At 38.4% G+C, this 102,386-nt stretch overlaps 1 protein-coding gene across 3 annotated transcripts; it reads right to left on the bottom strand.

Moving 5' to 3' along the window:
* Window positions 1-9,182: 9,182 nt before the first annotated feature.
* Pak1 (p21 protein (Cdc42/Rac)-activated kinase 1) lies at window positions 9,183-91,328 on the bottom strand. 3 transcript variants are annotated; one of them, XM_005379836.2, is made up of 16 exons: window positions 91,097-91,328; window positions 72,914-73,130; window positions 58,598-58,698; window positions 57,844-57,991; window positions 53,382-53,419; window positions 44,812-44,817; window positions 38,889-39,005; window positions 35,428-35,602; window positions 33,098-33,161; window positions 29,540-29,588; window positions 24,355-24,467; window positions 21,067-21,184; window positions 17,319-17,418; window positions 16,125-16,321; window positions 13,841-13,978; window positions 9,183-10,523 (listed from the first exon to the last, which is right to left on the bottom strand). In XM_005379836.2, the coding sequence occupies exons 2-16, from the start codon at window positions 73,101-73,103 to the stop codon at window positions 10,437-10,439; spliced, it is 1,641 nt and encodes a 546-aa protein (XP_005379893.1). In that variant the 5' UTR covers window positions 73,104-73,130; window positions 91,097-91,328; the 3' UTR covers window positions 9,183-10,436. The 3 variants fall into 3 exon arrangements, with proteins under 3 accessions (XP_005379893.1, XP_005379894.1, XP_013367487.1); XM_005379837.2 differs by having other exon boundaries at window positions 72,914-73,127; XM_013512033.1 differs by lacking the exons at window positions 44,812-44,817; window positions 91,097-91,328 and having other exon boundaries at window positions 72,914-73,127.
* Between the last annotated feature and the right edge of the window lie 11,058 nt (window positions 91,329-102,386).

Here is a 102,386-nt window from a genome sequence, read left to right as displayed (position 1 = left end):
TTGTTTGTAACTCTGTATTGTCTGTATTGTGCTTGTGATATGTTGTAAAATGTTGTATGTCTGTTAATGTTTCCCTCCTTTTATCTTTAAAATAATAATAAAAAAAAGAAACAAAATTCAACAATATGCTGTATACAAGGAACACATTTAACTCAAAAGGAAATTCATAGACTGAAAGTCAAAGGATGGAAAACAATACTCCACATGACAGGAACACAGAAAAAACAGGGTGGCTATTCTGTTTGCAGACAATGTGAACTTCAAACCAAGAATGAGCAAAAGAGATAAAGAAGGTCACTAGATATGTCTTAGAGAAAAACTGCAAGAGGAAGAGATAACAGTCATAAATATCTATGCACCAATTACAGTAGCACACAACAATATGACAAATTTTAACAAACACGAAAAATTAAATAAGTAGTTACACAATCATAACAGGGGACTTTAACATCCCATTGTGACAAAGAGGTAGATCAACTGGATAAAAAAAAATCAACCCAAACCAAAAAAGCAAACTACAGGCCCACCTCCCTAATGAACATAAATGTGAAAATACTCAATAAAATACTAGCAAACAGAATGCAGCAAATTGTCAAGATTATACACCATGATGAAGTAGGATTCTTCCCAGAAATGCAGGGATGGTTCATTATGCACATATCAATAAATGTAATATGCTTTATCAACAGAGCCAAAGACAAAAACCACATGATCATTGCAATAAATGCATAAAAAGCTTATGATAAAGTCCAACATTCATTCATGATAAAATCCTACAGAAAATAGGAAGAAATGGTCTTTACTTCAATCTGGTAAAAGACATCTATGACAAACCAATAGTTAACATCATACTAAATGGACAAAAACTGTAAGCTTTCACTTTAAAATCAGGAACAAGGCAAGGATGTTCATGTTCACCCCTCCTAATCAATATAGTTCTGGAAACATTAGCCAGAAAAATTAGACAAGTGAGAGAAATAAAAGGAATAAGGATAGGAAAGGGAAAAGTGAAATTATCATTATTTGCAGATGACATGATACTCTACATGGAAGACCCCAAAAACTTGACCAAAAGACTCCTAGAGTTAATCAATAAATTCAGAAGCATAGCTAGATACAAAGTCAATACTCAAAAATCAATAGCATTGATCTATACACAAACAATAAACACACTGAGAGAGAAATTAAGGAAACCATAACTTTCACAATGGCATCCAAAAAACTGAAATACTTAGGAATCGATCTAACAAGTAAAAGATCTTTACAGTGGAAAAAACAGTACTCTGAAAAAGGAGATCAAAGAAAATTTCAGAAAATGGAAGGATATTCCTTGCTCATCAATAGGAAGAACCAACATTGTGAAAATGGCCATACTCTCAAAGTTGTTGCACAGATTCAATGCAATCCCAATTAAAATACTATTAGTATACCTCACAAATCTATAGAAAACATTCCTAAAATTTATCTGGAACCAGAAGAGACCCAGAATAGCAAAAGCAATCCTGGGCAACAAAGGCAAGGCAGGAAGCATCACAATCCCTGACTTGAAATTACACTACAAAGCTACTGTGATAAGATCAGCACGGTACTGGCAACAAAACAGACCTGAAATCAATGGAACAGACCAGAAGATGCAGCCACTACCACAAACACATTCAGCCACCTTATCTTTGACAAAGGGGCCAAACATGTTCACTGGAAGAAAGGTAGACTCTTTAATAAATGATCCTGGAAAAACTGGCTTTCCACATGCCAAAGATGAAAACTAGACCCATGTCTACACCATGCACCAAAATAAAGTCAAAATGGATTAAAGATCTAAATATTAAATCAGAAACACTAAACCTACTGGAAGAGAAAGTAGGTAGGAATCTTGAAGACAGGGGTATGCAGAAAGTTCATGAACAAAAACCAAACTGCACAGGAAATACTTCAAAGAATAAACAAGTAGGATCTCATCTTATTGAAAATTTTTTGCACAGCAAAAGAAATCACCAACAGGATAAAAATGAAATGCACAAATTGGGAAATATTTTAGCCAACTGTCCCTCAGACAAAGGACTCCTGTCTAGAACACATGAACAATTTTAAAAACTCAGGCCCCCAAAATTCAAAGACCCATTCCAAAAATGGGCATCTGAGATGAATACACACTTCTCAGATAAAGAAATACAAATGGCAAATACATATATGAAAAATGTTTGACATCATTAGTCATTAGAGAAATGCAAATTAAAGCAACACTGAGATTCCATCTCATCCCAGAAAATGGTTTTCATCAAGAAATCAACCAGTAACAAATTCTGGAGGGGGTGTGGGGAAAAAGGAACACTTCTCCACTGGTGGTAGGAGTGTAGACTGGTGCAACCACTGTGAAAATCAGTTTGGAGATTCCTCAGTAAACTAGAATTAGAGTTCCCATTCAACACAGCTATTCCTCTCCTGGGTATTTTCCCAGAAGAACTGAAAACATCATAACTCAGTGATATATGTGCACCCTTGTTTATAGCAGTGCAATTTGTAATAGATAAACCATGGAAACAACCCAAATGTCCATCAGCTGAAGAATGGATAAAAAAGATGTAGTATTTTTATACAAGGGAGTGTTACTCAGCTATAAAGAAAGACACACTAGAGGCTTTTATAGGTAAATGAATGCAACTAGAGACCATACTCATAAGTGAAATAAATCAGACTCACGTGTGTAAACATCAGATTGCCTCCCTAGTAGAAGAACCTGAAAGCCTAAATAAAATCTGAAAAGTATAATAGATATTGTAAAAGGGAAAGAAACTGCTCAAAAAGAAAGAACAATTGGGATGAGGGAAAAGAGAAAAAAAATGAATATATAGTGTGTGTGTGTGTGTGTGTGTGTGTGTGTGTGTGTGTGTGTGTATTTTCCCTTTCCTTTTTCTAATTAAAAAAAGAAAAAATTGAGATTTGACACGGTCTTCTTAAAGCCACAGGTTCCCATTGATTTCTGAAAGAGACTTTCTTTTTTTCCCAACAGGCTGATTCAATTTTTTAGATCAGCTTATTTTTCAATAAGCTGATTCAATTTTAATGATTCCTCTAATCTAGCTGACCTTTTACAATGAATATTGTTCAAAGTCTGGTAGGCCCTGTGTAAGCCTAGATAAAAATAAAAGTGTGATAAACTCAAATAAGGTTGTATTGGAGAAACTTACAAAAAAAAAAAAACCAAGTGAACATAAACCTTTCAAAATTACAGACTGAAAGTGTACTAGTCATTTCTTCAAAACTCTGCTTCCTTCTGTAGAGTAGGGTCCCTTAATCCAAGTCTCCATACGGAGCAAACCAACTTTAGATAAAGTTTTTTCTAATAGACACCTTTGTACTATCATCTCATGGAAAATTCTGCTGAAATTAGCACAAGCGTTTGCAGTTTTTTATAGTCTGTAGGCCTGTTTAAAACATTTGGCAAACATGTAATTCCATCCACATAAACATGTACACAAGCCGCTTGTTATTTAAACACCTAGGGTGGCCCATGTTCATCTAGGCCTTTGTGGATAGGAAAGGTTTCTCAGGAAGAGGTACGCTAGAAATATTATTAAAGTACAGCTAACTCCTAACTTTTGTGTAGCCTAAAGTCAAGGCAGTATCTACCCCAACCATTTGTAGCATCCTCATTGTTCTCATCGGTGCACTGGAAGCCACCCAGAAACACAGGCTTTATGTGAGCAAAGGGCTGGATTTATTTTGTCTGGGTCCAGACAGGGTGAGATCATGGGTGATTTCAGCAGCTCGTGTGAGAAGTTAAGTTTACATAGAGTTTGGAGAGAGGGTTATAATCCCAAGGAATCTGGATGGAATGTTTGGGGTCAAAGTTCCAAGGATGGACAGTGCAGGTGTGTAGATAACGCTGGACTTTCCAGTGCTGGGGAGATCGTATGTCCACTCCTAAATTTTCTTTCTGGCCACCTGTTCTGCTTGCTGAGGCCTTGCTAGTGGTTTCCTGTTGTTTGTAGAGGGAAGCAGTTTGCTAAGAGTGTCCCTCTCAGGTCAGACAAGACACTCAGTGTTAGAGAATTTCCCATTTCTCTAATAATCTTGTTACTGCTTGGACTGAAGGATAAACAAATACTCAAGTGTTGCTCTAAGTGAACATATCTAAATCTATAAAATGATAAAGGTGACACAAAGGGATAAACTCAAGACCTGTGGGCACATATGTCACCTCACTGTCAAGTACCAGCCTGGTTGCTTTCTTGGGAGCAGGCTGAGGCTTGATGCCTGACCCTATTGAATTGTGCAGCAGCAGTGCCTTTAGCTCAGATCACAGACCTCATCTTCGTCTTTGCTAAATTCACATAGTATTCCTGAATGACCAGGGTTCCTTTCATGAAAAGCAACGAATCTCCTTTTAACTGAAAGGTTGTAAGGGCATTGAAATTAAAATGTTTGTTTTTAACTGACCCCTAGTAAATACAAATTGAACTACAAGTCTGAGAGATTAAATACTAATATTGTGTGCTTTGTATCTTAGCAATTTGACAGGAAAAGAGAAGAGGCTCAAGTTTTTGAACAGAGTATCCTCAACTAGATAAAGTTTTTATCAATGTCTGATTGACCTTTGAGTCTGTGGCCAAAAATCAATAATGGTTAGGATGTGTCAGTACAAATTAAACTCCCAGTTACCGATGCTTTTAGAAAGCACCGAGTGCCCGTAGTCAGAGCTGGCATAAAGTCTCTCGCCAAACCAGGTCATTTCAAGCAGAACGAAACAGGGCTGCATTTCCTGTGTTCCAGGGATGGTACTAAATATTTTGCATAAATTATTTCCTCAAAATCTCAGAGGTAGATATTATTATTTCACAGATCTGTGAACAGAGGCTCAGAAAGGTTAAGGTGCTTCTCCAAGGGCACACATGGCGGCAGAACTAAAAATGAAACACAGCTTATTTGATTCCAACCAAACTATAATATTTTGTTTCCTCTAAGCCAGACTTTGCTGTCTAATAAGGAAATGGATTCTGCCAACAACCACCAAGGCTGGTAGAGAGCTCTAAGCACTGTGTGAAACCAGGCTCCAATCAACACCCTGACTTCAGCCTGATGACGCCCTGAGCTGAAAAGCTAACTATGTCATGCTTACACTTTTTTGACGTGCGCATAAGCAGTCAGCCAAGTTACTTGTCTTTTCAGCAAATGCCTGGAGAAACTCCTGTCCCTTTGTGGGTCTTTTCCCAAAAGCAACACTGGGGTCCCCCATCTCATCACTTTTAATCCCTTATTGTAAGTCATGACCACACAGCATAAGACCTATCAGTTCACTTGGTCTCCTGTATCGTTATCTCCTTCACCTGATGGTTAATTGTACTATCGCCTTGACTAGATCATTGGTGGCCAAGATAGTTGATTAAGTATTTCTGGGTATCTATGACAGCGTAAGCCCATACTTTTTACTACATCTCTTTACAAATACGTATCTCATATGGACCACCATTTTAGGTGATGGAGAGGAGGAGGCCATCATCCTCATATCTTTCCTAATCTTTGCTTCGACGTTAACTAGAGCAGGCAACATCTGAGTAACATTGTGATGTCTGAAGCTGCTCCTAGTGGTCAGGGGGAGAAAAATCACAGAAGGGTCCCACTGGCTTCATTCAGGTAAGGACATATAACATTCTTACCATTCATACACCATTCATACCACAAGGGGCAAGTCACCAGGAGACACATTCCACACATCAGAGATCTTAATTCATTCACCTACTGAGATGCTTCCTCCTAGGTCATTAGTAATGACCACAGAATTTCATTTCTCAGAGCTGATTACTAACTCCCACGTCCATCCCAAGTCTCTGGTTCTCAATAAAGCTACTCTGAATATTCTCAGGAATTTAGAGGAACTAGTAGTTCAGCCTTCTCCATAGTGGAGTTTCCTAGGTGACCCCAAGACTTTTAAAAACAACCATCCTGGAGAGCCATCTTAAAGGATATCTTTCACTCCCAGGTCTCCATTCTCAGGAATATAACTGGAGTGGCAGATTTTGCTTCTGCAACTAGTCAGTAGCCCACAGTCTCTGTCTTTGGTCAATGGTCTTATCTTGAGAGAATTCCCTGAGTCTTGGTTCTCTGATTCTTTGGTTTGTGAGCAGCTAATCATACAACAAACTCTCTACAATTTCTGGAACCTAGTTTATTGGTGGAAATTCATGGTGATGTGAACAGTTGACAATGTGTGGATACTCTGATGCCCACCACCTTCTGGGGCAGACAGAGATCTAGTACATCACAGATGTTCATACTGTAGGACTCCAGACCTTGAGGTGGAGATAATTTATACACCTAGGAAGAACTAGCCTCTTCTCCTATATGATTAGGCACTAGGATCCAATAATAGTACCACATGACAGAACACTGACTTAGCTCCATTGTACCACCTCAGAGAGTACATCCTCAAATGGGATCAGAGTTAGGGATCAAGTCTTTTTTTCAATTTTTATTTTATTTGTCAGTACGTGTTTGCAGTACATATTGATTACATTCCTCAGGAGGAGCTGATACATGTACATATTTAACCTTCCTTTTTCATCCTCTCCCTTATTCCCTCCCTTCCCACTCTTGGTCTCTTGATCCTCTTTTTTAAAAAAGATCTATTTCCTTATTTCCTATTATCTTTTATTTTGCTCTTTATACTTCAAGTTTCTCATGTAAGAGAAACCATGCAATATTTAAGCTTGTGTGTTTATTCCAGTTAACATTATGGTCTTAAGGTACATCCATTTTTCAGCAAATGACTCAAGTGTATCCTTCTATATGGCAGAGTATTGTATATATATACCATTGTGTACAAATACCACACTTTCTTTATCAGTTCATCTGTTGGTAGATAGACTGTTTCCAAGATTTAGTTATGAGTACTGCTGCTATAAACAAGGGTATGCATGTATGTAATGGTTAATACATTGTGTCAGCTCGAGAAGTTTAGAAATTACCTTAACAGGGGGCCAGGGTCCTTACTTTTCAAACATCCTGAGCTTCTGGAAGAGGAGGGCACAAAGATGGCATGGCAGAAAGCCAGTATACAATATAAGGGAGGAAAAGAGGCTTCCTTTCCCCTGCTTTTTGCTCTTGTTGCTTTTGCTGTCTTCTGCCACCTTGAACAGCTGCCCCTGTGCTATGCCACCCTGCCTTGGAGCCAGCCAAGTATGGACTGAAACCTCCACAAACTGTGAGCTAAATAAACCTCTCCTTCCTTAATTTTGAGTGTTGGGTATTTTGTCCCAGCAATGAAGGAAAAGTAACCAAGACAGTGTAGAAAGGATTTTTTTCCCCAGCAACCTCACCAGTATTTGCTATTATCTGATTTCTTGATGACAGCCATTCTTTCTGGAGTAAAACGGAATCTCAGTGTTGTTTTAATTTGCATTTCTCAATGGCCAGAGATATGTAACTTTTTTTCATTTATTTATTGGCCATCTGTACTTCATTTCAGTTGCCCATTTTTTACTGGGCCTTTTATTTGGGGGTGCTATTTTTTGAGTTCTTTATATATTATAGATACTAGTCCTTTGCCCAGTGAATAGCTGGCAGAATTTTTTTCTGTAGGTTGCCTCTTCACTCTGTTGGTTGCTTCCTTTGCTGTGCAGATTCTTTAATTTGTTATGCTCTCATTTTTTTTTTATGATCCCATTTGTTGATTTTTGGTACTATTTTTTGCACAATCAGGGTTCTGTTCAGAAAGCCCTTGCATATGCCTGTCTTCAAGAGTTTTACCCGTTTTATCTTCCAGTAGATTGTTTCTGTCATTTAGACTCTTGAGCCATTTTTATTTTAGTGGGTCTAGATTTAATCTCCTGTAATGATAGACAATTTTCCCAGCATCATTTGTTAAAGAGATTATCTTCTCTCTAATGTGTTTTTGGCCTCTCTGACAAATACCAGATAGCTGAATGTGTCTGGGGTTTTTCCTGCCTCCTCTGTTCTGTGCCACTGATCCACATGTCTGTTTTGTGCCAGTACCATGCGATTTTTATCATAGAGCTTTGTAATATAACTTCCAGTCTGGGATTGTGATGTTTCCTGTTTATTCTTGTTGCCCACTATCACTTTTGCTATTCTGGGGTCTCTTTTGATTCTGTGTGAATTTTAGATTCGTTTTCTCTACTTCTCTTAAGAATTATGATGGTATTTTGATTGGGATTACATTAAATCTGTGTATCAGTTTTGGGAGTATGGCCATTTTGACAGTATTGATACTGCCTATATAGGAATAGGAGATATCTCTCCATTTTTTTTTTTTTTTTTTTGGTTTTTGTTTTTTTTTCTGGTACTGGGAATTGAACTCACGACCTTGCGCTTGCCAGGCAGATGCTGTGCCACTGAGCTAAACCCCCAGCCCCTTATCTCTCCATTTTCTGAAGGTCTCTTCAATCTCCTTTTTCAGAGTACTATGGTTTTCATTGTAGAGGTCTTTCAGTTCCCTGTTTAATTCCTAAGTATTTACTTTCTCTTAATGCTACTGTGAATGGTATTATCTTCCTAATCATCTCTTACTGTGCTTGTATAATGGGATAGGCCTATGGCCTGATTAGCTACCAAACCGACTGCCTTAAGTATTTAGGTATAGCCATTTTCAACAATGCTCTGAGAAAAGCCAACTCTTCTAGAAGCCAAACCTTAGGGAATTAGTCTTAGACAAGTTAAACCTTTCTTTTCAAATGCTTACAGCAGCAACAATAAATGAATGAGAGCCACACAGATCTACATATATATCTCATAAAAATAATCTTGAGTGGCACAGTATGTTTACTTAAAGTTCAAAAACTAGCAGAATTACACTCTGTATTGGAATACATGAGTGTGATAGCACAGAGAAACAAGAATGTAATCTCTCTGAAAGGATAATGGGGGTTGAGATGAGAAAGGGGATGCTAGGATGAGAAGGTTCTGAGATAACCCAGAGTGTTCCTTTCTTGACTTGGGCAGTAGATACACACGCATTTATAAACATTCCTTAAACAACAAATGTCTTTGGTCCTCTTCCCTTCATTTATATTTAAAATTGAGAAAAATACAATTGAGGTACATTTGGTAAAGGGGCCTCCTATCTGCAACTTACTCTCAAATTATTCAGAAAGAACAATTTATTATTCATTATTTCATGTAAGAAATCAGAAAGGAAGGAAAAAAAAAGTGGCGTACTCTAAGTAGAATATTTTTATCTCCTTTTATTGAAGGAAATAGAAACTTGTGCTTCTGAGGTAGTGGAACCTCAGAGCATGACAAGGTGGTCAAAGAGGCTGATATGAGAAGCCACAATGCTGGCCAAGCATCCTACCACAGCGGGAGGACCAAAACCACATGGATTGCAGGAGGTAGCAAACATCCCCAACACCCAGTGTACGCATTTCCATTTGCAGAGTTTGGCCATGCATCTTAAAAATAGGGTCCCTTTATAGCTGGTAGGATATCATTTCAGGTCACCAAATCCATCCAAAACTAACACACAGTATCAGATTTGGAGACCCCTTCCTTTGACCTAAATATTTAGACCACCAGAACATCTGAATTTAATCTTTCAGCAGTCCATCCAAGATAGATAAACAGGCCAAGTTCTTGAAATGTCACATAAGCACAGTTGGACAGGTGCTGATCCCCAGCCTTGCTCTAAAAGTAGCTGCATTTTTTCCTCCTGACTTCTCACTGTGCTCTCACTCAGCAGGTGCCTTTGGAAACCTCTCAGCACTATAAACAAGGATAGAACAGGGGCAACAGCCTACAGGATGCAGGGAATCAGAAGCTGTTACAGAGCCAAGATCACTTCACAAGAAATAGCATGGGGAACATTATTGGGTCAAGGTCCTCCCAAACAGCTGCCAAAAGCATACACAAGGAAAAATGTGGTAGCTCTCCCATGTCCAGATCAGCTGAACCAGTCGTGGTCTAGGAAGCTGAGCCACTTCACATCCCTGGCAGATTATCAAACTCCACGGCATTCCCAAGCTGTTCTGGTTTTCTGGTATAATGAGGTGCACTGGCAATTTAGTCACAGAAAAGCAAGCACTAAAGAAATCTCAACCAATGGCAAATTATTAATATTACCAAACATTAAATTTATATTGTCAAGGACTGATTGTGGGGAGTGGGGAGCGGGGATGGTTGAGATTTTGCTATGTAGAAACAGAGGTCCAAGATTTATGCATTGTAAACATTTGGTCATTAAGCAGCCCACATTCACAGACTGGAAGGAACTTCCTCATTTAGCAATAGTAACCACTGGATTAGTCATTCAGCTTCAGTTCTCTTCAGTGCTGGATACATGGTTTCCAAAGATCAAAGTCCTGAGAACTCTAGATCAGGAGATGGGAGAAGCAGGGCAAGAAGAGGGTGCCAGGGCTGGAATTTCTGAATGAGCGTTTACTTCACAGAAGGCTTGGCACAACGAGACTGGGCTGGGCGTGGTTTTAGTGATTGTTCTTGGTTGCCTCCTTTGCTGCAGCAATCAGTGGGGTGAGGCTGGACAGGGGCTTGGCAATCTTCAGGAACTGATGCTGGAAGGAAGAAAAAGCAAAAGACACGTGACTATATCGTTCTTCCTTAGCAACCATTACGAGGCATCAGTGTTTACAGAAGGTGCTGCATGGACAGCTTCAGATCACCCTCAAATCGAAGGATGTCTTACGAGATAACCATTTTGGAAAATTGGCAGTTAACTACCAACAGATAAACACACGTGTACCCTATACTCTAGCAGTTCCAAGCCTACACATATTCCTAGGAGAAATGAGTCTATATAGCCACCGAAAGACACATAGAAGGTTTACTTACAATAGTCAGTAACTGGAAAGTACCCAAATGTCCAAGAAAATGAATGCTATGTTTGCATTATACTATATAAAAAATTATACAGCAATGAAAATGAACTGATATACTGAGAAGATGAATCCCACAGACACGCTGAGTGAAAGAAGACAGACACAGAGTTCATACTGTATGGTTTCATTTCTTTTTAGGGAAGACCTATCTACGTTAGCAGGGATAATACAGTGGTACCTCAGTTTATCAACCTGATTCTTTCCACGATTCTGGTTGCAAACTGAGTCAGACGAGAACTGAATCCAATTCAATGTTGACCTTATGGGGAAATCTGATACAGTTCTCATCCAATTTGGTCTGCGACCACAATCGTGGAGAGAATTGAGTTCATGACCTGCGGTACCACGGTAATAATCATCTCTGGGGAAAGATACTGACTGATCAAGATCCACTCATAAAATGCAATACTATACTTCAGGACTACTGATCCAGAATTTTTTTTTTTTTTTAAGAGAGACAGGGTCTCACTATGTTGCCCAGGCTTGTCCTGAATTCCTGGGTTCAAGCAATCCTCCTGCTTCAGCCTCCTGAGTAGCTGAGACTGCAGATGCATATCATGATGACTTGCTCAGAATCAGGTGTTCTATCCTTAAGTCCAGTAAGTCTAATTAATCCATAGTTTGGTCCTTTCCAAAATCATTTTCACTGGGCTGTAATTTGGACCATATCTTCAATGTTTAACATGTTCATGATGGGCTATAATTCATACATCTTTTTGCTGAGCAGCTCTGAACCACCAGTGATACAAGGCAGTGGTAACATGTTAAAGTTTAGAAGAAAACACCATATAAAAACTGTACACTAGCTGGGTGTGCTGGAATATGCCCATAATCCCAGCTACTCAAGAGGCTGAGGCAGAAGGATTGTAAATTTTAGGCTAATGTGGGCAACTTAGTGAGATGCTGTCCCAAAAGGAAAATAATAGCAATAGTAAGAATAAAGGTACTAAGAACAAGTCACTATTACTATCAAAGGAATAAAGGTACTTGCTAAATCATGAAGATAGGAATTCCAATATATTATCCTATGTATTTCTGTCCATACATGTGTTCTCACAGGAGAAATGTGAAAATGTTATGACTTAAGATTCTGAGGCCAGGCATGGTGACACACATCTGTAATTCCAGCACTTGGGAGGCTGAGAGGCAGGAGGATCACTACAAGTTCAAGGTCAGTCTGGGCTATATAGCGAGTTCAAGGTCAGCTTCAACTACATAGCAAGATCCTTTTTCACAAAATCAAAAACCAAACAAACAAAAAAAGACTGTGAAAGTTTTAGCTTTGAGTATTTACGATATACACTAACAAGTTAAAGAGCTGGTATTCTCAGATCACCTTTATACAATCCTCAAGAACAACCGATCCCCAACTAACAGGCCTCAGTTTCCTTCTCTGAACAAAGTAAACCCGGTAAATCCCACAGATCTTCCAGTTCTGTCACTTTTTGGACCTGTAAGAGCAGAGGCTAAGTGCCCACACACTTAAGAGCCAAACAGATGTGGGCTGAAGTCCTGGATCTGCCAGTTTTCAGCTACATAATTATGCAAAAGTAAAACTTCAATTTCTTCACCTGTAAAAATTGAGGCTAAAAAAACCTGTAACTAACAGGGTTTTTGTGAAAAAAAAATAAATAGATAGAACTTAGTGCCTAAAATATGGTAAATATTCAATTAATTCATTTATTATTAGTTATATTACTATATTAGGAAGAAATTCTAGAAGGCACTAACCCTTCAATAACTACAGTTTGGTACCTAATTAAGAATGTGATCTTTACCTATCACAGGCTTAGAATAGCATTTGTGTACTTCGCACAGCCTATGGTTTCCAGAATACAACTCATATGAAAGTCAAAAGAGATTCTATATTATACTGTGTGTTCTAAGGGTTTTTTTAGTCCCAAAGGAGCTAGAGACTAACGGGTTACATTTGGCAGAATTCGTATCTTATTTCTAATGGCCAGTGCTCTGTAATTAGCAGCCTCAACTACAAAAAGATGGTAAAACTGTAGGTAAATACTTTAAGTAATTCCATTCAACTTAATAAGTATTTTCTGAATACCTATTCCCTGTCAGTCCAGGACATAAAAAGAGACTCATAGAGATCAATGAAATAGAGGTTACAATCCACTGGTAAAGACAGAGACATTTAGAACCGTTGTTAACACAAAGCAGTATTCTCGGCCCTGCCTGGCCAGTTCAGACAATCTTGGGCCTCATGATAAAAACCAACTGACACTGCTTACAGATCAGTCCCTATCATGAAGTTGCACACAATACTTACTATTAAGTTCCCAGTCAGCAGTACAGTAAAATATTACATATAAAAAATTATATTTGAAACACAAATATTAAATGCAAACAATGTGATTTGCTATAGGTAGTTTTTACAACTGTATAAAGTAGTTGTGCTGCAACTTCAGGATTAGGCAGGTGGGAGTTTTTATGAAAAGTTTGGTAAATTCTGGATTTCCCTGTAGCCTTGCAAAATCTCACCCCAAACAAGTAGAATATCATTGCCCCTACATGGAGGTTTCTAAGGTAGAAACTTCAAAGATTCCAAAAGCTGCACTCACTATCTTCTAAATTTTTGTTCCTTTCCTGAATATATATGTTTTGTGTTTAACCCAATAAAATGCAATGTGTAAGATTTAACTTTTCGGAGGTGCTTCTCATCAAGCACACACAAAATTTCCCAGACAAAATTTTCCCAGGCAAACCAAAGGAAGTGTTAAAGGAGGATAGAGGCCAAGCTCAATATGAGCTCAGAAAGTAAATTTTAAGCTGAGCCTAAGAGGGTATATAAAGTTTTAACGGGCTAAGGAAGACACAAAGGGAATTTTATGACTAGGAGCAGGGCGAAGGATAGGAACGTAAGAATACAGAACAGAGTGGGAAATGACAGGGAAGAAGCTCAGTTCTATAATAAACAGAGTCTTATAGAAAACAGTGAAGTACAAAAGAAAAGGTGCCTTCCCTGTAGAGGGGCTTACCTGCAGCAGCTCTTTAGCTGAACCTCTCTTCTCCACATCCATCTCAAGACAGCGGTTCAGAAAGTCTCGGAAGATAGCTGAGAGTTTCTCTGGGTTCTGAAGCTCTGGGGTCCCATTTGTGGCAATGAGGTACAAGGCCTGGCAATAAATATGAATGGAGAATCACTTTGAGCTCCAACTGGGGTTCTCTTCTGTTCCCAGACACACCCTCTAAAAATGTTTCCAGCTGCTGTAGGATTCCAAAAGGCAGCTGTGGTATTCTAGAAAGAACATGACTTAAGGATCAGGCTTAACACTTACAGGCTATGTGTCATGTGCATGCTGCTAAAATCCAACTTCTTTTTAGTGCCTGTCTGGATAGTGGAAAGTATTGTGTAAACATATAAAGTGAGTTGCAGACCTAAGAGTTTATTGTTACTCTTCATTACAGATCTAAAGGGTTTATTATTCACTTAGCCTGATGAACTAAACATCTGCCCAGCTGCAGGCAGAAATTATTCCTGGTGCCTTCACCTCAGTCATCCAAAATCTAATCTTTTCCGGTACGAGAAACTATAAAAAGGAATGTTTAGCTAAGCAGCAAATTGTTTTACTATTACCTCCCTGGCCCCTAATATGAAGCATCTCTTTGGAAAAGTGAAAGCATAAAACAGGAAACCTTTACAAGTGCTGAGCACTTTAACTCACGAGATATATACACAGTGCCTGTGCCACAGTAATTTTGAGAAATGGACAGGTCAAGATTTGTCACCACCATTTCACAGATAAGGTTTAGAAATATAAACCTATATGGCTGGGATCACACCATTCATATGTGTGCATGTCCTCTAATTCCTGTCTTATTTCCATCACAGCCCCACTGATCATCACCTTCAAATCTGCAAGGCCATGCTAAGGCAGAGAAGAATGTATTCTACGTAGTCAGACAGCAAAGCTGGCACCAAAGGGTAGAAACTAAGTTTCAGTTTGGTACACTGAAGAGCTCTCTGAGAATCAGTTACCCAAGAGTGACATGAGCATGTAGTTCAGTATAGACAGCACAATGGTAGTGATAATGCACAGGAAATTCCTGCCCTGCATGGAAGGTTGGATTAAATGACAAAAATAAAAGCAATCAGAATAACTTTTACATCTGCCAACAAACAACATTACCAGTCTACTTGCATCTTTGCTGATGCACTCTGCTTCTCTCCTATTACAGTGGATAAACTGTCCGTGGTCTAATATAAAGCTCTCTACTTGATCCAACCCCTTTCATCTAATTAAGGACATCACTCTTGAGCATGTCATTTCTCTGCTGTACATGCCCACTTTCTGCCTGTCCACTGTTCATTACCAAAAGCAAAAAAAATTATCTTTCAACCCACCTTCCCCACTTCACAATACTGCTTCATTTCTGTTACCCTTCATAGCAAACGCCCTCAAGAGAAAAAAGAAACTGTTTATAAATGCTGTCTTGATCTCCTCTTCTACTTTCATCGATTTATTCTAATTAAGTTTTCATCCCTTTCACTCTATTAATAACAGTCAAGGTCATCAATAACCTCCACATTGGCAAACTCAATGTTCATCTCTCAGTTTCATCACACTCAGCTGAATCAGTCACACCTGACACACTACTCCATTTCCCTTGAAACAGTATCCTCTTGGCTCCCAGGCACACCTCTCTCGGTTCCCTTATGCTAAGAAGACCATTCCTTGGTCTACTTTGCACTCACTCCCTAAGTGAATGATCTCACCTACCTGTATCTCTGACTTTACATACAAATTATATACTATCTACTAGTCATTGTTGATTCAGCTTTTTAAATATCCAATTTATCTTATTAGCTATTCCTTCAAGACATTTATTTCCTAAGTCTACTTTTCACTTCTACTCATACCAATATCATCCAAGTAATCTCTCTTGTTTTAACTATTCCAACAATCTCTTAGAATTTTTCCATAGAAGTAGTCAAAACCCTACAACGAAGTCCCAACTCTGCAGGATAAACGCCAGGTTTTCACAACAATCTAAAGGTCTTACCTGCTGGTCTACTGCTAGTTCTCCAACTTTGACTACCACACTATATACCCTTCTCTCTTATTTCAGGGACACAGGACTCCTTAGTCTTCTTCAGGATACAGCAAGCACATTCTTAGCATTTATATTTTAAGTGCAACAGTGGTTAGTTGTATTTACAAAAGAGATAACCAGGTTGAAAGTCAGAGAGAGAGAACAGTCTGAGTCCCACATCCTGGAACTAAAAACAATACCCCAAATGATAGGACTGGTAACACTCACTCTCAGAGGGTTTTCATTGAGGTATGGGGGCTCTCCTTCAATCATTTCAATGGCCATGATGCCCAGGGACCAGATGTCAACCTTGGGCCCATACGCCTTCCTCGTCACAACCTCCGGTGCCATCCAGTATGGAGTTCCCACCATGGTGCTCCGTTTGCTCTGCTCTGGGGTAATTTGTGCACAGAATCCAAAATCAGCTAGGAAAGAGGAGGAAAAGATAGACATTTAGGATATTCCTTCAGTGAGTGTTGACTTTGTGCCTACCCATAGGAGTTACTCTGCCTGCCCCCAGTTCTGCAATCTCTTTCTTTACCACGGCGGGAAGCCACCTTCATGTCTAGTTTCTAAACCTAATCCTTGTTCATTCCTGAGGAGAAGCAGGAACAACAGAAGAAACAAGATCTCCAGCTTCCTACCTTCTCCTCAAATCAGAAGGACTCAGCATTAAAGTCCAAGCAGCCTGTTTTGGCCTTGATTGTCTTCTCCCTATTCTGCTTTATTCTTGAAAATCAACATTCCCCTACCCAGTAATATGACATTTCACTCCTTGTCTTATTCCTTAGACACAAGTCCTCAGACAGATCCCAACTACCCTCACCCACCACTAGGTGTATGTCTGTTTTTTATCATTTCCTCACCTACTACTCCAGGCTAGGGGCTGCTAGTAAATGGTCCATCCACCTGGCACAATTTGCTTGCCTAGACAACTTGTCTTTATACTTTGAACAAAAAGCTCTGTTTGTAGTTCTTTTTATATTACATTAAAATTATAAATTTACTTAAATCAGCAGACCATGACAGTAAAGAGTTTGTCTTCTTAATTATCTTTGTACCCCCAAAGGAGCTGGCATGTAATAGGCATTTAGAAGTCTGTTTGCCAAATATATAACTGACTGAATGAAATGCCATAAAACTTCTTTCAAATTATTCCTTGAAACTTAGAAAAATGTAACCCCAAGGCCAATCATAGGACCTAGCACAGAGTAGGGACTCAGAAAAAAAACTGAATGTATAAAATGGAAAAATAAAATAATACTACTACTACTAATAATAAACACTCTGTGCATAGTATAAAGAGCCCAAACTATCCCAGGAAATAATAAAGACTGATGAATGTTGTAGCTGCTATTATATGATTACCATGTCAGAGAAGACAAGACCCTACAGGGACTTAGTATTACCATTCCTACTTACTTAGCTTGACAGAGCCATCCATTCCCAACAGAATATTGTCACTCTTGATGTCTCTGTGAATGACCTGGTTTGAATGCAGAAACTCCAGAGCTTGCAGACACTATTGAAGTGGTGGGGATAGAAGGAGAAAGAAAGGACGTGTAAGACATACAGTACAGCAAAGTTAAGGTAAAATTGACTAATCCACTTCCTCTTTAGGAGGGGTACTAAGGATTGTACCTAAGGCTTCCTCTAGTCCTTTCATTTCCATTTGGAACAAGGTCTTGCTGAATTGCCCAGGCAGGCCTCAAAATTCTGATCCTCTTGCCTCAGTCTCCACATAGCTAAGATTACAGGCATGTGCCATCATACTCAGCTCTAACCTCCTCATTTTATGACAAAGGAAGTAAGGCCTCCATGTATAAAAGAACTTGCCCCAAATCAAAGGCAGAGCCATATCGAGAACCAAGTCTTCTTTTAACTTAACATTCTTATAACACCCCATTTTGCTGTTCATCTGATGAAAGGCGTCCTTCCAATGTATATTCATGTTTGGAGAGCAGACTTAGAAGCAGTGGGTTACCAGGATCTTACTGTGCTAAGGGGATAGTTTATACTATTTTGGATTTGCTGAGTTAGACATACCTATGAAACATGAAGACAAATGTCTAGGAAGCAACCAAACTTTTAAATGTTAAGTTACATACAGAGGTGAGTATTTACAAGACATTTGCAATAAGGTGTTCTGTTCTTTTTTTTTTTAGTTTTTGATCTTATTTTGTTCTGTTTTTGGTGGTGGGGAGTTAACCCAGGGCAATCCACACACTATGCACACATTGTACCACTGAGCCTGCGCCCCCTACCCTCAGCCAGACATTTTTCTAAGTTTTAGGAATGGCTGAAACAGGCAAAGGGTAGGAGAAAGGGAAGAACCTTAAAAAATACCTATATTTATCAGGCAGGATGAGGGACAAAGAGATAGAATAGACATTAAAATGCTTGGCTCTGCTACTTCCTAATTGACCATATCATCCAAATCACTTTCTCTGGTAAATTGTTTTCCTGTCTTTGAAATGAGGGCTCAGATGAGATAATAGCTCTTGTCCTAACTGCAATACTTTCAATGCATTAACCCAAACCTAAATTTTTAGAAGTTTCTACCAATTAAAAAATACTACAGATACAAGTCAATAGGAAACTACTATTTAAATGGTCCTAAAGTAATGCTTTACTTTCTAAGAATATTCTAATGGCTAAATTAAAAATAAATCAATGTCCATAATTGAATTTTCTTCCTCAAAATAAGGGCTATTGGTAGGAGGCAGTTCTTTGGATGTTAAAAATTATGATCGAAAGGATGATCTTGAGATACTGGAACCTTCACACATGGTTGGCAGAAGTATAAAATGGTACAGACACTTTAGAAGAAAGTTTGGCAGTTCCTCAAAATATTAAACGCAGAGTCATGATGTGACTAATAATTCTACTTATATGTGCATACCCAAGAGAAATGAGAATGTATGTCTACATAAAAACTAGTATATGAAAATTCATAGCAGCATTTTTCACAAGGGAGGAGTAGGGGAAGAGGGGAAGAGACAGAGGAAAGAAAAAAAGAAATAACCCAAACATCAGTCAGGCATGGTAGTCTATGCCTTAGCACTCTGAAATGCTGAAGCAGGAGAATTGCAAATTAAGCCCAGACATGAGAAGTTACTGTCAATATGAAGTTTCCTTCTGGAGTGATAAAAATGATCTAAAATTCATTACTATGATGGTTATATAATCCTAGGAATATACTAAAAACTAGTGAATGATATACTTTAATGGGTAAATTATATGGTATATAAATTACATCTCAAAACCTGTTTCAAAAAGTAGGTAATGGTCTCTATTAGATTTTAAGAATAGTGGTATCACCTGTTTATTTGACACTTAAAACTTTTCAAGTGCTTTTGTTTAAAGTGCTAACAACACATTTAATGCTCATTAAAACCCATAAGAGTGAACTATTATGATCCCCATTTTACAGACAAGAAAACTGAGACAGAGAGAAATTATACAAGTTGTTCACAGATCACAAAGTGAAATCAACTTTTTCCTGTGCTGGGAATCAAACCCAGGGCCTTGCATGTGCCAGCCAACCATACTACCACTAAGCCACAAACCTAGCATCCAACTGCTTTTTGATTCATGTAGTACCCCTAAAGCACATACAGTGTGAATGTTTCAATTTCCATTTTATCGATGAATAATTTGAGCCAAGATAATTTCCCCAAATACACATGTGCATATATTCTCAACTAGTGGAAGTTGGTCACTGGAGTTGGAGATGAAAACTGTTTTCATATTACAGTGCTTTGTGATCCTGAAAGAGTATAATGTATACAAGTATACAGCTGTAGTAGTAAAATTTCTTGGGAGCAATGTAATTGGAAAAAAATCTAAAATGGCTGCTACCAAAAACCAAATATTGCATTAGTGAGCTCTTAATTATGAATCCTAGCCTAGTATTAATTCCATTAACCTACTTTTGTACATTCTATATCCCAAAGTTGTTAATGCAAAGGTGACTATATTTTCCACAGCAGTATAAATTTCATATTATTTTATTTTTCTTAACATTGACTAAATATACAATTATATAATTTCATCTAAATGCCTTTAGGTGTTGAACCATGAAACCCTAATCACACTATTACATTCCTCCAAAATTCTGAACCTCAGCTGGGTGTGATAGCGCATGCCTGTAATCCCAGCACTCTAGGAGTCTGATGAACAGAGAGTCACAAGTTAGAGCCCAGGCTGGGCAACATAGTGAGACTGTCTCAAAATAAAAACTTGAAGAAGGAGAGGGAAGACGAGGAAGGGAAAGGGGAAGGAGGAGAAGAAGAGGAAGAAAAGGAAGAAGAAGTGGAAGAAGACAAGTAAAAGGAGGATGAAGAGGAAGAGGAGGAAGAACTTTAAAAAAAATAACCTCATTTACTCTTTTATCCTTTTCCCAAGTTTTAACTTTTCTATCTGGTACTGGAAAGTTCCAGTTTCTCAAGAGCAAAACACCCAGTATCTCTGAATATTCTCTTCACCTTCTTACTCTAACAGAAACCTGGAAATAGGGCTAGCCCTAATGATACTACTTCTCATGAAAGGACCGTAGAGGACTTTTCATTCTGTAGAAAAGCAGAATAAAAATATAGTTAATATATATGTCCATGTAAAAGAGATAAAGGATAGTATAATATATTTACAAGTTATCAATATAGATTGATGATATGAATGATGTGGTTAAACATATACTCTCTGTCAGGCATGCTACATGCCTGTAATCTCAGCTACTTGGGAGACAAAGGCAGAAGGACACCAAGTTTAAGCCCAACCTGGGGAACTTTGTAAGACCCTTTCTCAAAATAAAAAAATTAAACATAAAGGCTTGGGGATATACCTCATTTCAAAGGCTCTAGGTTTAATCCCCAATATCCCTCCCACACACACAACACACACACACACACACACATACACACACACACACACACTCTCTCTCCCCTCTGGTTATTTTCTAATTTTTCTACAATGAGCAGAATAAGTTATCTTTGAAGAAAAACTCATGATAAAAATTATAAAATACAGGCACAGTACAAGAACGATGAGTATCAATGCTAATTTTTCCCACTTCCACAGAGCCTTGGCTAAAATCTCACTGGGTGTGAGCTTTCATGGACAGGGATATAGAGGCACTTCCTGCTCAAGGTTGCCTGGCCCTTGGCCTTACCTCACGGCACACAGCAGCAATCTGGCCTTCATCCATACAGGTTTCTGTCACCACATCTGTCAAGGAGCCTCCAGCCAAGTATTCCATGACAACCCATAGCTCATCTCCAACAAGGTAACTGCAGGAATACCAATAAAGGGTGAAAAGGAATAATCAGAGCACAATGGACCACTAAATTATATTACAAAGACTAAGCATAAATAGTGAAACCATCTCACTGAACTCTGGAAAAGCCTAAAGTTCTTTACTTTGGAGAAATGCAAAATGACAGGGACAGTAGTACTAACTTTAAATCTCTTAAGGATGCTGCTGGAGAAAATAAGGCATACATGATCTATGAAACCCCTAAAGGGTAGAACTAAGAGCACCAAGTTGAAGATACAATGAAATTATACTTCACCACAACACAAAGGGATAACTCATGAAAGACTAGCATTAATCCAAACCTCTCAAAGCATCCAAGTAGGGAATATGCAAACATTTGATACAGATGTGATTTGGACCCCATGTTATGAACAGTAAGGACAGCCACTGAATGTCTCAGCTCTATTAGACCTGAAACCTGTGAGTTTACCTATAGGGTCTGGTCCAAGACTCTACCCCAGGAGGTCAGCACAGCAGATGCCAATATTTACTGAATAAATCCATGAGTACAATGAAAGATAATTGTAAATATTGAATGAAATGGTGGTAATAAAAGCTCTTTGAAAGATATAAAGTGTTATACATATAGACATTATGCTGACAGTGATTTCTATCTTTACTGTCTTTGATTCTGGCCTCTTCTGTTAAGTCAAGGCTATAGTTTAGCAACATATTCCTTGGAGAACTTATGGGGCTGATAGGAGTTAGAACTGCTGGTTTCACTCAGGGAATGGATTACTCAGCCTTGCTTTGTGATAAATAAAAGGCAATCTTTCCTCATGACAAATACGATAAGTAAGAAACAAGGTTAGCTCAGAGCCTCTACAAGATTCTTTTGCTAGCCTTGAACAAAGAAGCTAGGTTGGGAAAAAACATTTCTTGTGAGATATGTCATCTCTTCTTTACCTGGATAATAAGACTACTGCTGAGCAGACAGGGAAACTGTTAAGTGATTTTGATAAAAAATGGTCTCAAGCAAAAGGTAAGATTAGAGTCCTAGTCCCTTGACTACTAATCTAGTGCTCTTTCCATCTGACTACATTCTTTCTAATTAAGAGTTTTTTTCTTTCTTTCCTTTGTGTTTTATTTGTTTGTTTTCCTTTTCTTTTTTTTTTTTTTTTCTTTTCTTTTTTTTTTTTTTTCTGCAGTACTGGGGATAGAACACACGTCCTTGCATGTGTTAGGTAAGCGTTCTACCACTGATCAACACCCTCAGTCCAAGTCTTACAATGGTTGAGAACCCTTACAAGACAGACTGTTTCTGTAGCCTCTGTTCGGACTCCTATGGTCTGAGTGTTTATTTCCCAAAAAAACCCCATCACATTGAAAATCTAACCGGGCCAAGCATGGTGGTACACATACGCCTATAATCCCAGCACTCAGGAGGCTGAGCCAGAAGGATCACTGCAAGTTCGAGGTCAGCCTGGGCTACAAAATGAGTTCCAGGCCAGCCTGAACTGCATAGCAAAACTCTGTCGCAAAAAGGCAAAAAAAATTATAATCATTGTAATGGTACTAGGAGGTGGGGCTTTTGGGAGATGTTATATGGTAAGTACAGAGTCCTCATGAATGAGACTAGTACCCTTGTAAAAGGCCTCAGAGAAGGCACTCTCTATGAACCAGAAAGTCATTCCTCACCAAACTATAAATTTATTGGCACCTTGATCTTGGATTTCCTAGGTTCCAGAACTGTGAAAAATAAATTTGCACCATTTATAAGCTACCCAGCCTTTGAAATTTTGTTATAACAGCCCAAATGGACTATAACATAAATTGAATCCAGGACTAGGTAAAACTCCTTCCCTGCCAAGAGCCTATTCTGTACTTGATGAAGAGTATACTTTATGGCCTCTTATTCACCCACTGAGAAAGCAATTGTTAGCTTAGATGAAGGGAGGAAAAGAGCAAGAGGATCCATGTGACTATTTGTTAGCACTGACAAAGCAAAGTCTCTATTTCTGGATTTGACACATTATCAAACTAAAACAATGCAAACCAGATTCAGGTTATCTCAAACACTGTGGCAATGTACCTTCAAAAATCTCATCTCAAAATAAAGTCCCAGGATATCACATATTTGAAGAGCAAATATGGATGTAGTTTGCTGGGACATCTCACAAAAACTATAGAACCTCACTTGAAGTACTTGCACTATGTTCTCAGGTTAAGGGCACCCTCTTCTCTGCTCATGAAGATGCATATTTTTTCTATACTACACCAGCATAGTGGGCATGGTGGCACATGCCTGTAACCCAGCACTCTAGGAGTCTGAGACAGAAGGATCACAAGTTCAAACCTAGCCTGAGCAACTTAGTGACTTAGTGACACTCTGTCTCAAAAAAAAAAAAAAAAAAAAAAAGGCTAAAGATGTAGCTCTGCGCAAAGACCCTGTATTTAATACCTAGTACCACAAAACAAAAATAAAAAGAAGTAAGAAGATGAACCATAACTTAGAAGATTATCCATTGCCAGTTAGGACCCATATTCAAGAGATTACAATCACCTCCAAGAAAGCTTTATTCTCTATAGCTAACAACATTATGTATAAGGAAGGCTCAAGTCCAACTCCTTTCCTCTTTAAAGAATCTGAAGATCACCAAAGTATTTTAGATGCTGGAGAGGAAAGGACATTATAAAATATGCTACACCAGGGAAAGGTAATTGACAATGTAGTACAAGTAGTAAAGAAATCAGAATTAAAATTCAGTCCAATATCTACCTATGGCATCTCTGAAACTTGGACAAGAAATTCCAATTTAAGGCAAGTGTATGTTAATAAAAATACTACTAAGCATCACATTTTAAAGCATAAAGCCAAACCATGAGTTATTCTGGAGGATGAGGACGGTGAAGAAAGATTTTAGATAGAGAATGAATTAAGGACCTAGATCTTTGACTCAGGCAGATGACCAGAAGGAATTCCCTGAGAGAGAACAAACCGTAGTACTAGCACCAAATGTTAGCCTTACCCACAAAGATTTTCTAGCAATCAGAAGCATCCAGCAATATGTAGAGTTAGATTCAGAGAGCTCAGCGCCACAGAAGATACTTAAACTGAGGCAGTTCTGGGTGCTGGTATTGCTTTTTCCTTTAACCTACTGGTCCTAAAGACCCTATCCCTCTGACAGACCCACCATTCCATACCTGTCCAAGTAGTTCACAATATTTGGGTTCTTGTTTTCCCTCATGACCAGGATCTCATTAATAATGAGCTCTTTCTTCGGCTGCTGCTGAAGATTCATCTGCTTAATGGCCACCTGAAATCGCAATACATTCAATGTGCAACTAGAATCACTCAACATTTAAAGTACGAAGGAAACAAAGACAAATAAGGTACAGTTTTAACTCTCAAGTACTTCATAATTTATCAGGGTTAAACAAATGTTTCTCAAAATAAAGTCCCTAAGTCAGCAGCATCAACATCTGAGAAATGGTTGAAAATAAATATTTTTAAGCCTTACCCCAAAACCTATTAAATGAGAAACTTGTGCCTTAATAAGCCCTCTAAATCATTTTGATGTGCACCAAAGTTTTAGTATCAAACTTAAATGTAGAAGAATACTTTTAAAAATCACAATATAAAAAAGATATTATTAAAAAAGTTCATACAAAGAGCTACAGAGGCTGGAAGTGGTGACCCATGCCTGTATCAGCACTGAGGGAGGCTGAGAGAGAAGGATCACGAAGTCTGAGACCTGCCGAGAAAGACAGTGAGATTCTGCCTGCAAATAAAAAATGGTCTGGGGGTGTAACTCTGTGATAGAGTGTTGCTAGGTTCATTCTCAAGTACTGGGGGCGGGGGGTGAGTTACAGAAACACAAAATAGGGCAGGAATACACTTCCAGAGGGAGGTGGATTCCTGAACATGGTGTGGAAAGATAAATCAGAGTTGATTAGGTTAAGAAAGAAGAGAAAAAGATGAGATCCTTAATGTTTTGTGTGAAAAGGATCTTGACAGGTTTTTCCTCTATACATAGTCAATAAAACAAATTTTCACTTAATACAAATGTAAAGTGTTATGTAGTTTCCAAGGCACTCTGCATTCATTTATTCTATGTGTTAGGCATTATGTATGGGGTTCTCAACTTTGTTATTTCACTTAATTCTCAGAGACAACTTGTAAGCTCAAGGACTAACTTTTTGATGGATGAAGAAAATATGATTCTAAGAGAGTATGTGACTTGCATATACAGCTATTCAGTAAAAAAGTCAGAATTAGAACCTTCAGACATTTATTTTATTCTTATTTTATTTTATCCTGCAAACATACCCAGATTAATTTTTCCTCATAGTACAAATTCATTCTCTCCCTTGTTCAAAAACATACATGGCTCTTGGTTATCTTAAATATTCCTTGAAGTTCTCATGGTCTGATCCAGACCCTGCCTTCCCATTCTATTCCTTCATATATATATAGTCTTCCTCCCTTCGTTCAGGGTCTTCTTTCCACTGGGAATACCTCTGTCACTTCCACACATCCAAAGCTACTTATGCTTTGCATCAGGCCAAAGGAAATCTCATTTTCAAACCAAATATACTTTTTCCTCTTTTAAAAACTCTGTATGGGTCCAGGATAACTCAGTGGCAGAGTGCCTGGCTGGCACAAGGTCCTGAGTTTGATTCCTGGTACCAAAAGTAAGTAAGTAAGTAAGTAAATAAATAAATAAATAAATAAATGCCCCTTAAGAACATATACCTCTCTTATGAAACTTATGACATGCAACCTTATATGAAGATTAGTTAAGAATGTGTGTGTGTGTTAATCTCTGCATGCGCTCATCTGTTCATCTGTCTACCTAGAAATCTGAGCTCAATTAAAAGCTCAGAATCACAATATACATGGTACTCAGAGAATTTTTGTATGCAAAAAAAAAGGAAAGAAAGAGGCAGTAGGTTGATAAGTGCTTTGTTTTTAAATCACAAAAACAGAAAAAAAAACCAACAACAAGGGGCTACTACATCCCATAGGAGTGTCATTTAGGTTGTTTGCTCTGTATTTATTAGAGGTATTTTGCTTTTTTACTGTTTATTGGCAAAAATATAAGCATCCAAAATAACTAAGTTGTCTTTTCAGAAGCAGCAAGAAGTGTAAAGAATGAATGGTTCAATTTTTTATGAAAAAACCCTATTATTTCTTTAAGTTAAACACGGACAGTCTTCTGAAGAGATTCCGTCAATTGTGAAGTATAAAAATGATCATTTTAAGCATGTATACTTTCATTCCCTACTGCAAGTGAGAAAAAGTTACTTTCCTAGTAGGTCAGGTTTCTGGTCTAGCTGCAGCTTTATATAAGTAACAGCTTAGGATAGCTTTCCCTCATGCCTAAAAAGCAAAGCATTTATCTAAAGGCATTCAGTACTGGAGCCAGAAGAGTGCCTTTGGAGCGCCTCAGATCATCCTAGGGCATGAGACAATGTTCACCAACATGACAGAGATTCCTGCAGGTACAGGCTAACACGCAAGCTAAACAGGACACTAGGGGTCCTTTCCAACCCCCACTATGCCCTAGGCTAAACGTCCTTACCTAATCAAACCAAGCCTACTCTGGATAAGACAGCACTCCTCTAACAGAGAAAGAACTTAGGTCCACTCTAAGGACCTAAGCTCTGGGCCTGTCACTTACTGACTATAACCAATCACAAATTTTCTTAGTGTCAGTTCATCCAATTCCCTTCCTGTAGGGGCTGTTTTGAGTACTAAGACAATGGTCAGTGTGCTATTCACATGTAAGGAAAGGATTTAATGGCGACCACAAGGAAGAAATTAATCATAGTTGTAGAAGCATTTGATAAATAACTGGCACAAAGCAGAAAGAATGACAATAGCACCAGTAATAACAGCAACAGCCAAACACTCTTCAACCACTACTGTTTATTGAATGGCTACTATGTGCCAGACTCTTGTGCTAGGGACTCTTTATATTACCTCAGTAAAACCTAACCATTCTGCAAAGTAAAAATCATGACATATTTTCAGACAAAGATACTGAAGCTATGGCTTATGTGGAAATTCCCTAAGATCATAACCAACCCACTTAGCTCACACGACTTCAAAGGCTCTTCTAGTCTGTTTCTATTTCTATACACCTTGCCTTTAAAAACAGGCTTGAAAAAGCTGGGCATGGTGATGCACACCTATAATCCCAGGGTTCCAAAAGCTGAGGCAAAAGGATCACTGCAAGTTTGAGGTCAGCCTGGGTTACATAGTCAGTTCAAGGCCTGTATCAATCAATCAGTCAGTCAGTCAATCAATCAACCAGGCTTGAATAATAATTTTAAAACAATTCTTTCCAGCACCAACATGCTAATCTTCCTCTATGTGATAGACAACAGCTCTATTCTTCCTAGCTGGATAACTCCCTATAATCACTCACTCACTAAAGAGTGAGGACATCCACTAGCTCCACCAAAGATTTATACTCCCTGGGGCAGGAAATGAGGCCTTCCTGACCGCAATGCATTAGCTACTCTAATGGACTTGCTTCCATTCAGAGTTCTGTAACCACCAGGCAGGCATACAATGAAGTGTTTCTCTTTCCTGTGGCCAGCTTCTCACAAGGGCAGCCTCCAGGACTTCCAGGAATCACCCATCACCTGCCTGCCTCCCATCAAGGACTATAAGGCCTAAGGCACTAGAAACATGAGAAGAGGAAGCCCTAGCGCCTAACTTCAGCTCTGCTAAGGATCGGCAGTAAAAGATTCTAACTCAATCCCTGCTAATCTTTGGTATCACAACTTGCAAAAAAAGTTTGCCACAAATTCCTCAACAATAAAAAGGAAGTATTATCTACCTCAAAGGATTCTTTTTAAGACTGGTAAAATCTCTGTCTTTTTAATTTCTATCAAATTTATCACCTTAAATTGATATGTTAATATTATACTTCCCCATTACTGTTTTTACTTTAAAGCAGATTCTTCTCTGCACTAAAAGACTTCTATGTACACCACGGAAAGTATGCTCTTTTGTATTTTATATGATTTTAATGTTTAAATGCACAGGACTGAATCTTTCACATAGCTTTAGCACAAAGTGTAGCATAAAGCAAAAGCTCAGTTAAATACTTTGTGGAATAAATATTTATATGAATAAAAATAAATAAATATATAGTTATCAAAGTTGATGATGGGCCAGGGTTACAATTCAGCAGCACAAGTGCCTGCCTGGCAAGCACAATGTCCTGAGTTCAATTCCCAGTTTCCCAACCAAAAAAAAAAGTTGATGATGTATTTTCACATACACTGCTTTACTGAAATCTTGCAGCATTTGTGTGAAGTATATATTGTCACATATATTTTATAAATCAATAAAATTTAGGCCAAGAGGTCAAATGACTGGTCCAAAAAAGGATTTGTGATTGGTCAAATGACTTGTCAGATAAATAGTTTAAGGCAAGCACCTGTGCCTTTGGAGTCCTACCTCAAAGAACAATTAACAATCTTAAGCATAATGATGATTTTCAAAGTTAACTCACCCTCAAAGAGCTATAGAATTTGGCTTTTAACACTTGTAAAAGCCTAATAAGAGCCCGGTGAAATACGCATTACCCCTGTTAACTGTGACGTCTCCGGTATACCAGGGTGTTTCAACCATCAAAAATATATAAACAGGTTTGCAGCTGCCTACCTTCGAGAATCCCGACTCTACTTTCACCGGAAGAAGAAGAGCATCTCTCAACCTGAGTCCCAGTACTCTTTTAACCAAGAACTTCTCCAAGGCAGCTGCCAACCACACCCCACCGGCCAACATTCTTGCTTTGCAATCAACCAAAGAACAGACTGAAAAGAAACCTCAAAAATTCTATATTTATTTCCTTCATGGCTTTCTTCTACTGAAAACAAGATTTTCAGTCAGCAGGCTTTGCAATAAAGTCAGAGTTCTATTAGCTTAAATGAGGACAAAGAGGTGCTTCCAAATAAATGAGGACTGCAATTTTCAGTGGAATTCTAGACCAAGAATAACGGTAGGAGTAGTAGATTAGGAGTCTCACATTCATCAATCACCAAATCCTGTCAAATTTGTTAAGTATCTCTCAAATCCATCCACTTCACTCCATCTATACTACGCTATTCCCCTAGTCATCTCTTACCTGGAATTACACAATAACCTTTTGACTCACCTGGTTCCTTCTGATCTGCTGTTTTCTGTTCTCCATACAGTACCTAGTAACTTTTCTAAAAGCTTTAAGTCCCATCTTCTTCGTCTGCTAGTTGATTCTAGTCTGATGTAGAAACTAGAAATGCCCCTCTTGAGCTAAGAAGGGCTAAAAACGAACTCAAAATAAAAAGACTGTATAACTGAAAAAAACAACAGTTGGTGGCGGACACTCACCTCCTGTCCTGTGGCTACATCCATTGCAGTGTACACGGTGCCTGAAGCACTGAACAACAGGTGGGCGAGAAAGGGAAAAAGACACAGGTTTCAATGAATTTGTCAAATGCAGCTCTACACATGATCTGGCAGTACAAGGGTTAATAATAATAGCAGCAAAAATAATCCGCCTCCCCCCCGCCCCGCGGCCCTCTGACGGTTATTTGAAAGATAGTGTGTGACAGTAAAGAGAACAGAGGCTATAGTGCCCACTCATCTGAGTTTCAGCTCAGAGCTCCTACTTCACATCTATGAGCTAGCAGATGTTAACTAACTCATGCAAGTTCTCTGACCTTCACCTTCCTCTTTTTGTGACATGAACATAGGAATATAGGAGAATCTGTATCAATTAGTTTATGTAAAGTGCTTAGCCAAGTGCCTAAAATAAACACAGTAGGTGTTCAAATACATTAGTTGTGTTTTCTTTGTCCTTCTGAGACACTGCCTCACTCTGTAGCCCAGGCTGGTTTTAAAGTGGCAGCAATCCTCCTGTCTCAGCCTCCCAAGCACTGGCATTACAGGTATGCATCACCACTCCTGGCTTCAAATACATTAGAGTTTCTCGTTCCTGCTTAACCTCCTCTCTTTCACCACCTTCAGCAAGTTGATTTAATTTCTTGTAGCTTCAAACCAAAATTGGGTATAGGATTAGATTCATGGTTTTCAGGTCTGATACTATTCCCACCCCACCTTCAAGGTAAGAACAACCCCTTTCAATATATACATACATGTATGTATGCATGTACACTTGCACAAGCAAATAAGCATGATGAAAGAAAGAAATGCTAGGAATAAGCCAGGCATGGCAGTGCACGCTTATAATCCCAGCATTCTGGGAGGTTGAGGGAGGAAGATTACTGGTTTGAGTCCAGGCTGGGCAACTTAGTGACTTAGCCAGACTCTGTCTCAAAACATAAAATAAAGAAAAATGGGCTGCGAATGTAGCTCAGTGCAAAGGCCCTGGGTTCAATCCCCAGTACTAGGAAAAAGAAAAGCTATAAACAATGCTAGAAAAGTAACTGTGTCCATTTGAAATAACTAAAATCTTCATTTTCGGCCTACAACCACAAACCCTGTATATTCATAGATGAGTACTTGGCAAAACAGTTTTGCGGTTGAACATGCCATAGACCAAGTACATATGATACAACCTGAAGACATTTACAATTTCAGTCTTTTGCAAAAATGCATTCAGGCAAGCCCTGATTCCCAGATATCAGGTCAATTTAGGGGGGAAAGTCACTTATAAGTATGATTTCCAGCTAGAGACTATTACAGTCACTAGATGCCTAACCCCCACTCCTTAGTTGGGAGCCTGCCTACATGCCTGGAAATATTATCATCAAGATACTGGCTATTGAATAAAGACTAGATTATATACACTGGCAGTTATTTCTTCAATTGCCTGATAATCCTGACCTTATCCATCTACTGTTAAAAAGCAGATTACTGTCTTCCTATCCTTCACCCTCTCTGATCCTCCTACAAACATTACTCTTAAAAGAACAAACATATTCAAGCCTCAGAGTACTGAACATTTTGAGACTATGTCTTCATGCTTGCAAAGTTCTAGGAAACTACTTAGGCTCACCAGTTAGCACTTGGTTATTTTCAATTTAAACAGACAAATGACTAGACATATGAATTCCAGGTCCAAAAAGCATAATCATTTCTAGATCTCAGAAAGGAAAAAAAGCAAGCAAAAATTGTAGTAGTCCCAATTTATCAAACTGGTGTGGCATTTCTAGTTTCAAAATTATGAGATATAGAGAGCTACCAGTATAGACGCTTAATATTTCATTCTTAGCACTAACAGAGGTCAAGTAATCAAGGAAGGAATGTCTTTTGCAGATGTTGCCTACTTAGAGGTCTCATACATCTACTTTTTAAAAATAGGCATTTTTAATCTACAATCCTTCTTCTGTAAATTTATAGATGAAGACACTCAAGTCCTAGAAGGGATATGACTTGTCTACACTTGTCTATGTACTTTTTTACTACATTCTTGATATCTCTATTTAACTACCTGAAAGAAGTACCATCTATATTACTCCAGGGCAAGCAAATAAACTTTCTTACCAAAGTGCTAACTACCAGTTCAGATTCAAAAAAGAATTACCTAGTAGGAAAAATAATGAGACTAACAAAAAATGACACCTACCCAATTCAAAGTTGTTTTAATGATTAAATTCAACAACAGATGTAATTAACAGTTATACACTGTAAAGTATAAAAATATATCATCCCTATATTATAAATTCCTTATTTATCCTACTTTTGGAAGCTCTTGGGTACGTAAGAAAATGGAAGGAGAAAATTTCCATGACTTTTAGCAACAATGCTTTCATTCCACTAGCATTGACAGCCTACTACAAAGCTGGACATATTTTCACTTCTTTTGGTAAATCTGTAGGAATCTGCTTATTTTTATACAGAGGTATAACATACCTAAACTAATATGTATAAATATGAAGTGCATAACTTGATGATTTTTTACATATGTATATATCATGTTTACCATAAAGATCACCCCCTAAAATTCTCTCAGTACTTTTTCTAGATGAGAGTCATCTCCCAGAAATAACCACTATTACTGATTTCTATTACCATGTATTAGTTTTGTCTATCTTGAATTTCATATTAACAAAATCATATAAATCTTTCACTTTACGTCTGTCTTTTTTTGCTCAGAATAATGGGAAATACTTTTAAAGATTAAGGGCGGAGGATATAGCTCAGCGGTACAGCACTTGCCTGGTAAGCACAAGGTCCTGGGTTTGGTTTGATGCCCGGCACCAAAAATAAATCAATTAAAATAAAAAGACTTAGCACAATACATTATAATTTCTTTGTCTGGCTGTCTATCTCACTCTGGTTTTGGTTGGCTGGTTTTTTTTTTTTGGTACCAGGAATCAAACTCAGGATCTTGTACTCGCCAGGCAGGTGCACTGAGCTATATCCCTGGCTCCTATCTGTTTTTGACTGAAGGCAGAGATTGTGTCTGATTCAGAGCCACATTCACAGTGCTTAGCACACAACAGGAATTCAGTTAGGACTCTAGTACACGAGGGTAGCATATAAGTTACAGATGATGAACCTGAAAGGAGTCAAGAATTCTGACATCCACCTGGAAAAGTAAGTAACACTAACTAGCAGAAGGATCTATAGTTGTAGGTCTTCCATTTTGTATTAGTGCCAATGGTAAGCACCAGCACTAAAGCAAACAGGGTTTATCTGAAAAAGCAGATTGGTAATGTGGGATGCTGGTTTTGGGCTAAGAAAATAAATGGTTCTCTAACTCTCACTGCAGGGTACTTTTAGCAATATGGCCAGTTAACGGCATATCCTTCATATTAAGCACAATTCTGCCAAGCTTGAAGTCAGCTTAACATAACGCGTCCAGATGGGTAAGCTAAAGAAAGAACAGGTTCATAAGAGGCAAAATAATTAACAAAGTCACACATGACAGTACACACAATCTTAAGTCATTCTCCAAGGAAAGAAAGTGCCCATACTTACCCTTGTCCAATTTTCTCAAATCGTGTATATTTCTTCTTAGGATCGCCCACACTCACTATGCTCCCTTTGAAAGAAACAGAGACCATGAATCATTTTTTTCTGGACCAAGACACAAAACAGACCCCATGTTCTCTCTACTCCCCAGAGTTGACAAGGATTAAAGACCTGTCTCCAATGCCCACAAAACATACTAAACTGCCCTCTTAGCTCTTCCCTAATCAAAAGTTCCATTTCCTTGAGTGCTTTTATTCATAGTAATCTATTCAATTTTTAAAGTAAGGACCTTTTATTCATGTTTTAAGGAATTAAGAACTTCAATAAACATTTACTTGTTTACTATATACCAAGCCATATGCTAAGTGCTAGAAAATCCACAGTTAAGACAGTCCCTGATCTTAAGGAGCTTGTTCTCATAGAAAAAGATAGACAAGCAAACATAAGATGCCATAAAAATATATTAATTGCTGTGATAAATGCCAAATGGTTACAGAAAGGAACACAAAAATAGAGTTGAAAGGCTTTTAAAAGGTACTATCTGGGCCAATTTTTACAGGTTAAGTAGAAGCCAATCAGGTAAAGAGGTTTATAGCAGGGAATTCTCAAAGGGAAAGAGGTTTGAGACAACTCCCTGCATTTCACAACATGTATCCTAAAGATGGGGAACTGAGGCCCACAGCAAGGAAGAGACTTCCCGTGGTCACACAGCAAATTGGTATCAGTTCTAAGTTTAAGAGATTGGTTTTTAGTCTCCCAGTCCAATGTGCTTTTTCTCTAATACCAACAGTTAGGATTTGGTGACTTCACTTACATCATCTCATTTGATTCACAAAAAAGTCAGATAGTAACATCCTCATTTCAAAGGTAAGGAAAAATGAGGCTCAGGAGACAGGAGAAAACTGCCTAAGACAAGTTAGTGGCAGAGCTGGCACTTTAACCCAAGTGTACCAACTTCCAGGCTAGTTTGCTTTCCATTAATTCTAAGTAAGAGCGTAAAAACTAAAACAGACTCCCCACCAAAATTCCAAACAAATCTGGGCTAGTGGCTTTCACTTCATCATTTTTTTATGAGGGTTCCAATGGCAATTTTTAAGACAGTGAAACTCTTTTAGTTTTTTGGTTTTTTTTTTTGAGATAGGATCTCCCTATATAGTCCAGGCTGGCCTTAAACTTATGCAGATCCTCCTGCCTCAGCCTCCTGAGTGCTGGAATTACAGGTGTGTGTGCCACCACACCCAGAGAGTGAAATTCTTTTAAAAGTCAAACAAGAATGATCAGGAAGAAGTAGAGAACTGCTAAAGCAGAGAACAAAAAACCTCAGGGCCAGTTTGCAAACTTGGCCAAATCAGTCACATCAAATCCTTTTTGGAAATAAATAAATATAGAGAATAAACCAAAGGCCTTGTTCAGTGATATTTCCAAGTCAAAATGTCAGGCTAGTCCTTCTGTCTAATGTAATTCTTTAGTTTACTGAAATGCAGAAACAGACTACCCTAATATACACCTATTGCTGCTCGCTAAATAAAGTGAAATGGAAGTTTCCATCTGGCAGCAGAGGCAACATGTGCGCTAGTAATGGCCCAAGTTTGTGTTCTGACCTCAACCTTATCACCTTCTGTCTGTACACCTTGCGGCACAATATTATTCTCTCTGGGCCTCAAAAATATGAGCTGCAAAAATGATCATAATGCCTGTCTTGACATGATAAAGATGAGAATTAAATGGGAAAAAAAAGCAACAAGAAAATATCTTGCTTGTCATATAATACACAGTATAGGTTCACAAAATGTTGGTTTCCCTTTCCTTTTTTTTCTACAACTATGATAGCAGAGCTGTCTTTTTCCTAGGTCAATGGCAAACACCATTCACAGCACTCTTTCCCACAGGCATAGATAATGTCTTAATTTTCATCAACATAATATTCTATTCACGAGATAAAAGCATTTTCCCACTTCTATAATGCATGCCTAGGAGGAAAAGGATAACTTGCCCTCAAAGTGAGTTCTGCATAGTCTCTCCCTTTATATCCCATCCTAATGTGGTGCTCAACCAGAGCTGGTGAGACCGAGAATGGAAGTGGAGGGGCGGGGTGAGAAGAACAGTTCATGGCTAAAGTACCAAGCATGGCCAGCCAGTCACATAGATCAAATAGGTTCAGGATCTTTTTTTTTTTTGAACTGGGAATCAAACTCAGGACTGCACTTGCCAGAGAGGCGCTGTGCTGCTGAGCTATATCCCTGGCTCTAGGATCAGGATCTTTATAGCAGCAGAATTCCATCTCTGTGCTTGACCAGTCATACACCAAGTGAAGGCTTAGAAAGCACAGTGCTTACGTAATTTTTCCAAGATCTCCTCATCAGACATTTTGGGCTTCTTCTTTTGTTTCTCAGTATTCCGGGTCAAAGCATCTGGCAGAACAGTGTTGTTCTCAGTAGGTGATATGGGGGAGGTAGCCACATCCCGAGTTGGAGTAATAGGAAGTGGTTCAATCACGGATCGTGTGTATACCTGCATTAGTGGTGCAGAATTTTGGCAAAGTGAGTCTTTGTTAGTACAGATGAACCACTTCTAGATGTAGGGTGAGAACAGCCATAGAACAGTTTCCTAAATACGCATCCTTTCTCTTCTGTCAAGATCTATATTGCTCCTCCTCTGTGCCCAGGCCCACCAACTATGAGAAATGGCTTTCCTTGCTCTTATTATATACAATAGTGGTTAATGAGAATTCTAGCACTCAACTCTCAGTAGAAATTATTTAAAAGAGATTCTATTCTTAGATAAAAATCTCCCTCATCTGTAACAGTCTATGTTTTCCCAGAATGAAATGAAATCTTGTATTACAGCACTTGGTGCTGCTAATACCACACTTAACAATCTTCTACTCAGTCACTCCCTCTTTAGACCATGAATCTTTTCGGAGAAGGAAGTACTTTTGTTCGTCAAGAGGCAATATGGTAGTGATTTAGAACATGAACTCAGCAACTTGACTGCCTGGCTCTTATTCTTATCCCAGCTCTTATTCTTATGGTCTGCACGCCTTGGACAGGTTATTTAACTTCTCTGGGCTTCAGTTCCCTCATCTGTAAAATGGTGATAATAAAGGCACCTATCTTATGGAGTTATTGTAGGAATAAATTGGTTAATTATATGATATGATTAGAATCATCTCCAGCAAATATTAAGCACTCAAATTCCAGCTTTGTAAACCATATTTCCTATTCATTTATTTACTTAACAAATATTTACTAAATATCTACTCTAAGCTGAACCCTATGTAAAATTCTGCACATGTACTCTGAACCCTATGTAAAATTCTACACCTGTCCTCTCTTCTGGTAAAGGAGGTAAGAAATCCGTATCACAAGAGGAGAGGGAATAAATGTTACATGAAATGAGCAACTATACTGATGTTCAGAAGTGGCCCTAAGGTATACTTTCCTCCCTAGAAGATATTTCTAGATATTTATCAGATGTTATCATGAAACATCACAATTATTTTTTGGACAGTAGCATTTCTTTTTAAAAAGGTGTCATTAATTACTAATTTTTAAAAAGGTGTAATTAATTACTAATTTACAAGCTGTATGAGAACTCATCCCTGAGTTCTAACCACTTACCTAACAAAAAGCAAGCATTCAGGCAAATGTCTGATGAAGTCAATTAATAAATAATTGAGATCCTTCAGCTGGACTGGCTTCCTGACTACTCTAGCATAATTTTTCAATTTCCTATTCTTGTATCTATCGACAAACTATATCCCAGGCACTTAAACCTATATGTTCATGTCTTGTCCTCTTCCTTAATTCTGCCTGTTCTTTATCTAACATCCTTCTTATGTGGCTCCCACTGCAGGTCTGCACACACACAAATACCACTGGGCTATGGTGGAAAGCAACCTGACTTGGACTTTGCAGTGGCTGATTGATTGTGTCAACATGGAAAGTTTAGAAGCTTAACTAAATCAGCTCAGCAATTCTATACCCTAGGATGTAGAGGAGCCATCCTAGGGTGGGTCATCACCTAGATGATATAAAAGGGAAATGAGGAAGGGCAGAGGGGCTTCCGTTCTTCAGAGAAGCTCCAGTCTTCTCCTTCAGCTTAGACGTCCTCTCCTGGCTTCTAGCGCAGACTCTTCAGTTTCTGCCTGGGATCCTTCAGTCTTCCAGCATAGACTCATCAGCCTTCCGTCACAGACCCATCAGCCTCCTGATATGGACTTGCTCAGAACACTGCAGTGAACTCCACACCTTGGACTGAATCCTTCAATCTCCAGTGTACAGACACCCTCTGCACACTTCCTCATACAACTCTGTGGCTGACCATCGTAAGCCAATCTTGTAATTTCTTATACATTTGTGTATCTTGTGTTATATCTGTTTCTCTAGTAAAACCCTGACTGACACAGAATTAATTACCTACTTTCAAATACAGTACTAGCTCTTTAGCTAAATGACTGTAGGTAGGTCAATTTACTTCTCCATATCTCAGCTGCTGCTTCTGTGAATTAGTAATTAATGACACCTTTTTAAAAAGAAATGCTAAGATCAAATTTATCAATCCTTTCCTTTATTCATCCCTAGCCATCTTAAAATTTTTTTATTCTGAGATAGGGTCTCATTAAGGTGCCCGGGCTGGCCTTGAACTTGCAATCCTCCTGCCCTAGCCTCCCAGAGTGCTGGGACTACAAGCATATGCCACCATATTCAGCTCCTTTATTGAATGTTCATTGCCCTCTGATATTTGCAAAGAACTACAGTAAGCACTGAAATTATGTATCTGTCGATTTTCTACTTTAGAGGAATTTAAAGTTTAGAAGGAAAAATACTTTAAATAAAAATGCTTGCAAACCAAAAAGGCCATGTCAATGTGAGGCATTCTGACAACTCTTCAATTTTGAGGCAAATTTTTCCTTCAGGTGACTTTGTGCAGTGTGGGCCAGGCATTTCCACAGATTCTGTTTATAAATTCTCACCCTAAGAGGCTATCCAATCCCCTTGGATTTCCTCCACAGCATTTCCCATAGTCATTCAACCAACCTCTGACACTTCATTTCAGAGGCAGCCTTTTATTTCTGCATGACCACAAAGCTTAAGTCCTACACAGTTCTTTCATTATTAAAGTTTCATTGTAATAAAAAGCCCAAACAAAGAAACACTAGCAAAGTATTATCTGATGGGAGGTCAGTGTTCAATAACGCTAAATCAGGTAAAAAGCATAGGCACTAACCTGTGCTAAGTAACAGTGGAAGGACCATGATTATTCTGCGATGCAGGAATCTCAAAGGAACTTAAACAGAAATCACTGCCAACATCCGGCATCGAAGTGCACTCCTGATGTCCAGCATATTAATAGTGCTAATGTATTTATAAAATCTCTTGGGTCTTTCAGTATCATCAGTAATGCTCTAAAAGGCTGAACACTGCACATTTAACAGTGAAGAAAAAAATCTATAGCAAGAGAATTTGTTGCTTCCCAGGAGAACAGAACACGTTATATTAGGCCTGAACTAAGTTACACCAATTCTTCCTGTCCTATTGGTGGAAAACAGGCTAAGTAAATCAAAGCTGGATTGGTATAAGTACCAATTAACTAGGATACTTTGGGTCTGTCTGCAAAACAATGACAAATACACCACTTCTTGTCTTTAATAATACAGAAAGTACCTTCAGAAAAGGTGGTTCAAAATCTAAGGCCTCCTACCAGAATATTAAACTTCTAGACCTTAGTACCACTCCTTCCCTACTCTTCCTTCCTCTAATAAATCAGAAAGCTGTCCAGGTCCCCACAGACTCACAGATTTTGTGTGCTCCGGACGTGGAGCAATCACTGGAGGTGGGGTAGCGTCATCATCATCATCTTCATCTTCTGAAACTGGTGGCACTGCAGGAGTCTCAGACACAGCCTTCACATTCTACACAGGGAAGAAAGATCATATTTATCTGGTCCGAGTGACACAGAACTTAACATACTGGGGTCACCAGTTCCCCAGAAGAAACCTTACTCTTGAAACCCATATTAGCCTTCAAGCTTTCCACCTTTGTATTCTCAGTTAGTCAGCTTCCCTCTTTTCTTTTAGCCATCATTAACCACTCAGTCTGGGTGACTTCCTTCTCCCACCCAAGCCTAACTATGGAATGGGAAGTGAGTTAATAGCTTCCCTTCCTGCCTCTTCCCACCTGAACCCCTGAAAACAAGCTCACAGTCCCTCCTTACTCTGTGAATTCTACTCTTCACACAGAATAGATAATAAAGTAGAAGTGCTGGAAGAGGAAGGGGACATACACAGAATTAAGATGTGTCACATGTATTACCAACTCACTGTGATAAACGTTACCACTATGCACTGCAAACACATACTAATATAATAATAATTAAAAAGTACAAGTGTTAGGAAGAAATACAAAATTTTTAATTTTTTCAAAATTTTTCACCGTAATTTCTTACTCCTTCCTAATATGGTAAATATAAGTCTAAAAAGGCTTTTGCCCTTTCCTTTTCCTCTCTTTACCAACCTCCCAGACCCATTCATTAAATCGGCAGGGACTTTCCTTCCTACCTGACGAAGACAATGAGTTTCTTCCCCGACTGGATGTCATCTATTTCTCTAAGGTTAGTTGTGCACGGCCCTGGAGTAAAACTTACCAATACCACTGTTTGTAATCAGTAGCAACTTGATTTTACTATGAAAACTGTAACAGAATTGGACCACAAGAACAGGTTTTAGGGTTGGTCCAGGCAAAAATAACATACCACTCCTGTTTACCACACAGATTCAAGAGAAAAAGTGGCTCTAAAATATGAGAATTTTGATGAGATTTTTTTATTATGGGGCGACAGAGGCAATAAGGATCTTTCAATATATATACTCATATAACTAAACAGTTCCAGATACAGAGCACCACCTATTTTGTGCTCAGTAAGATACTGGAACACAGTTGACCATAAAGGTTCAAAGATGAAAAAGATGGCCCATGTCTGGAAGGAGTTCTTTGGAATAGGAGACAGACAAGTGGGTGAGTTCTCCTCCTGCCCACCACTTGAACCTCTGAGAAAGGAAAGCTAAAGGTCAGAAAAACAAGGGAAAAATAGAAGAAAAAAAGAATACTAGATTAGAGCTACATTTGATATACTGTACTATGGAAAATCAGCAATCTCATAAATTCTAATAGGACCTCTAGTACATGGAATAACTTAAAATTTGATAGTGCCAAGAATAAGTAAACAACTAACGGTGGTGACCACAGGCAGCATATCTATTTCTTTTGTCTAAAGTTTCATCACTTGGGGAATGTGAGGGAAGAGGAGTGCATAATTTGAGGGTGACATAATTCTGAAAGTGACTGTGAGCCACTTCCAGTTCTAAAATTGAGCAGAGGTTCTTTCCTGGCCAAGGCATCTATTTTGATACTTTTCTACTCTAACTCCTTTTTTCCCCACTATTTTACTAAACAATTTATCTGGGAACATAAAATGGAAATGAAGTTGACCTAGCAGCTTCTCCATCAGCAGATGGCCCCAGGGCTTTACTGAGATATGCAATAAACTCTAGGTTTGTTTGCTTTCAAAAACTCTGTAGAGACAGAGGGGACAGAGGAGAGGGGAAGGGGAAGTAAATTCCCCATGATAAAGGTAATCATTATGTACTGTAAACATATACTAATAAAAATAAAATAAAATAGGAGATTTCATCATCTCCCTCAGTACCACATTTTGTCTTCTACAGGTGACAGCTTTAGGTGGTAGCATTAAAAATTATCAGAGGTAGGTTTTTGTCCACAATTGTACTTCTTAGGCCTGCACCCTTAGGAAAAGATAGGGCCCTCTAAGCCTCACATTTCTCATCTATAAAATGGGGATAATGACAGCAGCTCTCGGCTTACCTCAGAGGACCGCTGGGAAAATAAGTGATATGGGTGTAGAAACGCTTTGAAAATGGTAATGAGCTAGAAGGATGGTAAATGGTAAAATGAGCTAGAAGGATGTAAGGGATCAACTAAATTATCATTGTGTCTAATAACCACACACTCCCTATTTTAAACAAAATCCAGAAATTCCAATCCATCTACATACTTACCCATTTACCTATTACTCTATCCATCCCTCTCTGAGTCCCAGGCTCTATTCTAGCCTCTGCAGATATACTGAAGAAAAAAACAAGAACCAGATAAAAGCCCTGTCATGTGGCTTACCTTCTAGGAGATGGTCACCAAAGTATCACCAAAAGTGTTGGGCAGTAATAAAACAAACATACAGGAGGAGACACTACTTTAACCAGGACAGTCATAGGAAAATTCTCTAATGAGATGCCATTCAAACAGTGACTTGAATAAATTGAGGAAGCCATAGCTCTGTGAGAAAGGCTATTTATTCATGGTAAATAGAGGAAGTACAGACAACGTGAAATGGGAACATACTTGGTATACTCCCACAACTTCTAGTTTTGCCTATGTGACTGTAATAAAGTGAGCAAGAGGAAATGAGAAAATAAAATCAAAAGTTAGGGAAGGATAACAGAACATAGTCACCCAGGGTGCGACAGCAAGGGTGAGTATTACCAAATCTGTGCTGGAGAAAAGAGATACCCTGAGCAGTGGCCAAGATAAAGTCTGATATGGGAGAATAAATGAAAAGAAAATCTACCTGGAGTGAAATCCAGTGCTTAAGAGATGTGTAAGAAGAAATCAGACCACTCCTGGGTCTGGGTCACAGTATCCCTTGCCCCTACTCCAGACCCTGCATACACACCATCAAAGAATAGCCATCACCAAGAAAACAAATAATAGCAAATGGAGGGAGGTTATTGGGGAAAAAAGTACCCTTCTAAATTGTTGGTGGGAATGTAAACTGGTAAAACCACTATGGAAATCAGTATGGAAATTCCTTAAAACACTAAAACTAGAAATACCATTCAACTCAGCTATTCTCCTTCTAGGTATCTTTCAGAAAGTTAAAGATACCATATTAGAGTGATAGACACATACCAATGTTTATAGCAGTACAACCCATAATAGCTAAGTAGGTGGCCTATATGCCCATCAACAGATGAATGGTTAAAGAAAATATTTATACACAGCGATGTACTATGTTGTAAAGAAGCATAAATTTGCATTTTTAGAAAAGGAGATATACCTTGAGACCACAATGTTAAATACATGAGACACGCAAGCTTAAATATCATATGGTTTCTCATATAAGAGACATATAAATAAATTAAATAGCAAAATAAAAGATAAATAAAAGGAAACGGAGAGGTAGATCTTTTAGAAAAGGAAAAGGGACCAAAAGATAGGAGGGTGGGGGGAAGAAAGGAGGAGATGATGTTCAAAGAATTAAGATGTGTCATGTAGATATACCAACAATGAATGTGATCATTATGCATTGCTAGCATGTACTAACAAAAAGTTAGCTAGGCACTAGTTTATATAAAGCCATTGGGGGCCATAAAAAACCTATGGAATATAAACCTAGAATAGTCACTGTAGGACAGTCAGCAGAATAGTGATGTACACTAAAAGCCTATACTATTTTCCTTTTTTAAAATATTTACTAAGGTGTTTCTTACAAATTTAAGATTCTTTATCATAGCTAATAAAATAGAAATTCCTATTTTATAATAAAGTAGTAAAAAGCACCAAAGGGAATACTTATCTACAGCTCTGATGAATTCAAAGTTCCTGGTTTGGAGCTCTTTTAAAATATAGTCTAACGGAATACTCAAAGCTTTCATAAAGGGTACCAAATTTATTACCTATTGAAATGTGCAGAAATAGCACTTTTATTTCTCAGATGTTCAAACACACATAAATATCATCTGTACTATCTTAAATACAAAAATATTTACCTCAAGCAAGTTTTCAATTGCATACAGAGAATATTAGATATAATCTATAAGCTCTATTTTTTGAAAATAAAATGCTAGTATGTAGACAGTAGAACACAAATGTTACTAAAGAACCTACATTTCTCTTCAAAGAACATCAGTTGTTCAACACCATTTTCCAGGTATTGCTACAGGTTCATCCACAAGTTTGGATTTTCTTTTCTTTGGTCTCTGATAGCCAGGTATTGAATCCCAGGCCTCATGCACACTAGGCAAGGGCTCTACCACTGAGCTACATTTCCAGCCCAGGATTTTCTTTATTATAAATTATAAAAATGAACAGTACTATCTTGGTTATATCTTCACAACTGCTTAAAGAAAAGGTACATTCTTATACTACCACATGAATGCGAGCAACAAATACAATGGTAACTTCTTTCTCCATTCCAACTTTGTAAGTTCTTCCTTCTTGCAACTTCCTCAACGACTCTTCCAGGGACAGACCTCAGACAGCTTACGTTGGAATATACTTCATATACTTTTCCACTCACCTTACTTTTCAGTTTGTCTTTCCTTTGCCTTTTCTTTGTTCTTCTTCACTACAAGTTCTGACACGTTATCACTACCTATGTAATTCTCTCTAGTAATTAAGATTTTATTTTGAACTGTCTTCTATCAGGCAGTAGAAATAACACCTAAAGGGTGACATACAATCAAGCAGCTTGGTTTCAAATTATAGCTCTATCATTTACAAACTATATGGTTTAGGTAAGATACTAAATTCTCTTTGTTTCCTCATCCATAAAAAAGAGCCAGTAATAGTACCTGCTTTAGTGTTATTGTGAGCTTAAGTGAGATAATCCACGTAGTATTTATTCTAAAAATACTCAAGGCCAGGCATGGTGGCACAGCCTGTAGTCCTGGCACTCAGGAGGCTGAGGCAGGAGGACTGTTGCAAGTTCTAGAGCAGCCTGGGCTACAAAATGAGCTCAAGCCCAGCCTGAACTGCATAGTGAGACCCTGTCTCAAAACCACAACAACAACAACAAAAAAAAAAACCCTCAAATATTAGCTACAATAACAATGTTGGACAGACTATTAGAGACTGCTCAATACAAAATTGCTAAATGAATATCTAACAGTGGGGCAGAACTAGAATGAAACATTAACCAGCAGGATATTCAACAACAGAGGGAGTGGAGCTACTGGGAACAGAACTGTGGAAGAAGGGACCAAAATGACAAAGGATGATACTAGTAACTGATTTATAAAAGCTCGTTTGCTTTATTATACTTTAAAATAGATCTAAAGTAGCTCTCATTATAGATAGGTCCATTAAAAACCAGCAAGGACATCTCCAAAATTCAGTTAAGATGTTCAGGACAAGTTTATACCCTAAAGCAATAGGTGGCTGCTGTCTGACACAATAAAACTTTTGAGGTCAAGGGGAAAAAAGGAAAATGACTAGCTAGCAGAAGTGTAAAGACATTTAACATCTGGAAGTGACACAAAGAGATAGGTCAACTGGACAAAAAATCAGCAAAGATATAACAGGTCTGAACCAAATCCGTGAACAAATAGACTTAGTAGATGTATACAGAGTATTCCACCCCACAACATCAGAATACACATTTTTCTCAGCTGCACATGGGACTTTCTCTAAAATAGACCACATAGAGCACACCTAACTAAATGCAAAAGAATTGAAATTATCCCATGCATATTATCTGACCACAGTGCAATGAAATTGGAAATTAATGACAAATAGAACTGCAAAAACTCCATAAACACTTGGAAATTGAATAACAACCTCCTGAACAACCAATGGGTCACAGAAAAAATTAAAGAAGAAATGAAAAAATACCTACAAACAAACAAAAATATAGATACAACTTACCGGAATCTGTGGGATGCAATGAAAGCAGTCCTCAGAGGGAAATTTATAGCGGTGATTCACACATAAGGAAAACAGAAAGAGAACAAATAAATAGCCTAATGCTGCACCTCAAACTTTTAGAAAAAGAAAAACAAGTCAAGCCTAAAGCCCAAAGAAGGGAGGAGATTATAAAGCTCAGGGCAGAAATTAATGCAATTGAAACAAAGAAAACCCTACAAAAAATAAATGAATCAAAGAGTTGGTTCTTTGAAAGAATAAATAAAATTGATAAACCCCTAGCCAACCTTATCAAAAAAAGAAAGCAAAAAACTCATATTCATGCATAACAAATGAAAAGGATGAAAGCACTACAGATCCTACAGAAATTCAAAAGATCATTAATACCTACTTTATAATTTGAACAAACTGAAAAGGATCACTGAAATTTGGCAACTTAACCCAGAGAGATGATGGAGTGTGGCCCTAAGCATTCTGTTCCAGGAGGAAGACTATGCCTACCCTAGAACAAGGTCAACTTGATACTTTTCCTTGAGATAAGGAGAACAAGGATGGAATCTTCCTTGCTGCCTTCTGAGCCTCTAGTCTTGCCTTCTTCCATGCATGTTTCCAACAGCCCCAAATTATCTGCCTTTTATCTTTTTCTTTCTTTTTTTTTTTAAATGGGTCCTGCTATCTTACCTAGGAACTCACATTCCTATAACCTCACCTTCATCTAATCCTTTAGATGGTGTCTTGGTTACTTTTCTCTCATTGCTGAGACAAAATACCTGACACCCAAGGTTAAAGGAGGAAAGGTTTATTTAGTCTAAAGTTTGTGGAGGTTTCAGTCCATAATCAGCTGCAGCCAAAGCAGGGTGGCATGGCTTAAGGGCAACCATTCATGGTGGCAGAAGACAGCAAAAGCAACAAGAGCAAAATGGGAGGACAGCAAAAGAAGACTCTTTCTGTTGATTATATTGTATGTAGGCTGCCTGCCTACCTTGGGTGGGTGTGGTACTCACAACCATACTCCCAGCACTGGGCCATGAATCAATCACAAACTCTAGAAGCCCGCCCCATGACTACATGAGGTTTTGTCCAGGGGACATCTAGACACAAACCATAACAGATGGGCATACAAGCATGTAACACCATGCCCAGCTTTTTTCTTTTGTTATTTTAAAAATCATTATGAGACAGCTAGACATGACAGAGGAAACTAGCAGATCCTCTCCCCCAAAGGCAATTATAAATCTGGACAAAACTGACAAAAACCATTTCAGTGTGCCCAAAATCCAACAAAAGCCATGGTTTCTGAGTAGAAAGATTTTGAACTTCAGGTAGATACGGCAGGAATCTCTGAAATTCTGGCTTGGGCAGTTCCTAGTCACCCTACCTTCAGCAGTAAGGAAGTTCCACTGGAGTAGTACAGGCTATAACTGTGTGGTATGAGAGTGCTTGCCTTCATATAGAGCTGTATGCAATGCCTAAGCCCAGTGGCATTATCAGTGGCAGTGATTCCAAAAGGGGAAGCATTGAGGGCCGACTGTTCAGCTCTATTATCCTGAAGTAGGGCAAATAAATCTCCATCAGGTACCCTGCACACTGGAAAGGACTCATGCTGATCACATATTCTTTGTTGTGTGCATGCAAGAAAAAGTTTCAAAGGGATCCAGCAGAAAGTAAAGCTAGGACAGATCTGAAAAAGTTCTGAACAGTGACTGTACTGTCCTAGCTACAGATCTATCCCGAGGATAAAAGCTGAGTTAGTCAGTGCTTACTACAGAAATAGATTTACAGCAAGATATACAAATATATAACTATTTACAAGATCGGCTTATGATGACCACCTGGCAGAATCAGGTGTGGAAAAGTGCAAAAGGGCTGTCTGTGTGCTAGAGATCCAAAGGATCCAGTTGAAGGCCTGAAGCACTCTATAGTGTCCTGTGCAAGTCTGATATCAGGAGGTCAGAGGGTCTGTGATGGAAGGCTAAGGAGTCTGTGTTGGAGCCTGGAGTCTGCACTGGAAACCAGGAGACCGCATCTAAGGTGAACAAGCCTTTCTTTGTTTCCCTTTTATTCCACTGAGGTGGAAAGCCTATTGGTTGCTATAACTCACACCCAGGGTGTCTTCAGGAAATCCATTCAGCCAACCCAGAATTATGCTGATCTAATTTAGTTGGGTGTTTCTTCCTCAAGTTGACACAATCAAGTTAACTGTCACAGAGGCCTTAGTCCTCTGTATTTTTAAGCACAATCTCTGTCCAATCATTGGCTGCTCATTAAGCTAAGCAAACACAAGGGAAAGCCCTGGGAAACCAGGCCATAAAACAAAAAATTTAAATTCTGAGCAGAGATATCAATATTCATATACCACATATTTCACAAATTCATCCACAGTAAATTAATATAAGACCAACAACCTTCATGAAGGAAAAAATCAGTATCCAAGAGCACATAATACTGTATTATCTGAAATGTGGAGTTTTAAAGAAATCATAAGACATGTGAAGAAACATACTAAGGGGGAAAACAGCAGTAAACAGAAACTTTCTCTGTCCCCAGATATTCTATTTAGAAAGTAAAGATTAATGATAATCTATAAATATATTCAAAGAACTAAAACAAATCATGTTTTAAGAATTTAAAAAATGTATAACAACAATTAATCAAGTAGATTCTATTCTAAAGAAATTACTTTAAAATAATCAAATGGCTGGAGTTGAAAAATAAAATAACAAATGAAAAACTCACTACAGAAGCTTAACAGACTCTATATAGTAGAAGAACAACTAAGTACATTTGAAAATGAACTCACAGAAGTCATCCACTTTTAAGAATACAAAGGAAAGATTGAAGAAAAACTAACAGAGCATCAGAGAACTTTGAAACAACGCAAAACACACTAAAGTACATATACATGGGAACCTCTGAGGAACAGAAGAAAAAGAAGCAGGAAAAATCTAAAGGAGTAATAGGGAAAAAAACCTTCAAATGTATCAAAAAATATTAATCTATAGGCCCAAGAACTTAATAAATTCAAGGTAGGTTAAATAAAATTAATTCATACCAAACACATCTTAAGACTGCTGAAAGCCAAAGTGAAAATCTTAAAAACAGCAAGAAAAAAATTGTATCATTGGCAAGGACAATCAATGCATTAAAAATTGACTTCTGATCAAAATACAGTTGTTCCTCAGTATCTGCAGGGAATGAGTTCCAGGAACTGCCACGCATATCAATACCTGTGGATGCTCAACTCCCTTTCATAGCAGTTTTTGCATATGACCTAAGCACATCCTCTCATATACTTCACTTGCTGGCTAAGGCCTTGGGCAAGCTGCATGCATCTTGTGCCATGGTTCCTGCACCCACATATATTTTAATTTAAATTATGTCTAGATTTATAATATCTAATACCTTGTGAATGCTATGCAAATAGGTGTTACTCTGTATTATTTTAGGAATAATGACAAAGAAAAAAGTCTGCACATGTTCGGTACAGATGCAATTCTTTCCCCACAAATATTCTCAACCCACAGTTGGTTGAATAATAGATGTGAAACCCATGGATATGAAGGGCTGACTATACTTTTGAAAAATCACAATAAAAAAGGAACACATCAGTTGATAAAGAGATAGAATGTAGTAAATCCATACAAGAGAATATTATTTAAATATAAAAAGAATGAAGTACTGACACATTCTACAACATGGATCAACCTCAAAAACATTATGTTAAGTAAAAGAAGCTATGTATAAGACTATATGTTGTGTTAGTCTACTTATATAAACACTCTAGGTAGGGCAAATTTATAGGCTGAAAGCAGATCACTGGTTTCCTAAGGTTGAGCACAGGCGTCTGAATGAATGCTAAAAAGACACAAAAGAAATGTGTGTATGTGTAGGTGGGTGATGACTGCACAACTCTACACTTTTATTAAGATGATTGACCGTACACTATGATAAGTGAAATTTCATGGTATTATAAATATGTATAGTGTTCTACATAGTGTATATATGCTTAAACATAAGCATGCTTATTGTGTCATTTTTATTCTTTTTAAACAATATTTCTTAGTGGTTGCTCTAAGTATTAGTGAAATTTTTAAAAAATTATATGTAAAACCATTAAGTTTTCATTATAAACTCTAGGCAATATAAATACAGTGTACACAAAGGAAAAAAGGAATTAAAATGTGTTATGTACCTGTATAACTCCACACAAAAACGGTAAACATTATGCACTAACAAAAAAATAACCAAACATTCCAGGGACTGACATACGTATCTATTTCCTAAAGCTTCATTAAAACTAAAATACAGGAATAGTCATTAGAAGGCACTGTATTTGTCACTTTCCCTATTGCTGGGATAAAATGTTTGACATCTGTTACTTAAAGGAGAGGTTTATTTTGCTTCAAAGTTAGAGAGGTTTCAGTCCAAAGTAGGTTCCCAAGAAGAAACATTCGGGCAGAAGGACATGGTGAAAGATAGCTGCTCAAATCATATTGGCTAAGAAGTACAGTAAGTTGACCCAAAGAGGAAGGGGCCAAAGACCAGATACAGTCCCTACAGTCCTTTTCTCTAGAGCTACTTTTACCTTCAGAGTTTTCTCTTCCACTTAAACTATGGTTGTTCCTACTCTGATCAGTAGGACCTCACCTACTTTCGATCTTTCACAAATTCCTCACAATAGTTGATTTTTGTTTTGGAGGTTTCAGTTCTTAATGTATCCTTCTGAAATTAAGAAATTTAAGCTAGCAAGAAAGATGGGCTCATGAATTCAGTTCATTACCTTGAACAAATTCCTATAGGAATCCTGCAACATTAGTTTAGACTAAAATGCACATCCATACCACGTCCAGCACAGCTCTGGAAACGAAGGGAGGACAGTGAGTATGAAGACAGGAGTCAATATACAAAAGCTGAGGTCAGGTGGAGCCCTCTCTCCTGATGGCAGAAAGGAACTGCCCAGCACCTGCAGGGTGTTTATTTATACAATCAACATAACAACAAGCTCACAGAGAGTTTAAGGGGAGGGTAGGATCTGGGACAGGAAAAGTATCTAATATTCCACAGAACGGTACTCCTTGGTGGCTTCACAGGGAACAAGAGGAAACTGCCTATATTACCTCAAGTGAAGGTCAAGTAACTATGTGCATCAGCTCCCTGAGCTGTCCACACTTCTCATGGGGCTCTGCCAAGCTCATGAGAAGCAGTGGCCTTGTCCTAGACACTCGAGGTACAGAAAGCTTCTCCCTTAACATATTCAACTATATCCATGTTTTATTTAAAATGAATTTGTAACTGTACACAAAGTCCAAGTTCTCTCACCTGATATACTAGATCCTTAACCTTACTTTTGTTCATGCTATCCCTCAGGCAGGAAAGCAGTGTTTTCTCACTACCTACATTCCCTTGACATTACATAATAAATCCTATTTACATGTTCTGATTCACTACTAAATTGTGAAATCAAAAGCAAAGACTCTGACTCCTCAGCACCCAAAGAACCTATCACATGATAGGTATCCATTTTATAACTGAAAATCAAGAATAAAATACCATAGAATCACAGGTTCAGAACTCAGGCCTAGGGGCTAGCGATTTAGCTCAGTGGCACAGCGCCTGCCTGGCAAGCACTAGGTCTTGAGTTCAATTCCCAGTACCGGGAAAAACAAACAAACAAAAAAAAGAACTCAGGCCCAGATGAAAAAAATTTAAAGCTAGAAGGGACCTTAATGGTCATGTTTGTGCCAGGTATGGTGGTGCATGCTTGCAATCCCAGCACTCTGGGAACCTCAGGCAGGAGGATCACAAGTTTGAGCCAAACCTAGCCAACTTAGCAAGACCCCATCTCAAAATTTAAAACTTTTTTAAAGTTCTGGGTATATATCTCAGTGTGAAGGCCCTGGGTTATACACATACACACATACACACACCCCAACTCATGTTTGCTATATAAACAAACCTTTAGGACCCAGTAACTAACTCTATGCAAACTTTCCTGTATTACCAGGTAAAATAAATCACTCTACGAAATATGACCCATTACATATTATTTCTAACCCCCTTTCTTGCATCTCTTATCTCCCTAGGCTGTTATTAATTTTTTCCCTCAAGGTCCAAGGTAGTGCACATTCATTTTTGTGTCACTTATACTTTGGCACAAAAAAAGTACTAAGGAAATATTTATGGTATGAGGGAATAAATGAATGCTCAGAAGAATGGAATTTTGTACTCATTTGTACTAACTCAAGAACAGGAAGCAAGTCAGTTACTATCTTTCTGAGTCACAGTTTTTTAATCTGCATTATGGAAATAACACTCCTCTTTGATTATTTCACAAATCATGTAGAATGATCTCTGTGAAACCAATATGGAAAACAATGACAGGCAACCACAATAAAAATCATATCCTCCAGATAAAACTAATATGAAAATGTAGAGCAATGAGCTACAGCGACACATATTCTGAATTAAGGGAGAAAAATGTCCTTGACAGCCTGGATGGTTTTAACTGTAGATATTAAATCAGTACAGGTTTTTACCAAGCAGGTGTCATCCTCTCTGCCATATGGCATGAGCCCCAGGGCTCTTCCTTTGCACTAACAAACATAGCTGTGACTTTACTGCAGTCTCCTTTATAAGACCTCTTGACATCTTTCTCTGTTCCCTGCCACAGTGAAAAAAAACTGTCATGGAATTCAGAAGACTCTAGTTTTAATATGGTTCTTACTGTAAGTCTTTAGAAAAGTTTGTTTTTCCATGTGTGAAATGGGCATGATAGTATTTCTTTAATAAGTTAATTGTGATGACTATTATGCTAACATAAAAGTTCTTAACACTGGCAGAACAGGCCCTCAATAAATGATAGTCGTCACTCTTCCTACAACAGCATGAGGCATTTGAACCCAAGGCACAATTCGACTTTGTTCAGGCCCTTTCTTCAACAAGTTACAGTTCAAAGATCTAATATTTACAAATTCTTCCCCCACTCTTTTAATCACATCCCTTCCATCTGATGAAAGGCAGCATGAATCGGGAAAATAGTGCAGACTAGGAATCAGATGCCTACTGACATTAAGCCTTCTCTGCTTCAGCTTTATCATCTATAAAACAAGGGTAATAACCCTCGCTTACTAAGCTGCTGTGAAGGTTAAAAGAGATAGTTAATAAGAAAGGACCCAATGTGCTGCAAGGTACTGAATATGTGAACCAGTACTCATAATTGATAAGAGTATAAATGACTCAGAGTAAACCAATCCCCAGCCCCAGCAGAATGGTAAAAAATTTTTGATTGTGACTCAGGATCATCTTAGACCTTACTACTCTCCTGTTTAAAATTATTTAGACTTCTCATTACCTTGAAAATAGAGTCAGACATCTACATGATTTGGCTTGCTTATCACTCCTCCTCATCACCCTCCTCTAAGCTCTTCACAGTTTACATTCCAGTCACTTCAAACTCTTCGCAGTTCCCTGTACAAGCATACTGTGAACCTCCTTGCCCATGCCCATGCCCATGCAATTCTCTTACTGTCTGGAATACCCTCATCACTCCTTAATTTTTGACAGATAACTAACTCATTCAGTATAGACTCTGTCATCAAGAAGCTCTCTCTGACACATCCAATCTTTCATTCAATAGATGTTTAATGAATGCCAAAACTTGCCAGATGCCAAAGATACAGCAATTACCAGGTCTGGCATAGTCTTGCCCTCATGAAGTTTAGCATGCTGAATCATAGCCATTTTTTTTTTTTTTTTTTTTTTCTTTTGTGTCCTCCATAAGCCTGGGAGGTCCTTAGGCATCAGGACAATGTCTGATCATCTCTGTATCACTTCTCCATACAGGTGCTGGCATACAGTAGGGGCTTTTGCAAATGTTTAGCAAATCAATATGGCACAACCACCCTCTCTTTAAGAGATGATATCAGATATAAAGAATAGGAGTATTCTCTTATATGTATTACATTTTGCTATTTGTAAGACCCTTTCAAATATATCTAAATCTCATTTTATACTCTTCGTTGCCCCTGGAAAGTAGAATTTATAAGTTGAGACAGAGGGACCTTTGAGGTCATCTAGTTTTATTAACCAGCCAATTCTTTGAGGATTGTTATGCCATCCCCTGAAATTACAAGGCACCACTACCACATGAGAGGGTAGAAAGAATGACCTTTAATGAATAGAACCTGCTCCCTTCAACAATTGGTCTTGTAGATCCAATTTACAAAAGGGAAGGAATCCTCTTCTAAATTCAGGTGCCTAAAGACACATCTAGATAAGACAGTGCATATCACCCTCACTTTACTGATGAAGAATGTGAAGTTTATAAAGGCAAACTGGATGTCCAAATATTCAAAGCTACAAATGAAAAGTGCAGAAGCATGTCTTCTAGTTCCAAAGTTAGACTTTCTAGAGTATTTGGAAAGGATACAATGTGTTCATTAGATAGGACCCTGAGGGCAAGAGCTGAAGAGTAAACAAGATAAGTGCTCCCTAGCCCAGGCTCTGTCTCTACCACCCTATCCTGACCCTTACTTCCATACCTGCTCACTTCAGAATAGAGTACATAGACTTACCAAAGTGTTAGAAGAATTATAATCCTCTGCTGATTTATCTGCAAGGGAAGGAAGACAAAGAACTTAGTACACAATTGGCGTTAATCCTTTTATTTTGTTTTATTTTGTTTTGGTTTTTGTCTTTTGCAGCAGGGTCCTGCTATGTAGTTCAGGATGGGTTTGAACTCACTATATAGCACAGGCTGGCCTCAAACTCGCAGTAATCCCCCTTCCTCAGCCGCTTGGCAAATGCCACTATGCCTGGCTTGACTGAATCCCTTCTTGAAAGCTAAGAAAGTCTATCTGGTCAAACAATTCCCAGGTTTAGACAATAATAATAATAATAATAATAATAATAATAATAATAATATAACTGGTACTAAGGGACACATATGTTAAGCCCATTATACATATCATCATCTCCCTTCATCCTCACTACAGCTATGAGTATTATGATTACATTCACAGGTGTTTTTTTTTTTAAATCTCTAGTGCTAGGGATTGAACCCAGGGTCTCATACATGCTACATAAGTACTCTACCACTAAATTACACCCCCAGTATTTTTTTGAGAGAATCTCCTTAAACTGCCCAAGCTGGCCTCAAACCTAACAATCCTCCAGCTTCAACCTCCTGATTAGTTAGGATTACAGGCACATAATACCATACCCAACTTATATCCATTTTTATAGATTTTATAGTTCAGAAAAGTTAAGTAATCTTCTCAGGATACATACATTTTAAATACAGGATTAAAGACCTAAATTATTACCTAATTCTCAATGCCATGCTAGAATTGTATCCACATCATCAGATGTATCAGCATCACATTTCAATTTTCAATACTCAAGGAAATTTCCTGCATTCTAAGAGAAAGGTTAAGAATCCATACCACAGTCCTGAGCCATCCATCAGTACCATGACCAACCTGCAGTTTCAGCTCTCTTAAAAAAGGATCTTTTAAGTCAGGCATGGATATATTCCTATAATCCCAGAACACCAGGAGGTTAAGGCAGGAAGATTCCAAGTCTAAGACAACCCTAAACAATTTAGTGACTTAGAAAGATCCTGTCTCAAAAAAGGAGGGAAGGATTGTGGATATAGCTCAATACAAAGGCCTTGTGGTCAAACCCTGATACTTAAAAAGAGAAGAAGGCTCTTTCTACATCCATGCTTAGTCCCCATAGGGACAGAGCGATGAGGCTTAGGAAAAGAGAGTTATTAATCATGTGAAGTCTAACTAAAGGCAAGGGCTTGTTATCTAAGAATAGAATCAAGGGCTCTCAATGTTTCAATTATATCTCATTGATTCTGAGATGTACATTTTCTCACATTAAAAACTCTAAACTAGAGACAGGTCCTATAATCAAAGCATTTTACAATTTGAGTGGCCTCTTTTTTCCCTGGGTTGTATATTTTTTTAAAAAATGGTGCATCTTACAATGATATCTTGGGTTTAATGCAATATGAAGCAGATCTCAGCAAGAAAATAAGTTTTAAAAATAGGTATTGTGTTTGGTTTTGTTCTTTAGTTCCTAAGGGTCCAAAAGAAACTGACTTGCCAGTTCACCACCCATGAAACTAAGGAGTAAAAAATATTCTAACAAATATATTTGTTAGAAAGAACCAAACCCAGAGAATGTCAAAGAGCCCAATTTCATCATGAAAGAAAGCGCTTTTTTGTTTGTTTCTACAGCAAACAAAAGAATTTGCAGAACAGGAAATAAGACAAGCTTTGACAATATGTTCTTAAAACAGACCCTGAATAGACAGCTGTGCCCTGGATATATCAATTCAGGATATAATTTAAACATAATCTGCTTTTCTTATCCAAGTATCAGGGCAGGCAGCACATAACACTTCGTCTTCACTGCACTACCCCTCACATATTGCTAGCATCTTTGAAGAGAGAGTATTCTGATTATAAACATTTCCTTTATACCACATTTAAAAACAAGTAAGCACTGCTCCACTTGATGATGATGTACATTTCTATATAACTAAATCAAATTCCAAAGCATGGCTGACAGAACGGAAAATACTATCAACCCTTTCATTTTACAATGAGGGAACTGAGATTCAGAAAGGGCTGATTTAAGGTTACACAGATCAGTAACACAATAGGACTGAAATCCAGTTAACAGTCTACTTTTTCCCCTAATACATTAGCTACTAATTGGTACAGAAAATGAAGTGCTGCAAAATAGAGAACTTGCCCCAAAAAATGGCATGAAAGTTACACTTGGGTTATAGACAGCAGAGGGTTTAAAGACCTAAGTTTAAAACACACTCCCATCACATATTAGCTGAGTCACCTTGTATAAGTCATTTAATTTCTCAAAACCTAATTAATTGAGTTTGCAAATCAGGATAATAGCCCTTGCCCTGCCAACCCCCCAAGGCCATTATGAGAATCGCATCGGGTAATTCATGTGTGAATATATACAAATTGAGTTAGAGTTAATAACTAACGGTTTTCAAAGAAGGGAAACAGAGAAAGGAGAAATATGGTCCTAAAAACAAACTGTGCCAGCCGGGCACAGCCAGGTGTGGTGGCACACACCTGTAATCCCAGTACTCTCAGCCGGCTGAGACAGGAAGATAATTAAGTATATACACATGAAAGTAAATGTTCTGTTCATCCATATGTAGGTACGAATTGTTCATCTATGCATACACAGGTGAACATATATTAAGCTACCTGAATGCATATATCTATATGCACATCCATTCATGAATACTTAAGGTGACTATAATTTTAAACAAATGCAAACCCAGAGGGCTATGACTCCATATACATACATGCTGCTTACGCACGTCTATATGCATGCATGCAGAAAACATTCTTCCAAAGAATTCACAGTTGAAGCTTTCAAAAAAAAAGTCTCTAATCTGATATCTACATGATAAAATCCTTAAACATGATTTCTTACCTAGTAGTAAACTTTCCCTCACCTCAATTCCTCCCTGGAACAATCCAATCCCTAGATGGAAGAAGTGAAACAGACCCAGAAGGGCCAGACAAGAGGAAGGACACACTGCTGGGAAGATGCATGGCCCTCTCCCGGGCACCACCATGACAGTGTGAGTGAAGCTGCAGTCTGCCATCCCCACCATCTGTGCCCTTTGATACAAGCCAGATACTGGCTGAGGAAAGCATCATTCAAAATCAGCTAGCTCATTCCGATTCTCACCTTTCCCAACAATATCATCCTTCGAAGGAGGCAGCAGGAGCAAAGTGCACTGGATCAGTGCAACTAAGCCACATTACAAAGGTCTTCTTTGGCTGTTTGTTTGCTTGTTTCCTTGCTTGCTCTGAGACAGGGTCTCACCATGTAGCCCAGGCTGGCCTTAAACTCATAGTGATCCTCCTGCTTTAGCCTCTCCAGTGCATCAGGGACTACAGGCATGAGCCACATGCCCTACCTTCTTTGGCTTTCAGGTTTGCAAAACGAAAGGCAACTGGTGTATACTAAGTACTTCTTGTTCTAACATTCTAAAATACTACATAAAAGACAAGTTTCCAGAAATATAGGGCTCTCGTAAGTTATCCCAGGGAGAAAAAAATTCCTCTACTGTGGAAGGAGGCACTCCAAATAAAATTACTGGAGGCAAGTAGTAAATTCAAAAGATGCTGGCCTAAGAATTAGGAGACCTGGATTCTAATTCCAACCTTTTACTAAAAACACTTTGGAGCTGGGCATAGTAGTACATCCCTATAGTCCCAGCACTCTGAGACAATGAGGCAGGAGAACTGCAAATGTGAGCCCAGCCTGGGCAATTCAGTGAGACCTTGTCTCAAAACAAAAAAAATAAAAAAGGGCTGGGGACATAGCTCAGTGTGTAAAGGCCCTGAATTCAATCCCTAGTGCCACAAAAAGCAAGCAAATAAGCAAAAACAAAATACTCTGAAAAACATGTACATAGAGTATATCTAAAGAACAATTAAATTACTAGCTTGATTTCATTTGACTAATAAAAAGTAGTCCCTTCAAGAAGAACCAGAGCTTGCTGATTTAAATGATACACATTAATATTACTAAATAAAAGTTCTATTAACAATAATGGTAATGATAACTATATTTCTATGATGCTGTTTTGCAACCCATCAGCGAACTCATTTATTTTTACTACACGCTCTTGAGATAGAAAATATTATCCCATTTTGTGGCTCAAAGTAAAAAGTGACTGTTTGAACCTAACAAGTGTCAGAATCTACACCTTCCAGCACAAAGTCTATGTTCTTTCTATACAATGCATACTATTTTTAAAAAAATATATACATGTGCAGTTTCAGAATGAAGACAAATTTAACATAAAGACCTATCACCTTGGTTGTCAAATCCCAAAATTCCATCTTAGTAAGAGTGTCACCTCCACTCTTTCTACTCTTTTCTTTCTTTCCAGCCAATATGCATATGGAGCTTTTTTACCCATATTAAAACCTTCTCTTGCCTTGACTGCCCTGGACACAATTCTCATACCTGTAAAGCTCATGTACTTCTGGCTGTTTGAAGTCTTCTTTGAGTTGTAAAATTCTAAAACATCCAGAACAGCCTGTGGGTTTTTCTTTTGCTCTGACTTAGTGATATTTGATGTCTGAAGCAAGCGGGCCCATTGCTCTGGCATCCCCTACGACAAAGACAAGCAATGTATCAGGAAGGCAAAGTTACAGGGGATCCTATAATTAGATGCAATTCTGGTATCTGCTAGCAGCTAAAGATAAACTTGTCATCCCTTTCTATTCTCTCATAGTTTACACAAGCCTTGTTTATAGTACCTTTCTTATTGTATTAGTCATTCCTTTTCTTTTCTTTTTCTGTCTTTTTGAGACAGGGTCTCACTATGCAGATCAGGCTAGCCTTGAACTCACTTTGTAGCCCACGCTGGTCTCAAACTCACAACAATCCTCCTGCCTCAGCCTCCCAAGTGCTAGAATCACAGACATGCAGCACCATGCCTGGCTAGTCATTTCTTAAGATGCTTGCTCCTTGGGATGATGTCCGACTGGTTCCTGTATCATCAGTGGCCCATATATAACCTGCTATCATGAGGCCCCTTAACAGAAGTTTATTTAAGGAATGGAGATTAAAAGGCTCCCTTAGGTACAATTTTGGAGATTAGGAAAGTGTTCCAATAAGGGTCTCAGATGAAGAAACATTAGGAAGATGAGAAATGACTGAATCTAGTGCCCATAACTCTAAAAGACCAAAGGTGTTTCTGTGACCCAGAACTTACCGTAAACTCCCCCGTGACAGCATCAAAACCAACATGAATTGTGTGCTCAAAATCTGAAGGAAGAGAAATTTCTGGCCTCTCCTTCTCCTTCTTTTTATTTGCTGCAAGAGAAATCGAGAAGAGAAATTTTTTTAAAGAGACGTTATTAAGTTTTAGTCTTGTATTAGTTCTTCATAAAAGTAGAGGCTAAATCATGATCCTAACTAAATCATTATTACTGTGAATCTTCTCAAACAGAATCCAGCACAGAGCTTACTTAGTTCAACAACATTCTAAAAAATATCAGCAAGAGACCTCGGAGACCATCTAATTCCACTCCGTGAAGAATGGGAGATCAACTGACTTGCCCTGAGTCACAGAGCACATTATGGGAAGATCTGTACTCTTCATTACATCCTCATCCTTTCTGACTGATTTGATTAAGCCTTGTACTCTTTATTATACCCTCATCCCTTCTGACTGATTTAAGTGGAAACAACTGCTGACTGAAATAACAGTTTAACATAAGCCAGACCTGTAAACAGGAAGGGCCTGGCTGAAGTGGGAAAAGAGGCAAGAAGGGGGAAAAGGAAAGCTCAGCTGACAGCTGTCGTTGGGGTGCTGCGCAGTTTAGGATGAGTACTCACCAATTTAAGCTTGGGACCACCAGCAGGACACAGGGTTCCGGAGGCAGGAATGCATGACAGAATTAGAGAAGAAGCCATGCAATCCTAGAGCTCCTAGAAGAAACAACCACTTCCCTTACATGTGCATAGCCCTTCACCTTCCCTATCTCACTAGTTTCTCACAATAAACCTACAGGCTGGACAGCAGGAACTATCTCCATTTTATATCTGAGAAGACTGAGGTCAATGAGTTTAAAGACATCTATTGGCGGGAAGAATGATATACGTTCAAAATATAGATCCAGGGAACAGTCGCCTTTCTAAAGAAGAGAGCATCTGAGAGAAGTCAGGAAAGATGAACAGGAGTTATCCAGCCAGACATAGGGAAGAGCATCTCAGAAAGAAACAAAATAAGCTAAGGCCAACAGATACAAACAGTATGATCTTTCAGCTTTCCAGCTGCCCAGAAAGTCAACCAATTCCATAATCTCTTACTAGGCATGCAGTCTGAATTTGAGATTGAGAACAGATAAAAAAAATAAAGTGGAGAAAATAAAGCAAACCCAGGATCCTCCTAATGGTTCCCTGTCCATAAACTTCATCTCTTTGGGACTACTGCTACTATAGCAAAATTTTTACAATGATTAGAAATATTAGTTCAGAGGAATCTGGTACAAACTTGCATCTACATAAAAACTTGTATGTGAATGCTCAAAGCAGTCAAAAACTGGAAACAATCCAAATGGCTCTCCACTGATGAATGTATGAAAAGTAGAATCCATCCATAAAAGGAAACAAAGTCCTGATCTATGACACAAAATGTAGAAACTTCGAAACATGCTAAGTGAAAGAAGTCAGTCATAAAAGGCCACATATTGCGTAGTTCCACTTATATAAAATGTCCATAAGAGGCAAATCCATGGATAGAAATTAGACTAGAGGTTGCCAGGGGCTGGGAGAAGGTAGAAATTAAGAGTGACTGCTAAAAAAAGTATATAGTTTCTTTTTTTTGAGTGATGAAAATGTACTATTAGTTGTAAAGGTAGCACAATTTATTTTTATTTTTTTGGTGATGCTGGGGCTTAAACTCAAAGTCTCATGCATGCTAGGTAAACACTCTACCACTGAGCTGCCTAATCCCTCACTGTACAATTTTGTAAATGTACCCCAAAATTGAATTATACACTTTAATGAACTATATGGTATATGAATTATATCTCAATTTTTTTAAAAAAGTAAAACATTTACCATGTTAAGAAAATCCAGGAGAAATATATATATAATTAATGCAGAAAAAGAATTTGCCAAAGTGTGATAACAATTGTGATTAAAAACTTTTAGCAAACTAGGATTACAAAGGAATTTACTTAATCTAATAAAATCTAATTATGCAAACCTACAGAGAACAAACATTACACTTCACTATGAAATGCTGGAAGAATAAAAACAAGCTAAGAGGATTCCCCATCACTATTCACATTTATCATACTACTGAAGGAATCGGCCAGTGCAATTAGGAAGAAAAAGAAGTAAAACCTAAAGGATTGGAACTATCACAATCAACACACTATGCTTAGTTTCATGAACACAGAAAATTCAATTGTGAGAAAATTCTTCATGCTTAGAGTAAACAAAGGTTTCAAAATCACAACAGAAAGCATTAGAAATAAGTTTGGCTATATTAAAATTCTATCAGACATTAGGCCAAGAATAAATCAAAGATATCATTAGAAGCATAATGGAAGATATTTGTAATACATATAAAGGACAAAAGACATCTCTGTAACAATTCCTACAAATCAGTAAGAAACATTGGAAGACTTGAAAAAAACACTTCACAGAAAAAAAGGACATCAAAATGGTCAATTAATACATGAAAAGTTGCTCAAGATCATCAAAAACCACACTGCACTCACAGAATAACTAAAATTAAACACTGGTCATACTAATGATGAATAATTGGAATTCTTCAGGATTGTTGTTAGAAATATAAAAAACCACCTTGAACTTGCAGTATTATTTAGCAAAGTACAAATATGTCTATGACCAAGCAATTTTACTATGTTTACATAACCAACAGAAATGTATGAACATGCTGGGCATAGTGCTGCATGCCTCTAATCTCAGCACTTGGGAGGCTGAGGCAGGAGGATTGCCGTGAATTTGAGGTCATCCTGGGTTATATAGTGAGTTCAAAAAGCCTGCACTGCAAAGCAAGACTCTGTTTCAATAAACAAACAAAAATGTGTGAACACATATATCAAGATATGTACAAGAATGATCAGAAAACATTATTCCTAATAGTCAATTACTAAAATCGACCCAATGTTTATCAGATATACAAAGGAAACTATTTCTATAAGAAAATATTTGGATAAATCTTATAAACAAGTTGATTAAATGAGGGCAAACAAAAGAATATACTTTCTATGATTTATAGGTGTTAAAGCCAAAATCAGGCAAACTCATGATGTTTATCTTTGGGAAGGGGAGAAACATTAGTGCCTAGAAGAGAAAATACAGAAAATTTTGCAGGAAGGAGGGAGGTCACATCCTACTTTTTTGGTCAGGATGGTGGCTATATACAGGGTGTGATCGAAAATACAGTGAATGTTTAAAAAAAATTTTTAATGTATTACAATAAAAGATATATTGCCACTAATCCCCCAAAATATCCCCTCACTTCAAACACATGTAATCCATTGATATTGTCATGTCTTAAGCAGTTCTTAAAGTCCTCATTCATGTGTTTAATTGGATTGTCATGGCTGCCTTAATTTCCTGAATTAATTCAAAACGTTTATCTTTAATAATCATTTTGACTTAGGGAAAAGCAAGAAGTCTTATATTGCCAGATTTGGTGAATAAGATGGATTAGAACACCATTATGTTTTTACAAGACTGCCTTTGCACTGGAGGGTGCTTGGTAGCAGAATTCACTACATTTTTTATCAAACCTCATACAGATACTCATGAAGGAGGACTTCCAGAAATGCTTCAGAAAGAGGCAAGAATGGGACTCTCCCTGATGCAAGCAAGTATGCCTGTACCAGATGAACCACACTTCCCCCCGCTGTGAGCAAGCAGGCCCATGCCACACAGGTGGTGCCCCACCCCACATGAGCAAGGAGGCCTCTGTGCCATGTTAGCACGCAGACCCACACAGGACACCCCTCAGTGATATGAGCAAGCAGGCCTGCTACAGACTTGCAGCATGCCCTGCCCTGACAAGAGGGTGAGACTTCCACCAACTCCAAGACGGCTCCACATATTGCTTCCCTTTGGCACAGGGCAGCAGAGATGAGGACTAACCAACCTGGACGAGGACAACACAGACGAAGGGAAGGGAGCAACCAATCTCATGACTGTTGATAACTGGTTTTCTTGGGATGGCAGTATCTTGACTATCTTGGGTCACTGAGAATACTATGGCCCATTCCTGGAGAACTGGGTGCTGGGCCAAATATGCTACAGCTTCCCATCCCAAGTAAACAAAGGTGGCTGGATCCTGGGACAGAGGCAAAGGCCAGCAGTTAGCCATGCCCAGAGGGCACTACCAAAACAGCAGACATTAACTGAAGAAGTCTCCATACTAGAAACAAAGCTTTCCACTACAATCAACCCACAAGCCTCAACATAAAAACAAAGAAAACATAGAAACATGAAAAGGCAAGCCAACGAGATACCTCCAAAAACTCACAAGCCTGCCATAGCTGATCCATGAGGCATTGAGGGGGGGTCACCAAAAGCCACACACCCAAATTATTTGAAATTGTATCAGGGAGATAACAAAATAAATCAATTAAGCATCTGGCAAGATCACAGAGGGTATAAATAAACAGATATTGGGCCAAATAAAGTGATCAGTGAGTCTACAGAAACACTAATAAAAAGCTAGCAGGAAAAAAAAAATGGTAGTAGAGCTAAACAAAATGATGAAAAACATGAATGACCAGCACAGAAAAAAATGTGAGTCCATAAAAGGGATCCCAGTAGAAATTCGGAAGATTTGACATTCTATCAAAAGAATGGGGAGAAGTAACCAAGGTGAGGACACAGTATCAGAACTACAAGACAGGGCTGCTGGTGGTGACCAATTAATGAGCAATGCCTTAAAAACAAGAGAACATGAAAAATGGTCTAGCAGCTCACAGATGATGCAAAGAAGACTAAGATTAAATGGAATCAGTGAAAAATCAGAAGACAGCACAAATAGCATAAAAAAATCTGTTTAGTGAAATAATAGAAAAGTTTTCATGTAAGGGTAAAGAATTTAATGTAGAAATAAATGAGGCATATAGATCCCCAACTAGCCACCATCAGTAAAGAACCTCTCCACAACATGTCATAGTCAAAGTCCCAAAAGTCCAACACAAGAACTGAATCTTAAAAGCAATGAGTCACTTATAAGGTAAACCCATTAGGATCACAGCACACTTCTCAACACAAACCTGAGAGGGCAGGAGATGGTGGAGTGAAGAGTTTCAAGTCCTAAAAGAAAATAATTTCCAACCCAGATTGATCTAGTCTGCAAAATGAATTTTCAAAGTTGATGAGGAAATAAGCTATTTTCATGATAAAGAGCACTTTAAGAAACTCAAGACCACTAAATCAGCACTTCAAAAACTTCTTTTTTTTTTTTTATTTTATGGTTTTTTTCCAGTACCAGGAATCAAACTCACGACCTTGCGCTTGCCAGGCAGGCGCTGTGCGCTGAGCTAAATCCCCAGCCCCACAATTCTGAAGGCTATCTTAGAAAGAGACAATGAAGTTAACAATGACAAAACAGAACCTCAGGTGCACTGGATATATTACCAAGAATCAACAACGGGAATCATATCAAATTGAGAAGCTTCTGCACAGCAAAAGCAACAGCCAACAGAGAAAAATCTACAGAATGGGGAAAAAAAACTTTGCCAGCTATTCATTCCTCAGACAGAGGACTAATATCTAGAATATAGATAGAACTCAAGAAGTAGAACTCAGAAAATTAGACCACCCAAAATAAAAGACCCAAACAAAAAATAGGTAAGCAATATCAACAGACACTTCATAGAAGTACAAAAGGCCAATAAATACATGAAGAAATGCTTGATATCACTGGCCATTAGAGAAATGCAAATGAAAACCACACTGAGATTCTGTCTTACCCCAAAAAGAACGGCCTTCATCAATAAATAACAGTTTCTTTCCCTTTCACAATATCTATTGTACTTTCTAGATTTTATTCACTCTATCAGGTTCTTACACTAGAGAGACAATATGGTGTTTACACATGCAGGTCTGATTTATTACACTTATGAGTATAGTCTCTAGTTGTGTCCATTTACCTATAAAAACCTCAAATTTATCTTCCTTTATAGCTAAGTTATATTCCATTATATAAAAATAACACAACATTTTTATCCATTCCTCAGTTAATGGGCATTTGGGTTGCTTCCACGATTTAGCTATTACAAATTGTGCTGCCATAAACCCGGGTACACATATATTGCTGTGATATGATGTTTTCAGTTCTTCTGGAAAAATACCCAGAAGGGGAACAGCTGGGTCAAATGGGACCTCTAATCCTAGTTTACTAAGGAATCTCCAAACTGATTTCCACAGTGATTGTTCCAGTCTACACTTCCACCAACAGTGAAGAAGGGTTCCTTTTTCTCCACAGCCTCGTCAGCATTTGTTATTGGTTGATTTCTTGATGATAGCCATTCTTTCTGGGGTGAGATGGAATCTCAGTGTTGTTTTAATTTGCATTTTACAAAAAGAAATCAAATAACAAATGCTGAAGAAGCTCTCAGGAAGAAAGGTACCTCTCTACATTGTTGGTGGGAATGTAAACTAGTGTAACAATTATAGAAATCAGTAAGTAGATTCCTCAAAAAACTAATACTAGAAATCTCATTTGACCCCGCTATTCCCTTCGTATGTATCTTCCCAAGAGAGTTAGACACAGTATATTACAGTGATACATACATAAGCATGTTTACAGGAGCACAATTCATAATAGCTAAATCTTGGAAACAGCCTATATGCCCATCAACAGATGAATGGAAAAAGTAGTACTCCATTGTATTTAGACACAATGAGTACTACTGTGCCATAAAGAAAAATAAACTTGAATCCTCTGTAGGAAAATGGATGCACCTTAAGACCATAAAGTTAAGTGAAGGGCCAGGGATATAGCTCAGTGGCACAGAGCCTGCCTGGCAAGTGCAAGGTCCTAAGTTCAGTTCCCAGTACAAAAAAAATAATAATGTTAAGTGAAATAATTCAAACACACATGCTTAAATATTGCATGGTATCTCTTTTATGTGAAACCCAAATCATAACTAAAGAGTAAAATGAAAGATAGCAGGAAGTAGGGAGATAGATCTTTTTCAAATGGGAAGGGGATCAAGAGATTGAGGGGAGAGGAAAGGAAGAGAAAGAGGATTAAAAAAGGAATTAAGATGTGTGATGTACACAAATCAACTCCACACAAGGAATGTAAACATTATGTACTGTAAACACATATTCAAAAAAATTTTTAAAACATATATTCAATTAAAATTTAAAAAAAGGAAGCGGCAAGAATGGTGGGATAAGTGTGTTTGAAGCAAGGGGGAGAATTTTCAGGGGACTTAATGACAATGTGTCTTTTACTGTCATAAATTTTTTAACATTCATCATATATTTTGACCATACCTTGTAAATACAGTGATAACTTCTTAAATTGTATACTTCTGAAGTATGCAGTTTTGTATAAAAGGACAAAACTTTAGTGGGAGACCCTATAAGAATCATATTCTATGCAACCTTACAGAAGTTAGTTCAATTTAATTCATTTCATAGACAGGAAAGAAATGGAAGCCCAGAGAGGTTCAGTGAGTATTTCCTTAGAAATCTTGAACAGCTGATAATTAAACTTAAATCCTAATATATTATATACATATATCAGTGTTTCCAATACTTGTTAACTATATAAGTGAATTAATGAGAAACCAAAGAGGGGAAAAAAGGAAAGGAAACAGAAATGGGAAAAAGTTAAATCAGGAGAGAAATGAAGAGTATTTGAGATTTGTAGTCTTAAGAGGTTTTTCTTTTTGGCCTCAGTTTCAAATATATTATTTATCCCAGAAGACCAGGCCCATATCTAGAGCTTAGAGTCCTGCTTCTGACATTAGAGGGGTCCCTTAAGAACTTCTTAGCAAACTTGCCCGTATCTGCTTAGTCTCTGTGCCCAAAATTATTTCATGTGGCGTACCCTTTAGTTCTGCAAACCAGCATGAAATGCAGCCTATATTTAGGGAGAGAATGAGCCATTCTTTAATCTCATCTTGAAAGAATCCTGTTAAAACCTGTCAGTTTGTAAATCTCATAACAATTCTATTAATCGCAGACTACAAAAGAAAATAATGACTGTAAGTAATAATAAATAATAATGTAAGACTGTCACCAAAAGTACTACCAATTATTAACAAGATTGTAGTTTACAAAACACTATTTGTATCTTTAGTAATATATTCCTTTCAGTAATTCTATGAGATAGATATTATTACTTACCCATATTACAGGTAAGATAACTGAGGCTAAGAAAGGTAGAACAACTAACAAAAGGTCACAAAGTAAGGGATTGGAGTGGTGGTACCAAGAGCTCAAACTTCAGGCAGAGCTGCTCCTTTTTTCAGAGATGGAGGCTCTTGCTATGTTGCCCAGGCTAACCTCTAACTCTTGACAAAAGCAATCACAATCCCAGCATTTAGGAAGCTGAGGCAGAACGAGTGCCAAGAGTTCGAGGTTAGCTGGGCTACACAGTGAGTTCAAGGCCAGCCTGACGTACAACTGTAGCTTGAAATGTCTGCATGGACCACTGTGCCAGCTTCATGGGTTCTTCTTTATGCATTATGCCTTCCCCACAGTAGAGACTACATGAATATGCCAGTAAGTGATAGAATGCTATTAAATGAAAAACTTGTCTTAAAATAAGTTCATCGAACTAGCCATATCAGTTCTACTGAAAGCACTAGTCTAAACAACTCTAGGCTGCAAAATTTTGAGCCCAACATGGTGTTCAAGTACTTTTAAGAATGAAAGCGTATAGGCCACAAATCAAGAGACATGGGGACAAATTCAGACCTCATGAACTCTACTTATGCAGCATGTGACCCTGGACAAATCACTGATTTTTTGTGCCCAAGAGTACAAGTGTTCTGCAGCAGAAAAGTCCTTGGAATTAAAGGTCCAATCTAGCCCTTCCATTCTCTAGCTAGACAACCTTGGGCAAATTAATTAATCACTGTGAACTCGTTTTACTATCTATAATGAAAATTTATCTACCTACCTGAAATGACTGGTGTCATTACCAGTTAAAAGTCCTAATATAGGGCTGGGGATTTAGCTCAGCGGCAAAGTGCCTGCCTGGCAAGCGCAAGGTCGTGAGTTCGGTTCCCGGTACCGGAGAAAAACCAAAAAAAAAAAAAAAAAGTCCTAATATAATGTATGGTACCTAATGGGCATTAAATAAATAGTAGCTGGGATGTTGTTACTATTTTATTCTTATTTGTTATTATAATTACTGCTTTTATTATTGTTATTACTATTTTAAGGGTCAACTAAAGTAAATAAAATGTATGGCTTTTTACACTAAAGAGCTTTACAAACATGACTTATCATTAGTATTGGAAAGTTTCTGGGTAAATTTCTCAATTCATTCATTAAGACAGACGAAATATGGCTGAGGATGCAAAAGAAAAAAAGCATCACCTGATTTCATACCATTAGAAATCTTAGGTTTGAGAAAATAAAGTGAGAAATGAAGCTTGCGACTGTAACCATCGCAACTTTAATCCTATCTGTGGTCTAGTCCATTTGGCTTTCTGACAGCTTGGGAAAAGAAGCAGAACCTGCAAAATCCCATGTTTCATCACAGCCATCAACATTTTAGCATAAATCACTGGCCATATTTTATTTTTTAATTATTTTCAAATAGCACCTTTCATTGGCTCAGCTAAGCTAATCTGAGCACAAGGCAGTAAAACGTTCCAAACTTGGAGAGATAAACATTGACGTAGTCCAGTGTTAAAATTAACTTTGCTAAACTCTTCCCAAGCTCAGAGAATTCCACTTGGATTGTGAAAGTACAGCCAGAAAAAGATTCCAAGCTAAATGCTACAAGACTTCTTAGAATAAACCAAAGTCTCCAGATCCCAACCACAGGAACCAGACTTTCCCACATGGAATTCTGCAACTCAGCACTACCTATTATAGGCCTTCAATTACAGCTTTTCCTTCCAGTCATTTATGCACCCCTCAGGCACACACTGAGGCCTTGCCAGAGGTCAGCATTAGGTAATGCCCACAGACAATCTACCCACTGCCAGCTCAGATCTCAGCCACTACTGCAACCTGCAGGGACCTCTTCTTTCTTATCACCCTAGACACACACTACCCCTCTAAAAATTCTTATCCAAAAGTTTGGATGGGACTAAGCATTTGTATTTTTTTTTAAAGCACCATGAGTGCCTGTGCCTCCATTTTTTTTTAAGACAGAGTCTCGCTATGTAGTTTAGGCTAGCTTTGAATTCACTATGTACCCCAAGCTAGCCCCAAACTTGCAGTAAACTTCCTGCCTCAGCCTCCCGAGTGCTGGGATTACAGGTTTACACCAATTTTTAACCAGAGTTGAGAGCAACTAACAAAGATACAGTAGTATGTTATTATGGAATAAATATTTTAGGAAGACTTAGTTCCACACTCATCCTTTCCACATTCAACCTGTGAGAGAGACCTTGAGCAATTTACTCTTTTCCAAACTTCATCCTCCCAATGGAGAATGAGTTGGTGTGGCTATCATATAAAATAATAAATGAAACTTCCTTTAAAATAATAAACAGGCCTTATATTTGTATTGTATTGGGTTTTTACAGTTCAGAATGCTTTTATATTCACTATCTCAAATGACAGCTAAAAACCTACTGACAATAGAGGGTGGGTAGAAATTACAATTACTCCCACATTATAGATGAGGATACTGAAATTAAAGGATATTTTAAAAAGTAAATCAAAGTTAAATGCCACAGGCAAGAATCAATCTAGGTTCTCTAATTCCAGTTCTAGACATTTCTCTATGCAGCTGTTATATATATTCTCAAACACTGTATGAAGGACATATCAGCATTGCTATATATCTGGCTACTGTAGGACCAAGTTGCATAATTTGTTGAAGGCTCCAAACAAAAGGAAACAGCCTTATTTCATTTGACATTTGTATTAATAATAGCCTTCAAAGGTCTTAAAGCAAAGAGATGAAGCCAGTGTGCTCAGGGAATCTATAGAATATCTATAATTAGAGAAAGAGAAGTTATTAGATCACTTTCCAAGAATACCTTATAACTGTTTTCTACCCTTATGCTTTCAAATCTATGGAGATGCAGCTTTCATCTTGATGCTGTGAGATTTATTTTCAGATCAGGTTTGGCTGCAGGTTACTCAGCTAGAATTTCCAGAAGAACTTCTGGGTCTATAGCTCTGTCACTGATTAAACTACTTTAGAATGGCCTAGTTTGTGTTCACCTACATAGACAAGCCTGATGCAATGATATCTTTACAATACCTCATTTACATAATTATAGGATTTCAAAGCTAAAAGAAACTGTGCATGTCTGCTGCTCTGATTCTCTGATTTCTTTAGATGAAGGTGCTGAAATCTACAGAAAAGTAACTGACCCCAAATAGGCAGCCAATTTATGGGAGTAACAAGATTATAACCCAGATATCCAGATCAGACCCTCACATCCCCATTCATTGCATAAAATTCATTGTCCTTTCAGTTCCAGTGCTGTCTGAGGGCTGTTATTTCAGGCAGAAATTCTTTTTCCAAAAATGGTTTCATTGAGAAGTAATTCACTATTTATAGATATATACAAAATAAAATTCATAATAGTATGCAATTTGTTGGGTATAAAATCCACAAAGCTGAGCAAACATTACCAAAATCAATTTTAAGGCATTTTCATCACTCCAAAAGGAAATCTCATCTCTCAGTCATCACCTCCTAGTCCCACTCGCCTCTCCCCATCTGTATTCCTAGGCAAACACTTACATACTTTTTGTCTATGGATTCGCCTTTTCCAGATATTTCATACAAATGGAATCATACTTTGTAATCCTCTGTGGCTGGCTTCTTCACTTAACATAGTATTTTCAAGATTCACCCATGTTGCATCATGGTTCAGGACTCCATTTCTTTTTGTTAAAAATACAGTGGTACCTCAGTTCACAAACTTAATTTGTTTTACAATTTTGGGGAAGACAGCCACAGTTGTGTCTGTCACCAGTGTAGAGTTTGTAAATGGAAGTAAATTGCCTCGAATGCTTTGAGAACCAAACTGTTTACAAAAACAAGCATTTCTGAACTAAGGTACCACTGTAATATTTCATGGTACGGATATACTACATTTTATCTATCTATTGACCAGTTAATGAATACTTGTTTCCACTTTTGGGTTATTATGATAGTGCTGCTGTTGTGAACATTCATGTACAAGTTTTATATATGGACATGTTGTGTTTCTCTTTGGTGGAACTTCTAAGTCATATGATATTCCTACATTTAACCTTTTAAGGAACTGCCACATTATCTTCCATAGTAGCTGAACCATTTTACACTCCCACCAGCAATTATGAAGGTCAATATCTCTACAACCTCACTCATATGTGATATTATCTTTTTTATTATAGCCATCCTACTGGCTATGAAGTGATATGTCATTGTTGTTTTGACTGGTTATTTCCCTATGGGCTAATGACTTTGAGCATCTTTTCATGTGTTCATTTCCCATTTCTGCATCTTATTTGGGGAGAAGTCCATTTAGATCCTTTGCCCATTTCTAAATTAGGTTGTTGGTTGTTGAGTTCTTCATATATTTTAGATACAAAACCTTTATAAAATACATAATTTGGGGAAATTATCTCTTTTGTGGACTGCCTTCTTACTTCCTTGATGGTGTCCCTTGAAACACAAAAACTTTTGATGATGCCTATTACGCCAAAATTTTATCCTCCCCAGTCTGAATCTGTTTAAGAACTTACACTTTTTAATTTATAAAGTCTTCTTTCACTGTATGTGAAAATTTGGGCTGGATGTCTTATTTACAAAGATCAAGAACACTGGCTGATAGAGTGCACTATCAAAAATAAACATGTACATAAACTGAATGATTAAAAAAGTATACATATGTGGGAGAAGGTTCCAACGGAGGATGGATTCTAAACCAAAGTACTCATTAATAGTCCTCAATAGCTCCTCAAGTATTCACTTCAGTTATTCAACGAATATTTACCATGTGTGAGATCTGCCTATTACACGTCAATATAATCTGTCCAGAGTCATCATCTTCCTTGTCCTTCAACCACCAGCCCTCCTAATTTGTTCCATTTTCATGTGTTCGCTATTTGGTTAATGATACTATTACCTACCTACCTTGATCTGTAACTGTACAGTTGTATTTTTCTACAATGTGAGATATGTTCTGCAATTTATCCTGTACTTTTTATATTTACCTCACTGTTTCAGACTCTCAGTTCTGCTTATGCAGTTCACTAAGTGTGCCTTCTGGGGCTGGGGATTTAGCTCAGCAGCAAAGCGCCTGCCTGGCAAGCGCAAGGTCGTGAGTTCGGTTCCTAGTACCGGAGGAAAAAAAAAAAAAAAAAACTAAGTGTGCCTTCCAGTTCCCAGTCATCCACAAAGGAGTAAAGAGAAAAGGAATTAATATTTAAATTCCTTAGTGTTGAAGGTATTGTATTAGGAAATGTGCACATAATCTTCAGAATGCCCCCGTGAGAAATTATCTCAAGTTGAAAGATAGGACACTAAAGGAACTGACACACTGAAATCACAGAACTGTAAGTGATGAACCAGGTCCATCTGAATCTGAAGCTCATGATAACTATCTGTAGACAGCCAATTTCTTCAGCATACCACAAGAGCAGGGCTTTGCAAGCAAAATAAAGAACTGTACTTCAGATTAACGTCACTTAACATTTTTGGGGTCAAACAAAAGTCACCTAACCAGGTGGATACCCAAACCTCAAATTTCCACTACCTTTCTATAAAGATGCCAGTGATTTTTCAAACATGTTTTAAAACATGATTACCCTTCTAGAAGTTGCATTAATGAAAAGGAAATGAGACTGCCTAGTGTAACTTACTCATAGTGAACTCATGGTGAGTCCTAGTTACCTCTGCTTCCTTTGCTCAACCATTCTTTGGTATTCATACTGATATTTAATCCCCAAATCTGAATGTGAGGAACAGGAGATATGAATGAAAGAGAGACCATCAAGAATTTGGAAAGAATGCATTCCAAACAAAACTGATTTGGGGAAATTTTTCAAATAAAGACATTTCAAAATTCCTTATGTTTTGTGATATCACATAGAGTTTAAGAACTTAAAAAGTAAGTAAATAAATGGTTTCAGGTTGCCCAAAATCTGGCAAGAGTATAATTATTCTCTTGGAATTTTGTTCAGCTGTAGAGTACAACACATCTATTTTCCAGAGGTTTCAGCCACTTTAGGAAGTACAGACAGAGGAAATATTTAACACAATAAAAGGTATCCAGGAAAATTAAGTCTAGGAAGGACAGCTCTTTTATCCAAGTTACAAATAAGTTTTTTGTTTTGTTTTGTTTTTTCAGCATAAACATGATGGGAAAGAAACAAAATACTGTACTTTTATCTCCGGGTAAGATGGATCGGTAGAATCGGTCCTTCTTTTTCTTCTCTTCTGGATTTGGAGGCAGAGGTTTGGAACCATGGTTTAGGGTTCCAGGGTCTTTGCTGCCAGCTCCAATCATAGTGCTAGTGTTTCTCATGGGAGGGGCTGGGGGCTTGTCTTGAATGTCCAGGCCGTTGTTTGACATTGTCACCACCAGCAGTAGCAGCAGCTACTAGAACCAGAAGAACATAATTTCAGTTATTTTTGAGAAAAAAAAAAAAAAAAGTAAAAAAAATGTTAAGGATTTCAAATTATATAGCCCTTCCACTCATGACTATTTCTAGCCTAGTCACTCAAAAACACTCACAGATATAAATGCCTACTGTGTGCCAAACACTCCTGAAAATTCCTATTGTTTTGACTCCATTCCCATATCTGAGACACTGGAAGATACAGTTAACCATCATGATGTAGCTGGAAAGCAGAAATTTGGCCTAGAATACTGAGGGAGAAACCTAATGACATTTACTAGCTTTAAAGAAATGCCTGCCCCAACATGTTGGATTTCACTAGTTTAGCTATACAAACATTAAATAAAACCGCTAACAGCATTCCACACAGTGAGCTCCCCTACAGCCTCTAACTTTATAACACGGGTAAGTCATACTTTTCCTCTCTGCAATGGACTATATCAAGGGTCAACAAAAGTGCTGCTTCTGTAAATGGTTCTATTGGAACTCAGCCACATTTATTCATTACGTTGTCTATGGCTTCTTCTAGGTACACTAGCAGAGTTGAGTAATTGCAACAGAGATTACAACATTTACTATTTGGCCCTTTACAAGAAAAGTTTATTCCCTCTGGACTATACTGTCTCTCTAGTATGTCCATTCCCTAAAATTCTATCTTGCTCTAAATATATGATGGTCAATGTAATAACCATACTGCTTAAGTTATTGGCAATCTCCAATGCCTCTGGGAAACAGAAGGAATAAAATATAAAAGAAAAAATCCCTATTACATACTACCAATAATTTTAATGAAGACAGATATTACCTAAAAATAAGTAATTATCTTTAACAATGAATAAATATGAATGTACCCAGAGTTTACAGTTTCTCATTATTCATGCTATAGTAGAAATCACATCCTTAATATGTTTGTTTTGAATAGGAGCTGCTTGGAATTAAACATAGCAGTGCTATAGAGATTATAGGCTTCAAAAAAAGAAAACAAAAACAACATAATAATCACCAAGAACTTTTTAGAAATTACCATGGCCTGCCTCTTCTAAACTTTGACTTGGGATGGAAAGGTTAAGGCCAAAATTCTATATTTTAAAAACTAGTGATTCCAATGCCAGCCAGATATCAACACCAATGCTTCAGAAATCAATTAATTAAAATGTTATGAACAAAATACATAAGGGTCCTTATAGTATTTTCTAATAAATGAAGTTACTAATTTCCTACATCTCTCTTTTTCCTCAATCTTTTCTCCAGGGGCTATCACTGATCTTAAAACACATTATTCCTTTACTTTTTAAAGACTTTCACTGACATTTAGAATAAAATTATTTAGAATAAAAGCTGAAATTCTTTAGCTTCTTTTAGAGGCCTTCTATTACCTGAGTGCGCCAATCTATCAGTCTCATTTCCATCCTACTGCTCCCTCTAATTCTCCCTAAATTCCAGTCACACCAACTTTTCTAACTTCTTTAAATACACCATAGCTGTCACACTCCCATGCCTTTGCACAGTTGTTTCTCCTGCCTAGAAATCCAGTTTCCCTATCCTCAACGTGTGAATTCCTGCTTCCTTCAGAGCTTAATTCTGTTGCCTCTTCCATAAAGCCTCTGGAAATGTCCTGACACCTTTGGAGGTAGATGTCCCCTTCTTCACATTCCACGGCAATTCCATTTGCAGGTTAGTACATTTATTTTTACTACGTTACAATTGTTTATAGGTATGTCTTCCCCAAGAACCAGAATGTTCCTCAAACACTGGGCCAAATATTGCCACGTTTGCAACAGTGTCCTATACAGTATCTAACTATAGCAACTTGATAAATATTTTCATTAACACAGTTTGCATGAGGACACATACTTTGCTTTTAATGCACTTCGTAGGAGAAATGAAATCATCAGTACAGATCTGCCTTACAAACTAAGCCACCATACCTAGAAATATCCTGCATTCAAATTATGCCCCAGAAATCTTTGTTCACCTGAATTTGTCAACTATGCTGTCTTTTTTTTTTTTAAAAAAAAAGATGCTTTCTTTTCCTTCTTTCCTTTGTTCATTCAGCAGCTCAAACCCTGGGCCTTACACACGTAAGCATGTAGTCTACCACTGAGCTATACCCCTAGCCTGTTACATATTCTTAGTTTTACATGTACACACACACACACACACACACAGACACACACACACACACAGCCATGCTTCCTGTCATTGATTTCTCCCTTCTCTGACTAATAAAAATCTTACTTTTGGGGGTATGTTTGTTTTGAGACAGGGTCTTGTTCTGCAATTCAGGCTGGACTTGAACTCACTATGTAGCTCAGGCTGCCCTCGAACTCATGGTAATCCTCCTGCCTAAGCCGCCCAAGTGCTGAGCTAATAGGAGAGTTCCACTACACCTGACTCTTACTCTTCTTTTTAAGGTCAAACTCAAACTGCACTTCTTCGTGTAATTCACCCTGACCCACCTCAAGCAAATGAGCTCCATTTTATTTTTTCTTAAAAAAAAAAAAAAAATCAAGCAAGCATGCATAATTTTGTTAATCTAGACTCACTATCTGGCTAGAATGTTTTTTATCCATTTCTTCCAGATTCACTTCCAAACTCTGCCCTTGCTTTCACTCCCAGCCCCAATGCAAGTCCTTCAGCTCCCCCAAGAGCAGGTCTAGTGTCTCAGTTCTCAAGCATATACCACTTAAGGCTCCCTGTTCTAAAATTATACTACTGCAGCCACCTGATAGCCTCATCAAGCCCTTCTTGGCCTCTCAGGTCTTTTAAGCAACAGCTTCATTGAACACATCTCCCTTTCAGACCCATAACCCAAGAAAGGCATCACCAATCTTTCTGATACAAGCTTTTTCTTCATTTCTGGGTTGTTTTGTTTTTGTTTTTGCTTTTGTTTTGTTTGTGTTTTTTGTTTTTTACTATATTTAGAGAATTCTTTGGGGCAGATCTTCATTTTCAAAGTGATTCCAAATTACTTACAACCAAAAACTGTTGAAATGTAATGTTTGAACTTTTTTATCACATTCCATCTTAGGTGGTCATCTTGTCCTTGCTTAAAAACCTCCAATGACAGGAAACCTATACAGTGGAACCTCAGTTCTTGAACTTAATTCTTTCCACAGTTCTGGTCATAAACCAATTTGGTTGGGAACCGAATCAGATTTCCCCAGAAGGTCACCACTGAATTTGATTAAGTTTGTGACCAATTCGTTGCAGCCAGAATCATGCACAGAATTAAATTCACTTGTAATCAAGGTATCACTTATAATCTCAAAAGACAGCCAATATATTCTACTTTTTGTCATCTCATTTAAAGAGTTCTGGCCTATATTACATGCTATTTGTCTCTTACTGCACTACAATTATTTGTTTACACTTTGCTATTCCTTCCTTCCCCTCCTCTGCCAGACCTCAGACTATGAACTCCTTCAGAACAAAGTTCATAGCTGGGTGTGGTAGTGCATGCCTGTAATCCCCACACTGGGGAGGCAGAAGCAGAAAGACTGCTGTGAGTTAAGAGACCAGTTTGGACTGCACAGTGGGCCCAAGCCTCGCCTGAACTACACAGAGAGACCCTGTCTCAAGAAAGAAAAGAAACAAAATCGGAACATAGTTCATATCTTATGTATATCTAAATCCCCAACTTCAGGCCTGGCATAGACCAAGTAATCAATAAAAATGTGTTGAACAAATGAATAAACAGATAAAAAGTAAATAAACAAAGAAAAATATTAGTTCCATCTGTTAGTCCTAAATCCCATCTCTTAGAGCTATTCAAAAATATCTATTACTACCCTGTTTCCCGGCTGCCATGTGGTAAATAGCTTCCCTCCACCAGGATTTTTGACCATGCTATTTCTCCCTTGGAAGCAGAGATCACTGAAGGTCCCATTTGAGAGTTGCCCATAAACAAGTATTTGATTGAAAGAAGAAACTACAGGGGAAGAAAATACAAATTGCAACCTTGGCATCTGTTACAGAATCTGATCCTGAAAGTAATATAGGATGTAATAATTCCCTTGGGCTTACTGTATTAGATAGGGTGTAAATATATAATATATTAAGGTTCTCTTGTTGCTTATAAGCATGAACAAAAATGAAAAGAACAGTAGCTGGATTAGAATAAGAAAGTAGAAAAATCACTTAAGCACTCTAAATCTTATTTTCCTCTTCTGCAAGTGAAGATATTAGACTTACTGTGGTAACTTTAAAAGTGGTAACATATAAAAATTAATTGTATTAGGAAGGAGAAAGCTACTTGAAAAATTTGCTTGGCTGATCTACAGTTTTTATTAGGGATACTATAAGCAGAAGGCAATGGAACTAGTTCAGAATATTTATAAACAGAAAATATCTTCTGTAAAATAGAGTGAGAGTTGTAATGAATTATCACTGGGTCTTGGGAATAATGATAAAATTAGTGCTAGTTATCCATGTGAAAAGATTCAGTCTTGGCCCTTGTTATGGTTTGTGTCTAGATGTCCCCCCAAAACCTCATGCAGTCATGAGGGGCGGGTTTCTAGGTTTGTGATTGATTCATGGTCCAATGCTGGGATTATGGGTGTGACTGCTACAACTGCTCGGGGGCGAGGAGCTTGCATACAATATAAGGGAGGGAAAGAGCCTTGCTCTTTCTCTCCTCCTCCCTTTGCCCCTTTTGGCTCTTGTTACTTTTGGTGTTTTCTGCCATGAACTGTGGATCCTCTGCCACACCACCCTCCCTTGGAGCCAGCTGATTATGGACTGAAACCTCCACAAACTGTGAACTAAATAAACCTTTCCTTCCTTAATTTTGGGCATCAGGTGTTTTGTCTCAGCAACGAGAGAAAAGTAACCAAGACAGCCCTGCTAAGTACTATTTATGAGTACTATTTGATAATTCACTTTACCCAACACAAACTTCTACCTCTAAAAAGGGGAGAGTACCTATTTCAAAACGTTGTTATGAGGACTAAACGAGAAAATATACATGCTGACTAATAAGGTGATATTATTATTCTTGTTATAATAGCATTGCCAGCATTCTTCTATAACAAGTATTTTTATGGAATGATAACATAGATTGTTTACACTGCAGAAAAAAATTTTCACATAAATATGTTTTGGAGTAGTACTTCTCTTTTTCTAATAAACAAACACATAGCTGAAAATAAAACCTGTTACCCTTCCCCCAAACAGAACTTTCAATACTTAAGCTGTTGAAAATCACAAATCTATTTTTCTCAATGTTACACATTTTTAGTACCTTCAACCTATACTCATAGAACACAAGTTTGTGCTTTCTTAATCACTGCCTCTGAACTTAACTTGGACTGTGGATTTCTGTACTACTTTCCAATTTCCCTACAGCTCCTCAATAAGCCCTTTCCTATAATTTCTCACAAGTCTTTTCTGTTTTTACACTCATAGATCCCCACACTGGTCATTTTTTTCTTCTATTCTCAGCACAATGTCTAGCACATTTAAAAACCTGTTTAGAGGAAAATGGTTCCAAAACATCAATCCCGAGAGAAGAAAGAAGACATACACTTAACTCTTGAATAAGGAGAACAAACACATCTTAAATCTTCCAGTAGTCTTTGCAAGCCACTGGTTTGGAATTAAGATTAAAAGATTAAAGAGATTTAAAAAACAAACAAACCAATGCCTTCTGACATGCTGCAGTGTAAAAGCTAGACCTGGAGACAACATTTATAATGAAAGCTTAGACAGCACTCTTTTATCCAGCCTGGACAACAAAGAGATACAATAAATAGAAAGACAGACTGACCACATTTTACCATTGTCCCAAAGGCAAGGGGAAACTAATAATTTATAAGCAACTAATTACACTAAAGTATTAATTATAAATTAACTGAATGGCCCTATAGTAAATGTAGGATCAACAGAGCTACTGCCAGGGAGATATAGATAGATATACATACAGATATAGATATAGATAGATATAGATATAGATATAGAAACAATGACTGGGATAAAGCTAAGAGGTCTAGGTTTAAGTCCTGCTCCACTATTTATTAGCTTAGATAAGTCTCCTCCCCTGTGAGATTCAATTTTATGTTTCCTACTTAGTCTCTAGATATAGTGGTCAAGAGGCAGTGATTTATGTTGCTTTAGCATGCTGTAAAAAGCACAGATATAGTGCTAAAACAGAAAGAAGGGAAAGAGGCCTGAGAGTGTGGCTCAGTGGTAGAGAATGCTTACCTAGCAGGTGCAAGGCCCTGAGCTGAATCCTCAACATCCCTTACCTCCCACCCCCAACAAAAAATGTAGGAGGAAAGAAAAGGCTTTTCAAGGAGTCACTATGCATAAGTTACTTTACATTACTTCTTTCCATTCTACCACTTTGGATTCCATTGAATTAATCTGGAATTAATTAATTCAATAGATGAATCCGTTGATAAATTCATAGCCAAATATGCTGTTAGCAGGCAGAACACTAGGGATGTGTCTTTGGAGAGTATATAGCTGTCTTTCTGGCTCTTCCTGCTCTCTTTCCTTCCGGATGCCATGAGTTGTGTGGCCTTCTCTACCATACTATACCATTTGTTAGCTCGGAGCAAACTGATCATGCATGGACTAAGCCCTCTGAAACTGTAAGCCAAAAGAAAACTCTCCTTTAAATTGCAAGGGTCGGGTATTTTGTCCTAGTGTCTAGAAGCTAATAATACAGAAACCAGAGATTTTAAGATACACATAAATAACATCAAAGCCAGAAGCAATCTTAGAAATATCTAATCTGAACTCCTCTTATTAGAAGTAGGAATAATGAGGGCCAAAGAAAAGGCAGAAATGGGCTAAACTGATACAACAAAAGTAGATAAGAGGTAGAACCCTCTTTAAATTTTCCTCTTTTATTCATCCTTTAAGACAAAACTTAAGTATCTTTTTTGTGGTACCAAGGGCCTTGTACAGGCTAGGCAAACACTCTACTGTTGAGATATATCGTCCACCCTTCAAATCTCATCTTTACACCCTGCCAAAGGATTTTCCAACTATATTACTTTTAAGGTAATTCTAGTTCCTATTTATGTACCTGTTCTGACCTAAATTCTACTACTTCTGATCTGTGTATAGGTCAGTCAAATATAGCAAATGGCAAATATAAAAATATATAAGCATGCCTGCACTGAATTTGACTGACTTTACTAAATGTCTACCAGAGAAGATAAATGAATTCTTCTTCCTCAAACAAAAAATATATATACAGCATAAACATATGGGCATGTAATTAAAACAAAAGTTATGTACACCTTCTGTGCATTTGCAGATTCTTCATTCAAGAGCAATTGAAGTCAATAAATTTTTACTAAGTACTTATACGTAAGGTGCTAAGCTAGCAATCAGGAACGAGTAAATGAGTACATAGGTAAGTAAGTGAATAAGAACCAACCTTAGAGAGTTTCAGTCTAATAAACAATACAATTTAGAAAAACACATTAACTGGCTATGATGAAGCAAGCCTATAATCCCAGCACACAAGCGGCTGAGGCAGGAGAATCACTGTGAATTCAAGGTCAGCCTGTACTACATAATGTGAGTTCAAGGCCAGCTTGAACTAGACAGCAAGACCCTGTCCCAAAACACAAAAGCAGGCCAGGCATGGTGGCGCAGCCTGTAATCCCAGCACTTGGAGGCTGAGGCAGGAGGATCAATGCAAGTTCAAGGCCAGCCTGGGCTACACAGTGAGTTCAAGGCCAGCCTGAACTACATGCATGGTGAGACCTTGTCTCAAACCCACACTCAAGGGGCTGGGAATATAGCTCAGTGGCATAAGTGCCTGCTTGGCAAGCTCAAAGTCGTGAGTTTGATCCCTGGTACTGGAAAAAAAAAAAACAAAAAAACCCACACTCAAAAAATACATAAATACATACATACATACACAAAAGAAAACCACAATGCCAAACAGTGTGTACAGTGCTCTAGAACAAACAGTAAAAGTCTACACACAGAAGTAAAATATTAAATTGAGCTGGAATGATCAGGGAAGTTTCACCAAAAAAAAAAAAAACAACGCAGAATGTTATTAAGATTAGTAGTTTTGGATGGGTGTGGTGGAATACACCTACAATCCCAGCTACTTGGGAGGCTGAGGCAGGAGGATTACAAATTCATGGCCAGGCTGGGAAGTTTAACAAGACCCTGTCTCAAAATGAAAGTAAATAAACAAGGAAACAGAAAGGGCAGAGCCTGTAGCTCAGTGACAAAAAAAAAAGTAGTAGTTTATAAAACAAATAGGTCAGACTAGTGGTCTTTAACTCTGGACTATCATACTTGGATTATAATCCGCTGTGAGCTTTCTAAAACATCAATGCTTAAGTATATAGGAGGAAGTATACTAATATTTACAATTTACTTTGAAATGCATTTTTTAAAATGATTAATGGGTGAACATAGGGATTTAATATAACAATATACACGTCTATATAATATATAGTGGATGTGATAAAGTAGTCATACATTGCTCAACAATAGGGATATGTTCTGAGCTGTGTCATATAACCACCATAGGATATACTTATATAAACCTAGATGAAATAAGTCAGTTACTTATGGCCTCTTGATGCAATTCAGAGACACAGTAGGGCTAGGGATGTAGCTTAATGTCAGTGTTTGCCTAGCGTGCACAAGGGCTTGGTTTCAATCCTCAGCTCTGCCAAAAAAAAAAAGATCTGCAGTAAGCATCAGATGTATGACGCTGTATATTATTTCATAACACAGCACATTATTTTATAGAAATACACTCTGAAATAAAAATAAAAACATATAGTATAATACATATATAAGTTAGTAATAGTTATTTATCTTCATTATCAAGTATTAGGTACTATACATAATTCTGTGTACTATAAATTAGGTTTGCTTATATCAGCATGACCCCAATAACATTTGATGGCTCCAATGTCACTAGCTGAAAGGAATTTTCAGCTATAGTAAAATCTTATGGGAACACTGTTATATATGCATTCCTCTTGTGGACCAAAATGCCATTCATTATGCAATGTTACAGAAAAAGGAATCCAGGCAGTGGGTATACAGGTATTTACTACATAGTTATTTCCATGTTTGAAAATCTTCCTAATACAATGGTGAGAGGTGCTGCTTGAATTCTCTTATAGTCTCAGATTTAATTAGTCTGGGACAAGTACAGCACTTGGCCCACAGAAAATGGATACTAAGTAAATGAATTTTGATGGAGAAAGATGATGGCAAATGACCATTGTAGACCATAGAACAACACAGATAAGAGGGTACAGTGGGTAGAATGCAACATAAAATACTACAGTGAGATCATGAAAAAGTGGAACACAGATCACTGCAGGCCTTTTATGTTCTATACCACATATAAAACTAGTCACAAAAATGGTCCTTTCTAAGCAGTTCTAGAGCTGGGCAACAAATGCCCCAAGTTAAAAATAAAATGACATTGATTTAAAAACAAGGCTGTTGAGAGATTACAATGAGAGAAAAGAGGTGCTGCCTACAGGAAGATACCTGCTGACCATCTGGGCTGAGAACTCTATGATGCCCTGAGCTCCCAGCACGGGACTTGGAGTTTCAGACAGCCCTCTAAACTTACTAACGGAGTTGCTGTAATTCTAAGGAGCAACTTCCCTAGAGAACCTCTTGAAATAATTACCTTTACAACGAAGATTTCTGCCATCATTTGGAGCTCACATTTTAATAATCATAAGTAGTAGATCACATTTTGGAGTTCATAGAAAACCTGTAAATGTATTTTGAAGGTATCATTTTTCTCATTCATTAAAATAAAGATTTATCATCTATTGTTTGCCAAGCTAGGCTAGGTGCTGGGAATCAACAGTAAGCAAGTCTGAGGAAGCAAAAGAGACGCTGTCAATAATCTAGTGGGCAGCACAGGTAGGACCTTGAAATGTCTGTGTGGTAACAGAACCACTGCACCTCACTTGGCTTTTGCCTCTAGAGGTAAAGGAATAGACTAGATAACCACTAACATAATCTCAAGATAAGCCCTCAGGCCATTATTTTAAATGAAAGAGGGAAAGAAAGAGAAACAAATAAAACCTAGTCCACACATACTTTGAATAACCCAGAGCAGCTGCAACTAGCATGACCAACACTCCACTCGGGAACAGGGAACACTGTATGCCCTTGATGCCTGCTTATGAGAATCTGATATTTAATTAAGTTGTGCCAAGAGGTTTTCTTTGGCAGGGGACTGGAATGCTGCTGGCTTGAATTTGCTGAGGGATGTCCTTCTAATGCGTCAAAGACACTCCCACTATGCAGCCTTCAACCACTTGCTCAGTTGGTTTAGCAACAAGAAAGTAACCACTAGAGCAGCAGAGAAAAAAACTATAGGTTGTTTCCAGGCTGTTACAAAAGTAATTCCTGATCCTCTGTTGCCTCTTAACATAAAATACAAATAAGATTAACTACTTTATGTAGAGTTTTCATGAGAATTAAAAAGCAGATACCCAAAAAAGCACCTGCCTGGCACAAAATAGATGTCCAATAAATACTTGTTTGCTCTCCCTCCCATTATTCTAGTTTCACCTCTACTATTTCCTATACCTGTCATTCCAGCTCAGTATGCTTTCATGCTCCTACCTTTGCCTATACTGTTCTATTTGCCTAAAATGTCCAAACTTGTCTGCCAAGTAGACTGCTAAACCCAGGCTGACTCATTTCCTCTATGGAACCTTTGGAGAAGCCCCTAATTCCATCTTTTCCAGTAACATTTGATACGCATTTCTATGCAACAGTTTCCAGATTCCATCCTATATTAACTATAATCCATGCTTTGTGTCCTCACCAGGCCAGGAGTTTACTCAAGGAATGAAACTGAGTGTGGTTAATCTCTGGGTCCCCATGGCCTACCCAACTCAGACATGGTACAAACCAAGTAATTATGAACAGTTAACTTTCCAGGGTGGCCTAGTTTGATGGAAACTTGAAGCAGGATCCTGAAGAATCAGCCAGTTTCAAACTCTCATTTTATAGGAACCTGACAGCCATAGGGGTATGTACTTTACCTAAGTTCACTAAATGAAATAATAAAGACATGTCTAATCACTGATTATTCTGATTCTCTTAAAAATATACTTGCAACATTAATTATAATCTGAGGTAGAATGAACGAAGGGCTATACTGGGAGGCTTCCTACAATTATGAGAGGCAACAAAGTGGGTCAGAAAGGACACAGAAGTTGGAGTGAGAAAACTAAACTCACTCAGGCTGATCTAGTATCTACACACACACAGGCATGCACACTCACACATGCATACTCACAGCCCTACACATCTTCACTCTTAACACTCCTGCAGTCACTAGAATTACTTGTAGAAACTGGCACTACAGGTTATATAACGTGCTCTCTACCATCTTGAGAAATTTCTGACCAGTAGCCCCAGTTCAGTTATTCCCAACAGTTCAGGTAAAATTTCAAATTCAAGCCAAGTGTGGTGGTATGCACCTATACCCTTAGCTATGTGAAAGGCTGAAGTAGAGGACAGTTTGAGCCCCAGCATTCATGTCCAGCATAGGCAACGTAACAAGACCCTTTCTCAAAAAGCAAAAGACCACCACTACTACTACAGACCACCCTCCCTCCTCTGAAAGATAATTAGGCTTAAGCCAATCAATTCTCCAGTGTCCATTTACTTCAGCCATGTACAATCCCCCAAACTTTGTCCCCATCACCTTCTGTGTATCTTTTAAATAGATCAAATTCCCTACTGCTCTCTTGACTTGAGAAATCTCTCACTATTTCTTCTGGCACTTCCCATTTTCATTGGCTAACTCACCTCTGCATCCTTGCCTTAGAAGAAATCTGAAACTTCTCTAGCAGCTCTCTCAACTGGAGGCTGTCTTCTTTCCCACACTTAGCCTATGGACTTTGTCCTTAATTTTCAGTGCCATTTGCAAACTATTTCTTTACCTTCCTCTTATAAAAACCTGTATTTTCTCTTGTGTAGCCTCTACTAGCTGCTATCACACTTTCCTACTTATTCATTTCCTGGTGGCTCTTAAAGAATTTAGCTCCTCACTCAGTCTCTTTCTGTGCCCCTCCAGTTATCATTCTAGCTGACCTCAACAGCTTCAATGAAGATCCCATCAACGCCCAGTCCACTCCATTGTATGACCTCAGTTCCATGATTACACCTTGGACCTGATCACCAAAATGTACATCAACTCCAATATCTCAGATGAGTCATATATACTCCAAACAACAAAAGTTCACTTGATCAAGAGCTTCCACTCCAACAACTATCCATAAGACCCTCTGCCTTTATGTTTCTCTTTACCTAATCGTAATCCATCAAAATTACTCAAACATCAACAAGCCCTTTGCCTTTCCCTTCCTTTTCAAAATTTAATTGGCAAAATTCCAGCTTTAGGATAGCTGAATTCAACTCTCCCAAATACCTCTACAATGAAACAGCCAATGCCATAAAGAACATTGATTAAATGTATTTAAAAGAACCTGATTAAATACTTTCACTTGAAAATTAGTATTACCTTTCTACATAACTTCCCATATGATTTCCCCCTTGCCCTCTTCCTTAGCTGCTGAGCTTACATTCAATGAGAAAATGAGCTTATCTTCCATGAGAAAACAAAAATCCTTCCAGGAAAACACCATCTTCTTACCCTAAAATCTGTGTGTCTCCCTATACCTGAAACCATGTTCTCCTTCTTCCCATCTAAAATAATTCTCCCTTACTCCTTCACTTGTACTTCTTTTTACCTGGAACGTTCTCTTTTGGGTACATGATGCATTTCCTACTAATATATTCAGTCATTTGACATTTATTATAAATCTACAATGTTTCAGTACTAATCTATTTGAATAACACAAAATTCCCATGCTGATGGACTTTGTAGTATAGAAAGAGAGGCAGACAAAGAAATAAGTAAATAAATACACAATGTGAAGTTCATACATCTGTGTGACTATAGGGAGAGTGGGTTGATCATGACAGGATTCTCTGAGGAAGAGATACTTAAGACTTGAGTGAAATGAAACAACAAATCATAGCAATACCTGGAAGACCATTTTACACAGAAGAAGCAGTAAACACAAATGTCCTCAGTGAGCATATCCTAGCCAATAAGAATAGCAAAAAGGCCAGAGAAACTAAAATTGAGTGAACAAGGAGAAATATTACAGGTGGAGATTACAGATATGCCTGGGGTCAGACTGTACAAGGCTTTAGAGGCCACAATAACAAGTCTGGATTTTGCGGCTAGTACATAAAGACACTGAAGAGAGCCGGAGGATATAGCTCAGCGGCACAGTGCCAGGTCCTGAGTTCGATTCCCGGTGCCCAATAAATAAATAAAGACATTGAAGAGTTCTGAGGAGTGATCTGATTTGTTTTAAACAGATCACTCTAGCCACAGAGTAGAATAGACTAGAAGTGAAGAAAAGAGAAGGTGACAGACCATTTAAGTTGTTACAATAATCCAGGTAGAAACTGATGATCGCCCAAATATTAGCAGTAGGTATAGGGAAGTAGATCAAAGTTAAATATATTTTGAAGGTAGAGTCAAATGGCTTAGAGGTTGGATGTAGCATGGGAGAAAATGGAAAATTCAAGATTGTGTCTAAACTTTTGGCCTCACCAAAGAAATACTGGGTGGATATGAATACATTGCAGTGTCTCCTATTCACACACACACACACACACACACACACACACCACTCCTTTCTCTCAAAATCCACAATCTCCTACAACACCACTTATTTCTATGCTCTTCTAAATAAGCAAAGCATCTCAAAAAGAGTTATCTATTTAAACTGTCTCTACCGCTTCACTTTCTGATAGACAAATGACTACCATTTCACCAAAAGCAGTCCTGCCGAGATTACCAACTATCTCCATCTTGCCAAATCAATGGTCACTTTTCTGTTCTCACCTTACATAACCCTCAATAATACTCAACATAATTAACCCTCCTTTTTAAAATACTCTCCTTTTTCAGTTTCTGGGGAAGCATATTCACCTGGCTTTCCTTCTGCCTGTCTACTCTTCTCTCCTTTATACACCCCTCCTTCAGCTATAAACCACACGTCCAAGGCTCAGGACCTCCTTTACTCCTACACCACAGTCTCTCCAAGGTGATCTCATCCATTCCCATAGCTTTACATCAATGGTTGAGGAGGCCCAAGTCTTTTGCCTTTTGACCAAACAGCTCTCTCTCAGACTAATAACCATCTATTAGACAGTTCCACTTGCATTACTCTTAGATTTGAGGTACTGATGAGCAAAGCAGGTGAGCTGTCTAATATACCAGTTAAACCTAACACACCAAATATAGCTCTTGGTTTTCCCAGCCTCTATCATAAATTTTACTTATATTTGATTACTTATTATACATCTCCCTCAACATACAGTAACCTTCATAAAGTAGGAACTAAGTCTGTTGTATTTACCAATGTACACATAGCAACTAAACAGGACCTCACAAGAACAGGCACTCAGGACACTCTTAAGATTTACCAGATCATGTTTCTGCCCTTAAAAAAACAAAAAGACTAACACAAGAGGCAGATAATAAATCACCGTAACAATACAGCATGGCAAGTGATACTACTGAGTGCTGCAAGACTTTCTCAAAGAGTACTTCAGGGTACTGCAGGATAAAAATAAGTATAGCTATTAAGAATCTACTATATAATCATTTTTCTTGTTTATATCATTACTTTTAGGCTTTAGAGTAACCTTTCAGGGTAGATACAAGTATCTTCCATTTTATACATGAAACCTACAGACATTAGCCATCCAGTAAAATAGTAAATGGTAGAACAAGGATTCAAACAGAATTCAGCCTGCTTTTAATCCTTTTCTCCCTCCCTTCTTTTCTTGCTATATCACAAGGCATCTCTAAAAATATCACTTTCTACTTGCCACTATCTGGCCTTCAATAAAGCATGCTTGTACACGTCTTGGCCTCCATTTTGAGCATTCAAAGTCTTGTCTATTTAGGCCCCTTGTTTTCCTTTATTTGTTGAGAACTGAACCTCAGTTTTAGACTAATGAGTGGCATCCCACACTTTCAGGCTATAACACCTGAGCCTTTTTTCAAAGCCTGAGGATGTATCCAGAAACAATCACAGTAACATCTCTACAGTACCTTCTAATGCATTTTCACACTTTTATTATTCATTTGATCCTCACCAACCCAATGAAGTGTTAAACACCTATGGAAGTACAGAGGACCAGGAAAGTAAAATGTCTAGTTTAGCTACATCTGATCTCTGGACTTTATGGCCTGCCAGAAATTGATTTTAAGAAAATAGAGGGAAGAGAAAGGGGCAGAAGAGATAACTTGATGGAGGAAACTGGGCACCAAGTCACTCAAGTGGCCCAGAGCCAGAAGTTAACAAGGACAAAAATCTATTTCCTTTCCAAGGTAATAGAGTATTTGGCCCTAGCACAGTGACCTGCCACATGGAAATTTCAGTACTCATTTCAGTACTACCTAGATTCTAGCTGCAAAGGTAAGCAGAAAGAAGAATGCAAGAAGCTCTCTGTACACTATAGGCACATACACAGTCAGGAAATAACATGGTATCAGCAAATAGTTATCACAATTAAGAAGACTTGAACTTAAGGCCAAACTCTGCCCCTGACTTGGTAAATCTAAAGGCTCCTCCTCCACATCATCATAGCTCTTTGTGGTTTCCCTCTATAATACTTATACATGGGATGCTTACACCTTGACCTGCTTTGTGGGGAGCAACTGAATCTGACTTGTATGTATTCCATCATCAAGCTCCATAAGTAGCATGAAACAGATGATTCAGAGAATGTGTAACTACTTACCAGTCCAATTATTTTAATACAGGAGGACCAAAAATGGCATATTTTTCATTAACTTTTATAATATAACAGGAAACACAAAAAAGACAATTTTATCACATTTATTCAATACAAGAACCAAGTGGTTGAAATGGCACCTGCCGAGTGATGCTCAGGATAGTCAATACGTAAACACACACTGCCGAGTGACGCTCAGGGTAAACTGTTAAGTGGTTAATAATGCCATATGGAACGTTTTGCATATATACACATTCTAGACAGTGAATGCCAAAAAAAGAGCAACCTTGTCACTGTCATCTCGACTTCCCCTCACTCCCACACTTTGGGGACACGTCTCAAGAAAATCTGCTAAGTAGAAATAAACCAGCCCAAAGAGCTAAACTTCAGAGAGGAAGAGAATTAATCTACATGGCCCCTTTTCCCACCACATCTTCCCCCTACCACACACCCCAACCCCAAATAACCCCACCTTGCACAGGCCACCCACTGTCTTGTCCTCTGGGTCTCTCTCCTCTCCCTCAGCCTCATCCTTGCTGTTCTCCTCCCTCCTCCATAGGCTCAGAAGTCAACCAATTTTCAGGTCAGCACTGCTTCAGAACTGCTAAGGGGTCACTGACCATCCCCCGGCTACGCATCTCACTGAAGGGAATCAGCCTCTGCCCAGCCCTACTCTAGCCTTCAAGTCCCCAATTCCCAGCTCTGTTTTTCTCTACTGTCCCCCTGCTCCCCAAGCCGACTCCCAGGAAAGAAGGTGGGGAATAAATCAGGAAGAAGGGCTGCTGATTGCCAAGACAAGACATCAAGGGAGTAAGGGGAGAGACCGGCACTAGCGGTAGATAGTCTCTAAGTGAACGCTCAAAGCAAGGTTAGTAGGAAACAGAATGTTTGGACTCTGACAAACACCAGGGTAAGGTCCCTAAAAACTAGTAATTTACCAATAATGAGGAAGCATCAGAACCCGATTTTCTGAGAGAAAAAGAGAAAAAGCCTAATTAAGAGGAAGAGAATCTAAGAGTGGGAAGGGAAAATTGGTTATGGTGGGGGACAGAGAAAAACAGAAAGCACTAGGAGAGCAGGGAAAGGAGGAAACAGAAGAATGGGGTGGGTGACAGGGAAGAAGAAAAGGAAGGAGAGGACGAACAGTCACGGAAAAACTACGGTGGGGGTTGGGGGAGGGTCAAGCTAGGTTAGTAGCAGGTCTGTCAGGAGTTCTTTGGTGCCAGATAATAAAGGAAGGAATTATAGTGATTAACACATTACACAGCCTCAAGGTCTGTCATTTAGTTAAGAGTAAAATGAGTGCTCCAAAGAAGACAGCCTATTTTAAAGCTGCTTTATACCTAAGTACAATGTTGAAAACCTGGCCAGTTGAAGGGAAAAACAAAGCGTTAACTTTGACCTACTTCTTCTCAATCCCCTCTCCCTACACCTAAACACCTACACACCACATGAAAATAAGCATCACCCTTCTCAGCCTCTGTCCTGCCGGTGAAGTCACGGGTTTCTAAACAGACCGGGAAGATGCCACAAACAGACCGCCAGGGTCTGCTTTCCCGGCTTGCCTCTGTCTGCTCCAGGGTTGAGGGCCATCTCCATAGCCCATTCTAATCATTTAACTAGATCTCCTTCCCAAGACCATCTGACAGCCTAGGAAAGCCACAGTTCATCACGAACGGAGTGCCAAGCCCAAAACTGCGGATAAGGAAACTGAGGCCCACAGAGTCCGCCTAAGCAAGACCAGCCGCGGGTCTCCTACCTCCCAGCCCACTCCACCTCTCAACAGCGAACAACCCCCACGGTCCCGGAGGCCAGCAGCTAAGCCAGGGTTCGGGAGAGCGTCACCCTGGCCCCCAAACAGAAGGCTGACTAAAGGCATAGGACCCCTGAGGTGGAGCAGTTCCCCCAAAAGCCCAGCTTCCCGTTTACACCCGTCTCTGGCCAGAGCTCTGATTCCAGTGCAGGCCTGGCCCCGCCTGGGTAGACTCATCGGAGGGTTCCACCCTTAGCCCTTCCCTCATTCAGCGTTCCTTAAGGTAAAAGGAATGTAATACACCCGCACTTCACACACACCCGGAAGTCAGCAGAGACCCCAAAAGAACACAACCCAGAGAGGGGAGCCTGGGCAGGGCGATATTACCTGGTGCGGGGAGCCGGCCCCGGCATCTCTGGAGATTGTTTCCGTCGCAGAGCCGCACCTCTCCCCGCCCACCCTGGTTCGCACAAAGCCAGGAGTCTACCAGCTTGGCTGGATTCGATTTGGCTGGCTCGAGCAGCACAGCCGCCCGCCCAGTTCCTGAGGTGCCGCACGCTAGCGCCCCAGCAGCGCTCAACCACGGAGCCCGGCAGGCTGGAGGGGAGAAGGGGCGGGAGAAGGAGGGGGAAGGGGCGGGAGGAGGCCGAGCTTCTCCTTTCTGCAAAGCGGTGCTGAGCATGGGTAGCCACTGCCTTCCCACAGTCTGGGCTGTTTTCCTGAATTCAGATTCCAGCAGGAGGAATTTCTCCCTAGGCCAGGCCTTCCAGGGCCTGTCAGCGTGCTGAGTGAGCTCTGGAGTGAAAGACCACTACAGCTGCCCTGTGCCTTAGTTTATGTGGCTGGGCATAGAGGTGTCTTTTCCAGACCTCAAATCGGATTCAGGATTCTGTGAGCTCAGATTAGATTACACGGACCTCTTCCCCTGACCCTCCCAAAGGTGTTGCAGGGAAGAGGTAGGTGGGCTTATACTTACTTCTAAGCAAAAGAAGCTGAGCAGCAGCTACCGCTTATGAAGAACTCTTTATTGTGCACCATGTGCTTTATAAACCTATCTACCCACAACCACCTCAGGCACTAACTATACTGTCGCACACAGTATGCCAAATCTGAGGGTCAAGAAGAATGTGGTCTCCTACAGTGTTTCTTAAGCACCTAGTACATATCAGGCACTGAGATGAAACATGAGCTGAACAACAAGCCTGGCCTAGACCCCAAAGGATGACTCCTGATAACTGATACCTGAAACACAAAAATGCTTTACAAATTTCCAAACACTCTCCAGAAGTTAGCATTACTTCATCACTCACCCTGTTTAACCAATTCATCCATGGTTTCTGAGAGACAGGACAGGAATCAGGTGATGCAGATTATCTCTTATAGGTCATAATTAGAAGTTCAGGCTTCGTTCCAAGTTTCAGCAATGAAAAGACTTTGGAAGAGTTTTAAGCAGAATGACAAGATCTAACATTTCTAAAAGACCACTGACTACTCAGTAAAGTGAGAATAAAAATTTAATTCTTTTAGAGATACAGACGAGAAGATGGTAAAGATTTAGACGAATGTAAGATAAGATGAAAAGAAACAATCATATTCTGAAGATAAAACTTGAGAGAAGCAGCAGTAGAGCTGGTGTAAGAGACAATGTAAAAGGTGAGTGAAAGCAGTGATTTCCCCACAGCCATGCATCTGGTAAATGACTAGGCATTCGTGCCCTGCACTGGCTCCTGAGCAAGTTTCTCCTACTTCTCTGTGCCATGCTGTTTATAAGAGAAACTGCTCTCTCTACTAACCTGGCAAAGAGCACATTAGTTTATGCTAAGTACCCATCTTCTTTGACAGGTGTCTACACATTGATTCAAGGTACCCAAATTAGTCTAAACGCAGAGGAGGTACAGGAAAAACTAGAGAAAAGAAAATACTTAGCTCTTTTGTTAAGTACCATTCGCCCTTACCAGGCCCTGAGTACATACTTACTCTATATCAACAGAAGTCTCAAGTTTGGTAAAGGAGACAGAATTTCTTGTAGACACCTACATTAAAGAAAGAACTGTTCAGTAATACAGAGTAGGAGATCTGCTATACTCTGAGAACACAGCTTCAAAGTAGTTTTAAGTTGCTGCTTTGATCTCATACACTACCCTTCATTCTAATTTGTACAAGGTGAATGAGAGCTAGAAACACTCCTCTGCATTGCACACAGCTTTACAAGTTAAATGATCAATAACTGAAGCGTCTAATCTTACCCAACTTCACACCCCAGGCAACATCCTCTTATAGATGGTTTTCCAGAGTTTGCTGAAACGTAAGCAGGAACAGGGAACTTACTTTCTGCTAGTATTATCCCAAAACAAAAGGAACAAAACACTCAAATGTTTCATTAAAATTAACAAAATGGATCATAGACCTAAATGTAAAATGCAAGACTATAAAATATCTAAAAGATAATGGGAGAAAAATCTAGATGACCTCGGATTTGACAATGACTTTTTAGATATATTACCAAAAACACAATTCATAAATGAAAAAATTCACAAGTTTGCACTTGATTAAGATTTAAAACTCCTGCAAAAAAAGTTAAAAGAAAAAACAAGGCACAAACTAGGATAAAATAATTACAAAACACATCTAGTATTGTATCCAAAATATAAAGTTATAAAATTCAACAATAACCCAATCAAAATATGAGCAAAAGATCTGAACAAACACTTCCCAAAAAAGACATATACATGACAAATAAACATAAAAATAGTCAACACTGTATCATTAGGAAATTACAAGTTGAAATAACAATGTGGTACCACTACCTACCGATTAGAACAAACACTCACGCCACCAAATGCTGGTGATGATGTAAAACAACAGAACCCTCACTCATGGCTTATGGGGAATAACCACTTCAGAACACAATTTGATAGTTTCTTACAATGCTAAATATATGCACTCTTAGCAATTTACCACAAACTATGAAAATTATGTTTATACAAAATTTCCTATCAATGTTTATGGAATCTTTATTCAAAATTGCTAATGCAGTGAGACTTAGTACTTACAATTATTCAGTCTGAGCTGCATTAGTTTTCCCTTCTAGTCACTGTCACCTGCAAATATAATAAGTATGCCATTCTTCAAACATTTATCAAACATTTATTATGTGCCTTTGCCTATTCTAGGATCAGGGGATTAAAGATGACCAAGATATGACCTGTATGTCCAGGAAATTAGCACTAATAGGAAACGTGGTACACAGAGCACTAAAATGTGCAGCACCAGAAAACTGAATAAAAATAGGATGAAGTAGAAGGAGCAACAGTACATCTACTGTATAGTACTAGGCAGAATCACTAACATCTTTAGCAGGAAAGATCAAATTCAGACACCTATTTTAGATTTCAGTTCTCAAAAACCAAATGCTGGCTTGGTTATAAAGGCTGACTGTACTGTGTCTCTCAACCTTAGGTGCTGCTAAAGGAAACTTAGCTAAATTTGACTCCCTGTGATCAAACACAAGACATGAAATCAAGGCATGCTGGTAAGCTGCCTGCAGTTTCATTTATTACTGAAAGCTAACAGCTTATAATCAAGGAAGAACCTATTAGGTAAAGAAATAAAAAAGCAGAATCAAATGAGGCAGTAGAAAAAACTCTAGAGATGAAGCTGTACATTCAAAGGAAGAAAGAAAAGTGTGGAGATAGAAAAGGACTTGCTAAAATGTACACAAGTTTACAGTTAACTTGTTTTAAGCACAACGGCTCCTTCTATTTACTCAGTCCTTCAGTTTACAGTTTGTGAATAATTCACAAATTATAAACTATGGACTTTGGAAAACAATGGTTTTTTCTGTGGAATTTTTATTTACTTTTTTTTTTTTTAGGCCTAACCAGGCCATTTAGGTCACATATCGGGACTCTCTAGGTATGAGTTTGAATGCATGTTAACTCTACTATGAAAGCTAATGACCAATAATAATAATTAGAAAATCTGGTTTTGTTTAAAGACTACCTGATTGGCTTATACACGTAACTGAAGACTATTACAGTATGATTAAAATGGTCAATGGATTTGCAAGTAGTTGTTTCTGTTTAATTCTTTTGCAACTACAAGTATAAACAATACACTTACTGAATGAAAATTACAATCTTCTTATACCACCAGATAAATGTATAAGGAAATTAGTCAACAATGATGATTTTTTAAATTTTTAAAATAACTACCCAAAATGTCATCTGTGTGTTGGAGGGGTGCTAGGATTGAACCCAAGGCATCATGCATGCCAGGCAAGCACTCTACCACTGAGCTTAGTGAGATAAGATCTTACTAAGTTGCCTGAAGCTGGTCTTGAACTTACATTCCTCCTGCTTCAGCCTCCCAAGTAGCTGGGATTATAGGCATGTGCCAGTGCACTCAGCCTGCCATTCTTTCCTATTTTAAGTAGATGGCAGGGCTACTTTTCCATTAAGGATGCTTATAAGTAATAGTAACCCTTTACAAAAACCACAAAAGATCCAAACAGTCAAAGTAATCTTGACCAGAAAGAACAGATATGGAGGTATCACACCATGAGATTTTAAATATATTACAAAACTACAGTGATCAAAACAGGATCTACTGGCACAAAAACAGATATATCAGCTAATGGAATAGAACAAAGAGCCTAGAAACAAACCTCCATAACTATAGTAAATTGATTTTCAATAAAGATGCCAAAAGCACATAATAGGGAAAGGACAGTCTCATCAATAAAGGGTGCTAAGAAAACTGGATATCTACATGCTGAAAAATGGACCCCATCTTACCTCTTAAGAATCAACTGAAGCCAGGCAAGGTGGCACACACCTGTAATCCCAGCTGAGGGAAGAGGATCACTGTGAGTTTGAGGCCAGCCTGGGCTACAAATGAGTTCAAGGCCAACCTGAACTGCATAGGGAAACTCTTCTCAAAAAGACCAAAAAAAAAAAAAAGAAAGAATCAACTAAAAAGGGATTAATTTAAATGTAACACCTTAAACTATAAAATTGCTAGAAAAAACACAATGGGAAAGCTCCCAGAATTGGTCTGAGTAGAAATTTCTTGGGTATGACCCCAAAAGCACAGGAAAGCAAAAACAGACAAATGGGATTCCACCAAACTTCTGGACATCAAAAGAAACAGCGGAGTGACGAGACAACCCACAAAGGAGAAAGTATTTGCAAATCATACACTGGACAAAGGGGCTAATATCCAAAGTATACAAAGTACTCAAACTATTCAAAAAGAGAAAACAAAGAATCCTATTTTAAAATGGACTAAGAATTTGAACAGACATTTCTCAACAAAGACACACAAATGCCCAATAGCTAGAGAAATGCAAATTAAAAGCATAATGAAATATCACCTCATACACATTAAGTGCGGCTATTATAACAAAAGATGATAGCTAACAAGTGCTGGCAAGGATATGGAGAAAGAGACCCCCTTGTACACTCGTGGTGGTATTATAGATTAGTAGAGCCATTTTGGAAAACAGTATGGAGGCTCCTCAAAATACTAAAAACAGAATTACCATATGATCCAGTAATCCTGCTTCTGGCTATATACCCAAAGGAATTAAAATAAGTAGGTCAAAGAGACATCTGCATTCCCACGTTCACTGGAAGCATTATTCACAATTGCCAAGAAAGAGAAACAACCTAAATATCTACTGATGGATAAAAAGAAAATTCTGTCATTTGTGGTAACATGGATGAATCTAGAGAACATTACGCTAACTGAAATAAAGCAAGGCACAGAGAAACAAATATTGTATGCCTCACTGATATATGGAATTTTTAAAAGTTGGATTCACAGACATAGAGAGTAGAATGAAAGAATGAACAAGAGTAACTGGAAAGACTAATCAGAAACTACCTAAAGCCCTAAATATCAGGAAAGAACATGTGCAAGGAGTGGCCTAAAGAGTGGTTGGTTCTCTTTTCATCATGCCACAGAAATAACTGTCTGCCCTTCCAGAGAGAGAGGGACAGAGTGAGACAGAGACAGAGACAGAGACAGAGAGATGGGAGTGGGGTGGAAGAGGAAGAAAGGAAGGAAGGAAGGAGGGTGGAGGGCAAGGACAAAGGAGAAAGGGAGGGAGGGAGGGAGGGGATGTAGAATTCTATCGAACTTTACAAGGCAGGCATGATTGCACCTGCTTGCAACCCAGCACTGAGACTGAGACAGGAAGAGTCCAAGCTCGAGTCCTACATGGGCAACTTAGCAAGATCCTGTCTCAAAATTTAAAAAAATTAAAATGGCTGGTGATGTAACTCAATGGTAAAGTATTCCTAATTTTGATCCTGGGGGGAGGGGGTAACAAGAATGAGAGCTGTCCAGCGATGAAATCTGTAGCAATCTCTGAGGTATTAATATCAACAACCAACCAATCTGGAAGAAAACAGTAACAAATTACCATCCCATCATTTCTCCCTCTGTCTGTCCTTTGGCACATAGCTCAAATGTCATCACCATTTGAAGGCTTTCAAGAATCCCTCAAGCAAAACTAGTCACACCTTCTTATGTCCCTTACAGTGGTCTACCCAAACATACATCCCAGTTTACTCAAAGTATTTGTTAATATTTCTTATCACCTATAAGTTAGTAAGGTGCTGTGCCTTTTCATTTATTACTATATCTTCAGCCCAGACTAATGCAACTTCAATAAAACATAGGCATTACCACACATTTCTATGGAGTTATACTGTACAGAATACAAATACATATGTATCTCCTCTTTTACCTTCTTTCACCCTACTCTCTACTCCTGTGAATTTGACTTTTTAAAATTCCACATATAAGTGAGACATACATATGTAAAACAAAATTAAAGTCAAGTATAGTGGTTTTTACCTGTAATCTCAGCACTCAGATAGGATGAGGCAGGAAGATCTCAAGTTCAAGGCCAACCTAGGCAACTTAGCAAGATCCTGTCTCAAAAATGTAAAAAATGAGCTGGGGATATAGTTTAGTGCAAAGACCTTGGGTTCAATCCCCAGTTCTGCAAAATAAATAAAAGCCATATTAAGGAGTGATTAAATTTGAAAGACTTTCAAATGCTTAAAAAATATCTATTTTTTTCTTCAACCAAATAACCCTAATTTTGCCTAGGAAAGCAATGACACAACTAAACACAGTCTGTGATACATACTCAGTGGAAACCAGAATCCACATTTTGAATGTTCATTTTTTCCCATCCGTCGGTGTGTGGTATATACACTTGTGAAGTTGTGCAGTGGCAGCGGCCCTGCTCTCAGCTGGCCACATGATCCCAAGAGTAAACAACTGATATTGTATAGTATACTGTGATGCTAAGCTCTGATATTCAGTAGGTGAGATGCACTGTATCAAAGACACTTTTGACTTAAAATACTTCCAATTTACAATGGCTTATATGGAAGCATAACCCCATCGTAAGAGGGGAGCACCTGTGCTAGTTTTCCTAGCCACCCTTAAAGTTTTGTGTGCCCGTGTAACACAGTTCTAGTCAGGAAGCTTCTAAAAATCCTGGGGCAATCATTGTTTTGGTTGCAATAGCACATAGGAGGAATGAAGCATTCTTTCTGGCTTCCCCCCTTTCTTCCTTCTTTAAACATTCTTTCTGGAGCTACAGTGACCGTTTTACAAGAACAAGGGTTGAAAGCAAACACTCTAAGGCTCAGAGAGTTGAAAAAGACAAAGAATCTGGATTCCAAAAGATATTGTGAGAAAGTGTGAGCACTGTACCTAAATCTGCGCCAACTGCCCATTACCTCTCTCCTTGTTAACTGAAGAAAATTAATTACTACATTTCAAGTTGTGGTTAGGCTTTCTACTGTTTACAGCTGAAGCCAGGCGTGGTGGCACACACCTGTAATCCCAGCACTCAGGAGGCTCAGGCAGGAGGATCATTGCAAGTTTGAGGCCAGCCTGGGCTACAAAGTGAACGCAAGGCCAGCCTGAACTGCATAGCCAGACCCTGTCTCAAAAAAAAAAAAAAAAAAATTAACTGTTTACAGCTGAAAATATTCCTAACTGATATAAACAAAAAACAGGCTAGAAAAGAGAAAAATGTGTGCTAGTCAGAAACATTAATTCCTTATTAACAGTTGGTCCCCAACCCTAAGTAAATTCTTCTTTTAGCACCAGACTGGAGAACATCTAAGCAAATGAAGACAATACTGACTAGATATGAAAGGAAGACTGTCTTGGTTACTTTTCTCTGGTTGCTGAGACAAAATACCCAATGCCCAAATTGAAGAGGGAAAGGTTTATTTAGCTCAGAGTTTGTGGAGGTTTCAGTCCATACTTGGCCAACTCCAAGGCAGAGTGGCATAGCAGAGGCAACAGTTCATGGCAGCAGAAAACAGCAAAAGCAACAAGAGCAAAAGAGGGGGAACGCAAGAGAAGACTCTTTCCCTCCCTTATATTGTATGTATGTAAGTTACTCACCCTCGGGTGGGCATAGCACTTACACCCATAGTCCCAGCATTGGACCATGAATCAATCACAAACTCTAGAAGCCCACTGTCATGTCTGAATGAGGCTTTGGGAGGACATCTAAACACAAACCATAACAAGGACTGAGAATACACTTCACAATTTCCTACATTCTGAACAAGCCTGCAATTACTCTCCATAGTAAGTCTTTAAAACAAAAACCTCAAACCGAGCATGGTAGCACATGCCTGTAATCCCAGCACTCAGGAGGCTGAGGCAGGAGGATCATTGTGAGCTTGAGGCCAGCCTGGGCTACAAAGTGAGTTCAAGACCAGCCTGAACTGCATAGTAAGAGTGTCTCAAAAAGATATAAATAAATAAATAGATAGATAGATAGATAGACAGATAGATAGATAGACAGATAAAAAAGAAATAAAAATCTCAGAATAATAGTATGGTCCAACAGTGGCAAACCTTTTAGAGCTTTCAGTGATGTGTCTGCTGCAGCATGTGTGCCTCAGGTTCACACCACAAGTAAAACTTATTTCAAAAATGGCTTTCAGATTGCTCACACATGTAAAAATACATACACAGATAACTTAGGACAATAATAATCATCAATAGGCTGCAGGAGATAAAGTAGAAGAAATTCACACTGTGGTACCAACATCTGACACTAACAGTAGCTACTGCAATTCATGGCCAAATTTTGCTCTGAGCATCCTGGAAGACAAACCAAAATCAAAAGAAAAAGGAATTTACTCTTGGGATCATGTGGCCAGCTGAGAGCAGGGCCGCTGCCACTGCACAACTTGTGGTGTGAACCTGAGGCACACCTAACCAACACCCACTTTCTGATGAAGGAAATATTTTGTTAAGATGCAATTATTTGGGCTGGGGATTTAGCTCAGCGGCAAAAGCGCCTGCCTGGCAAGCGCAAGGTCGTGAGTTCGGTTCCCGGTACCGGAGAAAAACCAAAAAAAAAAAGATGCAATTATTAACATTTAAAGCATGGGTTGGAAAATATTTTTCTGCAGAAGGTCACATTATAAATATTTTATGCTTTGCAGACTACATCATCTCTCTCTCAGCTATTCAACTCTGCCTTTACAGCACAAAAGCACCCCTAGACAATATGTAAATGATGGGTGTAGCTGCATTCCAACAAAACTTTTCTTACAAAAACATGGAGAAGGTCACATGACCCAAAGGCTGTAGTCAAGAATTATTTGATCTGGCCAAGCATAGTGATATACACCTGTAATCCCAGCACTTGGGAGGCTGAGGCAGGAGGACTGCCATGAGCTCAAGGTCAACCTGTGCTACACAGTGAGTTCAAGGCCACCTTGAACTGCAGTGAGAGCCTGTCTCAAAAAACTACACAGAATCCTTCAATATAACCAATAGATTCTAGCTAATTAAGCAGAAAATAAATTCACTGAAAGAATATTGTGTGGCTCACAAGTTTGAAAAAGGCTACTGAACACGCTTAAGGTTAACCTTCCAGAACAAAGCACAAAGCTACTAAGAAAACCTAGTCCACCATCTTAGTTACTTTTCTGTCATTGCTGAGACAAAAATACCTGACACCCAAAATCAAGGGAGGAAAGGTTTATTTAGCTCACAGTTTGTGGAGATTTCCACCCATAATCAGCTGGATCCAAGGCTGGGTGGCATGGCAGAGGAGCAACAGTTCATGGCAGTGGAACAAACAAAAGCAACAACAGTAAAAGGGGGGAGGGCAAGCCTCTTTTCCTCCCTTATACTGTATGCAGGCTACCCGCCCTAAGGCAGGTGGAGCACCCACACGCCCAATCCCAGCACTAAACAACAAACCAACTACAAACTCTAGATTTAGCTGCCCCCTAAAAAGCTTGCCCCCATGACCACATGGCCCTTTGGGGGGGTACCCAGACACAAACCATAACATCCACTAAGCTATTTCTCATCACTAGGGGCTCAAAGGGGTATCACTGCCATTTCTGGGTGAAGAATTCAACTTCAGTGCAACAGCTACTCACACCAATGCCACTTCAGTGCCAGGAACTCAGTCTTGTGGGTGATGCTACTGCCTATGACTTTATAAGGAAAAAATTACTTTCCCATTACTTTCTTCTCCTTTATGTCTTTAAGTCCTGAATCTAAGTGTAGTATGGGCACACTGGCTTGGTAAAACCTAGATCACTGCCTGTGCCCTCAAAGCAGGGAAGGTGGGAAGAGAATATCCAAATTTTTATCTCTTTTAGGGGATTGCATCTTTGCTCCTAATGAGACCCATAAAATGGAGAAAACCAAATTCCATGCAGTAAAAACAAGTGACAACTTCCCGTTTTAATTATCTCTTATACCTTTTCTTTCCATAAATATATTGTTTTTTAAAAATATTTCTGCCATGGCTAGGGGTATAGCCCAGTAACAGACCATGTGCCTAGCATGCAGAGCTCTAGCCCATCATATCATAACTAATTCTAATAAACTAAAAATGTTCTCACCATTTCCTCAAAAAGGGAATACAAAGTCTTATTTTTTACTACATCCTCATATAAAATCCTGAGGAATTCATCCCTTATTTGTTTAGTAGCACAGGTAGGTACAGGTAGAATGTACCCAAAGGGATTTACATGAAGGGATTTACCTAAGGGAGTTACCTAAAGGGACTGGAACAAGAAGGGCTTCAGAGAGTAATTTTTTTCAGTGTTTGAAATATTTGCACATGAACTATCTTGGGGAAAGAACTCAAATTCGTGTACATTTCATCCACAATTTATACACAGAAGGTAATTTTATATAATATTATTAGTACATATGTGGGTTTTGTTGTTTGTTTTGTTTTGCTTGGTTGTTTGTTGTTGGTAATGATAGTGGTAATAGTGGTTTTGGTCTTGTTTGTTATTGTTGTTTGGTTTTGTTAGTCAGCGTCTCTCTATGTAGCTCAGGCTGGCCTTGAACTCACCATGTAGCCTAGGCTGGCCTTGAACTGGAGATGGTCCACCTGCCTCAGCTTCCTGACTGCTGGGATTGCAGGCATGTGCCACCATATCCAGCCATTTTTTGTTTTTAACAGTGCTGGGCATTGAACCCTGAACCTAAGGTTTCATACATGTTAGGCAAGGACTCTACCAATGAACTACATCTCCAGTCCTTTTTAATTTTATTTTGAGACAGAGTCTCCTTAAATTGTCAAGGCTGGCCTCAAACCTGCAATCTTTCTGCTATAACTTCTGAACTAGCTGGGATCACAGGCATG

This window comes from Chinchilla lanigera, unplaced genomic scaffold (genome assembly GCF_000276665.1).
Source record: "Chinchilla lanigera isolate Chin_1 unplaced genomic scaffold, ChiLan1.0 scaffold00013, whole genome shotgun sequence".
NCBI lineage: Eukaryota > Metazoa > Chordata > Mammalia > Rodentia > Chinchillidae > Chinchilla > Chinchilla lanigera.
The sequence above is the reverse complement of the archived record's forward strand: the minus strand, read 5'-3'. Positions and strand labels throughout refer to the sequence as shown.

Excerpts from the sequence above, each read along its gene's own strand:
- Pak1 (XM_005379836.2), bottom strand. The coding sequence starts at position 73,103 with ATGTCAAACAACGGCCTGGACATTCAAGACAAGCCCCCAGCCCCTCCC. Across the intron at positions 29,589-33,097 it reads TTTGAGAAAATTGGACAAGG|TGCTTCAGGCACCGTGTACA; the intron begins GTAAGTATGGGC and ends CCTGTTGTTCAG. Across the intron at positions 16,322-17,318 it reads GGATGGCTCTGTCAAGCTAA|CTGATTTTGGATTCTGTGCA; the intron begins GTAAGTAGGAAT and ends CCTCTTTCCTAG.